Source organism: Polyodon spathula, chromosome 15 (assembly GCF_017654505.1).
Source record: "Polyodon spathula isolate WHYD16114869_AA chromosome 15, ASM1765450v1, whole genome shotgun sequence".
NCBI classification, from domain to species: Eukaryota; Metazoa; Chordata; class Actinopteri; order Acipenseriformes; family Polyodontidae; genus Polyodon; species Polyodon spathula.
Genome location: NC_054548.1, coordinates 8,352,566 through 8,486,485, shown reverse-complemented (window position 1 = coordinate 8,486,485; position 133,920 = coordinate 8,352,566). Strand labels below are relative to the sequence as shown.

The 133,920-nt window shown below is 36.5% G+C and overlaps 3 protein-coding genes across 4 annotated transcripts; 2 read left to right on the top strand and 1 right to left on the bottom strand.

Moving 5' to 3' along the window:
* Positions 1-13,073: 13,073 nt before the first annotated feature.
* Positions 13,074-52,504, top strand: LOC121327500. The gene is made up of 20 exons (XM_041271570.1): positions 13,074-13,113; positions 13,435-13,512; positions 13,882-13,950; positions 14,350-14,402; positions 14,618-14,755; positions 15,305-15,416; positions 21,031-21,207; positions 21,731-21,836; positions 23,276-23,397; positions 24,285-24,403; positions 24,672-24,732; positions 27,769-27,836; positions 28,200-28,302; positions 28,895-29,017; positions 37,124-37,200; positions 37,837-38,020; positions 45,160-45,236; positions 45,543-45,746; positions 49,618-49,688; positions 52,384-52,504. Exons 1-20 carry the CDS (start codon positions 13,074-13,076, stop codon positions 52,502-52,504), a joined length of 2,103 nt encoding a protein of 700 aa, XP_041127504.1.
* Positions 52,505-57,798: 5,294 nt separating this feature from the next.
* LOC121328124 (serine/threonine-protein phosphatase 2A regulatory subunit B'' subunit beta-like) lies at positions 57,799-91,813 on the bottom strand. Of its 2 annotated transcripts, XM_041272626.1 has the most exons (14): positions 91,721-91,813; positions 90,312-90,776; positions 76,459-76,644; positions 75,874-75,977; positions 75,338-75,440; positions 70,318-70,392; positions 69,516-69,602; positions 65,452-65,608; positions 64,872-64,920; positions 64,667-64,756; positions 60,643-60,818; positions 60,326-60,438; positions 60,119-60,222; positions 57,799-59,240 (listed from the first exon to the last, which is right to left on the bottom strand). In XM_041272626.1, the coding sequence occupies exons 2-14, from the start codon at positions 90,678-90,680 to the stop codon at positions 59,096-59,098; spliced, it is 1,758 nt and encodes a 585-aa protein (XP_041128560.1). In that variant the 5' UTR covers positions 90,681-90,776; positions 91,721-91,813; the 3' UTR covers positions 57,799-59,095. The 2 variants fall into 2 exon arrangements, with proteins under 2 accessions (XP_041128560.1, XP_041128561.1); XM_041272627.1 differs by lacking the exons at positions 90,312-90,776; positions 91,721-91,813 and adding an exon at positions 80,980-81,744.
* Positions 91,814-99,237: 7,424 nt separating this feature from the next.
* LOC121327499 (SH2 domain-containing protein 1A-like) lies at positions 99,238-107,493 on the top strand. The gene is made up of 4 exons (XM_041271569.1): positions 99,238-99,371; positions 101,103-101,163; positions 103,281-103,422; positions 107,132-107,493. Exons 1-4 carry the CDS (start codon positions 99,238-99,240, stop codon positions 107,155-107,157), a joined length of 363 nt encoding a protein of 120 aa, XP_041127503.1. The 3' UTR covers positions 107,158-107,493.
* Positions 107,494-133,920: the final 26,427 nt, after the last annotated feature.

Here is a 133,920-nt window from a genome sequence, read left to right as displayed (position 1 = left end):
ATTTTATTCAACTGCTATAGCTAAACTGCGAGTGCTGTATCTCTGCACAACACACACAATAGTGAGGGACATGGGCTTATATACACAGAGACATCGTATTCTCCTGAGCATGTCATGGGAGCGCATTTTGTATATCTTCTATATTTAAAGGTAGTATTTTACATGTGATTCATAAAATTGCTGGCAGGTTATTTTACTAGCAGGCAATGGTTTTAGATGTGATTTTTCATCACAAATTTTATCATGAAAGATTTAATCTTACCACTTTTTTTGCCATACGCAAATAAGCTGTGTCCTATACTTAAGGCACTGTCTTTACTCTGAGACGCTATGTCTTCTAATAGAGTTGTAGATGCAAATGAGAGGATACAAAGGTCTATATTTACTCCCCAGGAAGCCACAGTTTTAAAAAATAAAGTTCTTAGAAAGGCATTTCAATTGTTTGGATTGTAAATAGTGGCAGTCTAGAAAAAACTGTGGCTCGATCTGTTCTGATGATCATGCCCAAGTGTAACATCAAGCAAGTATTTCAAATTTTTTTCAGTGATTATATGAGCCAAAGAATTATACGAGCCAGTATTTTAAACAGCATAAAGCCCTTCTCATCCTATACCATATGCAATAAAAGTATCGATAGTTACAACATCTGAAGATTATAATTCTACTTAAAATAATATTTTGTAAAAAAAATACATAAAGGTAGTTAAAGTTAATACAAACGAGAATCTTTAATAGTTATAAAAAATGACTAGCATCGTTGCATATGATACCACATACTGTACAATGGGTACAAATTGGTTAATTTAGGATATTCAAATAAAACCATGTGGTTTTGTTCTGTATGTTTATGTAATTACTTATTCTGAAACACAAAAAGGTAATGCCACATTTTTTACAGGTTCATGTAACCTTGTCGATTCAGCTCCTGTGCCACCTTCATTCTCACTACCAAAGGCTCAGCCAGGTTCCTTAGATAACAGTGATGATCCATTGTCAATGAATGGCACAATACAACTTTATGAATTAGATGAAAAATATGCTAATGAGAACATTGGTCTCAAATGGCCTATTATCCTAATGTCGTGATCCTGACTATTTTATGACAGTACATTCCATTTTGTTTATCAGTGGATTAAATATTGTTATGATAAAGCAGGCAGTAAGTTTATTGCATATGACCCAAAGTTAAAGTAACTGGGTCTGTAAAGCTATGAAAAAAGTTGCACTGAACTTACAAATCAGCCTATAGAGGCAAACGGGGCTCTTCGAGGGCTGCTGCTGCTGTTACTGAGATAGTTATGGCAAACATGATTGGTGAAAAATAATGTTTTCCATTAGACAGAAAGCATAAACAATTCCTTTACAGCGAATAAATACAATCTATATAAAACCAGAAAACCATAAATTAAATTATTGTTCTGAATTCCCCCAGAAAGTTAAATATGTAATAACAAGAACACTGACTCGCTCTGAAAGCCATTACTTAGGCATTAGGTTCTTTTTAAGAGTTTTTTTTTTTTTTTTGTCATTTTATACTGTGTTGGGTATATGCAGTGCACAGTAGATGCAATATTTGTGGTAACTGCAATTAAGTTGCATTTAAGTTCCACTTGAATCTGGTTGGTTTCTGTGTTTACATGTTAACAATTTGACAGTCCAGTTATAGATAAATAAGTGATTGCAGGACATGTGATGTAATAGATTCCAAACTGCTTCTGCAACCCCTGGTAGTGATTTATTAAATTTGAAGTACATAGCCAACATCAAACAATGTAATGTGCATCTACAAAACTGATCAAATAGGTTATGGATTTCAAGAACACGTGAAAAACTGTAAGTAAACCAGCAACCATGTGTTCCCAAAGCAAGTGTCGTTACCACTGCACAAAAGAGCTGGTTTGCTCAGGCAGTCGTAGTCTGTGACTATGTCCTACCTGAAGAGGTTAAGGAAGCTTTAAAGGCAGGCTACCGGTTATATTTGTTTTACCAAAAGTCCCGAAGTACCACTGACACAAAATACACAGTTAACATAACAACATATCAAGACAATTTAATCTTTTAGACTTCTTAAATTTGAACAGATGCGTCATTCTACAGAAATGGGACAAACTGAGTCCTCACCTCAAAGTGTATTTAAATAAAAAAAAAGGTTTGTCGGACGCAATATACATATGTTTCTTTTGTTGTTTTCACTAACATTGAGGAAATATGCATCATTATTTTTGTGCAATATTAACATTCGAGGGTGATTTTTTTTTTTTTTTTTTTTTTTTATATAAGTGCAGTGTCCAGCTCTTATACTTTCTCATCAAAACAAATGTATTTTATGGAATCATTTTAAAACATAACAATATATTTTTTAAAAGGAATGTTGTATCATAGTACAATGTTAAACTAGTATTTTAAAATATATTTTCTATTTTTGAATAAAAAGCCACTGGAAACCTGTCCCTAGTTTTCAATGTCATTACCATAACAGACGATGTGTTGCCCCCTAGTGAAAAGTTGCCTTAGGCCACCCCTTTGAGCTTGTGAGCATGAAAAGAGATTGTATAATTTCCAACAGGTGAGCAGATCAGTTTCAAACATTTATTTAAAAGAAATCTTCCCAATAGTACTCAAAGAAATGAAAGGAGTTATTTACAAACCGCTAACCAAGATCATGCAGAAGTCTCTTGACACAAGAGTTGTACCGACAGACTGGAGAATTGCAAACGTAATACCGAGCCACAAAAAGGGAAACAAAACTGAACAAGGTAACTACAGACCAATAAGCCTGAATTCTATTATATGTAAACTATAATAAGATCCAAAATAGAAAATTACCTATATGGCAACAGTATCCTGGGAGACAGTCAGCATGGTTTTATAAAAGGGAGATCATGTCTAACTAACCTGCTTGACTTTTTCAACTTGAAAAAAGAAACAAGGACCAGGGGTCACAAATGGAGATTAGATAAAAGGGCATTCAGAACAGAAAATAGGAGGCACATTTTTAATACAGCTCCTAATTCTCTCTGTACTTCTAACTCACCTCACCTCTGGGCTTTAAGTGCATCCTCTAAATACCCTGCTGCACAGGCAGTGCTCATTGTGACCCTCATTATCATGACTGCAGCTCATTATTTGCCCATGTTGAGTAATTTCATTGCTTATAAGTTTACATAGGCTATAGTGCAAAATAAGTGCAATTTGGATTTTGCAGCCACAATTGTTTGCACTACGACTATCCATGCATCAGCCCCATTGTGTTTTAAAGTTTTCCTGTTTCCAATAAAACCTATTTTGGAATCTGTGCAGTGTCATTATAAATGGTTTATTTTTACATATGTATTTAAAATCTTTAAGTGACAAGCTGTCATTGCCGTAAAAAAATAAAATAGTTTGGTTTACTTTTAATCATTGCTAACGTATTTCTTAATTAAAAATATCAATACAAAACCTGATAAAAGTGCCAAAACTAAGTTTAACTTTAATTTTATTAGTGAATAAATTTGAAAATCAAAGTTTTGATTTGATCTTTTGAAAAATAAAAGAAATATTTTCACTAATGTGTAATTATTTTGATGAAAAAATACTTAGTATTAAGGATCAAATTCCACAAAATGATTTTGAGCTGTGTGTGCCCAAAAACAATCGAAACAGAATTACATTATTTTTCTCTGATTAAATAAAATAGTTATGCACATTAAATCGTCTACGTGTCTCTTAGATCCTATACCAACAAATCTCTTGAAGGAGGTGTTTAGTAAGCTATCCAATGATGTCCTTCATATAGTTAATAGCTCTTTGTCATCAGGAAGGTTTCCTTCTTCTTTAAAAACCGCCTTAGTGAAACCTTTACTTAAGCAATCAAATCTGGATAGTTCAGTTCTATGTAATTTTAGACCTATTTCAAACCTTCCTTTTTTATCAAAGGTACTTGAAAAAGTCATTTTTAAACAAATTAATAGTTTCCTTGGAAATAATAACATCTTTGAGAAATTTCAATCAGGATGTCACGCTAACCATAGCACTGAGAGTGCGCTTGTCAAAGTGATAAATGATCTACGTATAAGTACAGATTCTAAGTGTTTATCTGTACTGATTCTTTTAGATCTGAGTGCTGCTTTTGATACTGTGGATAAAAAGATTTTAATTAATCGTCTTAGAGAATGGGTGGGCCTTTCTGGTAGTGTCCTTAACTGGTTCATATCCTATTTAATGAATAGACAGTATTTTGTTGCCTTAGGAGAATTTCCATCTGGACTAGCTAATATTACATGTGGTGTTCCGCAGGGCTCCATTCTTGGTCCCATGTTATTCTCTTTATACATGCTGCCACTCGGGGAGGTTATTTGTAAACATAGGGTGAATTTCCACAGCTATGCAGATGACACACAGATTTACATATCTGTTAAACAATGTGACACAACATCTATCGATGCCCTTTTCAAATACCTAGCCGATATTAGAAGGTGGATGTCTCAGAATTTCTTACAGTTAAATTCAGATAATACAGAAGTCTTACTTTTAGGCTCTAATCAACAGATGGACTTGACAAATATTGATCTAGGTACGCTAAAATCAAATGTAAAATCTGAAGTGAAAAACCTAGGGGTTATTTTTGATTCAGCACTTTTCTTTGAAACACATATAAAATACATTACCAGAGCGTCCTTCTATCATTTAAGAAACATTGCAAAAGTTAGATAATTCTTGTCCTTGGATGATGCAAAGAAATTAGTTCATGCTTTTATTTTTTCTAGGTTAGATTACTGTAACGCCTTATTTTCTGGACTTACAAGTCATGCTATATCATGCCTACAGCTATGCAAAATGCTGCTGCTAGAATGCTAACTAGAACAAAAAAAAGGGCTCACATTACGCCTGTGTTGGAGATTAAAGTCCCTGCTAGTGGTACATTTCTAAGGTCTGGATTTTTTCATAGAATAATATACAGATACAAATTGCAAGGAAAGAGAGTTTAGTCACCTAGTGAAAAAGCCAGTACAAGTTCTCTCACAGTAATACCAGGAGTCTGGTGTTATGGCTCCTATAGAACAGAGGGGAAGCACCCCCACTAAATCCTGTCCTGTGGTTTCAGTACCATGTGCAAGTGAGCTGATTAATTTGCTTCATAAAAGATGGACTGCCTTCACTGGTCCCACAAACACTCCTCCTGTAATGTGCAGTGCTGTGGGTTTTGATGTACTACTGTTATGGATTCTGACCCCTACCCCTGAAACAAGTTTAAATGCTGGTTCTTTTGTAGAGTGGTCAAGATGGTCAATTGGGAAGTGTTTGTCTCCCTCACGTTACAATCCAATTAAGAAAATTATGTAACTTTCAATTCCAGTATAACATGTTCCATAACTTTTCCTTGTTGGCCTTCTTGAATGATGTGTTTTTCCTTTGTTCCTGTAATTGACTTTGTGATACAATTGATCTCAAAACTTGTGAACTGTCAAGTTTGGTCTTTAAGGATTCCAATGATTCATCACCAACAATATGACTAGTTGACCCATTCCATACCCTCACCGCTTTATGTGTAAAGAAATGTCTTATATTGTCAGTCCTAAGACTATCTTCAATTAATTTCCAGCTGTGTCCTCTGGTCCTGGTTCTGTGCTGTGTGTGCAATGTTGGTTGGGGTTAATTTTGACAACACCTTTTAAGATTATAAGACTTCAATCAAGTTTCCCTAATTTGTATTTTATAATTTAGTTCCTTCAATCTATGAAAGTTGTATATAGCATGCATGAATTCTCCAACTGTTTTTGAAAGAGTGACTCAGTTACGTCAAAAATGAAGGTTTATTAAAGACTGTGATGCACATGTGCTGGAATATTAATAAGGAACAGATGCCTAATTTAAATAATTCTCAAAAATAAGAAATACATTTCTAAATGTGTGTATGTCCCTGTTCTTGAATATGCAAATGGCTAGAATGCAGCAGTCATTCAAGACCATGAGAGACAACACGAAAAAGCTTACCAGCAGTGACTGAGTAGGGCAGCGAGAATTTCTCATCCACTAAACTTCCCCATGTTGCTTTGTGAGTCTTGTCAATGTTCTGAAAAATGTATTAAAAAAAACCCCAAAGATTTATATATATATATTCTGTAATACCAGGTATTCTGGTAAATAATAATAATAATAATAACCCTTGCATATATGTTCAGTGGTGGTGTAGGATTGTGTGAAATGTCCTTTACTACATGTTAAAGTTTCTAATGTCCTTCCAGGTTTCCTGGTAATTGAAGTTATTCAACTGTCTAAGATGTTAAGATCATTAGATGAATATGCTGAGCAATGTAATATCATTCAGTAGGTTCCACAATATGAGGCTGTATGAAATCCATAGATCAGTAATTGGGAGTCATGGTTGTTTCTCCAGGCAGAATAAAAGATGGAGAAAAACAACCTATATTGGACCGAAATGTATGAGAAATATAAGATATTTTTTGCCACAACTATCCCACATATTTCAGCACCATTACAATTATTTTTTCTAAACAGCTCTATATACTCTAATATTACATTATATAGAATAAGAACAAAATTTGTTCCACTTTTTGACTGCCCATCTCTCCTAATATACCTATATTAGGAGAGATGGGCAGTTGTCGAGACAAGAAATGAAACTTTGCATACTTGGTATTGATATGGGATTGATGTGTACTAGGAAATACATTTTCAATTCAGTAGCAGTGGTATTATTTTTTAATATAAATTGATATATATAATTACCTTATGTAGAGCGACAGGATCCAAATTCACCATTAATGCCATGTTTTAATATATAAAATAAAACAGACATTTGTGAAGTCAGTCCTATGGGTAAAGAAAAATAGTAAACGTGTAACTATATGCAGTAAAGCGAATGCACTGTTTAAACAGTGGGTGGGCTCATTAAAAAAATATATATATTGGCACAGTAAAAAAAAGAAATGCACAATAAATATATACACAAGGAAAAGTTATTTGCACACATGCTTGGTGGTGAATACAGAATATTCATAAAAACACACGGCTGATTTACATCATGATCTTAAGCACACACCAGCTGCCAGTTAAGTTACACTTTTATCAAACATTTTGCAAATATTTTGCAACAGCTATAGCCAAAAGCTAGTCACCTAGTATTTTAGCATTGATACATACAAGTACAGTATTTCATGTAATTCTAATATGTTAACGTAACATTATTCAGCAGGTTTCATTTGACTTTATGAAGAAAAATTAGTTAATTCTGTAGGTTGATGCAAAATGTTTTGATAATAGCTGTACAGGTAAATTACACAAACAAAGAATACAAATAAAATAAAATATTATTTTGGGCAAGGTTCCTGGGTAGTCGGGAATGTCGAATGAAGATGGACAATAAGACTATCGTTAAAAAATAACTATATTGTAGCAAACCCGCTATAATCAAGAGTCGTCAAACAGGCATGCGGTTCCAAACAGCAGCTGTTTATTAGGCGCATCAGGATCACACAACAACTGGACAGCTTTCTCAGCACTTCTCTGAACACCACCAATACACTCCCATACACCACCATGCTCCACCCAGAGTAGCTTGCAGGCTTTCCTTAATTTAAACCCCCCCCCCCCCAGTATAAAACAGGTGCAACAATGTAATACAGAGAGAACCCTACTGTCCAATCAGTCTGTCTAATCCTTCCCCTAGTTCCTGCCAGGTTGCACCCAACGATTCTCTGAAACCCTTGAATCCTGTGAATTCTGGGTAGGGGTCACTGCTGGTACAGTATTGCATTCATAGCCCCGAACAGTGAAACACCCTGCTGCAAACAGAATCAGTCCCGTGTGCGTGCACAGCACAGCACACAATTTGCAGAGTGCACTGCAATACACAGTTCAACATAGGTGCACATAACAAAATCCCAGTGTCAGCCCTTAGTTACACAGACCCCTCACCCCCCCCCAGTCTTTGACAGGGAGTGAGCTGGCTGCCACCAGGGCTGTCTCCGGTAGGTTGGTGGCCGGCTTTGCCGCTGATGATACTACAGTCCCAGGGTCCATGACCACAACTGCTGGCTGGGGTTGCTGCAGTTGGATTTCACCCCCAGCTCTTTCCAGCGCTGGACTCACATCCGGTGCACTCTCCATGACAGAGAGACCACTGCCGATAATGCTGCTCCTGGCATAGGTGTCCTGGGAACTTGGTGGCCGTCCGCAAAGTCCTGGTCACGGTGGCACCATCAGATTGACAGGCATGGGACAGCTGGTGGTAGAGCTTGCCGGCCTTTGTTGGGTCACCTCGAGGGGTTTACTGTGGCCACAGTGGCCAGACCCCTCTGCAGGCAGCTGGTGGCGGTGTGCCACTGGGTCATTGGTTCTGACCGGGCTGATGATCCACTGGACCGGTCGGGCCCTGCTCGGGATACTGGAGTGCTCCAGCAGGAGTGGCTTTGTGGCCAGGCTTGGCGGACTGTCGGACATTTCTCTTCTGTCTGGCATGCACTGCCGCTTTTCGCTGGCTCCTCTTGTGACATCGCCCGCTCTGACTCTGCTCTCTGCTCTCTCACGTGCACTGCCTGAGTCCTTCTGCCTGTAGCTGCTCTGAGTAGGGGTCGTATCTGGTGCAGCATTGCTTGCATTGTCCTGGACAGTGAAACATCATGCTGCAGACAGAATCAATCCCACAGTGTCGTTCAACTGTCTGGCACACAATTACACTGCAATACACAGTTCAACACAAACATAAAGTCATGTAACAACATTTTATATAGTTAAAATATTAGAATATTATAATTCCTTGTGATCTACTGTATATCTTTCATACACATGTATATACAACAAAAACTTTGCTATTTACAGTTTTAGGCTTTTTGTGGATGCTGCTGTCTTTTCAATTGGTGAGCTCACCAACCCTTTAGAGGTGGTGAATTTGTTGATTCAATGTTGTGCCAGTGTAGCAAGGCAACAACTGTCATTACTAAGATTAGGAATGATTTTTAATGCAGTTGCTATTCATCTTTGAGTTTAGGTATCAACCCATACCATCACTGAAATAACTCAATTAATTTTGCCAACCTTTTTTCTATCATGATAAACAAGCATAACAATAAACCCTTACATGCCAGCTTCTGAGTATTCATTTGGCTAGAAAGAGTCCAGTTAGGTGCATTGTGGACCCTGTAGTCTCTTATCAAGTCCTTGTACAACAGTGCCGGCACACAAGTATGCAAAGGAAAATACATCAACAGGTAGTCTTTGTGCGGAAAAAAGTTAGGTTAACTGCAGTGCTGTTTAGTCGGTATGTGAGTGTAACATAATACAAAAATAATACAAAGATAAAATAGTACAGACTTGTCTGTTGCTTAATATTATTTTATACTTTATGGCTTTTCTAAATGTTTATTACTAGTAAACTAAACAGAGACGTTTGCATGTGTAAAGGTGAGCCTTAGTGTTAAAAAAAACCTGCCGGTTGCACACGTGTCCAGGAAAGAAATGGTTAATTGTGCAGGCTCACTAGACTGACAGGAAGGTGTTATGCGCTCAGGCTTCCTGTAACAGCTGCTTTCAGCTTGTGATTCTACTGTAGCACGAGAGCCAGTCATTCCTTTTTAAAGGTTGGAATGAGATGACAAGCAGAGCTGACCTAAAAGGGTTCCTGTGGGTGGGGGTTTTCTTCAGTGAGAAAAAAAAGTCCATTCAATTCTTTGGAATTTTTCCCTTTAATAAGAACCCAAAGAAATGTGTAGGTCTCTGATGTTCACTTTGACTTTTCAAGCATTCTTTCCTGTAATTGTAAATGCAGTACAGTGGAGGGGAGTTTTGAGTAGTTTTATATATACTCTGTAAAAATGCACACTAGGGTACGTGTGTTTTGTGGCTGCAATTATACAATGTAATTGTATAATTGCTACATTTTTGAAAAATAGCCATCCTTTTTCTGTGGATGTTTTCTCTATTTTACTCCAATCTACTTCTGTTAGTCTCTGTTTCATTCCTTCATAGTTTGCCTTTTTAAAATTATAAAGCTTAGCTTCAGTCGTACTTTTGGGGTTTTAAAAAGCACTTCAAATGAGATCATGTTGTGATCTAAATGCCCATGTTGAGGTAACTCAGGATCGTTAAACAATAACACACCATTCTGTAAGCACAATGACACATGTAAAGCTATTACATTTTTACTGAAACAGCCACTACAATGGAAAGTGTTTGAAGGTATTCCCATGTGTTACAACTTCTCTAACGAGCAGGTAATAAAGTAGTTATCTGAAAAAGGGTCTGGGAACATCCATGACACCAGAAATTTCCATGCATAAACTGATCATCACTAAAGGGGTTTGAAATTTAATTTGGTTTTTGTGTAGAAATTTCCGCATTTTGTCATGCAGAGCAAACATTTATTTAGATAACTTCACATATACAATGCTGATTTACGATTATCTGGCGTGTGTTTAAAAATTGGACACCACAGATTTAAAAAAAATCAGATCCAGCATCTGTTCGGACGTCCGGGTGCTGGGGCAGAGCCACAGGGTCATCTCATCCACCAGATGCTGGGCCACCCAGCGGGGTTGACTCTTGGGGGTCGCTAGTATTCCCTGAACTGGCAACGATGCGTCTCCTCTATGATGTCGAGCAGCTGGAGTATGGCTAACTTGACTAGGTCATAGTCCAGGGTTGCCTTGTGTGTCAGGATCTAATAGGCCTCCTGGGCTTCCTCAATCAAGTTGGGGCCTAGTTGGGTAGCCCACCACTTCTGAGGCCACCTGACCGCAGTTGACAGCCGCTCGAATGCCACCAGATAGGCCTCAGTGTCATTTTCCAGCAACATCTTTACCACTCCTAGTTTTGGGAGTACCACTGCTGGTTCTGTTGCTGGTTCCCTCCCAGGGCCAGCCAGAAACCTTGCGCTCATCCTCTGATGGTGGCATAAAACTTCCAGTGCTCCACCTGCTGTTGAGCCTCCCTCTGTTCTTACGCCTCTAACATTGCGGCTACTATACCCATGTCAATCCTTCTGGTCACAGTCCCTCTTCTGTCCACATGTGACTGGATGTGAGCTGTTAAAGTGCTGGTAAATTTTTGATAGGAATATCATCTATGTATTGTCTTCTCTGTGTATGTCTTTGAAGCAATAATGTAGAAGCAACAGATTTCATTCTACATTTTCTAGCAACATGTAGACTAGTGTCCCCTTGGCTTTAAGGTAACCTGGCCCTATCAAGAACACCACTTATTTAGTATCAGGGGAAAATAGCATGGACAACTTAAACTAGTGATGCCCTTTGAATTAATTAAGAGTTTCACTGAATAGTCCACTTGTGGATTTCAGTAAAGTCAGTTCTAAGTGTAAAGGGGAAAATAAGCTTTGAGAAAACAATGCATTCTGTAGTAAAACAATACTGCTGCTGCATGGGAGAAATCGTGCATAGAAATGAAGACTTGATAATAACAAATAATTCAAATGTTTAAAGGTTGTATAAACTACTTGTAATTAATACCTAAATCCCAAAGTGTTTGCTTGTATTTATTTTTATATTTTTAATAATGTTAGCTGTTGTCGTTTTTTTTTAATGGTGTTTGAGAAGATTGTAAGAATTAATGAATCTGGCTTTAAATGTGCATTATTTTAATAAGTCTATTTACTTTCATTTGCAACATGATTTTACAACAGCACCAAAGTCAAAACGAGGCCATGTAGAGTACCTTAAGCAAAACAAGCGGAAGTCAAGGCAGAAGTTGAAAGAGTGTTGGAGCAATATATTGACAATAATATTTGTAAAAAATGAATGCAGGAGAAATTAATATTAATAAAACAACACAGACAACTTAAACTACTCTGTGATGCCCAAGCAATTTATTAGAATAATTTAATAACAAACTTAAAAACCCCTTCATGTGTAAAATACCAGTTTGGAGGTAATACGTAAAGTGCAAATTCTCCTTATGAAAAAAAGACACTATAACTCACACACAGGGGTAAATCACACACACACACACACACACACACACACACACACACACACACACACACACACACACACACACACACACACACACACACACACACTTTTTAAGAACATGGTTATAGACTGTATATAATCACTCACAAAGGATGCCCAAGTCCAAAATGTTTTACTGTTTATTTCTTTATATTTTAACTACTGTTCTCTTGTCATTTTCTTCCTTCCTTTCTGTACGCCAAAGTTAAAGGTGGATTAGTTAGCACTTAATAAGCCTATTTACTTTAATTTGCATGTTATCATGCTTGCTTTTATTGTCTGCTATTTTATTACATTGTTTTGCATGGAATCAAGCCATGCGTTGTTCATAACTGAATGCTTTCTTGTTCCTTTAATACTTTCTACACCAGACCCTTCTCCACAGTACAAAGCTGCCTCCCCTTTTTAAAACATACATTAAAATATATTTTCATAGGTCCCCCAGTGGCTTACTTAATAAAGGCACTTAAGTGTGGGATGAGTCATGCAATCGGGATGTTTCAGGTTGCAATCCTGGACAGGCTAGAGAAGGACTGTGGTTCATTCACCTCACCATGTATCACTGATATCTTTATTTGTCCGGATACAATGTGCAATAATTTGCAATTTATTTTTGCATATTGTATATTTTTTATTGTTCCATATAATCATGAGTAGAAATCAGCACCTGGATGCCACCTGTCCAGTTTATGAGCCTTCCCAGATGTGCAGTGGACAGGTTGCTGTTCCACAGCTCTATAAAAGCACTCCGAAATCATGCACACTTTATACACCATTGAGCTTCTGAAGGCAAATCTGTAATCAGGTATGGTCTTTTTTTTTTTTTTTTTTTTTTTTAAATCTTATTTTTAACACTTATTATTTTTATCAGAATACATTTTCTTTGATTTGTATTTTAACTAAAGTGTTTATTCTATTTCACCCAGTTAACTCATGCTCTTACAGTAAAACATGACATTTAGTCAGTTCCATAAATCGTAACAATCACATACATTTGTTACAAAATAATTTAAGCATATGAAGAAAATGTATCAGTCAGTGCAGTATCTACAGTATGTATGCCCGTAATATTTAATGCCTCATCCTGTGGATGTTTTTTATTTCAGAATGATGAAGATAATTGTCCTACTGATGCTGGCTGTGGCAGGTAAAGTTTCTTGGTGTATACACCACCCTTTTCCTGACTGGAGGGTAGTGTGGGTGGATTGGACTCTATTGTACATTGACAGATATAGTGGAGGAAACGTTTGTCTGCTGGGCTTAGATGCTTGTGGTTTTATGACTAGCACCTTATTGTGTATTTTGAAAAAGCACCAAATAACAAAACAGAATATCTGTGATATAGATGATTGATAATGATGATGATGATGATGATGATGATGATGATGATGATGATGATGATGATGATGATGATGATGATGATGATGATGATGATGATGATGATGATGATGATGATGATGTTGTTCAGGTCTTACTGCCACACCAGGGTTAGCTCAGATCCAAACTGAGAAGGACGCTGGACACGATATGAGCGCTCTGAAAACTGGTGAGAATTATTTCATTATTTAATATCCACTCATACTGTAGGTGCTGTCTCCATGTATGTTTATAGAAATGAATAACAAAGGTTCACATCAACCTACAACAGGGATACTTACTATAGAGTAAGAAAGAAACACGAGTCATTGCCTGCCAAAAAATACAGTTTTCTCCCGAGACCCCCTGCCATCTTGCAGCCCTGCTAATGAACCTCAAAGGGGCGGCACACATCAGATCGCTGCTTCAGGATTATCAACTCCAAGTCAATCATATTAATACAACTATTATTACTACTGTTACTAGTACTATTACTGCAACTACTACTAACCATCTTGTTTTGATGATACTGCATGACCGGACATCACTGGTATTGAAGATCAGGATGGGATAGAGCTCAATATCACTGAAGATGCAGTGGATGAGGACAGATCCAACATGGCCAAAGGTATGAAAAGAGGAGGAATAGGGAATGATTTCAAAATGTGTACTTACTTTAAAAACACAGCTGCTAACTGATGACACACTCAGATACTAATGCATGGGTAACTTGTAATATTTTTCAATAGTGAACCAAACTATGTTTGTTTAGCAGAGATCGTATACCCTTTTTCCTCCAACCGGAAAGATTCTGGCTTATGAAACAGATTTCATTGTAAGAAAATATTAATCTAGCACCAGTTTCAGTAAGCCTGTTGATTTCTTTGGTTTGTTCAGCTCAGAGGTTGTCCTTGTGTGGCACTGTGGCAATAGAGTATGGTCAGCACCAAGTGGGTGCCTGATACTGTATTTGGGCAAATGTTAAGTCATTCTGGAAACGCTGAGCATGTCCTGTCTCTTTCTATAGCCAAAATCAGGTATCGCTTCTTCTCCATGAAAATGACATTCTATGATGCTGAGGTAAGTTCAGATCATTTAGTTTGTTGTTATAGAAAAAGGCAAATTAATTAATTAAAATCCATTGTTGTTTTACTTTGATATTCAAAAATCAATTCTCCCAGCTAAAAGCTAATTGAATTAAACTCCTATATTGCTTTTGTGAGTGCTTATCATCTCACACATATACATTTATACATATATCTATCGAATACATGTACAAATCTATTTTTCCCAAGATTTACTGCCAGACTAGATTCAATCAAGGACACCTTGCTGCAGTGACCAGTGCCTCCATAAATTACCAGCTTGCTAACTTGGTGTGCCATCTGTATGGTCATTGCACTCGTACCTTTGTGGGTGGGGAAAGATTGAAGGTCAGCCTTTTTTAATTTCTATTTTTTCATTTGTCTGTCTTTGTATAAGGAGCTCCTGTAACCCCCTTGCAGAACATTGTTGTACTCTTAATTAAACTGCAGCACTAACATGCTAAACAAGCAGAGACAAGTAGGGAACAAAATCTACAAACGTTTAGCTGTCTGTCCACAGGGCATTGTGGTATTGCTGAAAAATAAGAAACGGTAAGAGAAGCTTAATGCATTTAATGATAAACATTGTGACTGAAAGTCTTTATCAATTACATATTAAATGAAATTAGCTGCATAACAGATGCAACCCCTTCGAGATCTGTTGGAATTTGGAGATTGGCTTCTGATAAATGAGCAGGAAAAAGAGAGCCAGGGTGAGTTTTTGGTTGACCAGGCCTCCATTTACTTAAAAGCAAAAATAAAATGTATTATCTTTATACACCACTTAGTTAGATGTTTAAGTCTTTCAATTGGTTCTGCAAAATTTGGTTTGTCTTTCTAAGGCTTTCCCCAGTGTTGCATTTTGACTGTGACTGTTTTTCTGTGTGGGTCTTGTAGGGTTCTTACTTTAAGTGGACGGACGGATCCTCTTGGGAATATACAAACTGGTTGCCGCACGAGCCAAATAATGCTGGTGAAGAAGAAAACTGCATAGAACTATTCTACTTAGGTGAGCCCTGGAAGATGTTTTAAACTGTCAATAAATGGAGCTTTGACACATAGGTGGAACAAAGCACTTAGAAACACCTAAAAAACAGGCCTTAAAAAAAACTTTTGTGTTAAGACAGAAAATGACTTCACATAGTCTTATTTATTTACTAATTTAAACACCCCTAAAACTTACCAAATAACAACTGTACATTTCTCTATGAAACACTTTTCTGTTTTTAAGCAGTGGTGCATTTGTTGAAGACAAGTTTTGCCTGCTGTTATTTGGGGATAATTTGCATAATAAAAATATTAACCTTTTTTTATTGATTACTTTGGACTGCATTTGTTGTTTATAACCTGTTATGTAAGTTGATACATCATGGTTGCCCTGATCTCAACTACTATCAATAAAAGAGCCAGGCTGCTCCATATGAATCTGTTAAGACAAAAGCATGTCCTAATACTGCAGTGATGGGGAAAAAAAAAATATATCTCATTTTTTATTGTTTTCTTGCAGATGATAGCAGATGGAATGATGTCTCTTGTGATGAGAAAAAGTCATTCATCTGTTCATATATGGCATGATGTTAGACTAAAGAAACTGGTCCATTGTGTTTGTTTTCATTCAATGATGTTCCTCTGGCTTGTTGTCATCTTAATCATCTTGACTTGGTACAAGTTACCCCACGTACAGGCCCCATTCACAAAGTTAAATGAACTTAAGTTTTGTGATTAATTCTTTCATGATTTGCAGCATGTGGACTCAATTATGTACCCGTACTAAACTTCTTATCTAATGTCTTTCTCTATCTAATAAACCTATATTGATGCAACCTCACAAACATTTTGTAAGAGTCGTTTATCTTGTGGTTTTATGACTTAGAGGGTCTTTGTTTTCTCAATAAAAAAGAAAAGGAAATTGAACAATATTTTCAAAAATGCCAATTACATTTTTAAAGACTGACAATATATGATTAGGTCAAAGGGGGGAAACTGACAAAACATTTAATTATCATTAACATCAATTATTTTGAAAGAAGAAACACGCCTATAACACCCAGGGGTGTTCTGTTACTGTGTGGTATCTGCTGAGAGACGAGAGAGGCACAGTGGCATAGGCGCTGACTCTGTGGGAGTTCCAGGGCTCAAGCACCAATGGGGAATAACTTTTTTTTTTTTTTGTGATCAAATTTTATTTGAAAATGGGGATTCCAAAATTCCAAACAAGTGCACACTCCCATTTTCCCCCCCCCCCCCCCCCCCCCCCCCCCCCCCCCCCAAAAAAAAAAAAATCCACATCAGACAGTGACAGCTGAGGACTGGTTTATCAGTGTTTTAATGGCATCTGCAGCCGCACCCCAGGCCCATACAGTACCCTCCCTGGCCTCATGAACCAGCGCGATAGAACGCTCCCATAAATAATGTCAAGGAATGCAAGGGTCCACTGACACCGGGGCAGGGAATGCAGAGGATGCCAGCGCGAGGCTAACATTTTCTTAGCAGCAGTAAGGGCAGCCAGCCAAATCCGCTTTTGCTGTAGATACAGATCAAGTCATGAATCATGATTTAACAAAAGGACTGAAGGGGAACAAGGAATGATTTTCTTGAGTATAGTGGATAAAGTCAAACAAACCCGATCCTAGAATACAGCCGCATCGTACCCTCCCAAATCATGAGAAAAGGTGCCCATGGCTCCCTGGGGACAAAGCGTACACAATGGGGTATCAGTGAGTTTCATTTGGAATCATCTCCGAAGGGGTAGATATATTCTATGAATAAAACTGAAATTGATCAGCTGGTGATTAGGGATTTTGGAAGCACAGCACAGATTATTCCAAACAGTATCCCAATAAATGTCTACATTTGCAGAAGATATGTCTCTATTCCAAATAACATCAATCACCAATGGTTTACAGGAGGCTCTTAATAGGTGAGTATAAAGGGTGGACACCAGCCCCCTTTTTTTACACCCTGTGTTCAGCATATCAAGCAAAGGATGAGATGGTAACTGTCCCCCAGGGAACACTATAGGCATACATTGTAGAAAGAAGACATAAATACAAAAAGAAGGAAGCACCTGGTAAATTATACTGCAATTGTAGCTTGGTATGTGCAAAGGTAATTGTTTCTAGTACCATCCGCCAAAGTATGGAAACCCGAGTGGCGCATCCAGTAAAAGCGCTCTATAGCCTGAAGTTTGAATCCAGGCTGTGTCACTGCCGACCGGGAGTTCCTAGGGGGTGGCGCACAATTGGCCGAGGGCCGTCTGTGGGGTGGGAGGGCTAGGTCGGCCATGGTGTCTTGAGCTCACCGCGCACCAGTGAACCCTGTGGTCTGGACGGGTGCCTGCAGGCTTGCCTGTAAGCTGCCCAGGGCAGCTTTGTCCTCGGACGCTGTAGCTCTGGGTGGCTGCATGGTGAGTCTGTAGTGTGTAAAGAAGCAGTCGGCTGACAGCACACACTTCAGAGTCTTCACAGTTCAAGAGTCAGCACAGGGGTGGTAGTGGTGAGCTGAGCCTAAAAATAATTGGACACGACTAAACTGGGGAGAAAATAATAAAAACAACAATGGCAATGACTAAATTAAAATAAAAAAAAAAAAGAATAATTTCGATGCATGCTCATTGTGAAAATGCTGATGTAGCCAAATTGTGTTTTTTAAAGCAGTCAAAAGAAAGCACTTACGTTTAAGATTTAATATATATTACAAAAGCATAAATAAGGACTACATATTTAAAAAAATGTTAGAAACTATGTATTTATTTATCTGCTTTGTTTGTTTTCTCACAATCTACTTTATTTTATGCGATCAAATGCGGTAGGTCCAGGAAAAAAACACGTATTCAGAATGTCGTGTACATTTTGAATTGTCCAGAACTGTCAGTGGATACATTATTTAAAAATTAATTGAAAAACATTTGTAATTGTACAGTTCTGAAATTATTGACGAATAAAAAATAACAGCGTTTGTGTGATTCGCATTGGATGCAGAGCTCCAGAAAGAAAAAAGAAAGAAAAACGGAAAGGATGTGATATACCATACAGGACATCGTGTTGATTAAAGTTCTGCGCTGGAGAAGACCTCATAATCAAAAGGAATATGAAAAGAACGTGCACAATAAAAATAAATAAACCACCAATGACAGTATTTATCAGCAAGGTGCTTTCAAAACAAGACACATTCGGCTGAAAAACTGCCGATCTGGCAGCACTGCCTGGGGAGTAGACTGTAAAAGTCGCATGCATTACATATTAAATGGTACCTCTAGCGCAATGAACACATAAACCAGGAACTTGTACCGTTTTTATTTAAGAAATCTATATTTTGTTGGCACCACTGCTTTTAGGTCTGGTGAAACAGGTTACGCACACAGTTTATATACCTGTTCTTACCTAGGTAGCCATTGGCACCTGTTCCAATAATTACCTGGCTAATTACCAATATCCCTAATCAGGTAATCCTGCACTAAACCCATACCCTAACGACATCTGGTGGTTGCTCCACTGGTACTGCAACAAGGCCACTTTAATAGGGAAACGGTCTGGCTATTCTCAGACTCCTATCTACTGTCGCACATTTTGTTACAATACATATAGACTCATAAATCTATCAAGTTTGGTATTTACTTGGATTATGTTTTGAAATAAATTCTCAAATTATTTGGAAAGTTAACCTTTTATATTTTAAAAACGAAAGAAATGTACATTTTACAAAACTAGAACCAAACTAGTATCTAATGTATCTGAAGTGCTCTGGTTTGATTAAGCCCCTAAAGGCAAGTAGCCTAATGTTTCAACATAATATATTTCTCAATGATATGCTTTGGTTTCTGCCTTTCAGCAATCCACTGTGAAGGAACAGCTAGATGAGGGGGTGCGATACTGTGACTTAAGGATTGCTCATAAACCCAGTGATGACTCCGTGACCTGTACATTTCTTCAATGAACAATTATATCTCAATTATGCCTTGTTTCCACTACCTTAGGTAGACCTCAGACAGTAAAGATTTGCATCTCATACCCAACGGGGCCAAACTGCTCTACGGAAGCACGTCATCAAAAGGCATGTGCTAAGAGGCAAACTGTTTTGAACAATAGCGGTTGTTTTCCACCGCTTTTCTCATTGCGTGACGAAACCTCATTAATAACAGCCACAAATATTTGTTGAACTTCACTTGCTTGCATTTATTCAGTCAATCCCACAATCCAACGTGACCTTTTACTGTCGCAGAATGACCTTTACAGCCGCACTACTACTTTCTTGGTCAGTAATACAATTATACTGGAAGGCGGATATTAGCATATATGGGAAACAATTTATAACTATGTGGCATATAGCTAAGCAAGCAGATAACAGAATGGCTGGTTTGGGTGTACCTGCAAAGAGACACGTCTGGCTTATCCTGTTATCCATTGTCTCACAGCTGCAGCTGCAGTGTAGGCTAAGCCTTATCTTAAGTAAAGCATACAAGGTTATGCGAGCAAGGTTATAGGAGTGCAAGATGTCAGTATTTTTCTATGTCGAGCCAATCCTATTTTCTATAACATTTCTATTACAAACTACACCTCGCTCAGTTCACCTATACCTGGGATGAGGAAGTGGAATTATAGCTGTAGTGACAAAACTGTTGAACCATAAGACTAATGAATACTACAAGAGGACACATGAAGTTCAACCAAAAAAAAAAAAGAACACCAAAACTGTTACAGGAGACATATGAAGTTTATTCTTGGCAAAAAAAAAAAAAAAAAAAAAAAAACAAAAAAAAAAAAAAACACATTTTAGGTAATAGTAAATATATTAAATATAAGAAAAAGAGGAAGACACAATTCAGGATCCATTTCTAAAAAAAGATGATGCATCCTGTGACAGAGTGGAATCTGAGCTGCAAATCTCCGCCCCGACCAGAAAGGGCACTGTGTAAGGTTGGTGGTATGCATTCCCGTAGACAGAGCAACTCAATGGTAGGTGGGAACTGGATGTCAGACGTTTTGAAGGAAGCGCGTAGCTGCAAGTTTGCTAAACAAATCCATTGTGATCAGTCCAGTGCTATGGTCTATCCGATCGCTGCCCGCCCCGCAGCTGACCACAATGACACACTTACTCGGCGTGGCTGACTTCCAACAGTCACACATATTTTGGAAGTGGGATATGTCCTGGTTTCCCCATGGATAATGGAGATGGCAAATGAGCTCGGTGGCCGCCAATCTTATCCATTCACTACCCGCCCTGCAGCTGATCACATTCTTCCCCCAAAATGATGACTTCCTGTTCCCTCACATACCATGGAGTCACCCCGTCTATGGGAAAGCATACTACCAACATTGCACAACGCCCTTTCTGGTCAGGAGGGAGCTTTGCAGCTCAGATTCCTTCTCTCTGTCACACACCCCCTTATAAACAAGTTGTTGAATGTCTAGTGGTTTTATTCTAATGAATATGTACAAATACATAACGATAATACATAAATTAAATAAATAAATAAAAATTAAACATTTTTGTCTGATAACTTCTTACCCCATTGAGATAGATTCTATCTGATAGAACATGATAAGGGCATTCCTTAGCACACGTTTTCTGTGGATATAACAGTCTTATGCATCTTGACCTAGTTTTTGTCCTTGTCATTTCAGGAGACTGTAACACTGAGGAATCTCTGGTGCTTAGGATACCAGTGATAATATCTTATGAAAATGACATCATGAATTTCTATGATAACTTTGGCCACACATCTCCTACTGGTGGGCTAACAAATGCAAAGCAGAGGTGCTTATTCAGGAGACTGAGAGAAATCATGCAAGGCCGTCCAGGTAAGTACATTCAGAAATGCACTGAAAAAAGAGGTATTTCTCCCTTTTTTGTAACCACTCATTATTTACTGTGGCGGGATGCCTCTCACCTGTGCACATTTTGTGTTATATGTTGTGTGTGGGATGTTTATATGTATGTGTGTTGTGGTGCATGTGTGGCTTGTGTGGCTTGGTGATTTAAAATATAGGCACACATTTGTATATCCCAGCACTGTTGTTCGTCTACTTTCCTGGCCTGATGCCATCACATGAGCCAGCCCGTTCACAATTACCTATATGAAACAGAAATTTCTCACACACCTAAAACCTTTTCTCACATGTATCTGTTCATGGTCAAATTCAAAGCTTTATCGTGTGCTGTTTATGAATCCCCCGGCATATAAAAAGTAGATTTCAGATTTAGCCTTCTATGAAGTATTTGGAAAAGTTATAGATTTGTATACATTTCACTTTTCTGTTTTATTTTTATTTTTTAATTTAGTTTTTCCAGGGGGATTTTTTGTTGCATAAACTTGACACAAAGATGCAAAGTACATTGTTTCTCATCCCGCTGAATCTTTGAATGGCTTGGTCATGTCTGCTTACCTGGTGCCTGTTGGAGTGGGTTCAGAAACCAGGGTCCAGCCCCGGTGCCATTAACATCATTGCTGGAGACTTTGTAAAAGGACAGCTAGTCCCTGCTGTAATTTCACTTAATGAAGAACTTCTTGTCTGGACCTCTTGATAGTGTGGGAGCACTTTTTAGATTAAGTAAAACGTAGGAACCAATATTTACTAAACTGCTATTATAACCCAGTTTTTAGTTTATTGGTAATTGAAATATTTATCCCAAAAACACAATCCCTTCATGTATTGAGAGATCATCTTGTTTCAATTTATTTGTGATTACAAAACAAATATAATTGCTGCACAAGACTGTGGATTCAGGAGCCGACACTAATTAGATCTTTTTCACAAAGCAGATCACCGCATTTGCTCACATTATCTTATTGAGGGGTATTTTAGCCTATGTTATATATTGTATCTATCTCTCTCTCTCTCTCTCTCTCTCTCTCTCTCTCTCTCTCTCTCTCTCTCTCGCTCTCTCTCTCTCTCTCGCTATATATATATATTATGAACCACTCTGATGGTTTGAATTTCCCTTATGTGCTTATTATAGCACATCCTGCATGTACCCTGTAAAATATTATATTTTGAGAATAGAATAATAACAATTAAAAAAAAGATGTATATATTATGTATCTATATTATCCTCTCCCCAAATTTACCCTTAGTAAGGTGCTGGGTTTTTTTTTTTTTGCTCCCCATTTGACATCAGGGTGAACTATAAAGGCTTTCAGACCCCTTTGACAAGCAGAAACTACCACTTTAAAAAAAAAAAACTTTTTTACAGCAACTGATGGAAAAATACTGAGCGCTATGACTACAGTTTAACCTCCAGTGTAATGTTTTTAACCATCTTCTCGCTGACATAGAAAAACATGTTGCTGGTCCAACTGCCAAATTAAAATGATGACTAGTTTGGTAACAGGGCATCGAATAGTTTTGTACTGCATTTGAACAATGAAAGCATTTCGAATCCCAGTTGTGCAGCTTCTTGGAATGCACTAATGTTTCTGCTTTGCAATGAGGATGACACTAAAAACATGGCTCCTTAACTTTATCAGATCTATGACACTTCACATTTAACAAGTACCCACTTTTACGAAGTAATTCTAAAACAAAGACATATCTAATTTAGCTGCTTAATATTGTTAATCATGATTAATTTTCGATGATTAATTTCATTTTGTTAAACTATCACATCCTGCGTTTAGGTGTATGTACCACCCTGTGCCTAGCACGACTCCTAACAGCTGTAACACCAAAATAATAACGGACTGAACCAAGATCCGCTTACACAAATGGTCACCTCTATTTGCTGGCTATCATAACTCATATATAATGCAAACGTTTACTTCGTTTGAAGAAATAATAATAAAAAAAAGGTATAATATTGTTGTTATTTGGGAAAACACGGGAAGTCCGACACACGTACGGATTTCATGATGACATTGTCTCGGTGCAGCAGTCCACCCCCTCCGTATCATACAATGAATGCTCCGGCTGGGTGTAGTGTATTGAGCATGGCAGCTGTGAGTAACACAGAACCGCTATGTCAACCGTGTTTTTATCATGCAAAATTCAAAGGTAAGCGCTGCATTTATGAATTCGTTAACATAACTTTCTGTATCGTGCAAAATGTGTAACTGCTTAAAATATTATAACATTCAATTACAATAAGAAAAATAGATGTGGAGGTACAATGTGATGCCTATAAAGAGTTTTCTTGTGGTGCATAAAGGCTGCTCCTGTGAAATACATTATAAACAATAATTTACAAACACATGCATATCATTTTAGTAAATATTACTTGGTTATTTGGTCTTATTTTGAACATTTTAAAGGAATAAAGAAAGATAATGTTTTCATTAAAACCAGTACATGGCACAGAGCATCATTCTGTCCTTATTTACCTGTGCTGACTTTCACATGGGTTGTGTCAAGCACTTTTTTTCTAGCGACTGTTACAACACTGTGTCAGTGTGTGGCATTTATACATTGTCCTGTTTTGTGCCACACTGTATCTTATTATATTTGTGTCTGTCTATAAAGTATTATGGATTTTCTTATTATATTTGTCTCTGTCTATAAAGTATTATGGATTTTCTTGTTGTTACTGCATCTTGTAAAGCTCTTTGTGATGACGGTCTACTATGATAGGTGCTATATAAAATAAAGATTGACTGATTGATTGATCTCGTGTCATACTGTAGAGTACCCTTGCGTTTCACTGTGTACATGGGTTTGACAAAACATTGTAATACTCACCCTATCACATTGTCAAAGGTCTGTAGGATCACCATGGATATTTGGTATAGTGCCTGCTATCAACCCTCTATCGAAGTCTACCAGATCTATCTAAAAACGTACTTGCAGCTTTTAAATGTTACAGGGATGTTATTTTCATGACTAGAATACGATGAGTTGTGTAAAAACAGTGTTTTGCATGCATATGTTATATTTTGTTTTTCCAGTGGAAGTCAACATTAAGAAACCCTTGCAGCCCATTCACCTGAGCAGTGAGCAGGTTGCCCTGGAGGTGCTGTCTCTGTGCTGCCAGCTTGATCTCCTCATTAGAGCTCAGGTACACCAGGTGAGACAGGCACACGGCACCTTGTGGTTTGTACAGTAGCTTATCCTGCCTTTATCTGAGACTAAAAAGACGGTACCACTGGTTGGGTTTATTGCATATTTATAAACATATTTTAGGTACAGACCCCATTAATATACCAAAAAGATAACAATAAAGACATACACTGTCTTGAAGGTAGAAAAAAATGCATTTGCATTATGAAAGAGTTGATTTCCTCTCATTCATTGTTGATGTTGAATTCTGAGTGCTTTCCCTATGCTTTTAACAGTTCCAGGAACAACTCAGGCACGACATCAGTCCCATTGAGTCAGAGGCTTTCCACAGGCAAGGTGAGTTTAGCTTTATAAATCTATTTGTCTGACTCTTTATGTATACTTCGCTGAGACTTCTTGTGGTCTCCTTAAAGTGACTATGGACAGATATGAAAGCTTTTTTTTAAATTGTTTTGTACACATTTACCTTTTCTCAGATGTAGTGTTTAATCTCTTATTTGCCATTGGAACACTAAAATCATTATATATCTCCCTTGCATCCAAACACCACGGTTTTCTTTACTAAACTTTGCAGTAAACTGCAGTTTTTCCTTTGACGTAATTTCCGGGTGAAACTGACATGCGGAACTCTGCAAGAACACATCCAGTTTGACCAGCACTGATACATCACTATTGTAGAATAATCCCTTTCAAGTTTTATTTGAAATAACACTTTGATATAGTAATGTTTATATATATATATATATATAGTTTTGTGTAATTATTATGGAGATTATTGGCTAGACATGCAAGTGTATTTTAATATTATTTTATCAGATTGTAGATTGTAGTAAATGTATTTTTAAACTACATTGTGGTCTGTGGTTTTATGTAGCCAACACCTTATGCTAAAGAGTATTTTTCCTATGTTTGCAAGTGGTTTATTGTGTTATTATTTTCTTTTAAAATTACTATTTTCAGTTTACAAACTCATTCATCACTCACATTAATCATATAGACTACAGAGACTATAGAGATAACCGCATAGTATGGTTTTCAAGATGTTTCACATTGGTTTAGTTTTGTTTTGGCTTTCACCCACTCCCTGCTGTAAATTATAATGTACAGCTGATGTCCTAAATTAATACTTGTGGCAACTTTCTTGTAACTAGTGGGTCCTCGTAATCGCTAAAAGTAACATGAAATAATGTGTGTACTGGTTTAAATAATTGTATTAATTTATCGGATTATAGCCAAATCAATTTGAACGGCTGTGTGGTTAGCGTGTGTGATAAAGTTTGATGAAGATGTGCAAAATTAAGCCAGTTATCGTTTCACCATGTAAAGTATGACAGGCAGAGATGGATGGACGGACAGACACAATTAGGCAAAATTGTGAAAGGCTGGCGTGACATTGCCAGTACAGGTATGTTTCAGTTAAAAAGCAATGTTCCATTTACCGCTATCAGTTCAAATTGTCCTTCCTGTTGGGCATATCTGTGTTTAGGCACTGTAGCACAGGCAAATATATAGAATCTGTACTACAGTAGAAGCATAGGCACAGAGTAAAAACATTTTCTTTTCTTGATACCAGTATTTATGAAAAAGTTTGTAATTCTGTACGGTAATTGCAGTTGTGTCCTTCAACTAAAAGATTAATGTTCATTTTAAACAACATGACATTACATTAAAACTTTGTGCCTCTGCACTGATTTCAGGTTGTTTTGAATCCCTTATAATTTCTAGAGGTAATGCTGAATAACCTTACAACTAGTTATTTGTAATTGGTGGTGGGTTAATATGTTTAGTCTCTTAATTGCTGTTTGAACATTCAGAACATTATGGCAGTGGTAATTCCATTTAGGGTTTAACCCCGCCCAGTCTTCCTAGGTCAGGGAGGGGCAATTCCGGTCCTGGAGAGCTGGTGTCCTTCCTGGCTTTTGTTCCAACTGTGCTCTAAATTACTTAGACCAATAACTGGTAATACTTGGTCCAATTAAGTAATTTAGGGCAAAGGTGGAACACAAGCCAGGAGGGACACCGACCCTCCAGGACCGGAATTGCCCACCCCTGTCCTAGGTAATCTGAGATTGAAATGTGTAGACTTTGCAAGAGCAGGGTGATGTGTTATTGTATAATATGTGTTTACTTTGAAAGGGCAGGGAGGGAGATGTATTATCATTTTAGTGTTCAGACTACATCCAAAAAGCACAATTTTTTAGCGAATTACTAGCAGGCTAATTACCTAGTTTGTTTCATCTCTGGAGGCCTGGGTTTGAAACTAGCAGCAAGTAAAATACATTTAGTGGTAGTGCCCAGTGGGCATTAGTCCACATCACAAAACCACAGCCTGGCACGCTTGGCAGAGGATGAAACCTGAATGGAGAGGGTTGGTTCAGGTCAGGATTTAGCTGCGGAGGTACCATTAGCCCTCACCTTTCATCAACACTAAAAAAAAAAAAAAGAAACCTGAGGAATCCTTAAAAGTACACTTTTTGTGTTCTGAAAGTGTTCCAATAGTCTACAGTTGTTAAAGTAGTTGTTGCTAACAAAATAATTCCATAAATCTTAAGAGTTGTTCACTTCCATTAGCTACATAGGTCTCAAGTGTACATTTTTATTTATAGAAACAGATAATGTAGCAAGCATGTTTTTTCATTTTAAAACAGACATCTGGTACTGCTTGCCTTGCCTCCCAGGAAGTCTGTTACTGCTTTGCTTCATGGTCACTCCAGCAGAGTCTTCTGCATCAAAACATGTTACTGGCTGCAAGCATGTCTGTCATTAGGGGAAGCAGAGAGAGAATATATATATATATATATATATATATATATATATATATATATATATATATATAGAGAGAGATAGAGAGAGAGAGAGAGAGAGAGAGGAGAGAGAGAGAGAGAGAGAGATCAGAGAGAGAGAGAGAGAGAGAGAGAGAGAGATGGAGTTTTGTAGAAGGGAAAGACGATCTGGCATTGTTAGATGCAATACATAAAGTGATAGAAATAAAACCTGACAAGGCAGACCTGTTTACTGATTCCTCTGAATACTGTTGAGACAGGGAGTGGAGTCAGGAAAGATATTATATATGATATTTTAATAGCATTAAATTAATGTGCAATCAGAGACATATATATTATATTAGCATGGGTACCAAGCCATTCTGGGGTTCTAGGTAATGAGCAGGTGGATTTGATGGCAAAAATGGGTTATTGAGAAAGGAAGTGGATATGGTACTCAATGGGAATACAATCATAAGGGAAGATTTTATTATGAAATACAGTCAAAGGCCAGGTTAGGGAGTGAAACATCTAGAGGGGAAGAGGGGAATTGAAGGGAAAACAAAAAGGGAAATAAAAACATATATGTTCTCACTATACTGTTATCCAGGTACAGATATTGTAGAAAGGATGAACCAGTGTCTGGAGCATCTACCAGAACCTTTACCACAGCTAGAGGTAACATGCATCTTTTTAAATGTATATTAACACTTTCATTTTAAACAGTAATGAAGTTTAAAAGAATGAATGCAGTAACTGTTTCAAGTTTTATTCCTTGACGATGTGGACATGCTGTACATATGTTATTGAGAGATAACAGTTTATTATAATATATTTTTAAGGACTCACTAACAGTGTAAAGCTACTACTTTTTAATGACACGTTAATGCAAAGTTATACAGCACAAGTTCCGTGTATCAGGCCGAGTGGTTTTATATTCTTACGGTTCACACAAAAACATCACAAGTTACCTAAACACTGCTTCTTTAGTCTGCCATGTCACAGTACAATCTTCAGCTCTGCTGTTTTCCTTTGCCCAAGGATTACCTGGATGTGGTGGGCCTGTCAACCATGTTTCCACGAGTTGAAATCTTCATTATTCACGGAAGGCCTGTAGACATGCTGGAGAGGACATCAGTGGATGGTAAGTGGTGAGCAGTTTTGCATTCTGTGTTTTTCCTGTATGGAAATGCAAATGCTTTTTTTGTGTTTGATTCCTTATATAATACAGTAGAAATATAAGGGTATAGGGTGTGTTACAATAAAATGAAATAAACATAAACAACACAATCAAGTGTTGCCTGAAAGTAAAATGTGGCAGTATAGAGTACATTTGTTGTGATTACATGTAGTTTGTTTAAGTTGAAATTAAATTAATTGATTTTAGGAAGAACTGGTTATTGAGTACTAATTGTGATTTCCAGATAGATATATGTAATATTGTCGAAGAACCAATAAATACAAAATATTACAGGTGAAAGGAAATCAGAGAAGGACTATAGACATGCCTTTTCCAGTGCTTGTATGCACTCAGTGGTTAATAAGGTTGTTTTTTTTGGTTTTTTTTACAATGTATTAATAGTTCCTAGTGATTTGCCATTTTTGCATGTGCATTACCTTTTAATATGCTTTCATTGTACTATACAACACAGTGTTATGCTTTTACCACAATAAAGAGGTGTTACTGTTGTAGAATAAAATAAATAAATTAATATCTTTTTGGGGGTTTATTTCAGATTACTTTCCGCACATTGGGAAACTGAACCAGTTGTTTGTCTTGAGCCAACAGTTAGAAGATGATGTGCAGCATCTGGGTAGTCATAAATATATACCCCACCAGCTGTCAGTGCTGTATGTAAGTATGTAAGTGTGCTTAAAGCTTTGTAAAGCTGTGTTTATCTGCAGCTCAGTCCACATTTTCCATTAGTTTGAACTTTCTGTTAGTAGGTTCCAGCTGCTATTGAGCTGTAATATTTTTTATGCTCAGTGGTTATTTTAACACTCAAAAGTAGATTGTAACATTTACAGTCTTATTACTTTTACAAGCAGATGGAAATTGCAGGTAGGCTTTGGCGTGAAGACCGTGAAAATGTCTACCTAAAATTGACATGCAACCAGAAGATTGCAGCTTTTAGAGATTGTGCAATGTGTGTCAAGAATTGAATTTGCTTAACAAAGGATTCAGTCACGTTCGAGTCCATTGTATAAAACTGTGCGCTACACCAAAAGGTTTTTGTTTCTCTCCAGAAATATGTTAAATATTGAAATGTTGCTTTGTACAAATAGAGAAAAGCACCATTGTAGCGATATTTTGATTTTATTTGTAATCAGTATTTTGCATACAATTTTCCAACACCCGTCCTTTCCTATTTTTTTTTAATCACCTTAGTCTATTGAAGGTAATATTGTTTGGGTTACTAATTGAAAATTATTTTTTTGAGAAAAACACTGCCTGGGTCTGTTGAAAACCAAGTTTAACTCTGCATTTGTGTACCAGATGTAAAATATGGTATTCAAAATGTAGCACTGAATCAAGAAAGCTGATATTTTGAGAAAAAAACTATAGCACTTGTTGATATATTTTTATTATTATTGTACAGTGTGCAGTAATGTAAATTGCCCCAGGGGGAAACACTCACCTGTATTAATACAGAGTTGAACAGCAGCAGTATTTATATCCACCAGATCTTTAAAATAGATCCCCAGTATAATGTTAAGCTGACAGTACAACTCTTTAGCTGTGTAAAAGCATTTTAATGTTGTACAATAAACAGAGCTAATATGGATCAGTGTTGCTGTTCATTTGATTCACACAAGCAATGCAAATAATGGGTTTAACCTTCAGTTGAGACTACAGAGTATTATTAAGGTGATTTGATGTAATATTGTCCAGATTATTGTATGTAAATAAAGTGTGCATAAAGTACTGGCTCATTAATCAGGCAAATAGTCAAGCACTCCGTGCTGTTAAATTATTGTTAGGAGCACTTTGTTAATTTTCATCATCAACATAATTCTTTTTTTTTCTTAGGCAAAAAGCCAGATAATTCTTTTGGTCGATATATAAAATATCTATACAGGTTCATTCATAATGTGGTTTTACATTGTTTTCAATTCTACTTAAATGTTGCATTATTAAACAACCCTCTGGTGGCTAAACAGCGCATCACAGCATTTATGTGATGCTGACAATGTGTGAATTATGAATCACCCTGTACATACGCACTGACAACTAAGTGTAAAAACTAGAACAAAATACTTTAAGATCACACTCATAACTATGAATGAATGGATTGAAAGTTATGTAATCATCCAAAAGCTTTCTGAAATTTCACCCAATGCCAGCATCTGTAAACAGAGTTGGCTTTCTTTGCAGAGCAGAAAAATCAATTGTATACTTTAGTTAAACATGTATTTGTTGGAATATAATGCCCCATTTGCATCTGCCCCATTATACAGGGCCGTAAAAGTGGATCTGATCTTGTTCCAATAGAATTCTGAAACTGGATCTGCTCTTGTTCCACTAATTTTGAAACTGGATCTGATCATGTTCCAATAGAATTCTGAAACTGGATCTAATCTGTTCCACCAGAATTCTGAAACTGGATCTGCTCTTGTTCCACTAATTCTGAAACTGAATGTGATCTTGTTCCACTAGAATTCTGAAATTGGATGTTAAACAAAAGTCAAAGGTCTTCTATATGTAGAAATAAAAAGGCAGATACAAGCCTTGTGTTGTATGTGACTTGTAACTGTTTTCTTAAATTCTACATACTCAGCATGAATCAATTTGATTTTTTGAAAATAAACAACACTGATTTTCAAATCTCTCTCAATTTATAGTTGAAAACAGGAATATTCAAAGAAGCACTTCAAAATCCCTGCTGTCATTTGACTCCCGCTAAAGGCAGTGATTACATTTTTCTGAGAAAAAGGCAAATCGCAAAGAGTGAAAGTGAATGTTCAGTGTATACTGTCTACACTGTAAGAATTACTGTCTTTCATTACAACAGTGCAATTACACTTCTTTTCTGGGGACCCCCTGGGCCACCACTGCACCACCCAGGGGTCCTTGATCCACTGATCCAGTGGAAGAGATAAAGGTTTAGTTTGACATTATTTAAAGTTAAATATGAAACTTGTGTTATCTGTTTGTATGATTTGTTTTTATTTTACTAATATTGTTATTCTGGTATATATTTTGTTTAAAAGAGACATCTGTTACACCACTGTTTCTTGGAGCTCCACAGCTGTAGGAAGCTGTTGTTTTTAAGATGGTACAGTATTTTAGTACTGTAGCAATTTTCTTTTTCTAACTGGTTTCACAACCATGTGCAGCAGTGCCTGGTATAAAGTTTGGCATTTTTTTTGCTATAATTTCATGGACAAACAGCCCTAAATAATGGCTATCCTTTCCTTTCATTGTCTTTTTTGCTATATAACATTATAGAAACTCTCGGCCAAATTTTCTCAGTAAGTGCATTAGATGGAGTGAGTCCAGTGTCACTGGTATCGTATTAAAATGTTGGTCAGCGTCTATACTGATGTAATACATTACATTGTTTTACCTCTGTTGTGACTACATGTTTAATTTCCAAGGGTCTTATTTAGTGACAACAGCATTCCACCAATATTGTTATTGATTTAAATATGTTGTAGTATGTACTGTTAGCTCAGTAAAAGCAAACTTTTCTTTTGGGTAACATTCAGTATTAGCTAAATCTGTAGTTTTCATCAAAGCTATCTTTTTATTAATGTAGCATATTTGGACAAATACTATTGAATTTTAGAAACCGTGTTAATATGTGTTGTGTTCAGTTATATTTTTTGGAAGCTACATAATGTATTTTGAGTTTTTACATTTAAAACAAAATTATAATTGTTAATAAGATGCTGGAGGTAGATGCTTGCTCATCGTTCTTTTCCTTTAACAAATAAAGTCAGGCAGCATTTTTTGTATTTGTATTTTTTGTGTGACACATTTTTTTTAATGAATTTTGAAATTTTCCTGTGGCCCATAGTCTTGACTGTTTAATATGAATTTAGTATGACTCAATTTACAATATATTACTTAACAAGAACAAGCTTTTTAAACACCAGTAACTGGTAATATCATTGAGTCTGGTCCTGAATGTAGTCACAGTTTTTTCAACACTTTATTATATTATAAAGCTGGTTTCACAGACTCAGATTAGCACTAATTTTGGACCAATTTAGGTAACATTGGGTTGTCCAAAATGTAATCTGTGAAACCAATCAATAAGAAAGGATTTTTTATAAAGTCATTTACCACATTTAACACCAGATTAATGGATCTTGCCTGGTGAAGGAGCCAGATCATTGGCAAGTAGATAGGACCGTGGCTCTCTAGCCAAAAGACAGAGGGCAGAGTCCAGAAACCAACACCAACTGGTAGTGGCTTTCTATAGTATTATAGTACCAAGACAACTGCTTGGAAGGAGGCTATCAGGGGTCTGCCGCGGACACACAAAATCATCCTAGTGGACTGTTAGTATTACAACAATAACTTCATAATATGAGAAGGAAGTTTTGGGGAGGGTGTAATCATTCACATTAAAAACATCAGGTAACCCATGGAACATACAAAACAGCACTAATGAGGTGCATTTTTAAAAATGCTTTATTGAACCTTTCAAAATCCACAACCATACAGTACATGAAATGTTATGCATGTATATGTAAACAAGATTGAAAACAATGTCATACAAACAAATGTGTGATGGATTACAAGTATCACCATAACAACACAACATCGTCTTGAGGATAAAATACTGAAAGTGAATATAGGCCTAACAATAACAATTTCAAAGTTTTCCAATAACTCGCTGTTCTTTCCATACTAGCGTACACTACTGCAGAAGTACTGGTTCAGAAATATGATTTTTGACAGTAACTCCTTGATGCAGAACAAAGCAGACAGGTACCGCATGTTTATTTAGCCGTACAGTACCAGTACCAGAACTTCAGAGATAAAGAGGAATTTTGAGATACATCCCAAGACCGCCAATGTCAATTAAACCAGAATGTACGGAATTCACCGGATTTACGGAAATAGCCTACAGAAAGTCAGGGGAGGCTGGAACCGTGCAGTTCGTGCAATAATTACATGCAGTATTTAATGACCGTCCTTGTTTTGCAGCACGGTTTCAAGGTAAGTGACATCTTCAGTATCAAGTATAATAAAATAAAAATATCGCACACGACTCTACATCAAAACGAAACTAAGCATTTTGAAATGTTTCAGAAACGATTGTCAAGCAACAGTATGATATATGAAAAACAAAACAAAAACAAACCTATAATCTCTGTATCAGTGTTTTACATTATACTTGGCCCCTACTTACATTTTGATAAAAATGACATTTGTTTTGGAATATTAAATGAGGGAGGGGGGTGGGATCAAAATAATTATGTTGCAGACACTGACGAGAAGGCTGATGGAAAGCTTCTGTCAAGACTAGCGGTCCTCAAAGTAATTGTGGCACGGGCATAAATTGATCTTACTTGGATGTTTGCGGGCACGCTGACTATTGTATAGGATCTTATCTTACACACTGCCTTCTCGCGATATATATATATATATATATTATATATATATATATATATATATATATATATATATAGCGTGAGAAGGCACACTAATAAGGCCAAGTCTCAGGTAGTAAGTAACTGTGCGTGCTCTGCTTATTCTTTAAATAATTTATATAAAATACGCAATGCAATTTTTTTTTTAAATAGCATGTTTACACAGATAACCGTGAATAAACTAAAATAAAAAAGTGTAGATAGCGTCTCGCTTTGTTTTAATTTGACAAATTTGTCAACACTACTCTGTTTTAAAGATCGCTCATCTCCAGTACAGTTATTCAGAGATAGTGGATTCGTGTTTCCATTGTCTGGTGAAATAAAAAAAAAAAAAGAGAGAGATAGAAAATTAGATTTTACATACTGAAATGTATTATTTTTTCAATAACAGTCGGAGAAATTCAGTGCTTACCCAGCATATTAACACCCCGCCTCTGCTCACGCATGATTGGACTGCTGTCAGATCTTTGACATTCCCATTGGCTACTCACTCGCCTACAATTTTTATGCAAATACCGTGAACGACCTCTGCTTGCTTATGATTGGACAGCTGCGTAAAAATTGGCAGATATTTGACTGTCCTATTGGTTAAACTTACAGTTAGTACCTACACTGAAACAGACCCAGTTTATGAGCCTGACTTGGGTACTTCATCAGTGACGGAAGTGTCACATGCAGACATTAAGTTGTACATTAACACAACTCATTATGAAGATAGAGCAGCAATGACACTGTCAGTAGATGGCACTGTATACTGCAATATATGTATGTTGCAGAATGTACGAAGGACATAGATCGGATTGAGGTGCTGTGGCTATGGGGATATCTACACTTTACAGAAAAGAGAAATCGTGATAGAAAGGGTAGATACAGTTTTTGATTTCAGTAACTTTTTTTTTTTTGATTTTAACAGAGAGAAGTCCATTGTTGATGTCCCTTCTTCTGGGTCTGTCAATCATACTCCAAATGCTGTCAGAAGTGGGAGCAAAGAAAAAACAGCTGTATCTGGCATTCTCTCTCTACTTTGATATTTCATTCAGCGTGGCTGTGGCATGACCCAGCAAAGGTGGAACTATATTTACTGCAGTAGCAATCTTTCTTTAAATGTGCGCTTGTTAATAAAGTGCTCCCCATAGATTATAAACTAACAATGATATAAGTGTGCATATTATATGTACTTCCATTGCTTGATATTACTTAATATTCCTTAGCCTAGATCCACTGGTTTGTGGTACTGGGGTTGGGATATTTGCTAACTGTTTTAACCCAAAGACCTCTTGCTTAAAAGATGACTGCCAAGACTTCAATTCCAATGTGATACCAATCTTGACGGTCATCATTGCAGTAACTCAATTACAGTATCGGGGAAAAATGAACGAATATTCATCCCATTTATTCTAACTTGGTAGCTAATAGACAACATACCAGGTGTCACTCCATGGTTGGAGCATTCTTATTTTGTTTCTTTTTCAAGAGGGATACAAAGGCATTTAGTGAAAAATAAGTGGACTGAATTGGGTAAACTGGACAACAGTCAGCCCCACAGGATTCAAGATTCTGATACATCATGTGTTTAGGCTGCAGTGTAGAAGTATACAAAATATGTTTTTTTGTATTGGCATTTGCTAGTACTGTACTCATCCATAATTATACATGTCAGTAGTGCATATAGTAGTAATAGTAATACAAAGCATTACAATTATTTGACATCATCGAAGAGACTGAGAAAGATATCTAGTTGAAAGTAGTATTACTATAATACTGTACTCAACTGCACAGTATTTATTTGTTAACACTGACTAACTGAAAAGGCACAAGTCCTAACAGAATATCTCTGTTGTTTGTAGAGAAGAGGAGAGCGTGGAAAGTTTCTGAGAATGCTAAGAGAAGACAATGTGAGCCGAGCTTTCCCAGGCACAGATGGGCAAGCCAGGAGCACTCGAATAAAGGAGACGTTGAAGCAGTCACGCTGTTTTAATTGGTCAGCATGGGGAAGAGTGTCATGCAGGTACAGAAATAAAGTTGGTGGCACAGCAGGCTAATTCACTGGCCTGTCACACCTTGCATCTCTGCAGGCTTGACAGCTTTAGAGGCCAAAGTTTGACATGTGTTTGACGTCATGCATTATATATGCAAACTTTAGTTACGATGGCTGTGATTTAATGAATCTTTTTAGGGAAAAGCAAAAGGTTCTGCTACCCCTTTTAAAGTGTTGATTTTGATAACGTGGTATCTTGGACTACTTCAAATTAAAGAGTTTTCTGCCTTAATTTTAATATATCTGTTAAACTTGGACTTCTTGGGTCATTTCACCTCAGCAGTCTATTCTGGGTCAAAGTATGTTACTGGCTGAAAGCTTGACAGTCTGGCTGGTTAATGACAGGTGACATGACCAAGAAAGTGCAACTGAAAGCATTGATTGCAAACATATTTAGTTAGCAAAGTGTAGTACCATATACCATGTTTAAAAATGGGACATTTGAGACTTGTACAACAAGTAAAAGTGCACAACAGGTAATTTATACAGTATGACATTTTGTTAGCTACAATCACTTTAATGTGTAGTGACTCCCATTATAGTTACATAAATCACTTTGTTGTTAATGCCTTGATAAATCTGGATCTGTACAGTATATGGTATGGAATGTGTATTGTGTAATGTACAGTATGTGTTATTGTAACTGCATGAAGAGTTTTTTTATGTGACTCTTCTGTCTTTATCTGTAGTCTGTGGTGGATGACTGGATAGAAGTGTACCAATAGGACAGAGATACAGCACTTCTGGACCTCATCAGCTTCTTCATCCAGTGCTCAGGATACAAAGGCAATCATACACTACATCGAATGCCCTTTTAGTCCCCACTGAAGTTTAATAAAGCAAATATCAAGGAAATGTCATTACTATCTTATGAATAACACAGTAACCATTCCCTATGGACATTTCATACTAGCTTATTTATTCAATTTGATTCCCCACTTCCCTTCTTGTATCCTGGCTTGATCATACACAGATAAATGACTTAATTACTGTAACAAAGTTTAGTAGAGTGAGCCGTTTAAAGGAGATAAGTAACTAATAACCAACTCTTCTTATTCACAGCGGCTCTCAATAGACAGTGATGTATCCTTATCAGTTCAGTATTGGTAGTAAAGTGGGAAGGTGGACTGTCTAGATAGTATGGTTATTTAGAACAGTTGGAGTGAAATTGAGTTGAAAGATTTTTATTAATATGCTTTTCAGACTGTTTTAGACCTTTTCCAAAAAAAAAAAAAAATAAATAAAATGTGTGACACTGCTTGAGTTAAAATGGAAACAGTGCTTTGATATTAATCTTAATACCAGACTCTCCTCTGTGCAGGAATAGTTACCGCTGAAATGTTTCAAAGCAGGCACGATGCTGGACTCAAGAAGAAAATGAGAGAGGAGTTTGATGAGGTACTGCACTGTTTATTCTGAATGCATCATCTCCACAGTATTATAATTTGCTTCAATCAGTTAACAGTTTTTGCATTAGAGGTTTTTCAGGATACTGGCCTGCAGTACAAGAAATCCATGGCCTTTGCGTGGATCCTTACAGTTACATGGCCTCTGGATATGGTAATTTAATTAAACATTTTTTTTATCCCCTTTTCCCCTGCAATGTTAAGGTTCAAGCTCTCTTAGAGAGCCCAGATGTGCTGTGGAGCATTCAGGCATTCACTAACTATCCTCCAGTTCTTTAAGGAGGTACTTGTTTGTCTAAACCATGGCAACAGTGATGTCACTGATGGTGATGGGTGACAGCATCACTTACAAGTATGCTTCAGGTGGATTAGCTCTCCTTATAAAGGTTTTTTTTTTCTTTTTTTTTATTCTATTTTTGTATTCATTAAAGATGAGGGACAATGGCAATCAGAAAAGTTGCTGTTAGGCTGTAAGAGAGCTTCCCTTCTTTGCTTTGTGAGTGCACCTTAACCCCAAATATTAGTTTTATCTGTTTATTACCCCATGATGTATACTCTAAGTAATCGTGTATTCAGAGGGAATGAGGTATTCTCTTTAAGCTATGCATTTGTTTGCTTTGGGTTTTAGGATTGTGGGGATTACCCACTCACTATGCCAGGGCCCTACTGGAAGAAGTTCAGGTGCAACCTCTGTGAGTTCATCGTGGTGCTGATTCACCATGATCAGAACCTGATGGACACGGTCATCTCACTGCTCACCAAGCTGTCAGACTCCAGGATCAGAGCGTTCAGTCACACTTGCACTTTGTCAGGTAAGGACGCAGCATTTGGATGCAGTGATTCAACTTGTGGTGCATGTGAAGTATCATGGTTATCTTAACTAATAGCTTCTTGTTTAGATTCACTTTGTATAATTTTTGTTAGTTGACATATTCTTGTGTTCTTTTACAAGCACCCATGTGACGTCAAAACTTCTCACTAAGTTCAGTTGGAGCACCCTAGTGGATGTAATAAATCCAACAGTGATATAACCACGTGGAACAAATATGTTATTCCCTAGGGGCAGAGTGGTGCAGGGGGACCTTCTGAGGCCACTGGGGTGCTAAAAGTAAATTGGATGTGTTGACTGAAACAGGAAATTGTGGATGCAGTTGTCTTGACAACAATAAGAGGCTTACCTGGAGATATCTTAACTGTAAATCTGAAAACGGCTATATAAACATATTCAGCCATTTTCTGTATTTGTATGTACAAATGTGGTGATAATTTAGAAATGACAGAGTGAACATACTTGTGTGTCGTTCAAGACTGTACGAAGAGGAGAAGAACAAGACGACTTCTAAAAGAGCATGTCACAGGCAGGAACAAATTGAGAGGAAAATAAAAGAGGTAAAGGATGGGATAGAGACAGAGTTACCTGTATAAATATCCCCTTCCTGGAACACCTTCCTCGGTGCACTCTAGAGACCATTAGCTGGTCTGCTGTCGCAAAAGGGAGGTAAACTAAAACTTTCTGGTTGATGGTGGCTAATTTATGACATAATCCATAGTATGCGGTATTTTCCCTATCTATAACTATATGTATTTACTTTTATCATGTATCTATACACTATAAAGTACGAATATAATCCTCAATCTGTTACTTTCTTATTCCCCATTTGATTTTTCTGTGCCTGGTAGTCAAGTTTGTTTACAGTTAGTTGCTGCTGTTTACACTTTTTCATTACTACCTCCTGGGAAAACTTTCACTGTTTGTTTTCTCTGATGTCATCACATTGTTTACTACTAGGTTGGTAGGGTAACAAGTAGGAAATAGATTATCTCAGCATCCCGAAGGCAGGCTGGAAATTCTAGTTTTTTTCCAGAGTAAACTTGTTTGTTCTACTGTTGTTTGAACACATTGATTAAACTGTTTAATTAACCTAGGAAGAATAGGTGGCACAAGTAGTGAACAGTTTCCCAGGAGTAATTGAAATTGCTATCTGCCCAACATCACAAATCTATGTTTACTGTGAATGTATTTTCAACCCATCAGAATGCAATACCTATGTAGGAAAAGATTTATAGATTTTTTCTGTGAACTTTAAAACAGTAATGCATTATTAACTTGTGTTTTAGCTGCAAGACAAACAGCATGAAATAGAAAATATGATGAATGTTATCTTCAAAGGCGTGTTTCTGATGAGATACCGGTAAGATAGTGTTTTAGTATTATTTTTGTTACCAAATAGAAATCAAAAGGACGGCTGAAATCAATAACACGGCTTTATGAAGAAAGGCACATTAAATCAATGGTCATCTTACATTGAATGTACAGTGGCTTGCGAAACTATTGACCCCCCTTGGCATTTTTCCTATTTTGTTGCCTACAACCTGGAATTAAAATGGATTTTTTGGGGGTTTGTATCATTTGATTTACACAACATGCCTACCACTTTGAAGATGCAAAATATTTTTTATTGTGAAATAAACAAGAAATAAGACAAAAAAACAGAAAACTTAAGCGTGCATAAGTATTCACCCCCCCAAAGTCAATACTTTGTAGAGCCACCTTTTGCAGCAATTACAGCTGCAAGTCTCTTGGGGTATGCATCTATAAGCTTGGCACATCTAGCCACTGGGATTTTTGCCCATTCTTCAAGGCAAAACTGCTCCAGCTCCTTCAAGTTGGATGGGTTCCACTGGTGTACAGCAATCTTTAAGTCATACCACAGATTCTCAATTGGATTGAGGTCTGGGCTTTGACTAGGCCATTCCAAGACATGTAAATGTTTCCCCTTAAACCACTCGGGTGTTGCTTTAGCAGTATGCTTAGGGTCATTGTCCTGCTGGAAGGTGAACCTCCGTCCCAGCCTCAAATATCTGGAAGACTGAAACAGGTTTCCCTCAAGAATTTCCCTGTATTTAGCGCCATCCATCATTCCTTCAATTCTGACCAGTTTCCCAGTCCCTGCCGATGAAAAACATCCTCACAGCATGATGCTGCCACCACCATGCTTCACTGTGGGGATGGTGTTCTCGGGGTGATGAGAGGTGTTGGGTTTGCGCCAGACATAGCGTTTTCCTTGATGGCCAAAAAGCTCAATTTTAGTCTCATCTGACCAGAGTACCTTCTTCCATATGTTTGGGGAGTCTCCCACATGCCTTTTGGCGAACACCAAACATGCTTGCTTATTTTTTTCTTTAAGCAATGGCTTTTTTCTGGCCACTCTTCCGTAAAGCCCAGCTCTGTGGAGTGTACGGCTTAAAGTGGTCCTATGGACAGATACTCCAATCTCCGCTGTGGAGCTTTGCAGCTCCTTTAGGGTTATCTTTGGTCTCTTTGTTGCCTCTCTGATTAATGCCCTCCTTGCCTGGTCCGTTAGTTTTGGTGGGCGGCCCTCTCTTGCCAGGTTTGTTGTGGTGCCATATTCTTTCCATTTTTTAATAATGGCTTTAATGGTGCTCCGTGGGATGTTCAAAGTTTTGGATATTTTTTTATAACCCAACCCTGACCTGTTTGGAGAGCTCCTTGGTCTTCATGGTGCCGCTTGCTTGGTGGTACCCCTTGCTTAGTGGTGTTGCAAACTCTGGGGCCTTTCAGAACAGTTGTATATATACTGACATCATGTGACAGATCATGTGACACTTAGATTGCACACAGGTGGACTTTATTTAACTAATTATGTGACTTCTGAAGGTAATTGGTTGCACCAGATCTTATTTAGAGGCTTAATACCAAAGGGGGTGAATACATATGCACGCACCACTTTTCCGTTATTTATTTTTTTGAATTTTTTTAAACAAGTTATTTTTTTCATTTCACTTCACCAATTTGGACTATTTTGTGTATGTCCATTACATGAAATCCAAATAAAAATCAATTTTAATTCCAGGTTGTAAGGCAACAAAATAGGAAAAATGCCAAGGGGGGTCAATACTTTCTCAAGCCACTGTAATTACTGGCATACTGATAATATTTTCATGCACGTTTTCAACACACTCTGAGCAATAAGAGGACTCTGAGGCATTAGTCCAAAGCACCCATGATGTACTGTAGGTGGATTTAGGGAGCCAGGTAGAATTCCACAATACAAATATATTTAAGTAAATATATAAAAGTATTTTGTTTTTGTAAATTGAGAAGAAATCTAAATCATGCCAAAGGATTATGCTCAAAGATCTAATAATACCAAGTGGAAACTGTAGGTGTTTTCTGTGTTTTTGTGGAACATTTTGTTATAACAGTCTGTGAATGTGTCATCCCCACACCATGCTGAAGAAGGTTGTTATGCAGTTATTTGACTTGTATCTGCTTTACAACAGGCATTAGAGTTCCCATGTCATTATCTACAGATTTACAGTAACGTTTTCTCTTTGTTCTTACTAAATTCCTACTAAGGAAAACTCTTTTATATTGTCTTTAAATCCCACATCCTCGTGAATGAGGACAGGGCAATGACGAAAATTCGATTTTAGGGAGTCTCTCCAGTATAATTATGCTCAGATATATGAATATAGGTCATTATGTCTTTCTTCTAGCAAACAGAAGTTCGTCTAAAGTGTGTGTTGGGATTACAGGGGCTTTACAGCAACACACTTTTTATTTCAAAGCTGGAGTTTTTTACAAGCTGTAATAATGTTTAGTTTATTTGTTCTCTATGAATTGAATTTGTATCATTCATATTGCCCAAATATATAGTGGTAAACCTGCCAGAATTATAGAAGCTCTTAAAATTAGATAAGGCATCTTGAACAATAAAATGCAAAATGTCTCATTGGTTAAAAATCAAGCAAGATTTAGTTCATAATGTTGATATTATACTCCAGGTCGGCCTATTTACCACTGGGTTAGTGAACGGTCAGCATACAATATTATAATGTAGAGCTCCTCCAGGTTCACCTTAGGCCCTAAAACAACTCCACCCGGTCATTAACTGACAGCCAAAGAAAGAACCCCATGCATTGTATTGCTTAAATAACAGTACGCCTGAAGCAGTGAATATATTGGAACACTTGCATAAATATCTATCAGCTAGGGCATATCTTTGAATAACTCATGTAGTTAAAGCCAGTGACAGCAGTACTATGCTTTTCAGAATATTATATATAATATATATATATATATATATATATATATATATATATATATATATATTTAATACTTCCATCCAATGTTCATACAACATTTTCACAGTATTGTTTTCTGATCTATCAGGACAGAATTATGTCTATGATATTGGACAAGGACCATGAAGTAGCAACGGAATCAGTGAAATTGCTGATGCTCATATCAGAATAAGTTAACTAACCTGAGTTGAATAATAATAATACTGTATGTGCCACAGTTCTAATGTTGCCTCGCTGTTGCAACTCACTAACCGATTAGGAGAAGATCAATGGGAGCCCTCCGTTCCCCCAGTCATGTTTTTAACCCATCAAACCTAAGAAATGGATGTATAAGAACAAGCCTGCAGACATGTAAGTTTACAGCAGTAATTTTGCAGTTTTCCCATGCTTTTCCCATGGTTAGCCATGTTTCTTTTTTATATGCATCACCATACATCACTGGCATTTCCAATGCTTACCTATACTATAACATGCATTCAGTGTACTTCACTACACTTTACTAGGGTAAACTCATAAGGGGAACCCTGGAGACAAGGGCCCAGCCTAGGACGTCCCATCCTAGCCTAGGCATAGGACTTGTGAGGCGCCTTTCCAGTAGGGGTCTATGAAGCACAATGAGGTGAACAATCCTGAGCTCATTTGAGGCAATGCAAAACGCTGTGTGGCCCTATGGCAGGGCTAAGGCCCTGCATGTGTTAATAGTGTTTTCTTTTTTTTAATACAGTTTGTGCTAGATATGGCAGGGCTGTGGATTAAAATCCCCTTTCTGCCTCCTGTTCTTGATAGCAGCATTCGACCACTCTTGGTCAATTTTATTTTATTAGCTTTGTTTTGCAACTGTTTTACTTGGCATTTTTTAAAAATATTATTTCCTTTACACTTCAGTTTGTGTATGTGCCCGTATCCTGCTATCATCAGTAGTGTCATGTGGTTGAAAATATTGTAAATAAACCCTGCGTGCCAGCTTGGTGTGTCTACCACATGTTACATGTCTTCGCAATCTCTTCTCTCACAGTGGATTCGAACCACCTCTATGGTTTGCAGTACATGCAGTGGTGCTTCTACTAGGTGAGCCATTGAAGATGTCGCATGGTAGAGCTTTTGATTCAGTATAGAAATGACTCAATTCAAGTATGGCTAAATCCTTTACGGCAATGGCAGTAAAGGGTTACAGTTCGTCTCCTTTTTTCCATTTTTATTTTAAACATTTATTTGCTGTGAGTATGAAGTGAGCACTGATGTTCCTTTTGTGTATTGGGCTTTATTTTTTTTTATTACATGAGCTGAAAGTTAAAGACAGCAGGGTTTCCCTGTGGTTTTTATGCTGCATTCCTTTGAACATCGCCCATGTAGAACGACTGCAGAATTTTGGTGAACAAGAATGGAACTAATTATCAGTGTCTGTAGTTACAGGAGTTCAGTTATAGTGTCACAGTATTATTATATCTGGCATACATGGGCATCTTTCTAAAGACATGGCAGCCTTCGATGAATACAGATATGTTCCAGGTCCCAACTCAAAAGACACTTAAAGTATTTCATTAATCACCAAGACATTATAGTCAATTTTCCTACCTCTTATTAGAATTGGCAATCACTGGCCCCCTGATTATTCTGAAGATCTTTTTATTCTTCAGTGATATTGAAGTACCAGGGAGCTGTGATTTTAACTTTATAAAACAATAATAGTATATTTGAAAAAAAAAACAATCAAAAAACAAAATGGTCTTCAGCAATGGGGATCAGTGATCACTTTGTTAATCACAAGGAAACAATGCATATGAAAGCATTTTAGAAAGGCAGTTTAGCATGCAATTGTCAATTCTTCTCTGTTATTCAAGGTAAAAGTTTCTCTGTGTCTAAAGCAGAAGTAGAACTATCATTTCTCAGGGACCTAAAACAGAAATAAGTCATGCTTGCAGATCTACTGACGATGGTTTCCCTGCACATGGCCCTCAGAGCTGGGCAAACGAAGCAGGAAAGCATTTCCAAATGCAATCTTGAATCCAAAACAAATTTGGACTCCTTCCAAATTTTAACACTTATTTGCATCAAAAAAGTGCAATTTTGGTTAAAAGAAATTACGGTACTTACAGTGGTTGGAGGTTATTAATGATACTGATACGAAAAGCAAGAAACAATCATAACACCTCCACTATTAAAACTCTCATTCAGTTCTTGCAGGAGAATGAGGTCAGAAATCGATATTTGATACATCTCTACACATGCTCTATTATAGTGATGTGCTATTGGTTGATTATGATGTTCTTTAATCCAGTACTCCCATTCCTTTACCATGTTGTCTTGTCCTTTACTACGTTTGCAATGAATTTACCATGCTATGCCATGCAAAAACATTTATAAGTGTGACACAGTTTGATCTAGCGCTTGAAACTATATTTCGATCACACTAATTAAGTAAAATCCGTCCTATAAAAATCTATAACAATCATCACAATCAAATCAAGTAGCCAGATCTATGATCCTAGTTTAGTGATTCAATTGAAGTCATACGTCTGCTTCTGACACAATGTACTGCATGTGTTGCCTGTTTGTACAGTTTGATAAAGATTCTAACGCCGTTTTGATGCAGAGAAATACCATGGAGAAATCAAAACTAGTCTTTTATTTGAAAAAAGATTTGAAAAGAAATCATAGAATGTGTTTTACAAGCCAAACAAATTAGGTTTTACTTGCATGATAACAGTCCGCACTACTAATGTTGATAAAGTGACACCTCATATCTCATAATTAGGTATTTGTGCTTAAAAACATTATTCTTAGTTACTTAATTCTTAATACTGTTTTGTTTTGTTTTTAAAACGAGGTCTTTCCTGCTAAGAAAAGAAAGTTCAGGTGGATGACCGTGTCAGAATCACTGAACATTTCATTGTGGTGATTCCAGAACTCCTGGTCAAGGTACCGATTCGCTTTTTATACATTTTCCGAAAGCAGCACAGTAGCACCTTGTGTTTTTAATATTTTTTTGACTAAATTGCACTCTGCTCTTTTATTATTCAGCAGATGCAAACAAGATGACTAGTCTTCTACAGGTACCTCAGTATTGCAGCATGGATGTTTATAGCACCGGCAGCAGTATAGAAAGGGTAAACGTCTATGAAACCTATTGATACAGTCCAGCTGAGTAGTAATTAAAAATCACGTTTTTCAGTTCAGCACTTTTACACAGACTAAATGCATCTATATGACTTATTTGTATTGAAGCACTTGGATGTGTTGCTGAAGCAGATTAAGGATGTTATAGAAAATCACACAGACCCAGAGGTTCTGGAAGCTTACTCCAGAACATACCAGGCCCTCTGGAGTGAGGAGATGGCCATACACAACCAAGTTAATGTCTCCAGGAGTCAGCTTATTGACCAATGGGTGGACAAATTCAATGAACTACTTAAAGACTTCCTGCAGGAGGTGGGTGTTTCAGCCTTAGTAGTATGCCAGGTGTATAGTTGGTTAGATATGTAGTAAAATACTTATACCCACTAATGGTAGATTGGTTATCACAAAGTTGAATTCGCTTCTTCTCTTGGAGCAAATGTAATAAATGCTTTCAGCGTGGTAACATACTTATATGTATGACTGAGGTACTGTTTATATGCCTTCAAGTAGAATTGGAGAAAAAGTATTTACAGCATCCTGGAAAAAGTGTTGGGCCACTACCCAACCCAACACATTTAGCAATATGCGGGGCTCCCTATACTGTGGATGAAAGCTGTAGGGGAAGACCTTGTGCAAGATTTCAGAGTGTTTTGAGTTTGTCTGCATTCTTCACGCTGTGCACCTGTTTACATCAGCACTTGCCTCTTGCTGGAAGAGATGCTCATACATGAGCCTGTTCTGGCAGAATGTTTTCCCTTTGTCATTTCACATGTCTTAGATCACTGGTTAGCTCACTTGTCACCCTTTAGCTCTTCTCACTAATTTGGCACCTGACTGTCATGCTTCTTTCAAAGTCACATAGCTCTCTTATTTGAGATATGACTTAAAACTGGACTGCATTAGCTGTAACCTTTTATACCTGTTGCTGTCAGTAATTTGAAAATAATCAAACAATGACTGAGGTAATATTGTCCTTATTGGGGGTGGTCCAACACGTTATCATTTTTTTTTGGCTTTCTAGGTAAGCAAAAATAAATAGCATTAAAAAAAAAAAAAAAAAAAGAGCATGTTTTGTTTTAGGGAGAAAGACTCTCTGCCAATGAAGAAGTGGTCGATCAGATTTTCTCCACGCTAAAAAGAATTACTGCCTTTCGTAGAATTTCATAGAATTACCGCCACACATAGTATAGTAATAGTGAGGTAAAGCTTTGATGTACACTCCTGACTTTTATAATATGATAAGATGGTATCATATGTTCTGCAGCAATTTCCATGCCCAAGAACCCTTTTTTGTATTACATTGTCTTCTTATCAATGGCTGTGGGAGACGATGCCTAAGAAGAGCTTTGTCACGGATGTCTTATTTAGCTGGCTAAATAACAACACTGTTTTTTGTTTTGTTTTGTTTGCTAACAGGTTACCATTCAAGCATTACAATGCACTTGCTTCAGTGTTCTGTGGCAGATGGTATGAACTGTACACATTAGTATCAATCTATTCTCAGCTGACATTCTTATCCTAGTTTTATCACAGTGAGACTTGTGGCCTACACAATTCTAAAACCAGAAGGTGACGTTGAAGGATATCCTGAATGAGCAGTCTCTTTCATTATATCTTCACTGACCTGAAATGCAGTATTGATGGACATTATGAACACTTACATAACAAAAATGTAAATTGCTATTGACGTTTTTGGTGCTGTAAACTAAGTAGTATTTAAAAGGATGGATCATGTATTCTAGTTCCCAACGGCAAACAGCTTCTCTGTATATTTTTTTTATACAACCCTTTAAATTAGGATGACAAACTGTTATTGTTACAAGATGTTTTTTGAGGGGAAAAAGTGTTTTTACTGGTTTTAAAAGTTTTGGTATTTTTAGTATTTCTTGAATGTTGTTATCAGTATAACAGCTTTTCTGAGCAATAACAAAGCTTGAGGGTGCAATTTATAATATTATTTTGCTCTTATTAAGGAGGATGGCTATAAGACTTTCAGAGAGTTCTGCTGTGACAAGCCTTCCTGTCTGTAATTCTAACAGTGCCTTTGGAGAATGGTCAATACGGTCTTCTTTGTGACAAAGTGCGTAGAATTCAAAACTTTTGAGGAATAGTAAACAGGCACTGGGGAATTATATTTCAGTGTAAAATGAAACTGGCTTGTGAGACACTACAGCCTTTGATGTAATGTAAAATATTTTAAAAACAAAGTGTGTATGTGTGGTAGCTACCGTTATCACACAATTCTGTATATCTTTTTTTTTTTTTCTCTCAGGGGAATGTTTTAGCCCAGTGCAGCCAGCTGAGAAGCTTTTGTGAAATGTGCCAAAACTGCCTCTCCCATGAACACCTGTAAAAGAACAGGTCAGTTTGGAGTTGCATGCAAGCACGGAAGTAAAAACACCATGGATGTATTCCATCAATTTAGCATTTACATTTTACTGTCAGATCATTAGTTTTTCAACAACACAGCATTGGAGAAACAACATTGTAACTAACAAAAAGAAGAATTTGAAAACAACAGTTGTCTAAAACTGCACAATCAGATGAACTGGATAAGCTGTATGAAGAACCCATTCAATCGTCAGTTAGCACAGACGTTATGGTCCTGGATGAAAATCCAAGTTTGCAGGCCAATGTTATAATATTCATGGCCAGCAGATGGCACTTGCTGTACATAGTGCAACAATTATTAAAAAATATTCTGCACAGCAGTGTTTGGAAAGTAAATGTTGAAATCTGATTTACTGTATAAAACTGGCTTTGCAGCTGGGTGAAGCCACATGTATTTTCTGTGCTAAACTATGCATTATTTAAAGTGCATTCAACGTTTGGGAGATACAACATTTTTACATTTCTATTTGTGTCCAGTTTTGGGCCTGAAGCGTGTATCTTCCAATATTATTCAACATGATGTGTACATAGACTATAGAGAATAGCACTAAACAAATGTACTGCTCAATTCCACTAATAATGACCATATTGGTGTTTTGTTGTGTCTTCTGAAACTGGAATGAAATCCATTATTGGCCTCCCAATATGATAAAGTAACACAGCTGCAATGGCCAGATTACTTCATTTTCTGACTTTTGCAGCTCTAAAGCAATAAGATAAACCTTTATTAATTTAGAAGATGTTATACTTTGGTGGTGTGGTGGCAGTAAGGGGAATACAACTTCTGTATCCTCAGTGGTTAAGGCTATTACCTCTATGAAAAAATTAAATAAATACACACACACACACACACACATATATTACATCAGCTTGGGTTTACCTGCTGTTATTATTTTTATCTCTGTAATGTGATGTTTAATAAACCATATTTGAGTGTAATAATAACATCAATATCCTTTTTTTCTGCCACGACAGCCAGTGAGAATGGAGATGAGGTCAATAAACTTAGGTCAAATAAAATTTTGAGGTCTGTTTTATATTATATATTTGCAGTTAAGCTACATATGTGAGTTCCTGGAATATTGTAGCTGTATCTGTACAGTCACTAGCAGAAGTGACGGGAGTCTTACAAGATTTACTGCTGGTTTCACATTCCCGGAACGGTCATCATTTTCAATTGTCCAAAATTAAGATGAATTGGAAATCAGTTCATGAAAAGATTAGAGTTTTCCTTTCCACATATTTTCTTTGTTTAAAAATATCCACGGGGTGTAGAATTCAAAAGAAAAACTAAATATGGCACACAAATATTTACATTGTTACTAAGTGTAAATAAACATACTTATGTCATATACAAAATAAAAGCACAAATAAAACCTAGCAACAATGAACATTTGTGTAAGTTTAGATCCTGAAAACTAAACCATTTACTCATGAGCCCAATGAGTACGACATAGTTCAGTCAAGAGTGCGGCCACTGAAAGGAAACCATCAGATCTCATATAATCTGACACAGAGGAATTTAAAAACAACACCGTTCCACTCTACTCAGGAATAAAAACATCAGTGAATGTTAGTGTGCATAGTGTATATCATAATATAAGATGTTTGTGATAATACATTGCCATAAAAAATCACAGGCAGCTACTTAAATTCTTCAGTAATACTACTAATAATGTTTTGTAGGAATTCAGTCTTCAGTTGACTGCATGCTTACAGGTATAGTGGAAAGGAGTATTGGAGGTAAAGGACATATAGTATGATATAGATGATTTTGGAGACATTATTAAAGAGACACTCTGCAGGACCAGGCAGATGGACAGAGTCCAAAGTGCGAGGACACTTGTCCTTTGCTTACAGCAGGTATGTAGACTCCAAATCAGAACTGGTGGCACAAGACACATCGAACACTCCTCTAAAGCACATCTGCTAACGCTCCCATTTTCCCAGCCAGATAAAGACACGTGCCAAATGTTCCAGGGCATCTGCTACAAAGGGGCCTCACAGCCTGTCACCACTTCACTGGATCATTGAGATGTAACAGCTCTGGCTTATGAGGTAACATTCCATTATTATTATACAGCTGACATTTAATAATGACTTTGTGGGGTTATTTCCACAGCATTAAAAGGATAGCTGGTATAGTGAAGTGGAATTGAATTTTAATATGTTTGCAGCCTGTTCTCATCAATATGTTTTTTTGAAAAACAATACTGGTATCCAACACACTCAAACAGAGTTTAAATCCTTGCAATGTAATAAAATGTACTGAGTAAGCTGTCATTTGTGTAATGTAATTTAAAGAGGGAAGCACCTGCCAAATCAAGCACCTACTAAGCATTCCATTGGGTCGCTGAGATCTGCTGTCTTGTCTATTGTGACAGTCTCAGATGAGCTGACTAGGATAATGCATCAATGATTCATTGGGCTCTATTCATAAAGCAACCCTTTGTTTTATAGGTTACCATTATTAATGGTCAACCTTGAAACATATTATTAAAATGTTGTTGTTAGTATTTAAGAACCACTTTTACTACTGTAGGTTCTCCAATCTTTCTTGTACAGCTTTTTCTCAGATTAAAATAAGAGCCAGCCAGCAGCAGTTGTGGATCATCCATCCAGACCTTCAGCACAATTAAGGACCTTGCTAGACGTTTCTCCCTGACCTTCGGCTGGGATCAAATCGAGAGACTCCATAGCCATGATGCACAAGTAGGTTCAGGGAAAGCTGCTTTCCCTGTGACTGTGGCTTGAGGTTAAATCTTTCATTAATGTTTGCAGGGTCAAACAGGTGTAAACACAGGCAGCTACATATTAATACTTTCTCTTCCACCAATGCACTCAAAGTGTTATTGCAGAATATCAGTTATTTGTCTTCAGTTTTTTTTATCCAGCTCATCAGACCTTTTGGTAAGTTAGCAATGCTAAGAAGGAATAGTCAGGGTTTTGTAGCTTGCAGATTCAGCAGGGCAGAGGCTGTGTGAACGGGCAACCACACACACTGCAAGCGAGTGTCTTTACCACTATGGAAGTAAGCCAGGCTCCTCTGCATTTGTGGTTATAGATTTTCAACTATATTTTCAAACTAAGTCAATGTGTTTTTTTTTTCATTGCTTTGAGGGGTAGGGGGGACTGGGGGCCTTCACAAAACCTTTTATTCCAAATGTCACTGGCATTCATTTCTGAAAGTATAAAACTAAATTTGGTACACAATTTGATTTAAATAGTTCAGGAATTTTAAGTATTACATTTTAAAATGTATTTTTAACATAGTAATGCACATTTGTGTACAGGAAAACCTTTCCTCCATCCTAGGACACAGGTCTAAGTACATTTTATAAAATGAAAGCAAAAGTTTCAGAACTTGTTGGGTTGTGTTGCCGTACTAGTAATAGTAACTGCTTTCCCATTCTTCTTTTCAACATCTAAACAAGCTTTTTCACCAGCAATGCCAGTTTGTAGAATGAAACTTCTAAACAATTCCAGGCATTTGTAGTACATAACGAATTAACTGATTATTCTGTTCATTAAAGTATTATCTAGTTACAAAAATAAGCTTAACTTTTTTAAATTACTAACATACTGTAGCAGTTCCTCAGTAATAAAGGCCGCTACACACCAGACGCGATTCGATTTTTCATTGGGCAACAAGATATTTTCGCAGTGACATGAACATACACACCAGAAGCGACACAGGCGATGCGACAGACTGGAAAACTGCCAGATTCATAAAACTGTAAAAAAAAAAAAAATTATTGCTACTGTTAACACTATGATCAAGACTGGTACATATTCAACATGATGTAGTAATTTTGAGTGTCTTCTCTGACAGTATTTCAACATATGACAATACATCATACATACCAGGCTTATCCAGTGCCTTCGAAATGTAGACCAATATATTACCTTTCAAATCTGTATCTTTATAATCTTTAAGATGATCTTCATGGTATTTTTCCACGGCAAGTATTATTTTTTCCTCCGTCATTTTGGATACTGCTTCACCCTGCTGGATCACATACATCGAAGCTGTTCTCTGATTGGTCAATTCCCTAGACGTCGCATGACAAATTGCAAAAAAATAGGATTCAGTTCTATTTATTTCACATCGCTCCAGTGTCGCCCCCCCCCCTGTCGCCTGTAGTGTGATACTTATCAAAAGTATAGGTTCTATACATTTTGTTGTGTCGCTGCACAGTTTCGCTTGTCACATCGCATCTGGTGTGTAGCAGCCTTAAGACCACACCCCTATTAAGGACACATTTTGGTGGTCCCATGACTAGCCGTAAAAGTTAGAATTCGTTTTATTTACTGTAGATTTGGAACAGGTGATGTTATGAAAAGTTACCCAGAAAGCATTCAAACTGAGAGTTTCCTATACAATTATAGTTTTAAATCAAAAAACATGCTATAAAATGTGCTTTTTTCAAAGCTGAACAAGTGAGCCTTCACAGGTGAATAGCAGTGCACTCCAGGCAAGGTTCGTGTTATTTAATTATTTCATTACATGTAGGTTACAGCCACCCTTAAATGTCTTACCTTGTTTTTCCCTCCCCAGGTATGGTTATCTGCAGAGATATACAGGCAATCAGATGCTGAGTTACAAGGAGGATGGCTGGATCTCGTTGGTTTGTTACAGAGCGTCCTTGCTGGCCAGTGGAGAGGAAGATGACTCCTAGTCTCTGACAAGCACTGACACCTTCAAGGAGCCTTCACACACAAACCACGCCAGATCAATGCCTTTAAAATGGAAACTGTCCAACAGTTGGTATCCATTGGGGAGTGGCGTGGGGCGGGGGGTTGGGAAGCAGATTCTGTTGTGAAGCTTCAGCTATGCCCTGGTGTTGTAGGTTGTTTGGCACAATAGATTTTATGGCTTTAAATACGCTTTTAGTGTGAAATCCATATCTTTATTAATCCATATCGATATTAATCCATATCTATATTATTAGGGTTACTGTGGCTGATTTTTGTCCTATCTTGTTCATTTATTCCACAGTCCAGAGTTTTGACAGCAGATATTGCACATGCTTTCATATTACCACAGAGTTACGCATCTTGTGGTTAACTTAAAGCAGTTGTTAACAAACACGTTATTTTCAGAAATCTTACTGTAAAGGTCCTGCACTTTGATTTGCTAATTAGGTCATAAATGTGCAGTTTTGAAATAAAACATATGATCTAGCAAACTTGTATTTTCATATTAGCACATGACAAAAACAGAAACAAAAGGTAAAAAGGAAGTTTTTTTTTTTGTTTTTTTGCTTTGACTTTCTGGAAATCTGTTACACTTGCACACCCAGCAGGGTCAAGCTTCTAATGTCAGTCATTAGGGGAAGCTGCTAGTGGTTTGCTGACAGGAAAGGCCCTGAAGAGGTGGGGATGGTTTTAATCTTTAGTTCAAACAAACAGTGTTTGCTAAAATACATGTTTGCTTCATTGTGAGACCTGTATATTGAATGGTTGTGGGGATTTATTGAATTTTGTTAGCTACAGTCACTTTAAGGGAGAAACATAGAGGGCCTCATTCTGATCACAGGGCAAGGCACAAACACTAAAGCAAGGGTCATTAACGTCTAAATATAAGGCACTAGGAGGGTGCAATCAGCCCAAAAATGTAGGGGGAGCCTGATTATCATTTTCACCCAAGCAATTTTGAAAACTTTTGTGATCTAAACAAACCTTTAAGCAGGTCTTTTCAAAGAGCAAACACAGTTACAGGAAGTTACTGAACACAGAATAATAATGAGTTTGCACATTGCCTTTCATTTTTTTTTTTTTGTGTTCATCAAAATTGGGTACAGAGTATGAAAAGTGTAACATGGCTAGAAAACTACCCAGCAAACATCAGGATTACTGGGCAAAGATAAGAATTTGCTTACTGCGACCAAACTTTAACTGCTAGTTCAGGGTCAAAAATTCCAGTGGTCATATTGCACATGTGAATATGGATCAGGGCAGATAAGCATGATCAATATCTGTTAACATCCGATGTGGCAGTGTCAAAGACTACAGAATTCGCTTATAAATGTTTAATTAGGAGTCAGGATTGCTGGTTGACACAATTCTTAACACATCATGCACTGAGGAGGCTGACAGATACTTTCCTGCTTGCTTTAGACACATTCTTTTCCTCAAAAGATAGTATTTGTCAATTGATAGAATGGCTTCAAATTCCCCAGTCTTTTCATTGAGCATTTGGTTTATACAAGGAATTCCATACATAATCATTTAAGGGACACGCAACTTGCATCTCATTCCTATATGTCGAGGGTTCGTTTGCAGCCACATTTTAGAAAAAACCTTTTTGAGAAACCTGAGAAATCACTTTTGTTTGCTTTGTATGTTTGTAAGAGGATCACAAACCTGTAAAACATTATTTTATTAAAATAATATGGCACTGATCTTACCAAATATTATAGTTAGGAAGTGTACATTACCTGAAAATGTGAAGATAAACTGGTTAAGGTAGTAAGAGATATTATGGAGATAAGTTACTAAAAATCATAAATTACACATCAGAAATCAACCAATCACAGTGAAGTAGCTGCCAACATTCCAGTACAGCCAGTATGTGTGGGTGTTGTCCTGTGCGTAGAACACCACAAACAAAAAGTGAAATAAAAAGGTTCATCCTATTAACTTTACTTTCTCTAAATGTTGATGAACTTGACACTATTTCGCCATATAAATTATTACCAAATTATTATGCACATTTCTTTATTGCACTTCTGTTTTTAATATATAGTCTCACTGTGACACAGCACCTGCAGGCCTACATGCATTATTCAGTGACTGGGGTTTCATTTTTGGATTGAACCATTTAGTTTAGAAGCTATGTTTTAACAAATTTTAGTTTTAAAGCTATTTTGCCTGATGTTATAAGTTAATATGTCAATGGTCAGGTATCTCTGATTGTATAAGTGATGTCATTGTTCAGTTTTAGCAGCTTGTCTTCACAGTCCTCTCGTCCAAATTGTATGTGATGACATCTCTGATACAGTAAGAGAGACTGTTTACACACAACGTATTACACAGTAACTTATAAAAGAATTCGAAACAGTGTTGTCTTCAAAAAATAGTGAGATACCATATGATGTTATTTAGTCTTTACTTTACATGTACTTTACATTTTTGGATCTTGTAGGTTTCAAATCACTTTCCTATAAAAGTAACATTATTGTATGACATGCAGCATCTAACCAGTCCGGTTCATAGCTTAAAATACCAGTTCACTGCAGATTAAGAAAGTAATTTGCTTCTGGATTTTGTGCTCAATCTTAAAGGAACAAAAAAAAAAAACACTTAAAGAATATTTTAGCATGAAGATTCATTTTGTTGAAAATATAGGGTTTTATAGAATTGTATAAAGGATCTATCATTGTCACTGTATAAGAAGTATGTAGTTTATAATTACAGGTATGACGTTTCTTTTTAAATTCTGGTTTGACAGAACTGTGTGATAACTCTTTGCTGGTGAGCAGTGACGCAAATGGAAGAATTCCCGATATGAAATTCACACCACAGGTCATCTCAACTGGGATCAAAGGAGGAAAGTGGCTCAAGTCTTCTCAAGGGTAAGCAACTCACTCTCATACATTAATACTTATGAATATTTGCAACAGTGTTGTTCTAATTAAAGTATTGGCAGCCAATAAAATGTGAGCAGGCGTGATGTTAGCAGGGATCTTGGTATTATCCAAGGAAGAGGTCCATATAGGGACGTTTTTGGTTTTTTCCAATCCAAGGTAACGGCACACTCAGACATACACATGCTCATGAAAGACCTTGCTTCTGCGTATGTCTTTTTTGACAGTGTTGTTTTTTCATTACCTCCTGAGAAGCTACATAACACTGCAGTTCAGCGAATATTGCACAAGCCTTGTAATGTGGTGTACATTGCAACATTTTCTGAAAGTGATGCAGCTGTTTATTACTGTGGTCTAAAAAAGAAAGGGTGCCTGTTTGCAGTTTGTATGTTTCCCATAAATTATGTATTATTTGAAAGCTGACTATAAAGCACACCAGGTAAACAATTTGGATAAATAGGGGACAGGGACAGAAATAACTTTTCAGCGTTTTAATACAGTACAAATACTTTGTAGCAGTCTTTGGTGCTGTCAGTAAAGACAACATATATGTAGGATAATAAATGGCATATCAAATATATGCACTGGTAACCTGTATTAAAATAGAAATGAAACAGAATGTAGTGGTATAGTTTGCAACAATGTTCTATGGACAGATGAGTCAAAAGTGAAACTTTTTGGCCAACATGGGCCCCGTTATGTCTGGTGAAAACCAAACACTGCATTCCACAGTAAGACCCTCATACCAACAGTCCAGCATGATGGTGGTAGTGTCATGATTTGGGGATGCTTTGCTGCATCAGGACCTGGACGACTTGCTGTCATTGAAGGAACCATGAATTCTGCTCTGTATCAGAGAATTCTATAGGAGAATGTCAGGCCATCTGTCCATGAGGTGGAGCTGAAGCGCAGCTGGGTCATGCAGCAAGACAATGATCTAAAACAAACATCAGAATGGTTGAAGAACAAGAAATTTAAAGTTTTGGAATGGCCTAGTCAAAGTCCAGACCTAAATCCTATTGAGATGTTGTGGCAGGACCTGAAACAAGCAGTTTATGCTCTAAAACACACAAATGTCACTGAGTTGAAGCAGTTCTGCATGAAGGAGTGGGCCAAAATTCCTCCACGGCACTGTGAGAGACTGATCAAGAACTACAAAAAGCGTTTGGTTGCAGTAATTGCTACTAAAGGTGGTGTAACCAGTTAGAGTCTAAGTGAGAGATTACTTTTTCACATAACTTACATAAAATGAATGACAGGCCAGGGTACAACGCTACCGAAAGGATAATGTGTGGTGTCTTGTATATAATACGGTCTAAAATACAGAAGCTTTTCTGCTTGTGAACCATTGGTTTGTGGAATATGTTTAGTTGTGTGTATATGTTATGTTGGATTTGTGACACTTGTTATTGTTTAAGTACAGTCAGACAAAACCCTTGATTGGCACCATACACTCATATGAGAATTCAAGAAAACATGTTAAATACAAGCATTTAGTGAACATTGGCCAGACAGACTGGATACAGCTTTTTTCAGATCAGTCCAAAGCATTTCTATTGAATTGTGATCCGGTGATTACATAGGGCATTCCAGAACTTTTATCTTCGTTTGCTTCAATAATTCCAGAGTCGACTTAGCTGTATGCTTTGGGTAGTTCTTGTGTTTGAAGATAAACTGCCAATCAGCCTATAAGCAGATGGTATCATTGTAGTTTGTAGAATGTTTTGATACATGGCTTCACTCATTTGATCTTCAAACATAGGAGTGTCTCCAGTTGCTGAATTGCTAATTGTCCCCACCAGGATCAAACCACCTCCATGTTTAACTGTAGGTACAAGGTTTTCTTCACTGAAGGCTTTACCCTTTTCTTTTCTCTCCTAACATAATATGGTCCATTTTTGGGGATACATTCTATTGTAGACTCATCAAACCAGAGAATTTTGCTGAAGAGTGTAAAGGTGCCAATACTTTTGTCATGAACAAATATTTTAAATTGCTTAATTGTTTTTTTGTTTTGTTTTGTTTTTAATAAATATTGCTTTTAAAACTACCAGCAATTGTGCATTTTGGTCTTTGTCATTAGTGTCTAATGTTCACTAAATGCTTGTAGTTTTCTTTAATAATCTTAAATTACGTGTAGGATGACAATACTTTTGTTTGAAACTTTAGATAAACAATTAACTGTCAGTAAACTAATAATTTTTATATGTAATACATACAGTGCTGTTAGTTTTACAGACCCAATATTTGTTTATTTTTAAAATCTGAAGTTCTGTAGCATATTTCTCTCCAAAAACCAGTGTTGTATCTTGCAATATTACATATTTTATATTCTCCTACGCTTTTTCAACACTTTGCTGAAAAAAAAAAGAATAAACAAAGAATTTTTGTTTACTGCTGTTTATTTTTGTACAATACTTTTTCTACTGGAAAACCAATTTAAAAAAATTGAGTTTTTGGCTTAGATTTTCTACAGAGCAGAAAAACAGGCAGCCTTAATATCAGCCATATTTATACTTTATTTAAAATTATTTGAACAAATTAAATTATAAACATTTGGTTCCCTTTTTCCTGAATAAAAATACAGTAAAATGCTACTAAGTATTTTACAAATAGAAAATCCTTCAACGTTTACTGAACATAATGGCATTTTGCAACAAATAATACACAGCAAGCACAAAGAACAGTACATATATAGATACAATGACTATCATTTATAAGAATAACTTCTACAATGGAAAATTCATACTTTAGTAAAAACCTTGTACATTTCAGGAATCTCTGATTAATGAAAGTTTTTTTCTTTATTTAAATTAATATAATACAAGGCACACTTTTTTATTTTTTAAAGGGTAAATGCATAGAAGTGGAACACATGAATAAACAGGCACCTGTATAGTCCTTAAAAATTTTAGCAAAATCCGTTCTATCATTTCATTTTGCGCTGAACATTTTATTATGTGTAATGGTTAGTTTGGTTAATATCTCTGGAATGTTGCATTAGCTAATTTTGAAATAAATGACAAATGTATTGCTTTTAGATGCACATTCAACTGTTATCTAAGCATTTAAATTTCAGTGCGGTGTGAACCAAGATGATAACAAAAATCTAAAAACTGTGATTTTGACTTGATTATACTCTATGCACAACCAACCAACCAATCTCTCTCTCTCTCTCTCTCTCTCTCTCTCTAGTTTGCATAATAAATACTATAGGAATTCCTATTTACAGATAATACATCACTCAAACTACTGGCCAGTCAGCACCCGTCCATTGAGTAAATTGTGATTAAGTTCCAATTTTTACATAAATTACTTTTTCTAATGTACCTAACAACTTACTAAATTACAGCAAGTAAAGGAAGAAGAGTTTTAGTTCTATGTTTTATTTCTTGCTATATTTTACTTTTGCTTGTTTTAGGAACAAATTACAATTTTTTTTTTGCACTAACAATGAGATTCCTTTGTTTTGCATGGTTAATGATTACAGTTACAGCCACAGGGAGGCCTTTGGCTGTCCAGGTTTGTGATTCCCATCTCTAAGGATGAGCGCAAATGGCCTGAAGCTACATACTGATCAGTGAGGTTAAATATTATTATTCCTCACTGAACACTAGTTTATGCAGTTACTGCAGTCCTGCCGCAGATTGCCTGTATTGTAGAAAATACATGCAATAGAGGTCATTCAAAATCATCTTCATACTCATATTCATCCAAATTGATGTTGGGGTGTGGGTTGGGTATTTCGAAGAAAGATCTCTTGTCCCCTCGCAGGTTTAACTCATTTGAGATTTGTCGGTCTATGGGGTCGAGGTCATTTTCATAGCTGACAATACAGAAAAAAAAGAACATTGTTCCACATGTAGAAATGTTGGTGTCATACATTAACAAAATAAAATATGTACTACACTTTTTAACAGATGGTGGTTTATAGTATTTCACAGAATTCACATGTATAAACTAGGTGAAAGGAGACAACCTTATAATACGTTATTGCCACCAGTAGGTAAAAACAGTTAAAGTGGGTTAACACCTACACCTGAAACCATTGTAGTAACCCATGTTTCCACCACTCTTACCTTTTGAATATCCTTACTTTTGCTATGTAGTCTTTAAAATTCAGAGAAGTCCCTAAAATCAGCATGGAACACCTGTCAGTGTCTCCCTAGCCAGTTAAAGTAGTTATAACTTCAGTAAGGCATTGTTTTAGCAAACAAAAAAACAAAACCAGTATGCATATGTGTGTATGTATATATATATGTGTATATATATATATATATATATAGATATAGATATATATATATATATATATATATATAATATATATATATATATCTATCTATATAGACACACACACACACACAGATGATACTCACCTAAATTATTAACTCCATTTTATACCGAATTCACACTTCCTAAAAAATGCGTGATAAGTATGTTTTGAAACTGTAATACAATCACATGGCTTCAAGGTATTATCTTTCTAGCCATTTACCTTGTGTATCTATTAGATGTGTATTTGATCACATTTTGAAAAAAAAGCATCATACCGTTGAATAGAACTGAAAGTGTTGACTATTTTGCAGAGATGGCAAAAATTATACTTAGCAACTCCCAAACATCATAAAAGTAACTGCAGCCTGAAGACTGTATGATACTTACATACCAATTCCTTGTCAATCTAAATCTAAAACAATCTCTTACCCATCAAACTGTTCGTTGGCTGCTTCTTCAGCTACCAGGATTTCATATTCCTCTGCAGCGTACCTCTCCCAGTCAGAAATCTCTTGCCCTTCATTCTCTCCTTCCTAAACACACCACAGGGTTACAAAGTGGGCACTGTATTCAGAAATAACAACAATTTACATAAACATATATATTACAATTCATATCTGCAGTTATTTTTATTACCCTTGAAAATGGATCTTTCTGCTCATGGTCCAAATACTTCTCAATATTAAAAAAGGTATCAAAAAATATATGTGACAACTTGCACTTCTTCAGGTCATGGAGGGTAATCTTGCCTGTGGAGAGGAATGCAGTAAATATATACTCTGGTTTCATTTTTAAATAGATTGACATAAACATTGCAATATATTTCAACACTGAAATAAAACACTCAAAGACAAAGTATAAATCTTGATGGGAGATAAGTTCTGCAAGATAAAAAACAAATTTAAATGTGAAATAGCTTTGTTTGTGACACAATGTTTAAGTAGAGCAATTACCTTCACATTCCGGTTTGACAAGGTCCAGCATTTGGCAGAGGCAATCTTCAAAAGGTAGTGGTTCTATGGCCATGTTCTCCAGCTTCTGGCATTGCTCCTCATAGAAATATTCAAGCTCATACATAGACAGCACTCCATCTCCATCAAGATCCATACACCGGAACCAGTACTCTATGCTGTAAAGGAAGCACTTTAGTTAAACCACCAATATTCCAAAGCCAGTAGTACAGTATTTATGCTAACTGGAGTATAAAACAGCTCTATCCATGAAACTGATTTGGGGTCTAATGTATTGTCAGGTCTTCATTTAAAAAAAAAAGTTAACTTTGTATTGCTTGCATTATACATGCCTTTCAAAAGTTTCTTGGTCTCTGGTTAAACACTGCATATAGACAATCTCACTTTTTTCTTGCGTGACTCACACATACTTACTGGTTTGACCTCCTTGGTTTCTGTTTGTCTGAAAGCCACACAAGACAGATTACTTAACTGTAATGATTAATGGATTAAAACCAACTCTAATGATCTGAATATAGAGTCCCAAAGGTCAAATGCACTTGTGGTAGAAGGCCATTTGGATAATCTTCTTATTGAAAAAAACAACAAAAAACTGATTTGTAATCATTTTGCTTTGTATCTTAATGTATACAACTACTTAAATAGTATAAATAACAATAGGTGTTTAGATACATGGATATTTAGACACCCCGATGTGTTAAACTACATTGTTGAAAAAAATCATAGGCTCTATTACTGTGAATTAATTATACAATAAATAAACAGGAACACACTCATAACTGTAAATAAGCATATTTTCTCTTCATTTGCTCTGAGGCTCATCAGCTATGACTTCTTCATGGAGCAATGACTAAGCCAGATACATTAAACAAACACATTCTTATGACTCATAGTTTTAAAAGTGATCTTGACCTACTGGTTTTTTTTTTAAACCACACATTTTGTTCCGTTTGACATGCGTTAAAGTTTCGCTGACTTCTATGCCTTGTATTACCCAAAAGCACCTTCAAAATGTCCAGATATTGTTATAGTAAAATACCATATACACCACCCACTCGGTATATTGCGGGTGTCAAGGTCCAATATAAAGCCGCTACATATCGAGCCGTGATATAGTCAGACCAATAGAAAAACAAACATAAGAAAGTTTACAAACGAAAGGAGGCCATTCGGCCCATCTTGCTCGTTTGGTTGTTAGTAGCTTATTGATCCCAGAATCTCATCAAGCAGCTTCTTGAAGGATCCCAGGGTGTCAGCTTCAACAACATTACTGGGGAGTTGATTCCAGACCCTCACAATTCTCTGTGTAAAAAAGTGCCTCCTATTTTCTGTTCTGAATGCCCCTTTGTCTAATCTCCATTTGTGACCCCTGGTCCTTGTTTCTTTTTTCAGGCTGAAAAAGTCCCTTGGGTCGACATTGTCAATACCTTTTAGAATTTTGAACGCTTGAATTAGGTCGCCACATAGTCTTCTTTGTTCAAGACTGAACAGATTCAATTCTTTCTGCATATGACATGCCTTTTAAGCCCGGAATAATTCTGGTCGCTCTTCTTTGCACTCTTTCTACAGCAGCAATATCTTTTTTATAGCGAGGTGACCAGAACTGCACACAATATTCAAGACGAGGTCTTACTAGTGCATTGTACAGTTTTAACATTACTTCCCTTGATTTAAATTCAACACTTTTCACAATGTATCCGAGCATCTTGTTAGCCTTTTTTATAGCTTCCCCACATTGTCTAGATGAAGACATTTCTGAGTCAACAGTAACTCCTAGGTCTTTTTCATAGATTCCTTCTCCAATTTCAGTATCTCCCATATGAGACTTATTATGCACATTTTTATTGCCTGCGTGCAGTACCTTACACTTTTCTCTATTAAATGTCATTTGCCATGTGTCTGCCCAGTTCTGAATCTTGTCTAGATCATTTTGAATGACCTTTGCTGCTGCAACGGTGTTTGCCACTCCTCCTACTTTTGTGTCATCTGCAAATTTAACAAGTTTGCTTACTATACCAGAATCTAAGTCATTAATTTAGATTAGGAATAGTAGAGAACCTAATACTTATCCCTTTGATACTCCACTGGTTACCACACTCCATTCTAAGGTTTTTAACCACTTTTTTAAGGAGTTAACCACTCCTTAAATGTGTTTCCTTGAATCCCAACTGCGTTCAGTTTGAGAATTAATCTTTTGTGCGGGACTTTGTCAAAAGCTTTCTGGAAATCTAAATAAACCATGTCATATGCTTTGCAATTATCCATTATCGATGTTGCATCCTCAAAAAAATCAAGCAAGTCAGTTAGACACGATCTCCCTTTCCTAAAACCATGTTGACTGTCTCCCAGGACCCTGTTACCATATAGGTAATTTTCCATTTTGGATCTTGTTATAGTTTCCATAAGTTTGCATATAACAGAAGTCAGGCTTACTGGTCTGTAGTTACCTGGTTCAGTTTTGTTTCCCTTTTTGTGGATCGGTATTACGTTTGCAATTTTCCAGTCTGTCGGTACCACCCCTGTGTCAAGAGACTGCTGCATGATCTTGGTTACTGGTTTGTAAATTACTTCTTTCGTTTCTTTGAGTACTACTGGGAGGATCTCATCTGGCCCAGGGGATTTGTTTATTTTAAGAGCTCCTAGTCCCTTTAACACCTCTGCCTCAGTTATGCTAAAGTTATTTGAAACTGGATAGGAACTGGATGACATGTGGGGCATGTTGTCAGTATCTTCCTTTGTAAAAACTTGTGAAAAGTAATCATTTAATATATTTGCTATTTTTTTTCTTCATCTATGATCTTGCCATTTGTATCTCTTAAACATTTAATCTCCTCTTTGAATGTTCTCTTGCTGTTGTAATATTGGAAAAACATTTTGGAATTGGTTTTAGCTCCCTTAGCAATGTTCATTTCTATTTCTCTCTTGTGTTTGCAGTTCCGTGTACTCTTTCTGCGTACTTTCTTTTTGGTCCTTTTTTAATGCTCTGTAAAGTGTCTTTTTTCGCTGAATATTTATAAAACCATTTTGGCAATTTAGTTTTACATTTAGATTTGTCTACTTTAGGGATGTAATTGTTTTGTTCCTCTAGTACTACATTTTTGAAGAACAACCACCCTTCTGTGGGTGTTTTCTCTATTTTACTCCAATCTACTTCTGTTAGTCTCTGTTTCATACCTTCATAGTTTGCTTTTATAAAATTGTAAACCTTAGCTTTAATCTTTACTTTTGGGGTTTTAAAAAAATAGACTAACGAATACTGTACAACCACTCCCTCGTTTAATCGGGGGCATCATGGGTCTAATATAAATCCTTGACGCAACCCGCTTTTTTAGAAAAAGCAGCACACCATTTTAATTCATACTGCAAAGGGTAATTGCTTAAGTCTCCAATTAATTTCATGAGTCTTCCTCTCCTTTCTCAATAGCACAAACCCGCTGCACTGAAGAAATCCCATTCCAAACATAGGAGGCTTGTTGCTAGGGAGCTGACATCACTGCCCTGTGACTTTCGTTAGTGCATTACTAGTGATCATTGGCTAAAATAAACACTGCTTCAGCAAGTAGATATTTAATTTGTTTTATGTTACTGTGAAATGCGTGCTTATATGATAACAGTATGATATGAATTCTTTGTTATTATTTGTTTTGTACATTTTTGTTTGTAATAAATAAAATGAACAGTAATTCTAAGTGATATTGCCTATGTATACTGCAGTTAAGGCATGCCAAATCCACAGTACAGCAAGGGTGATATAACAAGGGGTAAGTGTATTAGCTTACCCTTTACTATGTAACATTCTCATTGTAATTTCCTTTGGTTGCCTCAATCATGTTGAAACCAGCAGGGAGGAAGTGGAGTCCTTGAACTTACGCAAGCACAGTACTTTTCCTTGAAACCTCTGTTTTTTTCAGTTTGAACTCAGAATTATGATTGAGTGCTACATTATCATTTTCCAAATTAATTTAGGATTAGAACTATGTTCAGATCCGAGTTTTATTTTTTTTACCTTGTGTTTGTCTTTTTGTCCTCTTCAGAAATTAGAAACCACACAAAGTCAGCATAGCTCATTTTTCTTTCCTTTTGAATTTTTCTGCCTCTAAAATCAAGAAACATTTATATTTGGTAATCAATAATAATAATAATAATAATAATAATAATAATAATAATAATAATAATGAATGTCTTATTTCTTAATTTTAAAATATATTTACCTTGTAACTGCTCCAGAGAAAATTCTTTCAATCATTTTATGGGACAATGCTTAAACAAAACAAAAACAAAACAAATGATTTAAAATAACATATTTTAAGGGACTTTACATGGGAAATAAGTTGGTGGTTCCCAAACATACTGTAACCCTGGTGCTCAATCATTTTCACTTTCTGAATGTACTGCTAGTTATTCAAATCCCTAAGACAATTAACTTTATAGTTTTTAATGACAATTCAATTTTACATTCATAATACAAATTAACAATACACATGCTTTTTTTAAAGTTTTAGGTACCAGTAGGAACTCTATTTGATTCAGAACTGGAGATGGGGGTATCTCAATCGCACACATTGATGTTATCAGAATATGCCTGGCCTCATACCTGATAAGGCTTGCATTTTTAAAGGTTGTAGGTTTATCAAAATAGTGAAATTTGATTGAAAAAAAAAAAAAGTTTTGCCGTAGTTGTTACCAAAGTTTAATGCTTGCTGTTCCAGCACTGAATGTTGCTTAATATTTGATTTTCCAAAAATGGCCCTATCACTTGCAGTTTTACTGGATGTTGAAAAAATATCATACCGTGGTCATTGTGCCTGGCCAAGTCCTTCTGATCAATGTAAAGGTCGTGGTCTGTGTCTAGCTCCCAAAACTTGCAGTAAATGACATAGAAATGCTCATAAGAGAAATACTCTGTAAGCTGATTAATATCCTCCTCCTCTTCCAGCAATGCCACATTCTGTTAAAAAAAAAAGACATTGTTAGAATGCATGTCTTATAACAGAGAAGGGCTGGCATTGGCTTTGTAGACATTTTATTATTATACACTGTACATTTTACATTTATATATATATATATATATATATAATTTCATGTAGATGGTGTTCCTTTAAATATCAATATAAAGTTATTAAAGGAACATACACCATTATAGTAGTATACCCAGCTAAGGATATACAAGAGTATGGAACATGTAATTATTATAAATGCCCATGCAGAGTTTCATCAATAAGCATAAGACAAAGACCAAACCAAAAATATTTGTCTGCTTACATTAAGTTACTTTTTAGTACTATTGAATAATTCAAGGTTGGCCAACCCTGGTAAAGTTTAATTAAATGTCAATGCACAGGCTAATCAAACACAGACCGAAAGGCAGCGACAACCACAGCAGTGAATGATGCTGAAAACAAATAGTTTGGTTATTAATTCTCTACTTTATTGTAAGATCGGCGCAGCAGTTGATGCACAATGTGCCAGTTATAGGAATTGAGAAAAAAAAGAACGAGACTTTCAAGAATTTAATGAGCAAAGTGCATGCTTCTTTTAAATTTAGTAAAAATGTTTGACATGCACAATTATCTTATTTTCTTTTGTCTGTTGGTTTGTTGTGTTTATTTTCTCTTTAATCCTATTATGCAGACTTTTAATTTGGGTACCTTAAATATCAATGGGGGGAGAGATGTAGGAATGAGAACTGCAGTTTTTGAATATTTAACATAGAAGAAAAGGTGTTGCCATGCTTCAAGAAACACATACAAATGAAAACAATAAGGCAGATTGGTTTAAATAATGAGAGGGGGAGGTTACACTGAGCCATGGTACTAATTTTAGTACAGGAGTCGCTATTTTATTTTCTAAAAGATTTTAAAACGGATTATTTCATTGTGAGTGAAGAGGTTCAAGGGCAGCTATTAAGAGTTCAAGTCATTATTTGTAGCAAGACTTGTCTTTATAAATGTTTATGCTCCAAATGATGGGAGAGAGTGTGTTATTCTTCCAAACTATGAGTCGGAAAAGACCTTGGTACTTGAGAGTATTGTGGAAAAGGAACTGCCTTTGAGCTGTCAGTGTGCAGTATTGACTTTGCTGTAGTCTTTGTTTTGGGGAAAAAAAGATGTACAAATACTAAATTATTGCTTAACATTGTTTGGAGAAGTGTCCTCTGCGAAGACAAACTGGTCAAAAAGCAGTGTGTTTTGGAAGGCAGTATGCCTCCAGATCTCCCCCTATTGTTACAGTGGAGTCAAGCAGTTTTTAGATACCTGGAAGTGTTCCTGGAATTGGGAGGAGAAGGGGTGGCTAAAAAGAACGGGATGGGATGTTAGATAAGGTCAGATAGCTCCTGACTAAACTATCCTATAGAGGTAGAGTTTTAGTGATTAACAACCTAGTAACCTCTACGTTATGGCACATAGTAAGATGTGTAGACCCCCCAGTGTTGTTATTAAAAGAGATCCAGAGAGTGATAGTAGATTTTTTCTGGGACGGATTGCAGTGGATAAAGCAGAGTGTGCTGTTTTTGCCTGTTGAAGAGGGAGGGCAGGGCTTGATTGATGTTGTGAGTAGGGTGGGAGTGTTTAGGCTGCTTTCTATACAGAGGCTGCTCTATGCTCCTGAATCTCTCCCCTGGACAGCACTGGCTTTTTTTCCTCCAACAGGTGGGGAAGTTGGGTTTAGACAGACAGGTGTTTTTATTGAATACTGCACAGCTGGACTTATCTGTTTTACCTGATTTTTACTGGGAGCTGCTGAATGCCTGGATGCTATTTAGAGTACAAGATTTTAGGTGTGTGGGGTTACATTGGCTCTTAGAAGAGCCGTTGGTATTTAATCCTGATTTGAAATGCCCAACTTTAGAGTCAAATAGTTTTAAGTGTTTACTAACTACTAAAGGATTGATAAAAATTATGCAGTTAGAGGATCTTAAAGAGCAAGCTTGGAAAAGCCCTGAGGTCCTAGCATCTGAGTTTGAAGTGAGACCGGTGAGCCTTCTCTAACAAGGGCATGAAGGTTAGGAGTCAGTTTCTCAAAGGGCACAGTTCTCAGGTTTAGAGCCAGAGGTTTTTAAGATTCAGGTTAGACCTGCTGTCGATCAGGATGATGACTCCCCAGGGCACCTTTTACACTTCCATGCATTCTACATCCTGCAATTTGGAGCAATAGAAAAGAAAGCATTGCACAGGCTGTGTATTAAGTTTAGAAACTTAACTTTGAACAAATCTCCCAGCTATGCACTGGAGGGAGAGACTGGGTGTTGAAGTTTCTGTTAAACCTGCTGTTTCTCAGTATTATTCAGTCAGATGCAGATAAGTGTGTTTTTTGTCAGCAGAGAGAAACTGTTTTTCATTGTTTTTTGTTCTGTCCAAGGCTGCAGTCTCTGATGAAGTTACTAGACAAGTTGTTTACTCGTTTAGGAATTAATTTTTTCCATGTTTTTTTCATATATGGGATTAATTTTTCTAAGGGGAATAAGTCTAGTGTTAAATTGGCAAATGTTCTTATTGGTCAAGCTAAATTAACCATTTTAAAAAGCAGAAAAAACAAACTGAGCAATGTATTGACTACTGATGTAATACCTGTGTTTAAAGTGTTGTTGGCTTAAAACATTCGAATTGATTTTAAGTATTATAAATTAGCACATCAATTGGAGTTGTTCCAAACAGTCTGGGCTGTTGGTTAAGCGGTGTGTTTAGTGGAAGAAGGAATTTTAATTATGACGGTGTGATTTTAAATAAATAAATAAACAAACATTTAATGTATAATATTGTTTGTTTAAATATGTATATGTTTTGTATTGTTATTGAATTGTTTGTTTAATTTATTATTATTTATGATAATAGATTACTTTTTTAAATAAAATCACATACACACACACACAGTGTCTATAGAAAGTCTACAACCTCTTGTGAAAAAAGTTAATTTTGTTGCGTCAGTGCCTCAGAGTTGTACATTGTGCCAAGGCAAAGCAGTACAGACATTAATGTTGCATTTTTGCTGCTCCACCTGAGTTTAGTAAACCAGCTCCTATGTTGCATCTGTATCTCACACTCACCACACTGTCATGTGTACAACAATCACAAGCAGCTATTATTACTATCATCATTATCAATATTTTAATCTTCCAAACACCAGCCTCTTTTCAGCATGTTGTTTCTTTGGCAATGATTTGATGTTATACGTGCCAAATAAACCAAAAGAACACGCACAACAGTACATCACGTAAGGTACTGTTCATATTGGGCATGATGGAAAACATTTTCCCAGAGAGAACTTCCACTCTAGTAATCATCAAGAGAGCTGAAATATGGAAATATGCAATGTGAAACCAATAGAACTCTAGTCTGGATAAAGCTGCAAGTGAACCAAACATGCACATTCAAATTCACTTTTCAAGAAACTCAAGTTCGCTTAAAAACTAACAAACGCAAACCTGAAAAAAATGTTGTTTGTTTGCAAGTGAACTATGATTTGAATCACTTGTGAGTGAACTACGTGTGAAAGTGCCCTAAGAATACACATGGAAGACATGAGACCATATTCAAATTATTAATGAGACAATCAGTTTCCCATGTAGAGTAATTCCCATGTTGGAAAGAGGGAAACCTCACTTAATTATAGGAAAAGTAGCTCCTGGTGCAGTTCTGACTTCAGTTTGAACAGTAACTACACTCACTGCAGTTAGGAAAAGTGTGTGTCTACAATTCTACCGGAGCAAGTGCAGTATATTAATGCTGTTGTTGTGCCAACTACACTGTGTGTGCCTGAGGCCTAACTGTGTGGAATTTTAATGTAGATAGAAACATATTTGTAAAATAAAAATGGTAGCACTAAAAAACAAGAATACAAAATTTTTTAAAACAGACCTGCAAGAAACTGCTTTTTCTGAGATCCGAACAAGTTATTTTTCCAGTCCATGATCGGTTTACATTATAAAATATCCTCTGAATAACCTGTAAACAAAAAAATAAACCCCACAAAGATTAAAAATTAACATGCAATGACAACTATTTCAAAATAGAAGATGAATCAGAACAGGAAATAACATTAAAGGCCTTTTCTAAGTGTTAGTAAAAACACTGTATCAAATATTTTAATTGCAACAAAACTAAAAGTAATGTACTAACTGGGACGCTCATTTGGTTAGTACAGAGGACAGTACTGATACTAGACTGCAGGATAGTTTCAGTTGTAACTAATTGAGCGCCTCCAGACAGACTACAGGTTGGTTACAATGTATCTGTCTTTCGCCCCTAGAGGATTATAAAATAAGGTATTAAATTAGTCCAGTGATTCTTTAGATTAAGAGCTGTAGTAACTTCTTATTCATATGAATTTAACCCATTTGGTGTGTATTTTCAACGTATTAAACACAGTGGTTAGATTTTAAATTACTAAAGCATGGAGTTAACAATTCTGAATGTGCAAGTAAACTACATTGACATTTATTTAGATATCATCCATTGCAGCTGCTGATTTACATAAATAAAATAATTTTAAAAAAATAGCTAAAAGCCTGTCTGCTGAATTTCAGTGACTAGTATTAAAAAGAAACTTAGTTATAAAACTGCTTGGATGAATTTACTATTATGTGATAATACTTGACTAAACCCACAAACAAACATGCTGTATGTATACAACGATAAAGACACAAATGTATATACTTACTGTGGTAATATAGCGAGAATGAAAGTCTGATGCCTCCCTTAGAAACGTGAGACCAGCATGTGTATTTACCACATCCTGAAATATAAAAGCAAGTGGAAAATAATGTGGTTTTTTTTTGTATACTGGTACATACACACACTGTGACAGAGAAACAAAGTACTGACTGTACAGAATATGAATAAAAACTATTTTATTAATAGAATAAAAACACAGAATGTTCGTTCATTTCCATGTTGTGTAGATTAAGGAAAAAAAGCTCAAAACTGTTACTGAAGTTTGAGGAACTCTTTATACAATACAAAGATTTAGTACAAGATCAACACACACCACGCTAAAGTTATAATGCTCAACAAAACCCCCAAGACCTTACCAGCTGCAAAACTCATCCCTCTGGTGTCAGGTGCTAAGTTGACAACACTGGGAAAGGAACCACATTAGACTGAAGTTTTCCATTTACCCACTGCAACACCAAGGAATTTCTACACTCTCAATCAAATCAGTTACTTCAATACAGTATTCTGTACACACGCATAACTTCTCAACATCTCTGAAAACACTGCCGGTCAATATAAGCCACCAGATGTTAACATTTAGAAAGGTTTGTCCGTTTACTATACGGATAAGCAAACTGTACAAGTTCTTTGGACACACTTTGAAAGCAAACAGTAGAACAGTAAATCTGTTTGCTCCCTAAGAACAGTCCAGGCTGTAGTTTAACCAGCAACCTGGGAAACATTTCACAAATGGAAATAAATGGAATTTTGGTAACAAACATCCCGAGCCTGTACTGGACCAGAAAAATGCGCAATCAAATTTCCATTCTATAGTGGTCACCTACAAGTAGGAACATTGTTTAAAGAAGGAAAGATTACAGTATCAACAATGCAGAAGTGTTACTACGGCCAAGTATAGTTACTCACTATCCAAAATCATGACACGTACTGCCAAACATTAGTTAACCACTTCAGCTCCAGGACATGCGCAGGTATGTCAAAAGGCAGAGCACTTGCCGTACCTGCTAAATCAATGTTTGCCGTCTATTCTATGGGTTTTTTTTCCCCGCTTGGTCTGTCAGTATTCATGCTATATAGGCTGTGTTGGTGCTATAGAATGTTTGTTTTGCAGTTGGGGGTTTGTCGGGTGATATTTTTATTCAATCGCATTTTGCGCAAACATCACTTGCACCTGTGAGTGCATTGAGAAAAATAGAAGATACAGCAGCAAAGCACCATCAAGGTGTACACATAGTATTTACTTTCATTTTGGTACAGTTTATTTGCAGTATTATTTGTTATTATGAAATACGTCCATATATAAGATAGATTCAGAGACTGGAAATAAGGTCTGATGCGTGATCAGGGGATTTTGAAAAGAAGAACTTTGAAAGGAGGTTTTATTTTCTGAAAAAGATGACAACCTGGATCTGAAACCATCCTTTGACATTGCACCGGAGTATAGAGCAAAACAGCCCAGCGTTCATGCTCAAGGTGTTCACATTCCTCTGTGCACTTGCGCCAACAAAAAAGAGGCAGTACCCGTCATGGTAATCAATGTGCATCTGTGGCAGGGCAGAAGAGAGCCCTGCACACTATTAAAGGAGGCAGGCCAAAGCCCTGCCGATTAAAAATGTATCTGTTTTGTTTTACTGTTTTGTATCATTACAGTTTATTTATGTATCAATATGACAGTGAAAAGCTGGGAGTTTTGTTTATTGTTTGGCAGCACAGTTCAGGAAGCCCCATCCCACAAAACCTTGTGTAGAAGGTGACCACCTCCCAAGTTAATTCATTCATTCACGTGTTGCTAAAATCGGGAGATGGTCACCAGTATAAAACCTTGCAGTTATTTTTTTTTTTATTTCAGAACACTAGGATCCCTGCTTAGAAGTGTAAAAAGTTGTCAGGATGTCAATAATGAAAAGAAATTACAGGCACATTATTTAAACAGTTGTAGTAACACATGGGGAGGTATAACCAGGATTAGAAAACTTTGAAAACTTGCTAGTTCTGATGTAAACTTATTAGTCCTTACGTGAAGTGCCTAAGTTGGAATCAACAACAACCGTTGAAGTCCATAAAAAATAAACACTTATAAATTTAGATGATTATTATCTTATTTTTATTTTTTTAACAGGCATCTTAGTAAATGCTTCTACAGATCAATAAATCACCTGTTTTCACCTCATTAATGAGCGACTACTGTACTGTGTGCTGAGAAACTGACACTGACAGCACCAGACGGGATGACAGAGGAAAAATTCTCTCAGCTGTGTCACCTTGCCGACCACGAAGCTCTGCCTGAAAATGACACCGATGACACAAGTGAAATGTTTATTTTATTGTTCATTACATGTGTTGCTATCTACAAAAATGCTGGTTAGTTTGTGGAGTTGGGGGTTACAGCCTGTGAATAATTAAATAACTATGAATTATTACCTAGAATAATTAATGTTTCACTGTAGCCCTTTGGATGAAATTGTTAGCTAGGTGGCTAATATTTTTAATTAGCAGTGGGAGAAAACAGCTTCAGTAGGAATACAGTAGAATCTGCCCAAACCGATGGACGCTGAATCTACTAGGTTGGATACTAATGAGAGAATTAAAAATACAAAAGAAATAAGGGAAATGCATATTTTTTTCAAGAAAGCTGGGGGACTTTGTATCAATGGATTTGAATATCTGGTTTGTCAAAGCTGACAGTGAATGTTTTGCTATTAAATGGTACTATAGTACTGTATTGATATAAGAAAAGGGGGTTTTAAAATTGTAATTTCAGCTTCCCGATATGAATCTGCAACCCAATATAAATCTCCACATTTTTGTAAAATAACTTTACACTTACTTCGAAGATGCAATGTGTTTCAGTAAAACCAAACTCCCAATATATTTTGCATCCCACACAGAGGGAGAATACAAAACGTAAACACTATGGGGGTTGGCATTGTAGGACAGATGCTTATTCACTGCTACACAACACATCTTTCTAATGAAAGACTGTGAACGTGAGAGCATATCTGTACATTTGTTTGACATACTCACTCAGGAGGACTACTGCGGCACAGACATCAACTAATTCTCTTCAGATTTAATTTGCCTCAGGTGAGCGTGAGTTTCTAACCCTGTATATTCTATATTCTTCAGAACCCTGCAACTTACTCTTTATTTTCTGTCTAATAGTATTTCATAGCAATTTCAGGGGTAAACATTTACATCTGGGGTTGAAGTGGTTAAAGTAATTAAATACTGAACTGATTTATCATTAATATTACATAAAAATATTGTAAAAAGTATTTTAAATACAGTAAAACAGATCAGTCTATCCATCAGGATTACAAAATCAGCTTATCTGTACCAGCCTTGACAGGCTTTTTAAATAAAAAATAAAAATAAAAACAATCAGCTAAAATTTGTTCGCTGGCTGATCGGTTTAACAAATGATGAGAACTAAATCAGCAGCAGAAGCATGGATTTGAAATATAAATCTTTCAACAAAACAATGTTGTTTATTTAGTGAGCCACTTTAAACGTCTACAAAAACAAAAGGCAAACCAAAATACATTAAGAGGGTTCCACAGTACACCATTTCTAGTTCTACAACTATTCTAGTTTTGTGGGGCTTTCATTTCAGTTGTAAAGTTCCTACATAAATATTAAAAATAGTCTATAAATTAAATCTAGTTTTAGTTTCAGATAAACGCAATGCACCTTGACCCTATTCTGGTGAAATTAAATAAAAGAACACCACATAACTCATTCTGCTTATGAATCTACTGGGAAAGTCAAATCTGCTCCACAGCAATACTTATTTAATTTATCAAAACAGTCAAATCCATTGCCAGACCCACATAATACAAATTAAATGCTAGATGCCAAAATGCATCTTTTCTGCAAACTAACTTGAACACATATAGCCTGGTCTACTATACCCACTAGAATACAAATCTCTGTCCTCAGACAGTACATAACCAGCTACAGAGTGGGAAGTCAAAAAGATAGATTGCATTGGTTTCAAATACAAATCAAAGCAGCTGAGATAATTCAATAAAAACAGCAGTTAGGCCACATCTCAGACCATTTCCAAGTGCTCCAGTGTTGAAACTGTACATTATTTCTTATTAAATATTCTCTTGAATTTACTGTTACAAATTTTATGGAATTCTGCAGGTATACACTAGTTCCTCCAATGGCCTCTAGCAAAACTATAATTCTCTCTATTACACTGATGCTATATCTTTGCACAGCTCTCAAAGGAGGAATTCTATGAAAAACTAAAGTAACTAATGCAATGGTTATAAACACCATTGTTAGGAATTGTTATATGAGACTCAGAAAACCTGTTACAAGAATCAAACAATTGTTTGACCTTAAAATTAAACTTCCTATAATGCAGTGGTTCCCAACCTGTGCCCTGTAAGTAAACTCTAGGTGATCCGCAAACAACTTCCAAAATAGGGTTACGCAGTTCTTGCAAAAACCCATTCCACATAATCACACATTGTGCTACTACTATTACTAATCAACACAACAAATAGTTTTAACCACCTGATGTACAATTATAATGTATGTATGTAGTTTGCATCTGTATTACAGGTGTGTTTATATATATATATATATATATATATATATATATATATATATATATATATATATATATATATTACAGCATCTTTGTATTCAGGTGTTTTTTAAATGTACATTGAGCAACGTTGGCGACTCAGTGATTGCAATAAATTGCTACACAAGGTAACAGTTGCGGGAACCAACACTGGTATTTACACTTACTGGATTCGAGGACAACCCAAAGCTCCAGTGCATTATTCGTCAGGAGGTTTTGTCAAACCAAACAGGAAATGCTGTTGTGAAAAAATGCGTGGCAAGTGGTCCAAACACCAAGGGGGTCCCTACATTGAAAAAAGTTTGGGAACCACTGCTATAATGTATTCTATAATCTCGTATTCATCTATTTTAAACAACTAAAAGCAAAACGTCAGTCTCAGAATTCAACTGAAGTGCAGCCATACCTGAAGGAATGGAATCAAGTCCTCTTGTTCTAAATAATTACAGGTTGGTTTGGCCAAAAGCTGGACAAACTTTGCTGCATCATCATGGCAGGTCTGTATTTTTCTGCAAAAAATCAAATAATGTTAATATTTAATAATTCTCCCAGATAAGATGTACATATAACAGATCACATCTCGTCATACTAGCTACAGACAAGTACAACCATGTATAAAATCTCAATGGTTTTACTTTGAATGCATATATTTTATAATATTTAAGTAAAATACAAATACAGAGGCACCAAAGACTATGTAGAAAGTATTTTTAAGGCACATTTCAGGGTTGTGCTAGTAATGGACAATACAAATGTAGTACACTGCAGAAAGAACCAAGAGGCAGTAACTCTTAATTCCAAAGCTGAAACTCAACGGGAACTTTTCTTTACACAATTCAAACAAATATACTTATTAAAACTCAGCATGTTAATAAGCAACTGTATTTTTGGTGCCACTGTAGAAAAAACAACCCTTGAAATACTGTAAAACGCATATCTTACTTTCTCCACATTGCAATGAATTTGTGAACCGACACAAATCCTGTTCTGTCCCCACCAGCGGCACAGAACAATGGAGCTTTCCAGTAGAGTGGGCACTCACAGGCCTAAGAGACAAAAACTGTGCATTAAAAAAAAAGCTTTTCTCTTGATCAGCTAAGACCACTGATTCATACGAGACACAGCCGGGTCTCGTACCAATAACCAAATATGAGGTCAGTGTTCTCCACTGGTTATAAAGCGCTATATAAATAAAAGCGTTATAAGGTAAACAGACAATTTTCCTCTTTCATTCTTTGTTGCATATTATTCAGTATACAGGACAATCCCCCCCCCCCCCCCCCCCCACAGAGTGCTGACAGTAAGATATGCTTGAACTAATCTCATGCTAATCATCTTATTCCATCTTTCTCTTCCTTAAAACATAATTGTTTGACCAGGTTTGCCATTTTACATTGTAAAGTGAATCACTTTGTCACACCTGTTACAGTATATATCTGCTAACAGGATACTACATTTAGCTGGTAGCTTAACAAGAAAACTACTTGCGCAGTTTGAATGTTTGGGTCTATTTTAATGCATACTCACTTTGGCTACCTTCCCCATGTCTTCCAGAGTAGCCCTTTCATTTGGGAATTGTGAAAAAGTTTTCTCTATCCTGGAAATTAGAGCGTCAATGTTGATATTTGGTTTAGGCCGTCCTCGAGGGAAGTAAAATTTTGGAATGCTTTCACTTAGTGTTGGTGTTAGGGGTTCCTCTTTCTTTACTTGAGCCTGTAAAAAAAAATAAAAAAGTTCAGTACCATTGGATTTAACTATGTATATTATTATACAGGAAACTTAGTCACAAGTTTTGGATACCATATCCTTATTATCCACATCATATTTAGCTTTTCAAATACACAGAATCATTCAGACAAAGAACCACACAGGATGTGCATGCCTCATGTTTGAAATATACAGATTTATTTTAAAATCTTTGCACCCAAGTTCCATTATTTGAATCGTGCATACCTTCTGAAGGTGTACTTCAGAACCACATTAACAGCTTAGCACAATCTCTGCTAAAATTGCAAATAACGGTTTTTCATCTCAATGGATCAATTATTTGGCTGTATAATTATCATGTAAAAATAATGTAAAGCAGAATGCTGCTTCAATACCTTTTACCCCATTTGACAAACAGCTAGGAATAAATAATTTGCTTGACATGCTATACTTGACTAAATCAGGGGCACTTGAAGATCAAGTAGCAAAGTGATTTAGCACTCTGAAATAAATAAATAATGTTTCCCAAATTAAAAGGAAATTTATCAGAATTATGACAAGCCCAGGACTTTGATAATCAAAACTTCTCTTAGGACATAGGCTACTCATCACCACAAATATACTGGGCTTGCCATTTGTCGACACAGTGATGACTTGTCAGCATTGTCACCGTCAATTTAAATCTGAAAGTCAAAAACTAAAATACTTAATTTAGAAATATGATGCAAATGACACCAATACAAGACTTTCAGTTTGTGTCTAGACTGCAGCATTCGATTTTTAATTAGTGTTTTTATCGTTGTTTTGTGAATGCACTGTATATATGGCTATTGTAAGGAAATCAAAGAAACCACAATATGGCAGTCAGGCTTAAGGTTAAATGGAACATTTTGCCTGTATTTACATAGAGTTATGGCCAAAAGATTTGCATCACCCTACAGAATTAACAAATTTTGCTTCATAATGCAAATGAAAGCTGCTCAATAATGTTAACATATTAAATTACATACCGCTTTGTAGTTTTCCCATATACTGCATAAAAACCAACAAATTGAAAAATTAGCCATTTAGAAATCTATCATGAAATACTGTACTACTAATATGGCTTCCAGTGGACTTATGATATCATTTTGCAGTTTCTTTGACTACATGGTTAAATCAAATATCTAAATTATGTTTCTATATGGTATAATTTTTTTTTTTTTTAATTACTGTCTCAATTCTAAAATTCTAGGTGATGCTAAATTTTTGGCTATAGCTGCAGTCCTGAAACATGATTTTTTATTTTTTATTTTAAATGGTGTCAGAGATACATGATGTTGTGAAAGTGCAGTGCTGGATGTTCAAACAAATGTGACTGTAAAAAGGTACATTTTTAGTAAACAATACCCAATATTCAGGATACCACACATATTTAAATCAATTACAGCCGCTTCAATTCTGGTATGGATCAATAGGTCATAAAAACAAGTTGGATATAACTTGTTTGAATGCCACGGGCCACAGGCATTTAAAAGGATTACATCTGCCAACCAAGTTAGTTAGGTAGACAGTCACCAACAGTCCCACAATAAAATCTGCAACACCATCTCAAACATACTGTCAAAATTGGCCTGAGTTACAGAGCCACCTGGCCAGCAAAATGCTAAGTCTCTAAACAAGGCAGAAATGATGGAACAAGTTTTTTTTTTTTTTTTTTTTTTTTTTTAATTAGCAGCAGGGGATCGTCACAGAGCTGTAGCCAGCAAAAAATTGAATCGGCTGAGAAGATCAGATCTGATTTGTAAAAACACAGAAAAAGGAGGAAATTGTATGGTGTACAGAAAACAACATGTCAATTTTAACATACTTGTAGAATATCATAAAGTGTGTATTGAGGTACTATATGCAGATATTCAAGGTAACTGTAGACAGAACTCAAACTCATTCAAACCTGTGGTCCTGCTGGTACAATACAACTTTTTGTCTCCCAATACAGCAAGTGCTGCCTAACCACCCATAAAATGTACTTGTCTAGAAACAGTGAGAGGATTAGTCAGGAGGCCTCCAGAGGGTCTTTGGTTATTGAAGTATCAAGTTGCTTATCAGACAAGGAAAATTATGTGTTTATTTGCGAGCATCTACAGAAACAAGTACAATAGCTACTGATGGTTTTATGCCCATGTCTTGGAGGGGACATGAGCACTCTTAATAAGCAACTTAAAACCATATGAGTATGCCTTACATTTTACAGAATATAATGCCAATCATCCCTTTAAACAACAAAGGACTGTATTTATATGTGTTAAACTGATAATTGCCATGTGTCCATCTGCACTATGAAACCAGTGTGTAAAACTCAACCTAGTCAAAAAATTCAAACATGTTAACACAATAACCCTTTACGGACCGTGACCGTGTAAACACGATCACACTGAAGTGTCTTTCTGGGCATGTAAATCGGGTAAACACAACAAAAAAACCAACAAAAAAAATAACGCAACACTTCATTTCTTTGCCTTACTGGGCCACCACACTTTGTAGTACAACTTACTGATGCATATCATTGTATAGGGGACAGAATTAACTTCACTGCCTACTTTTTTCGTGCGACATCGCTGAAATGTCTCTGCCCCATTTCATATTTTCAAGCACCACACAGAAACAAAACATCACAGGTACTTGTTTTTTTTAAAAAAAAAAAAACACACACACACTGTAAATCCGATCTATATGACTTAATTATATTACAACATTTATACATAATTGAGTGGATAGATACGGTTTGAAGATGTAATGATCATTTTTCCTTATTACCAATAATAACTGAATGAAGAACTATTTTATTGATAAATATTTATTTTATGAAAAGAGAGAGTAGTGTCCATTATTACTTATAAAGACTCTGAGAATAAACATGTATTATGTCATTGCAATCGCTCAGCTGAAACAATGTCTTGTAATTTGCCCAAATATCAATATCTTTTAACAAAATTTTAGGAAGTACTGTAAGGTCCCTCGGGTCATAGAATCATTTTTATGCATGTGTGTCTAAGCAGAAAACATAATAATAAAAAAAAAAATTATGGAAATAGTGTGAAAAATATGGTTTCTGAAGCATTGTATAATGTTCCCCAGTGTTCTGAAAAAGGACACCAAGATTCTACTGTAAAAAAGATTTTTTTTTATGAATTATAGCCAAAAAAAAAACCTTGGTCCTGGGGAAGCATCATACTGAAAAATGCTTGGTCCTTAAAGGGTTTATGTATTTATTTATTTTAATGCTGCAATGTATAACAGAAAACCCATCACCTAATAATATTAAATTATTAACACAAAAAATATGTACAGTATTCCATACAGTGCTACCTTAAAACCACAAATGTGTGGAGCACCAGCCAATGAAAAGCCACTGACCTTGGGCAATCAGCAGAAAAAAAACTGCCCTGTTGACATTATACCCTACTGTAGGTCTTAAAATTTTAACTGACCTGTGATGTTTAAAGTTGGCACTGAAAACCAACATTTTTGCTAGCGAGATATTTCACTTATGGTCGAAGAAATTCAGAAAAAATATACTACTGTAGTACATTTAAATAGCATAGTAGCATTCCTTTTCATACAAACAACATCTCCAGAAAGAACAACATTAGATTAGCTACACAGTCCTTGTCCCAGTAATGGCTGTGGAACTATTAAAGTCTCACTGTAGGTCATACAAATGATCCAAAGTCGTCGTGATTTTCAGGACTCCACATTTTATTAAACAAATGTATTTTAATTGCCAGACATGCACCAAATTAACTTGTGCCTGTTACTGTACAAGTAAAATGCATTTCTTGAATACAAATATGACATGGAAAATTATAACTTTGCAGTATAGGCTATATTGTTACTGTATGTGCTAAAGTCAGTCACAGCAGTGTGAAATCAAAAAGTTTATTTTCCATCCACACTGCCCTGCAATGATTGGCATATTTTACTTTGTGCATAATTTAACAGATGCCTTGCTCAATTAGTCTCCTGCATGTCTATAAAAGGGAAGACACTCTCCTACAATAGATTCACCCCCTCCCCATTCCTTCTTTGAAGCCCCTGTTAAAGTAAAACACTAAAACGTTGTTCTGGACTACTGTAGAGACAGCTAAAATACACTTCCCCTTTTCCTTAATGCCATTTAAACAAGACGTTCTCATACTGAAGTTATCTATATATTTTTATTTTTTAATTATTGCAAACTAAAATAATACTGTTGAGTAACACACAAAAAAAATACTGTCAGGTCATTACATTTTTTAGAAAGCCTTTTTCTTGCCATTAACACTCTTGACAGCACCCATATAAACTGAGAATAGAGACAACCTGAACTTGCTGGAAAGCCTTCAGTCTCTTCTTGAATCGGGAAGGCAAAACAAAATCACATCCTCGGGCCAACAGTGCAAGCTCCTTCCTTAGGTCTGGGTCTTGTCGTAGTGAAATGTCCTTCACCCTTATAATGTCCGATTTCATTGTGCCTCCAAAGGCAGGCACATACACACTTAAAGCTGCTCTGAAGTTCCAGTAAACCCACTGTGTAATCTCTGGTATCTGCAAGACAGCCAAGCTTCTATTTCTTTTATCAAGCTTTAGCCACTTAGCTCAAAGCAGCAGCTGTGATTTTTAGTCCTGTGATATCCTGAAAGCCAGCTCAGCTTCAGCCTGTTGTTCCATACAACGAACACGAGTTGGCTGAAATCAGAAAGCCCTATGCTGAAAAGTCACTTGGGAGATAGGGGAGGGGGAAGCTGCCCTTTCCAGTTTGCATTCCACAGTCCGCAAAGAAGCTTATGTAAAGAAACAAACCTGTTGTTTGGAAGCCAGCAGATACAAGATGCCTACTCATGGGATCCAGAAGGATGCCAAGAATACAGCAGGTCCTCACTTTGGTGGCTGTTTTTTTTCTTTTTTGGCAGGACCCCCCCCCCTCCGATTTGACTGAAGTATCCAGCTGGGGGGCAAAAGTTTATTGCAGGTTGTTGAAAGCTCCGCAAACTTTTTGCCCTTAATAGTATCCTTTAATATCAGCTATCAATTGTGTGTGTAAGAAAGCTGAAAGTAACAGACCACAGAATTATCTGTTCAAGGCTACTTATTTATTTTGAAGTGGGGAGTGACTGCACCATACTATATTGCATGACAAAGGAAGTGTCAACAAAACGAAGAAAAAAAGTGGAAGTTTACAAAATTACACAAACCCTTTCAAGTAGTGTTACTACAGCCAACTACCCTATTATAAGCATTGGTGACCTTTACACATCAGTATGAGGATCTTATGAGGATTGAAAGAATGCTGACCAAACCAGTCTTGCACTATTAGCATTTATTATGTGGGGAACATAGGAAACAAAATCTAATACTACACAATTATCTTTGGACAAAAAAGCGATCCCTCCTAGGATGGACTACAGTATTTCTTAACTTTACATAGACTAAAAAGTCTGTAAATGTCTACTGCTACATTACATTGTTCAGCTGTCAATTCACCTGAAACATGACATTTTATAATTTTAATAAACAATTAAACAGAGGTACTTTTAGAAAGCGTAATTTATGTGTGTGTGGGTGTGTAAATCTTGGAGCTATATTACTGTTATAGGGACCCTTATACGCTGATCATGTCCGTTGTGTGTGTTTTGTGCGACAGGGAGGGAGCAAGTGGATTTTTCTAGCATTTATCCCTTGGACAACAAGTTTATTTAAAAAAAAAAAAAAAGCACACCCCTGAGGTAGGTATATAAAGGATATAAATGACAAATCTTGAGGTGTTCTAATAAATGTGAACACTACTGTATTTGTTTTGCGTACTGTGCATAAAACACATTTCTTGATTTTAGCAAAACATTGTTACACTTAATTTGTATTAAAATACCCACGTGGTCGACGCCTATGAAAGCATCTACATTTAAACTGTTATGGACAGAATCAGTGTTCTATAAAAATACAGCATCAGTACTGTATAACTTGTTAATTATTACTAAAATGTAATTGTACATTTAACTGACCCACATGTCTGTATGTCACACTCTACATGGTGAACATTAGAGATTCTTCTCTAATCTTCACCAATGTTTTATTTTACACTTCAAGCCTCCTAGATACATTTCAGATTGCATTTCACTATAACCCTGCACTTATCACAAGATTATGAGAACCCTCTGTATGTGCCTGCACTGGTTTATCATATTGGGGATAACCTAGACCTGACAAAAAGAACAGGGCTTGCCAAGTAGCCCATCATGCTACGATCCTCAAAATACCAATAATTGGTGCATTATTTGTGACAACAGTAGGCTATTAAGAGAACTGTGAAGAATCACTTGGCAACGGGTAGGAACACTGTCATGATTTTTGAATGTTATGAAAAGTATGACATTTCATAATGCAGCCTCATAGTGTAAATGTGTCCATTGTACTACAAGAGATTGAGATTCCTTAGACAAGCATTTTATCATTTATAAAATTATAAATAGTAGTTCCCTGAAGGTCAAAAGTTGGTACTAAGCTGTAAATCAAAACATGACAGATTAACTGTGGAGAACAAGAAGAGATCTACAGTGCAATCACCAGAACAATCTTATAAATCCTTCATCCGGTTGCATAACATCCTGTTGGGTATGATTAATATTTAGTCATTTTGTAGACGCTTTTATCCAAAGCAGCTTAGAGACTTGTGGGTGAACTATGCTTCACAACTGCTGCTGCAGCGTCACTTACAATAGGACCTGGGCTTTACGTCTCATCCGAAGGTATATTACCCAGTCAGCTAAAAGCAGGATTCATTATGAAGCAATCAGCTTCTAAATTGAATGACTTTCTGCTACTGTACTTTAACTGCATTCCATCAACAGATAATCAAAACGATGCACTATATTTTGTATGCATACTGTAATGGCAGATTTTTTCCTACCAGTCTCACTAAGATGTAACCAGAGGACAACCTGGATAAGACTCAATCCTTCCTGCTTCTTGAAATATGTACATATTTTAATATTCTGCTTTAAAGTATTTATGAGGATTATTTAATATAATTTTGGATTAAACTTTAAATATGTATGCAAATCAGAGACTGCAGCGTAAGACCAAAAGCTGTACTACAGAAGACAAAGCTTTTTAGAAGGATGATTACACAAACAAATGGGGGGGGGGGGGGGGGGGGGGGGGGTGTCACAGAGTACAGTACTATAAAAATGTAATTTTTTTTTGCAAGTAAATAAATCTGATTAGTTACAAATTATATATATGTGTGTGTGTTTAAAAATGTACTGTTTAAACATTTCTGATAGTAAAAAAAAGATTAACACTCCTAATAAATTGATTTACCTAATACTGTACTACCTCTTAGTTTTGTTCTGTATGACAGCATAAGAATACATCCACAACCTTTTTCATGTTGTGTAGTAGATTGTGCAACTCTTATAATTTCGTAGGCTTGCTAATGTACAGTATGTAGACATGTATTATTTTTAAACCACTGCTTATTAATGGAGACAAGTAAATAACTGGGTACAAACACCAGAGAATTCGAGATATGAGCACAGCTAGGAAAAAGTAGAAGCCCTGGTTCTAATTTTCTTTATTACATCAAATTAATAGATAGGGGCAGAGCTGAATAACACTGGTATAAGCCATCATCTAAGGCTGTATCTGGAGTGAGGTGCTATGGTTTCTACATGTGTGTCGCCAAGACCAAAGTTGGAGCACAGACTGATGGTCAGTGACTAACAAACTTAATTTATATCACAAACAAAGTGCCCAAGATTGGATTATTCACATAACACATTTAAACCATTATATTTACAACATCAGACATACAACACTTAAAAATGGATAGAGCAGAACAAACACTACAAAAAATAGTTGGTTATCATAAGATTATATTCAAAGGTTTTTCAACACATATTTAAAAATAAATAAATAAATAATGCAATACTGAAGCAATAACTATCACTTAAACCAGACAGTGAACCCAAACTAAATGATATCCCCTTTTCCTTCTCCTCAAATTAGTTTAACCATTGCAGAATGCAGTTTTGGGGTATGTATGGACTCTTGTTGTTTGAGCTAATTTCAATTACTGACACGATGCTTTCCGTATTACAGATCTGTTGTGACCTGTCTGTTTGAAGTAGATTGGTGGAGAGACCACTTCTTTGATCTTCCCACTCTTATATTAGTAACCACTGTACGTAAGCCAGAAGTTTAAAAATGTAACACAGGCAGCTCTTTCTAGACACTGCTTGCTGTATTCTGCCTAGTTAAATCCAGTGCAAGAGAATGAAGGCTATCTTTATCAGTGTCTTGTGTCAAAGTTAGACCAGCTGTCCCAAGCTGCATCAGCATGACGTTAATTGAATGTTTAACTAATCCTTTCAAGAATGTGTTTGTATTCTGGAATGTCACTAACTTTCTTAAAATAGAATATTACTATATGCAGGATCAAAACAGCTTTAACAAACACTGACATACTGCGGGCAAATGCCTCTTTCGTCACTCACAAATATGAAATGTACAACAGTTGTTCATTTACAGTATGGTCACAGCTACCAAAAACAGTCTAGAAAGACTGAAAACACACCTCCTTCACATTTGTCAGCACTCAACAATAGCCTTTGCCCAACATAAAAATATCACAACAATGTCAAAATGTAGCTGTAGATGTTTGTGGGCATTAACGGTATATTTAAGTACTTGCCAGACTACTGTGGAGAGCGAGAGAGAGAGAGAGAGAGAGAGAGAGAGAGAGAGAGAGAGAGAGAGAGAGAGAGAGAATTTAATGTTATGTATAGTAGGACTACAGTACAGGTCAGACTGATTAATTAAACCATTAACAATTAAATAAAGTTCTTCCTTCAATAAATGTGGATTTGTTTTAATAAAGTGATCAAAAAGAAGTGATCTGAAATAGAAATGTAACCATTACCGTATGGCCATATTACAGTATGGGTATTTACCTCTTAAAGACCCAAAACCTGAACAATATATATCAAAGCTGCTCGTAGAACCTGTGACGCATCACGGCCTGCCAGAGAGCACAAAAGCTCAACAATTTACAAAGGCTAGAGCTAACACAATTTAAAATCCAGCACATGAAAGAAAACATTTTAAACCCCATTAACCATTTGCAGTCTTATGTCAGACCAGGTACAATATTATAATTTTCCCTTTCCAGTCCTGTGTCGGACCCTGTCTGACATAAAAAAGACGCAAAGCACCAGTCGTTTTTTAACTCTGGAAAAAGCTAAGAAAATCTTTCAACAGCCGAGTGACCCTGATGGGAGCTGAATGAAGGTGCAAAAAAAGGGCGTATGCGATAGCCCCCTGCACCAGAGATAACACAGACATAAACAAAGGAGAGAGCTGTTTCTGCATCCAGCGCTCAAAGAATATCAGACATCTGCAGAGCTTTTTTTGAGATTTTACAGTAATAAAATAATGACTTGGATCGTATTATTAAGGAGTTTGGATCAGGAGTGATCAGGAGAGGATTTATCAGTATGCACGACTATTAAGAGGTATGTGAAAAATACAGCGAACAAGGGGTGGGGCTTGGCTGGAGATACAGTATTGAGTGTCCTTTTGCGATTCAGTGCCTTTTAAACCTGTTTTATTCTGAAAAAATATATTTTAAACAGCGTGTGTGAAAATAAATTGACCTGACTCACATGACAAGCGCTGAATAAATGGACTGCAAAGGGTTAAAATGACTGACTGGATTTTCTGGTGCTGTGATCTGTTAACATAATGGCATGACAATTGTGCAACAATTGATTCATATTTTGCTTGTGCATGGTAAGTTTTATTTGCAATCTCATCAAGCTTATTATTACTTAGTATGTGACGTCCATAATTCTTATTTGGGCAATTGTTAATAAGAAAGGGTCAACATTTTTATTCCATAACATATATTTAAAAAAAAGTTAGCTTTGCAGAAAAAGTTTGAAAAAAGATATAATGTAGTATACAACTTTCATAAAAACTTTACCAAGATCATGTTATGGACGTGACATATGACTTTATATAAACACCATTACTTTGAATTACTATAAAATGTTCCCTTTTCCAAGGAAATGTAATATATGTTAGCCTTTATGCATAGTTCAGGGGCGCTGGAGAGGGCTCTCCATCTCTCTCTCTCTTTACTTCCAGCTCTAGCCGCATGTCGTCGCGGAAACCAGCAAAAAATATTTATGGGTCGACGCAGCTCCGCCTGTTCCGCCTCTAAGCTCTCCCCCTCTTTGCCAGCTCTCCAATAGCCTCACACCCTGCATGCTACGTCAGCCTCCGGGCCGGGGGCGGGCTGTGGCTCCCCTCTTCGCTGTCCCGTCTGTCAATCTCTCTGTGTGTGTGTGTGTGTGTGTATGTATATCTATCTATCTATCTATCATATATATATATATAAAAATATAAAAATGAGAACGACTTCCTCTTGCGTTAGTTTCTCCTCCTCAGCTTCCCTTTCTATTCCGTATTGCCCTGCACAGGGTTCCCCACTAGGGAGAAGTGAGGCTCACTTCCCTGGCCTTGGGGCTGGACTCACTGCCCTTTGTCGATGCATCTCAGGTTCTCCTGTGGAGTCAAAGGGGACCCCCGGCCACAACTGTTCTTTCGCAGCTCATGCGCTTTGCCTCGCCTGCTGGCTCTATCCTAATCCTACTCTTACTCTGCCCGGGCTCAGTTCTTCAACTCGCTCCGGCCTTCTAAACATTTCCCTTTTCCCAGGTCCCTGCGGGTACCTCTCCGTACCCGGCCTTAGAAGCCGAGCTTCACCTCTACCACGAGGGCGACTCCTGGTGACAGGCACCTGACTACCCTTTTTCTTTTCCAGGTTCTCCAACCATACTCGAGAGCCTTTCCAACCCCAACGCAGAACAAAGGGGACTCTTTCCTATCCTGTGTATTTTCCAGTTCTCCAACCGTACTCGAGCATGCCTCTTCCCTCATGGGTAGACCGAGTCTCCCAGACCGACTGAGAACGCTTCTCCAGTCCTCCAAGAGTGAGGGCCTGTCCTATCCTATTTGTCCCATCTCCTAACACTCCCAGCCTCAGCCCTTGCAAGCAACCGTGAATATTAACTTGGTATTACATACCCATCGAGTTCAAATAGGGCATAATTACAAATGTATAACTAAAACATTTATCCCACAATTAAAACCTAAAAATGTAAGAAAGTCAGACTTCTGAAAATGTTGCTTTTTTATTTAACAGTAACTTTAAATGGCTGTAAAAGTAGAGAAAAGGCACAAAGAAAACAAAAATACAGCATGTACAAATATACACCTTTTGGTAATCCTGGGTTTCAAAGAACAGTCTACTGTAGATTATACATTTGTAAGCTACCAAGAAAAAAAAAAACATTTAGAGAAAATGCAAATTTAAATATGATTATTTTGTTATTAAAAGTAACACGGCAAGCTAAAAAGGTTTCAATTAGAAATGTTTAGATGGCGGTGTCAAAAAGCTGATCCATCTCCAGCATAATGTCAATATATAGAGACAAAACTGCACAGCAAAAACATTTTAGCTGTCTGACTAGCAGAGCCTCCTCGACAAACTTTACTGATTTTCAGAAAGTAAATATAAGGCTAGTGTTTGTGCATACAGCTGCCAGCCCCAGTCACTGCCATCACATTTAAAATTATGACATTGCCTTATGTAATATTTGCCTTAAACAGCTTTAGATAACAATCCAGCTATTTCGCTGAATTAGTCCAAATTGGTGCCATTTTATGTCGTCATTTTTTACAGGCAGAAATACTAGAGATGTGCATGCATTGGAGTTTAATTGAAGGCCTTAAATAAAAAAAAAAAAAAAAAAAAAAAGTTCTGTTCCTGGTTACACGATCGACCGTCCTAACTGGGTTCACCCTAACCTGTGACCAAACACACCCATTGGCTCAAACTTGCAGTAGTTTGTTTTGTTTTATTGTTAGATCTTGCCCAAGGAGCTGAACACTGAAAATATGAAGTTTCCAGCTGAAATGGTTTACGAGAGATCAGTAGTTTTAAGTGCAGCAGTGGTGTGTTTGCAAACTCATTCAAGCTGCTCTCACAGGGAGTCATACTTGAAACCTTCACAAGGCATTTTCAAGAGGGTTACCTCAGAGTATGTCAGTACACAAGAAGAAACAAGCAAATGTACAGTATTTAGATCAACTAAACACTTTCAGAAATAGTGTGGAGAGAATTCAGCACTAATGTCTTCACACCCTCCAATATTTGAAAATTCAACACAATACACAATCTGAAACAGTGGTGCATACAGTACTGTAAGTTTTAAACCATAGAAACAAATTAACTGGTAATGAAAAAGTTAAATGCAATTTTTCATTTCAGTGTACAGAAGTCACAGAATGTACAGGTCAAGTAGCTATTCCATTATAAAAAAAACAAAACATTTTTAAACAGAAATCAACAGCACTGTTGCTAGTGATACTGGTAACAGGTGAGAAACCATATAGTCGATGTGGATTTCTGAATTGGAGATTTTGTTTTCTGTTTCTTATTTGACTGCTATTTTCACAATTTTTTGTGAACTGTAGTAGCTTTCTGAGTTGTCGGTTAGTAGTTTTGCAATATTACCAATATTATATTCCTTTCACAAAAGATGGCACAAATTGCTCTTTGGAGTAAAGATCACAATAAATCTGACCAACAATTCAATATTTACTATCAATTTATTTTCAGCTTTAAAGGAATTACCATGCAGAAATTAACTTGCACATTGCCACATTCTTATTCCCCCCATGTGTATTGAATCCTATGTAAGAACACATGTGCATTTTTTTGTTTCTACTTACTGAAGACTGAAGTTGTTTAAAAGATGTCAATATAAAAAATAATGTATGCAAAGTAGGAAAAATGTCCTTAAAATGAGCAGAACTGCACAAATGGAAGAAATAGTTTCTGCAATTATACACGACAGTTTCTTAAAGGTGAAACAACTTTCATAGTAAATATTTCATTTTTGGCCGCCAGGTGTTGGAACATGTTCCATCTTATAAGCCCTCTTTCCATCAATGTACCAAGCAAGTTTCTATTTGTTCCCATCCTGATAAAAACACAAGGATCAAGCAAGACTTTAGACAAATTAATGTTTAAAGCTAGGAGATAGTGCTGAACAAATAAACTTATTTTTATCATAAGACAGACAAAATGAAAACTAGAATAGTTAAATAAAATAAGGGGATAATTTTTTTAACATGAATGAATGAAAACCACCTGTAAGTACTATCTTAAGCATTTCTATACTACTGCCCTAAAAAAATGTGACTGCGACTGATGAGACTTAACCATGCAAATCACGTAATCATGTTATTGTTTGAATCCAAACACTTCCTAATTTAGTGTGTACAGGTGTCTGTAGTTGCTGTAGGGGAAAGGGCACTGTGTCCGCAATTGTTGTGAATAGACATACATTTTGATGGGCTTTGTGGCAAATGAGAAGGGCATCCTCGGTAATTGCAGCATGGCTGGTGTTAATTTTGAGAACTGCATCTGACCTTGGCTTGGATTGACCACAAACACACACACAAGCCTCTTATAAATAAGGTACACAATTAAAAAAATCAAAAATAACATGTATATATATATATATATATATATATATATATATATATATTATATATATACATATATATATATAAAATATCCTTACCAGTTTAGAACCTATTGATCGTCGTACTGTTCTATTCTGACCCACCCTCGGACTGCCAGTGTTACCAGATGGTAGTGCTGTAGTAATGGGGGAGGGAGGACTGGAAGGAGCACTTAAAGAAGAGACGGCTTTATCAGTCACCTTCTGCTTCGATCTGAAATTGTTCTTATTTTCACTATAAACTAGAGGCCTGTTGTCTTTCAAATCCCCTTCACCACATTCAAACCTCTCTCCATTCTTGATCCGTTTGAGGTAATCCTTGAGCATCAACTGGGTGGCTGTTTCACTCAACCAGTTTAGAAAGAGTTCATCAACTTTCATTTTCAGGACAGGTTGAAGAACAGGTGCCGCAGGCATCTTTAACTTCATTTACTGTAACTGAAGATCTCAAAAGAAAGGAACATATAGATACAATATTCCGCTGGCAATCTGAAAACGACTTCAGCCTTTTAAATACATTTTGCCCTGTTGAACAGATAAAACAACAAATACAATTAGAAAAAGCTTTAGTTTTACCACAATACACATTGTAAATCTGAAAAAAGAATTCAGTTTTCAGATAATCATTTTTTGTATTTATTGGGCAAGTTATCTATCTATCTACACAAATACATACATAAACAAAACAGTGATGTTAGAAAAAAGGCATCCATATGCATTTGTGTGGAAATAGGAGGACCTGTATTGTAATTTCTGGATAGGTAAGCACTGCAAGACAAATTACATGGTGTGCATGTGTCCACTGTAAAGCAGGATATGGTTTAGACAGATACTTGTGTTAATCACTGTTAAACTGTTTTTACGTTAACACTTGCATGGCACAGGCACTACACCAGCAGGTAAACACTGCATGTTTGTTCATTGCGATTTCCGATATTCTATTCCTGTCACTAAAGTCAACAAACAGTTCAGTTTGGGCGTATTATCACCAGTTTACTTTAAGTTTAAGGGAGCACCTATTTTCAATTCAAATAAGATGTACCGGTATGTTTCCTGATTCTTTACATGAACAATAAACGAACACAAATACACAAACAACACTGCTGCTGTGTCAAGTCACTGTTATTATAGAGTGTGGTGTTTCTTTTTGTTGTTGTTTTTACTTTTTTATAGGGACACTACTTTTAAAATGAAAACGTTCACACCAATGTTTAACTAGGACCAGCCCCAACATGCACACATTTGACGTGGATTAGACAGCATTTAAAATATTCCCACAAAGAAAGTTTCAGACAAGCCAGTACTGCGCAAGGCCTAGCTTAGACTAGAGACAGTACACAATGAATGCAAACAAACACCACCGTGGTCATGCTGTCAATGCCCAGCCCAGTCGAAAGGGGGTTCTGAAACTGTAACTCTTGCTTCTAACTCTAGATAAGGATAATTGAACGTATATTCTTTTTGCCTACCTGTGTTTTGTTCAAATAAGATTCTTCAAGCATTCAAACCAACGCGGTTCACTTTGCACTCAACTCTCGTTTTGTATTTGGTTATCGGGTTACAGCCCATGTATCGCGAGGAAATCATTTGTCGTGGTTACCATAGTGAAGTTCTAGACACGGCAGTTTAAGACTAATTAATTATTCAAAGCGAGATATGACCTCCGAATCTACGTTTTTTAACGTCAACATTGACAAACCTGAACTCGATAACTTTTGACTGATGTATACTTGCTAAACATAAATAAAGTGAACGTGCACTTGATCGGTAGTTAACTTACTGAAGCCGAATTCTTAGTGAGTATAGCATTCTTAGTGAGTATGTGTTGCAGAAAGAGTATATGTGCGGCTAATTTACAAAAATAGATTAAAATCATACCTAATTAAAGCAATTGTGACTTTAAAAATAAATAAATAAATAAATAACATTCACAAATTCATCCAACAGGATCTGAACCTGTAATTGCCTAGTTGTGCACTGTTGCACCAGAGCAGCAATACTGTGTTTGCTGACTGATCTAAGAGGAAAATTGGGTTCCTCTCATGATACCAGTGTATTACTGTACAATAAAAAAAAAACCACACCATTAAAAGTATTGTGAAATAACATGTGAAGTGCATCTGAAGGACAAACGCCCTCTTGTGGTTTAAGTATAAACACTCAGTTCATTACCAGTTTATTTGTGTATTTAGGGCATGAGAGCTAACAGAAGTTGGATGACACTGACAATAACCGACCAGCAATACACAGGAAAGTATTTTTCTTTGATTACCCTGCAGAGCATTAGTTAAGCCTTTTGTGAGGAATTATAAAGTGGTCTCCTTGCAATATAGTACTACAAGAAAGGCTAATTGGTGTGTTGTTGAACACTAGAGTGGAATGATCATCTACTGGGGTCACTGAGAAAATACCAAAGACATATGGGAGCAAACAAATCCTCTTACATTATCCATCAACTAAAACGTGTGAGACAAGTACAAAAACATGAAGGTTGTAACCATACTCACCCATTCACCCATTTAAGTCACAGTATGTCATGTAGGCACATTGCCTTTATGGAGTCCCAAATAATTAAATAATATGAGTACATATGAAACAGTACTTTTTAAGTGTTCTCCAAATACATCATTCAAACCATATATTCAGTCTTAGCAAAAATCCCAAGAGGTTTATTCAATTGACTCAAATTGTGGTTAAAATAGGATCCTTTTATGTACCAATGACCCTTTTCTAGGGTACTTTTGTATTGAAACATATGTAAAACACCTGGGAGGGATCCTATTGCAATGGTTTAAACAGGCAGTATTTAAATCTGCCCCTGTTTAGATGAATGTATGAGACCCCATGGAAACTACACATGATCAGCTTGATCTATAAGAGAACGTGCCAAAGAACTAAAGATAAGTAAGGGGTTTGCAGCATTACCCACATCCTGCTGATATGAACATATTCTTCACTGTATACACTGATTTGACAAAGAATGGGAACCAATCTGATCATTTTATACAGGTATTTTAATTATCTAAATCGTGGCAAATCTTAGCAGCCAATGCCCTAACCATCTCTAATGCTGAAATATCTAAGCATATTTTTTATTGTATTTTGTGATGCTGAGAAAGTGATAAAAAAGAAAAAAAAAAACCATGAAGCGAAGACAAGGAGGAATAATATTGCACTAAAATGTGGCAATACTTAGATCAGCTACTCTGAAATAGATCCAATAGTTGCACCAAAAATGTATTTTTTGGGAAACTTGGCACTCTTCTAAAGAACACATGTGTATAATCACCCATCTATAGTGAATACTATGAAGAACATTTATATTTCCCTTGTTAAATCAGCCTGATTTAAGAAACACTTTTCTATTTAAAAAAAAAAAAAAAAAAAAACACTTCTAGTCAGCCCTTACATTTGTGGTTATAAGCACGATAGACGCTTTAGCTTTGATAAAAATCCCCCAACAATTACACTTCCTCTAGAGAACAAAAACTACTTCCATTTAAACATATAAATGTTTTTATTGTTGTGGTGATAAACAAAAAATAATAATAATCACAGTTTGTGCTGAGCATCTTAAGTTTTCGGTGGGGGTGGGTTTATATACAGTATATATCTATATAATGCTGCTTTCAACCACAGACAATAACCTCCCAAAAGCTCTCAACAATAAAGATATGTAGCATAGCTTCAAGCAACCGCTTTTGTGGTTGTTTTGAGTTTTGGGCTACACAATCATCTAGGTGGGATGCAAAGTGACATACTTTACAGAGACCAATAAGAGAGCACAGCACTAATTTAAACCGCAAATGAGTTTCTATTTCTTTTTAATGTCTGGGTACAGATCTAAAATATCACAGTTATCTTAACTAATGTATTTGTCTCCTTGTTTAGAATGGCATTACATATCATTTTCGGTTTCAGTCATCACAACCTGGTGACTTTTTAAAGCTAAGTTAAAATGGCTCTCAAACTTCTTTAAGAAAGGTTAACGGCTCCACTTTTGTCACTAAAAAGCTGCTTTGAGACCACAGGGGTGCTTCAAACTTCAGATTTTTCAGTCACCAGGATGTGCTGACTGAAACAGAAAGTGATATACAAAGACAATCTTAAAAAGAATAATAATACATTAGTTAACATAAATGTTTCATTTCAAACCTGTACCAAGTTGCTATTTTAACCCAAGTTTTAAAATGAGATAACTAATATGATTGTTTAATTCCCCCACCAGGATGCTCATGAAAACATATTAGAAAAAAAAAAAAAACGCTGTTTCTCATTGGTTTATAGCTTTACTATACAAGTAAACACACATATAGAAGTTAAAAATAATATATGCAAATTCCATGGGCCCTATTTCAAACCAGTGCAAATGCACATTTTCGTTTGCAATATAACACTTTGAAAGGTAAAAAGCTAGGAAGCTATGAATTACGCACCCTGTTGATATAACTATTTCAGTCAGATGGGTAACGTACTTTGTATAAGATATAATAATCAAGGCTTTTTCTAACCATGGTGCATATTGGGTAGCAGGTATTGCGTATATTGGGTAGCAGGTATTGTGTATATTGTGTAGCAGATACTGTGAATATTGTGTAGTACGTATTTGGATCCCACCTGACTGCACCATACAGCATGAGAAGTTTTTAATAGCAGTTGCACTATGAGTGAATCTCCAGTGAATCAAGTAAAAACAAAAGTCTGACAAGCTACAAAAAAATGATCAGGGACTTGCAAGAAAGATATTGGTTACACTATAGTTTTGCAATATACAGTAGGCACCCTTCACAGAAAACAATTATTCAAAGTCTGTCTGTAGTTTGTGTCTGATACAACATGAAACATTACTGTACAGCTTGCCTTACACATTGGGAAAACTTAATATATTTGGTACACAGAAAGAAAACATTTTCAACACCCCATAGATTATGTGAAGCCAGACAAATGAAGGGCCGGGATAGATGCTGCTTTATCACTGAAGTTAGTAAATGTATTTTCTAATCTAACAAAGATTAAAAGGACTGTATACTCATATGCTTATATGTCTGCGGTTTTCAGGAGACGCGTTACTGGACAACCAATTGAGCATTTAGGCTCGCCCTGTGTTGAGCTGATTGTCTGGGGAGGCTGCGCGGAGCTCAAAAAGCTAATATGTCTCAGCTCGAGGCTACTACGCGGCCATTGCTATACAGATGCTTATTGGTATTGATGAGGCGAGTATCTGCACCAAGGTTTAACTACTATGGAACCCTTCAACGGTCAACCCATCAGAAAGAGGCTGGTGTCGCTAGGAGGATGTTGGGACTTCGGGAGCAACAACAGTAGATTAGTTTAGGGGAGGTTGGTCCCAAACAGTGCACAGAATGGGTTTTCTTAATGTAGTAGATTCCTGGAGTTGGACGGCTCTCTTAGTGAGACTAACACTCGCCTTGTGTGGCAAACTTTAATTTTTAGCTTTATTTTGTTTGTTTTCTTTATTAAATCTGAGGGCTACCATTGTTGGCACCCTAGTGGAAGCACCTGTGTTATTAAATCTCTGCCTGTGTGGCGTGTCAACACCCAATGCTTTGTGTCTTCCTCAGTATTATTCAGTGATGACCGACACACGTAACACTTCCCCCGGTTTTACCATGGTTCAGTGAAACCTTGATTTATCCAAACTTCGGTAACCTTTCATGCTTGGCTGCTATCTTGTATTAGAAAATACCCTTCAATAAATAACTAGGCTCTTTCAAAGCGTAAAATTACGTCAAAATAAAGTGTGCATACTTTTGCCTCAAACATAAGTTTCTTTTTTGTTTTGAAGTCACTTATTTGTATTCTGACGACATGGAGGTGTCTTTGCCCTACAACTGTGTGAAATGACATCACAGTTGATGATATACATGGGCCACCATGATTGAATGCAACTATCAAATGTACAGTATCATCAAAGGGGTACATATTGAGAATGTTTTTATGCTAATACTGGTAATTGTATACTTGTATTATTGAAGTTGAAATTAAAAACAATTGCTAGCTCACATATCAACATTTTACTTAAGTGTTGCCAGCTGTCCTGTAGGTAGTGCCTGAGGGATATATTATTGTTGTTAGTGGATAGTAAGCAGACCATCATGTTTTAGGTAATAAAATACAACCACCACTGCACAAAATGAGGAGACACAACTCTTGAAGATATAAGCCATATTAAATATTCTATCTAGAATATGTGATGAAATAGTATGTTAGAGTAAATAACAGAGCAAAATGCAAACGTTGGAGAGCATTATTTAGAGAACAGTTGATTCTACAATATATGTTACAAGTAATGCTGTTTCCAGATCTACTAAGCATTTGCAAATTGATGTTTTTACAGACCTATATATAGCTATTGTAATTAAGCAGGGCCTCTTAAATTAACCTTGGGGCCACCCTATACATCATTAAGTTTTGTAACTTTTTTTTTTTTTATTGAGTATTAAAAGGACACTATGTTCTTATTTAACCATTTGGGTCCTTCTTGCTTTCTTATTTATAGAACAAAATAGGGTTTTATTAAACTCTTAGATATCAACTCACAGCACCGTGTAACAATTTTTTTTTTTTTTTTTTTTGGTTCCTGGGAAGTAAGTGTTATTTCCTAATTGCTTATGCCTCAAAAGTATAGAAAATGGCTATTATTCCCCACAAACTTTGCTTTTGTGACCAGGACAGTGATATTTTGAAATTGACCTATTTTCCAGAACCTTCCAGATAGATTCAGTGCTGAGTAAACTTGGAGTAACTTCTAGAACTTTGTAGAACTTTCCAGTAATATAAATAGTAGTATAAATACAGGGGCCTTAAGCCCATCAGTTCAGTTTAGTTCCAGCTGCCTAAGTGGATACATATCTGCATTTTTCTGAGATGGCATCAAGAGGCTGCAATGATGGCATTCCTGATGGGTCTCCAAGGCGGTTTTACCAAGTTTCCCTGCTATCTTTGCCTTTGACAGCAGGGACACCAAGGCGCACTACCACAGGCGTGATTGGCCACAGAGGACCGAGTTCTCTGTGGGGAGGAACAACGTCAAATGAGAGCCACTGGTGGAACCCCGGAAGGTGCTGATGCCACCACTGCACATCAAATTGGACCTTATGAAACAATATGTCAGAGCTCTACATCAGGAGTCAGCAGTCTTCAAGTACCTTCAAGACTTCTTCCCTAAGCTGTCTGAGGCAAAGGTCAAAGCCGGTGTCTTCGTCGGACCACAGATAAAGAAGATCCTGGAGTGCAATGAATTCCCCAAGAAGCTCACTAGTAAGGAGAAAGCGGCTTGGAACAGCTTTGTCGCAGTGGTTCGGGGCTTCCTGGGCAATCACAAGGCCGAAAACTATGTGGAGCTGGTTGAGACTCTGGTGAAGAACTATGGCACAATGGGCTGCAAGATGTCCCTCAAAGTCCATATCCTTGATGCTCATCTTGATAAATTCAAGGAGAACATGGGAGCGTACTTGGAGGAGCAAGGCGAGCGCTTCCACCAGGATATACTGGACTTTGAACGCCGCTACCAAGGACAGTATAACGAGAACATGATGGAAGACTACATTTGGGGGCTGATTCGTGAAAGTTGATTTACAGCAATGGTAAATCCCGAAAAACTACTCACTTCTAAATCTTTTGTAATCATTTTTGTATTACTTTATTATAAATACATGTTAATTTGGATTCATATGTTGTTTTTTTCTGACTTTATGTGAACGAAAAAACATTTCAAAATATCACTGTCCTGGTCACAAAAGCAAAGTTTATGAGGAATAATAGCCATTTTCTATACTTTTGAGGCATAAGCAATTAGGAAATAACACTTACTACCCAGGAACAAACATTGTGTTACATAGTGAATCATATTGGTTTATATAGTGTCACAGGATGAAAAGAAGTATGCTATTATTCACAGAACTGACCAATAGTCAGTCTGGCAGTCAGTAGTCAAATGCCTATTACTCTCTGATATCATACATTTAATGGACCTGATATTGGCAGAAAAGTATTGCCCTTTGAGTTGAATAGGTCACGTTCAATGAGCACTATGCCTGTTCTATTTGGAAGCTGGTATATAAGATTATAGGCTCCTCTGTGGTTCAGCACAAACAAAATAGGAGTTTAAAAGAAAGCCCAATGATTCTTTATACAAAGCTCACTTTTGAAAGTGTGAAGAGCTGTGAGCAGAAGCTCTGGTGGCACTTTCTTGACTGTACCCAGTGTACTGGACTGCACAGGTGTGAGCAATAACACAATGCATACAGACTTAATAAAGTAGAACTGATAACATAGATCTTGACACTACAGTCTGGGTGGCATAAAAAAAAAAAACAGAGATGACTTTCTTCTCTGGAAAGTTAATCATATTTTCTTGAAAGCCCTGTTCACTAAATAATATCATTGCACCTTGCTTTGTCATTGTTTTGCTTTTTACCTATTTTGAAATTATTCTCCGCAAAAAAAATAAATAAAAAAAAACACAAACAAAAGGATACATTTGAGTGAGTTGGTTATTTATATACAGAAAAAATCAATTATAAAATAATATTTATCTTCAATCATTTGGAGGGAATGTGTTGTTGAACTACACTATGTGAGCTATGGCACAGAGAATGTTAGAAACAGAGATGTGAAACTATATATATATACGGCGGTCGGTATAGCAAGTTGCGTGCAAAGCAATTGGTGTGAAATTTTGGAAAAGATATGCAAATAGCAAGCTGAGAAAAGTGACAAAAACTAAACACAACGTTTTCCTGCCTTGCACTTTCATCTATAGCAAACCTACTGCGTGCCTCAGGAAGTTCAGCTGAAGCAAACTATTGACACAGACGATCACATACATTCACCAGAGCTCTTAATTTCTGTCAACGCACACTTCCCCTCAAACTCAAAATATATATATATATATATATATATATATATATATATATATATATATATATATATATATATATATATATAGTACTTTGTTCAAATCATGTTTACTTCAATATACTATGGAAAAATAAACAAAGACGAAACGGAGAGATTACTGGAAAAATATGGAACCGAAGGGAGCTTTTTAGTTAGAGACAGCGAAACCGTACCAGGATCTTTTTGTCTCTGTGTTCGGTAAGTGAACAGTTTCAAATGAACAAATCCTAATCCCAATGGGAAAGCAGAAGTTATTTTCCCATTTGCTTAATATAATAGGTATACAAATGTAGTTAAATATGTTTTGTTGTGAATCGAATGTGTATATTATATGCTATATTATTGCCCAAATAGAACAAGATAAAAATTAAAAGTTTAAATCAGTGCAAAAAAATATCAAACTGTTAAACAGGGCAAGACAATCATTGATTTTCCTATGATAAAAAAGGACGGTGGAACAGCTTCATTAAGAAATCCTAATGTATTTAGTAACCGGTGCTCCTACATTATAAAGAACACGCGAAATTTCTGTTGTTGTTGTTTTTGTTTCTTTTACCACATATTTTCCGTGTTTAAAAAATGATCAGCTCTGGTACTCTGGTCAATTGGTAGTTTGCTAGTTTTCAATTTCTCTTGAGACTCGAGGAGCTCTAATGCTGTTTTTTGACTGGTTTTGCTCGTACGGCAAAATAAATGTAACCTACCGCTAATGTGTGTGTGTGTCTGTGTAAATTGCGACTTTTTTGTTTAACTTCAATGGTTTTCAGATTAGCTTCGCATTCAGATTAGAGTTTGGGGTTGCCATGTGTATATATAATAAAATGCGTTTAATAATATGTAGAACTCATAAAGTTACAGTTCAGACATATCGGGTTTTGACACGGATTACTTTACTATAACGCTTCATTGTTTACCGATTACAATACTGGTCTTCGGATCTGATTACACAAACCAAAGGCATTTCAATATATCATCCACCACGCTGACCTTGTGTAAAAAAGCGGAATATTCTGATGAAATCGGGGCTCCTTTTCTATGAATAAATGATTTTATTCAGCTCTATAATGTAGAATGTCTTCGGGGAATGGAAATTGAACTAAAGGTTGCTGAAGGCAAGTGAGGAAATTAAATTTTATCAAAATCCCAAATCCTATCCCCTATTAGAACTTCAAATCCAACCATAGGGAATCAGAAGGTCAAAGACAATTCGATAGGAAATGAAAATGGAAAAAGATGCACTTTCACAACTCCCCTTTATTTAACTAAATCCTCTGGAAATGCTGCCACAGTTACTGTCACAGTAACGATGCATGCAGTATCTGAACTTGATAGGAAAAATGAACATTATAACATTGACGTAATGCAGCGTTATAGTGGGATAGTTTCCACCTATTAAATTAAAACATAACCCCTTAAACGCCTTTGCTCGGGTTAGGTTCATGGATGTTGTTAAATAAAGTTTGTTGTTAATGTGTTTTTTTTTTTTTTTTTTTTTTTATGTAGGCTAATGTTTGTTTGGACTGGATTTTTTTTTTTTCTTTTAAACAAATAATGCACTTTCACACAGCTATACCTGCTTTATTTAATTGTTTATGTACATAGATCTAATTATTATGTATAAATTGCTATTATTTATTAGGATTAGGATCAAATTTAAAAAAGAGCAATAATAATATAATAATAATAATAATAATAATAATAATAATAATAATAATAATAATAATAATAATAATATTACACGTTTCATATCCAGCCAACGGGGTTTTGCTAAAATCAGAAGCCTTTGTTAATTATAATTCATATTATGGTCAGATGGGATTAAATGTATGTATAGAATAGATGGGACATGCCTGGGATGTGTGTATTAAGTGGATAGTTCTCATTAAAAAAAATAAAAAAGACGTTAATCTTCAACTGCTTCATTCACAGAAGAGACACCTTTGTCTATACCTACCGGATTATCCAGACCTCTGGAAAGTGGGCAGTAAAGGTAAGACACATATAGCAGCAAATTAAGTTTATTAAGGACGGCAATATTATAGCAGTGGCCAATTTTTACAATTTGAATCAGATAGTTTATAACATTAACTCGATGGATTAAAATATATTACAAAATAATAAATGTACACACGTAACCAAATTGAACAGAAATCTTTATAAATCTGTATTTGGAGGCTGAAACGAGGAAAACACATTAGCAGACTTTAAGCGGTCTTTTCATGATAATTTGATGACCCCGTGTACAAGATAGAATTAATCTAATAGCGTTATGTATTACAATGACCAACAGTTAGATTTTAACCCTTTCGCGCATTCTTTTTTTAATCGCTAGAAAAGGGTGTTTTAGACGCATACTAAATGTTATTTAATTAATTTAAATAATCACCTAGTAATAATTAAAAACAAATTGTTATACAGTACTATTATATGAAAAAAGTATAAACGTTTTGAAAATGGTGCCCAATGCAACCTATACAATATTGTGTATTGCACAGTGTATAGTTAAATATCGATAATTACACAGCGTGGCTTTTCTATGTATTCAGTTTACCATGGTATACATGTTTTCAGTTGGTTTTCTTTTTTTCTTTGTTTGTTATTTTTTGTCATTTTGTTTACAGTTTATTTCGTTTTCTTGTTTTTTTTTTTTTTTTTTTTTTTTTTTTTTTAAAGCGTACCTCTGCTATAAATCTTAATGTGACTTCACTTTAAAAGCACAAGTTAAGCTATCTGATATTTATACAAATAATTTTCAAATGGTCATGTCACATCTATAGGGTCTACTATATATTGTCCTGTTTGTTTGTCCTTTATGTTCCTGTAATACATGACGTAATGTTTTACTGTGCCACACCACTAGCTAGCGGGTGAGGGTGGAGGTGGGGGGGTAGTGCAAGTTGACAGTCTGTGCGGGCTCATCAATCCTTGAGATGCACTTGCAACCCCAGAATGCTGTTTGTCTGGACAGAGAAATGATGGCCGGCCTTTGATACCCTCTGGGAGGCCCTAATCCAGTTGCCAGTTTTCACCTCCATTCCCCAGCCTGTCATTCCTGCTAGACACCGATGCCAGTGACAAGGAGATTGGAGCCACACTGTTGCAAATCTGCCCAGCTCAGGAGATGCTTGGGACGGGAGCTGCTGGCGGTGATCTTTCCGGTCATCCACTTCCATCACTACCTCTGTGGGCTTCCAGAGCTGGATCAAGCAGCTGTAGGTGTTTAATTTCTCAATCCAACAAAGAGCAAGTGAGTGGTATGCAAATGCGGGTGCCCCTTTCCCGCCGAACCTGTGCCAAGGACGGTTGCACACACTGCAACAAGAGGGGGACTCAGGAGGCGGAGCTCACGCTGGCTGGGGTCGAAGAGGACGCAGAGAGAGAGGGCAGGACTCAGGTGATTTCCGGGACTTCCGGGAGCTGGTGCCAGTGGGGGGGCCAGAGTGGTGCCGGTTTCAAGAGGAGGACCCAGACCTCCAACCTGTCCTGCCGTTGCTGGAGGACCAGCAGGGGACATCTTGGGAGGAGGTGCCTCAACAATTGGCTGCAACACTAAGGCTGTGGGTGCACTGGATGGGCCTGGTCATGAAAAATGGTGTGCTCCAGTGGCATTGAAGGAGCCGGCAAGAGGAGAGATGAGGTGGCAGATGCTGGTCCCCCAAGCGCTATGGCTGGAGGTGCTCAAAGCTCATCATGGAACACCAGGTCACTTTGAAGTCACCAAAACCCTGAGATGGCACCGGTAGGGTTTCTATTAGGGACAGTGCTGGAGGGATGTTGAGGACTACTGCCAGCACTTTGATGTTTGTACTGCTCGCAAGGAACCCATGTATCGGTCTCATGCACCCCTGCCCTGCTCATGCTGGGGTGTGTGCTCAGCACACTCACGGAGATTGTGTTTGGCTGACACGCCTGCTGAACCCCTGGTCCTGATTACACTCGACGGCTACAGGACGGACTGGTGGAGATAGTGTTGTACTTCATAAATAATATTTTCTATGCTTTCTTCTTAATACTATAATTTTTTTTTTCATCAAGATTTGTCATTCTTGGTTTATGAATGACCAATCATCTGTCTCTAATTAAAATGTTATTCTTAACGTATTGTAGGCAGAGCCAGCAGTGACGCCTCAGCTCTTTGAGACCTTGGATAAACTCATTGACACGTACAGAAGAGCAGTCCCAAGCACCATGGCTCCCTTGCTTTATCCCTTGGACAAAACAGCTCTAAACCACAGCAACCAAAACAAAGGTAGGACTGGTGTTGTTCCCTTTTACCAATGCATCTAAAAAACACTAAGAATGGGAACTATTACCTTCAACAAATGCACAGAGAAATATGGTTTAAGGAAACCAAAGCAATTTTGTGGCTGCTTTATTAGCAGTAGCAACCTTGTCATATGCCCCATTTCGTTGTTTCGTCATAATGAAAATCATCAATCAATTCTTTGCTTGTGTTTGTGTGTGTGTGTGTGTGTGTGTGTGTGTGTGTGTGTGTGTGTGTTTTAATTCTATATATTCATGTACAAAATTTGATTTTTAAATATATATATATATATATATATATATATATATATATATATATATATATATATATATATATATATATATATATATATTTACTGCTGCTTCCACTGCTGGTACCTGCTCATTTCCTGAATTGTAGGTCACATGGAGTGAACTTGAACCCTAGAGCAAGGAAGTGATTTTGTTTCAGGAAACAACAGCAGTATTTATTGTGGTGCTTGTTTTTGTGTTGTTAAAAAGCAGCTCCATTTTGTCCATGGGCAGGTTTACTATGCTCTTCCACTGTTCAAGCTTCTTTCCATTCTACATACTTTTCCAAGGTTGGATGGAGCACCCATCCTGAAATATATATTCTTTGAGCCACACATTAAAATAAAACATTGGAATTAAATAATACATATAGAGCTGATATCTTCAGCAGTAAAATAACAAATGTCTCAATGTTTATTTGCTTCAGCCATTATTTATAGTAGGCTGAATTTCCATATTGACTTTTCCCTCCCAGTTTCTTCAATGTGGCTGATATAGGAGTTCTACAAACTATAATGTAGTGTGTTTAACATTAGCATTTTTGTTAATTTTTGTTGATTTCTTTCTTAGATAAAGTGCTCAATAATGAGGTATACACATTAGATCTATAATAACGTTACTGTGCGTTATTTTAAAAAATCATAGTACTTACGTTGGTCTGTTTTAATGATCTAAACAGTAAAAGATCACAATAAAAAACAAATGTTTCTAATTAAGGCTGGGATGATTCAACACATTCTAGTGTGTTTACACTTAAAACTCCGACCTGAGCTGGTTTAGAGTCAATTGAATTATAAAATTAATATCAACTGTGCCACCCACTTACACTTGATCAGCTCGCTAAAACGGTTCTGAACCTATATATTCGTTGGCATAGCTCTTGAATTAAAGAGCATTTCCTCAGATATGTTATATCCACCCACACACACACCTGATATACCCTCTTTTATCCTCCTTCAGACCGACACAGAAACACAAAGTTACAAGTTATGCGAGGCTCAGAAAATCAGCGGCCTCTGAGCTTTAACAAACAACAGTATAAAAGATTATTACAATCCTCACCCAATCTGAGTCCTGTACAGCCGCATGGGGTTCATGTGAACAGCACCTGGTGACCCAAGTAGACTGTCTGATCCAGCGCCACGATCCTGCTGCACGGTGCAAGCAATTAAGTCCCGCAAGTTAACAGGCTGGCATAGTCCAAGTGCACAGCTGAAACAATTCCAGCGTGCAATAAAGCCATGGTCTGCCTGCACCCGCAGCTACATAGCACCTCCCCTTAGTTCTCCTCATCTTCAAGGAGACAAGCAAAGTCCCGGAGGTGGCAAGGTGGACGTCTGTGGTGTTGTGGCCGATGAAAAGTGACAGCCGCTGGGGTGCCCCCAACCGCTAACAGCTACTGACTGTCAGCGTGACTCATCCCGGCAGGCTGAATGTGAAAGTCCCGGGAAAAGGTGAGCCTGAGGGCCGCGCCCTCACTTTGTCAACTATTAAACTGCTCCACCAGTCCATTGCTCTGGGGGTGCAGCAGACTGGTGTGGTTCTTATGTATCCTGAGGTGATAGCACATCTCTGCAAAGACCTGGGACTCAAATTTGCACCTCTGGCATGAGTACAGCTCCTGTGGTACTCCAAAACAGCAGAAAAAGCCTTCCAGCAGTACCGGGCTTGCATACGCATCTGGCCACTATGTGAGGTAGTCTATAGCTACCACAGTGAAGCGGTTCCCCTGATCAGACTGTGGAAAGGGACTTAGGATATCGACCCTGAACCATCCTATGGGCTTTCCAGCTGAAAACTGCTGCAGTGGGGGCATGTGACCAGCCCAGAGGTCCCTTCCTTGCGACACACTCATCACAGCGCCTGCAGAAATCCTTCACATCCTGATGTCAGCTGCCCCAATAGAATGCCTGTCAGAGCCACTTGAATGTTTTGGCAGCCCCAAATTGTCCTGATTCCTCTTTTATCCTCTTTTACCCTCTTTTATCCTCAGACACAGAAGCACAAAGTTATAAGTTGTGAGGCTCGGCCAATCAGTGCCCACTGACCTTTAACGAACAACAATGTAAAAGATTATAATGGTCCTCACCCAATCAGTCCTTTACATCCTGATGGGGTTCATGTGAACAACACCTGGTGACCCCTGTGTAGACTGTCTGATCCGGCGTCAAGTGAAAACGGTGGCGCTACTCCTAATAAATGGAGGTCCTGCTTATACACCTCACTATACTTTAGGGAGGGATCAATCCCTGAAGCAATCTGTATTCCTCAATAGTAAACAAACCTCGACTCCGGATACACGCTCGGTCGTCGGTGGTTTCGTTTTCTTCTGGAGGTTCTGATCTCGGTTTGCCCTCATGACGATCGGAGCCTTTTAGCAAGATTTTTTGCCTAATTTGTCCGAGTAGCATGGACGATCATCAGCCTGTTTTTGCAGCAGCTCTGAGGTGTATAAAGCAAACATTTTATACCTGATGCCCCACTGGAACACCTACCTGCTGATTAGATTCCACAGCTAGGAATCAACCACAGCAGGCAGGCTGTCCCAGGAGCATCAGGTAATTCATTATTTTTTTCCAATAATTACACACATTTTACACAACACATCAACATATATACACACAACCTACTCTTCATGCACAAGGCTCCTGCCCTTCCACAGTGACCAAGAATGTGTGAATAAAAATATCAAAACAATCACAGTTATGTTGAATAAGATATTATAGTGATAGATACCACACAAGAGGCAGCAACAATATAGTTAATAGTTAATAGTTTTGTTATTAACTCAATAGCAGGTTCAGTAAGACTTTAAAGCTATTTGAAGACATGATATCATAATTTCTTATTATAATGCTGGTTATATAATATAAGCAAAGTATGAAAAATTAAAAAAACACACATTGCACAGATATGGTGTTATTGAGAAACAGGCAGCTCTTTGTGCTGCTGAAGCTAGGTTATACCTTCTTCTTTCTGCTACATATCTTAATTAATATGTTAAGTGTTGCAAGGTGTAATGGCTGTACATGCAGAGAATATTTGAAAGCTCAGGGGTGCTTTTAAAGTTGTGAGTTTTTAAAACTCGACCGAAACAGAAAATGATACAGAGCAAATCTAATCAAGAAGACTGTGATATTTTCTTTTTTAAGTCTACAGTTCTGCTGCCTTACAGACTTCTAATTGCAATGGGTTTGATTTGTTTGTGCCAACCTGTGTGAAGGCTATCTCATCCATCATTCTCATTTGTTTGCTCCTAGAAAGGGATGTAAAGAGTGTTGCGTTCTTGAAAAACAGCATTTAACTGTAAGATTTGTCTGTTCCTCAATACTGCACCACACTAACAGTGGCATGCTGAACTGTTACTGTTTGCTATTAATCTTTTATATTCTTTTGTTTTACAGAGTCTGACTATCTGGAACTGTGCTAGACTGACATCTTTGCAACATAAATGCTCAAAAGCTCAAAGACAAGCAACCATGTACTCCCGACTTGGACAGAATTTATCTTGCTTATCATCCTGGACTGAAGTATTTAGATGAAAACTGACAAGAATGGACTCAATTTCACAGCAGACAGTTTGTCGTTGCTAAGTGGGTAGTTGTGGCTGTTTACCTCAAGCTAGTTCCACTGTATATGGAAACCTTTCTATTTTTCCCTTTACTTTAAATAAAAAATACTTTTTGTAAAAGACCATTGTAACTGTACTATTTGTAGAAAGGTGACAGCTATTTAAAAAATAACATCATAATAATAATAATCTCAATTGGATGATGAGTTCATAATACTGTAGCTTGCATGGGAGATACTGACATCAGCATAAGACTCGTCCTGACTCTCTACTACACAGCTTGCTCTTTAGTTGAATGGCAAGACGTCATCTTAGAACCGTTGGTTTTTTTTTCCCAAGTGTAGGAAGTAACGAAAAAGTAAGTCAAATTAACCGCTCTACGGTGCCAAGTAATGTGCAACGTTTTGAAACTTTGAATAGTCAAAGTTTTGACAAGTAACGTTCACTACAAGACAACACGAGTCTATTCAATACTACAGTACTGATATCATGTTTTTACCCTAAACGGATTTAATTCAGGAAAATAATTTATTTCAATGGTTCCAAACTTTGAAAATCAAGCCCGGGAATCGTATATGAAAACTATAGTGACTGCTATAATTAAAATTTTGTTAAAACTTTAAATTCAGTCAATATGCTTATGTAATAAATAACTAAAATTGTTTTTATACAACTAAGAATCTTGATTCTTAGAACTCCAATGTTTTACAAAGTGATAGCACTATCGTATAAAACATTGAATCGGAGAAATAAAACAATGCATCCTGTGTGGTTATTGTGGAGAAATTAAGCTGCAGATTTGTGGGCCTGATAAAGCCACCAACATTTGTTCTCATGAAAATAACATTCTGCCCTTGCACCTTTAGAGTATTGTTATTCAAAAAAAAAAAGTACATAACATTGTCCCTGATGGTGCTACTTCTGTGAGGAAGCCTTCTTCCATTTAGAGCCATAAGCTTTATTTGGCTTTGGTCAAATTTTATATTGACCAAGCTGCTACTGCTGTTGCCATTGCTGTCTGAGGATTGGCATTTTGATCGACTTACATTCTACCTGTGATGAGGACGAGCCAAGGGGTTGTGTTAAGATGAGCAGTGGTGTGACACGGGACTTCAGACCTTCATGAAAATAAGGATTAGTGCGAGTCACTGTTTTCTAGGGCTTTATTTTTGTTTTGTATGTTTTTCTATCGCAAGTAATCTAAGTCTGGTCCATGTGTGAATTCTATTGGGTCCTCTCGCTTTTTAATGAGCCACGCAATTTTCTGAATAATGAATTGCGGAAGTCTAGCATCAAAGCACAAACATTTTACAAAGTGTTTACTTCCCACCCCTAACACTTCTGATTGGCTAGCTGTGGAAGAAGCTTCTATTAGTTACAAAGAAACCCAGAAATGGCTGCCTGGGAGCCTCTGGCAAGACAGACTAATCTTTTAAATTTAAGGTATTATTTACATTCTTTGTAAATTAGTAAATAAGTGATACTGCTTTCTTAATGCATGAACCTGACATTTAAATGCAGCAATCTACATCAGTTACAAAAAAACCAAACAAACACCATAGTCGCTAAGCATATTAAAGAAAATCGTGTTGTGTAATTTATAACACTTCACGGTCAAGCATGTACTTGTTGGGATGTTTAAAAAAAACAAAAAACAAACACAAAGTTTACTGTTTAGAAGCATTTCAAGACAAACTTTCCCTGGCAAAAAGTTTATGATTTTTTTTCTTTAGATTTTAGTGTTTCTAACCTAGTTTGCTATTTACCAAATTTACTTTTTTTTTTAGATTTCAAAACTAGATTTGAATAGAAGTGATATTATTTATTGGACATGCACAATCCATCAATTTGTGAAACTATATCTGAGATTATCTGTACACTATTTTATTATTATATTAAAATAAAATAGACTGCCATGCAATTTCCAAAGTGTTTATGCATTTATTCATGTATGTATATATTTTTCAGTGAGAGTGCTGCAGGGAAAGAATGTTGCCTGTCACACTTTTGTTTTATAGGATTGTTGGATGGTGCACTTTTTCTTTCTCTTTTAGGCACCCTGAGTGAGAGGCAGAGACTTGTTTCTTTGACCCCCTCTTATTTTTCTAAGGTTCTGAAGTAAGTTTTTAATAGCATCAAACCCCATTTAGTGTCACTCTGAAGTACTGCATCTTTTGCATTTTTTAAAGCTTGTCGTTTTTAATCCACTAACTTAGTTAAGTACTTACTGTGTTAAAAGATCAAATAGAGTTCCTTCTGCTCTATAGCCAATCAGGAGTTGGCGTAGTCGGGCATGTTTTGGTTGTGGTTTTGTGGTTATTGGGTTTTCTGGGCAAAAAGTTTATTTTACCTAAGCCTCAATATCTATCCCATGCTACAAATAGAAACACAATATGAAACATGTTTGTGTAAAGTGGTTGTCTTCACATCACTGATTGATTAGTTATTGAATTGGGTTCCCTGACATGCATTCTGTAACATACAAAAATGTGTTTGGTTGTAATGAACAAGACAGTAAATCTGGTAGGTTGGCAGATATACAATGTTTTTATACCAGTACCCGACATGTCACAAGATTAACAGAAAATGGCTTCCAATTTTCAGCTGAAATCCAAGGCTGAATGCACTCCCTCTCTCTTTAAAACTTTACTGTATTTACAAGCATCAAACAGTTGAGGCATGAAAGCCAAACACGCTAGCATTTGCTAAACAAAGTACATGCATAATTATTAGTTCTGAGCATTAGTTAGTCAATAACCTGTCCATCAATGATATCTACAGTAGCATATTGAAAAAGCTACAGTTTTGAATGAGGGAGATTGATCTTGGTTGTAAAATGACATCAAAGGACAAAACTGGAGCTGATGATGTACCCATTGTTAAAAAAAAACAAACTGAAAAATAATATATATTAAAAAAAACATGCATCGTGTGGCAGGGTGAAAGCCCTAAATGTAAGTTGTATATTTGTGTGTGTTGGGAATGTAGAGTTGGCAGGGAGAGGGTTAAGGTGGCACTCTCTCACAGAAGCTCAGGGGTCATCACAGGGGTTAAATGGGCATCCCCTTACAAAAGACCCAGGACCGCCTTGGCCGAAAGAGGAGAGGAAGCCACCTCCACCACTACGGTTCGTGACCAACCCGCCTTCCAAACCAACCACAAGATTCCAGGCAGTGAAAGATGGATATGGGGGGAAGGGGTTGGTGTTTCAAGTGGGGGGGTGGCCATGTGTGATGTGCATATAAGGGGTGTGTGGCAAGGCGAAAGCCTTAAATGTAAATTGCATATTTATGTGTTTGGAATATAGGGTTGGCAGGGAGGAGGTTAAAATTCTCCCTGCCAGAAATACATATGAAAATGTGGATGTAGCCTCAATTGAATGATTAATGGTTAATTAGGCTCCACCTCAGTGGTATTTAAGGAGGAGGAAATCCTTTGATTGGAGGTTGGTGTTGATGGAGTTGGGTGAGAGTAACTTGTGTGTGAAACTGTTTTGTTTGTAAGTGTTCAACAAAGGTGAATGCCTAGCCTGAAAGCAGTGTTAGGATGCAATATTGTTCTGTTTGAGTCTTTATTTTGGCACTTGTGCCAGTTTTATTTGTTTTTGTCGATTAAACGTGTGCACAAGTGCTTTAAAAACTGCAGCTATTCCTAACGGAGTCTCGTTCCTGACGCTATCCTGTTACAGTGCAATTCACTCTTCTCAATCACTCACAGTACTGTAAGGGAGCCACGTGGAGGTACTTGACTTTCCCTGCAGGCTGATTTAACATTTTCCCTGATGATCTCTGGTTTTAGTTAGTTTGAATTAATATCTGTCTGAAGATTTCTACTTCATCTTATAATCCTGTCCCATGTTGTTTGTTTTATTTTAAATTATATGTAAATACCCTTAAGTGTTTCTATGGAGGTTAAAAATATAGCAACGGGCCCTTTGAATATCACCCTGTAATGAATCTCAGAAACTTGGGCTGTCTGCATTATGTTATACGATTGCTGAGGAATTGAGGCATCACCTGGGCAGGGTTGTATGTATCTGAGACAGCCTGGCTTTGTGGTGACATCAAACCAGATGCAGAACATAAACTGGCAAGGCAGTATTGCTGTGCAAAATGATAAACAAGTCACGAACACAAAATAGGTCTTAACTAAACAAATACGATCTTCCAGCACTCGTAGCCATTGTTTTTACTTTCATTTTGCTTTGCTTTGCTTTGCTTTTCCTCTCCTGTCTCACACATGTTCCTCCTCCCTATTAGCAACAATTAATCAGTGAATTAACTCGGGAGATGGTCACCTTATGCAGGAGGTTTTTGTGTGGATGGGGCTTCCCCTTCCATGCTGCCAAACAATAAAACACAACACAGCTTTTCGCCGTCCTATTTATTTACATACTAAATCATAACAACAAGACATTGTATTTTTAAATCAACACAAAATACCTTCAGATCGATACTAACAATAACCAGCTCCCAAACAATGAATTCTTTTAAATAACATACCAATACATTTTAAATCCTACAATAACAATCACCTGTGCTAAAATAAACAAATACATTTAAACAGCAGGGATTTGCCCCGCCCCCTTTTCGTGCATAGGACTCACAAGTATTGGCATTGCCATTTGCTTTCCACATCAAGAACTTCAAAAAAAAAAAAAAAAAAAAAACTGTACACACACATTTTTAAAAAAGTGTTGAATAGTTTAACACCTAAGCAGTCTTTATGGTGTGTGCTATCTTCCCATTTGAGGGGAAACTACATAATAAACCATTACAACATGAAGCTGTTTCTAGCTGCTATGCTCCTCAAAAGCCATTTTACAGTTGGACACAGTTGAAAATTATTTTTAAATAACAATACAGGATACAATGGGTTTTTACTCCATTGTGAGAATTACAAAAAAATTAAAATACACACCTAACTTACTGACACTATCTAGTTTTGCAGCTTAAAAAAGTGTTTTTCACCTTTTTGAGTAATTTACTTTTTGGCGTAACACTATAGTCATAAACAGAATCTGAGTAAAACAAAGCCCGGGACAAGGTAGGATGCACAATTTTTAGATGAACAGTAATGAATTCATGAAATGTTTACCAGGTGAAGCTGTAACCGGTCTCATTAAAATAATAAAAACATGGGATACTGCCCTGGGGCAAATGGTGGCCAAGCAGCAGATGAACCTTGATGGGCTGAACTGTCTCTTCTCGTCCCCAGCATTCTGTTCTTGGCTCTTAAATCTGGTATTTTGTTCTGCAATGTTGATAGCTTATAAAATAATTCAATAAATTGTATCTGTCGTGTATGTCTATTTGCTAAGTACATCTTATGAGCATTTTTGGGAAAAAAAGCACACAATTATATTCTAATAGATGATATCTGGTACCACAGTAGACTAAAGAAAGTTCTTAATTTGCATGCCTTGTTTTCAAGGTTCAGGTTGTTACCAGCTGGGTTTGTGGAGTTAAGCAACGAATCAGTGATGAGAATTCCATCTCCAGGTGAAATTACTTCAGCTCTACAACTTTGACTGCCTGAAAGGAAGCATGCAAACTGACAGCTCTCTTTAGCTTAGTGTGGTACCACATACATTTTTACAAACTGAAACCTAGTTTTTTGCTCTGAAAAGTGTATTTTTAAAATTTAATATGAGATCCATGAAAGTGAGAGAAATAACAGCAGTGTTTTGAATTAGAACCCCTTTATATACCTCTTAAAGGTATAATTTGAACAAAGAAATTGCTTTAGATCTTGTCCCTACCCAGATCCTTTTTAGTCCTCAGACTGCGCATTATTACTGTTTCCTCTGCTGTAAAACAGATGCAACAACACAGTCAAGGAAATCGTAAAAAAGCATTGGAGCCTGTAACAATTACATTTTAATTATCCCAAGAATTCCCTGAATGACATTTGGCAAAATACGCAGTTGAACTGTTATATACCTAATGCACCGTTAATGCTGCATACAGCCTTTGCAGAGTAATCATGACATACCACAACTGCCCACTAGATGGGGGTATAACCTGCATATACTATTCTCTAAAAATATTGAATTGAAAGTAACCAACTGAGCAATAAAATGTCTGTAATAAAGGTTTTACAATTCTAAAAGATGTGTCTTCTCTTTTATGGTTTATTTTACTGGCACTGAAAAACTAAAACAAGAAACTTAAACACAATGTATTTCATGAATGGCCTACTCCCAATATGTTCAGTGTGTCTCCCAGCATCACACCATTTTAAAAGTATCACAGAGTATAGTAAAGCATAGTATGAACAGTTAAATCATGGTAGAAATCTTGATTCACCATGATAAAGCATGATAAACACTGGAGATTCACCTTGAGAGCATGAACCACTTGTCTGTGGTTTACCCAGGACTGCCCTTATAAAGTTTTCCCAAAGTAAAAGCATAGCTAATTGTAATAAAGCATAGTAAAGGCCAGCAAAGAATAGTAAGACATATAAATAACATGGCAAACCAAGGTAAACGATGGTAAAAGCTTACTACAACCAAGGTATAATGCTCAGTCTTAAAAAATCAACACCTTTAGCTTTGTTTATGAAAACAGATAAAGAAATGCATGCTTGTGCCAGAGTTATAGTTATACATGAAATGTTTACGACTATGTCTTTTTAATGTCTGGTTGAAATGTTTGTTAGAAATGTTAGTGAGTCCAAATATTTGTTTGTTTTTTTCATGTTACTAGCATTGATAGGGTGGCCTCCTGACTTCAGATTTACCGGACACTGAGACAGAACAGGATTTCAAACTTAAATTTCCCTAAATTGAAAGCAATTACTGTGTAAATTAACCATTACACCTTTGCTAAAATTAATAATGGTGCTTAATTGCCATGTGCTTCAAACAATTGTATAATTATAATAACAATGAATAAAATGCTTATGTATTATTATTATTATTATTATTATTATTATTATTATTATGCATTTATTTTTTGCAGTCACTTAGTTGCTATTTATTTTCTGTTCACCGATAGTCAATCAGCAATAATATGCAAATACTCTCCTAAGCAAAGCATCATCCCACTTCTCATCTGTTCATCCATAGCCAATCATTATAGATCTGTTGGGAAGCAGCTGATCAGGGTGACTTGTTTGCTTTGCACAACAATTCTGCCACAGGATTAATCTCAGGCAAGGTGTAGCTAATTTACACGTCAATTACGTTCAGTTTAATTTTAAGGAATTTTGAAAATCTGTTCTGTCTCAGTGTCGGGTAAATCTGGAGCCAGATGACCACCCAAACAATTGAGTGTTTTATAGTTGAGATTTGAGATTGAGTCAACTAAGTTTTTATTTTTTATTTATTTTTTTTGTGTGTGTTATGCCTTCTACCATTGAATGTTTTATAGTTGAGATTGCGTCAAAGGTTTTTTTTGTGTGTGTGTTACTACTTCTACCATTGAATGTTTTATAGTTGAGATTGTGTCTGGTATATGTTGCTGTGTTCTTAGAGAAGTGTGTCCAGCACAAACCCATTTGGAAACATCATGTGTGCAGGTAAGAATACAAAGCAACAACTAACACCTGTCTGTTGAAATAGAACAAATGCATCTTTTATAGGTTCCAATCCAAGTCAAGGATTCTATCTCCACAAGACATAATCCAGTCATTCAGAGGGCTATGGGTTGAAGGTGTTCCCATTTTTAATCAAACCCTGTGTATTCGTTTCATTTTCATTCAACAATTAAAACAAAACAATCCACAAGTTGCCAGCTAAATAATAAAATCAATTAACAAAGAAAATATAATCAAGATACACTATAAATAATAATAATCAATTCAACTTAAAATGTTCTATTAAAAATTAATACATGGTAGAATTTAGTGATGTACATTTGATATGCCTATGTACTAATATTCTCTTTCATTAGGTTTATTGCTAATAAATGCAAGACAATTTCATGTGAGAAAGCCACACTGTGATCCAAATATGCTTCTGTTACAATTGCAGCAGTAATCGGTTATGAAGGACATATTCAAGCACTATAAACAAAGCAGTTATCATAACATTTTACAGAAAATTATATTAGAAACTATTGGTCAAAAAGAGAATAATTATAACCTTCTCAAATGTGCAAAACAAAACTATTTAAAACAAAGCATTACACATTAATTCACTTTCTTGTTTTTAAACTACACATTACATTATGATTTAAAAACTCTAGCAGTATATTCTGTTTTATTTCTGGTGTAAAATGTCTCACAAAAACTGTAATTGCTTGCAGGTGCTTTTAGTTTCTACTTATTCATTTTAAACAGGAAAAACAGAGGCTTTTTAAAACAGCATATAATAATATGCCATGTGTGTCTGTGATATGCATGCTTCCTTCCATCTTATTGCATTCCTTCTTTTAATCCATGCAAAATGGAATCAAAACCCTCCTTAGCAATATGCAGATTCTTGTGCAAAGCAGTGTTACCTATGATGCTTGGACTGACGCATACCGCTTTGATCTATATTTCTGACATTCTCCAACTATAAAAAAAAAAAGGAACTTTAAAAAATGTAAAGAGCCTTAATTGAAGTTAACATAAAAGAAGATACATGGTCTTAATTGGTCTACTCCAAGAATAATTCAAGCCTTTGAGAGACTGTCCCTTACCCCCTGCCAAAGTGTCAAGATTTACATCTTTAATTCAAGATTTTCCTGTATTAATTACCTCTCAACCAGATATAAATGATTTAATTATAAAGTATAATAAATACAAAACACAATTTCTCCCCGTAAAAGGAAAAACTGTGGAACTGATGTTTAACTTGTGTATCTCAAGTCAGTATGCAATACAATTAACGCCCCTTTTCTAAAAAGGTAAAATAAATGGTGTTGTGAACATCACCAGTGAAAGAATGAGTTTATTGTGGTAGTTTATGTAATTGTATCACATGGTAGCCTTACACAGCCTGTGTTGTTGTTTTTACCTCACATTGTTAAGATATAAAAGCTTACTCATCAAGTTAGCTAATATTAACATTAGACCCTTAAAACTGGCCTGTTTTTGACATTAGTAAAAACCACATTTCTGGTAATCTAATTTTAAACATTTTTTTTTATTTATGGCCTAGCCTTACAGTGGCTTTTAAAAAATGGAGTACTGTGTGTAATTATATAATGCTAACACTGCAAACGACACTAAAAAGTAGCAGGTACACTTACACAGCTGTTTGTTTTATCTGTTAAAAATGACTTAAAGTCCTAGGTAGTATAAAATGCTTGGTTTAAAATAAAAACAAATCTTTAATACAGTAAGTTGAGTGGGATCAACAGAATACAGCATGGTTCTGGGTAAGGAATCCCTCCTGGTTAAATCTTTGGCCACTCGATAATTGTTTTAGGCTTTTCCACCCTCACCTACCCCTGTGTAGACACATTCTACTTAGTTGTGTAAATAGTTTTCACAATCATTCTAAACAATGGCGCATATTCATTTACCAAAATGTACCTAATTTTAATGTACTCTTACAATAACACACCAGCTGTGTCAACAATCAATTTACAGTATATTTATACACAGTATTAAAGCCATCAGATTAACATGTAATTCAGATGCTCATGTTAAAAACACTGACAGTGTTCTGTTAATTTGGGATGTTCTGTATTATATATGGATAGATCAAAATGAACACAGCAAAAGGGGGGAAAAAGTTAGAAACAACACTGAATAATTAATAGCTAAAATGAGTGTAGAAAGTATATACTTGCACTATGTTCCAAACAAAGTGAATTGGCTCAATTTAAACAATGGTCTTGCAAACAGGATACTTTGGTGTCAAAATATTCACACAAGGCTTTCAATTATGGTATTGCTATCCTTAAAGTGGGTTTTAAAAGGTAACAAAAACAAACTGAGAAACAGATATATAAAAAAAAAGTTTGGCATTTTGTGCAGTGTTAACAATACATGTACATAGTTTTCAGAGGCTGGGTTTACATGGAAAGAGAGCTTTGTCTCGTACCATTTTGATAGTATCTTTCAGATAGTGAGGGTTTCCATTTAGTTTGCTTTTAGCCAGATTTATTCTAATCAAATTTATATTAATTCTGCAACTAGAGGTATTGTGCAGCTTTCTTAAAGTGGCTTTCCACTAAGTTTTTAGGTTGTGTTGAGGAACTGCAAGTGCAGCCTGCCTCAATTGGCCACCAAAAAAAGTAATTAAAAAAAAGTATGAGAAACAAAACAAAAAAAGAGACTTGTGTGTTACTCAAATACAAATAAATAAATAAATACAAAAGAAGAACATTCCATAAGAAAGTGTTATGTACTATCCTTGTATTATTTGCTAAACATTTTGACTGCATATATATTTATTATAAACCTATTATACACATACATATATAATATATACAAGTTTTCCTACAGAACCATAGCTTCAGCAATTCTGATGAACGGAGCTAAAAAGAACAGCATATACAAATGATCCAGTCAAAATGTTTAGTACAGTACATTTTTAAAATACATTTTTAATGAATACCTGGATACAAATTGTGCAGTGACAGTACGAAGCTCTCGTCAGTAGAATATATATATATATAATGTTTTTGTTATTGGGGATCCAGTCCATACAAGTTCAATCCATTTCTCAATAGATGTTGAACCTTATATTTATCTTTTTGTACAAACTCGTGGAACCTACTTTTTTATGTTTTCGTTCTTCTAAAACAAAAGAGATTTTACTTTAGGTGGTCGCTCAAGCCTGATGCTGTCTGTAGCCTGCAACAATAATATAGCCACTGGCAACGAATTCCCAGCTATGTTAATTGAATACATTTTGGGGTACATGTGACTTTATGGTCCTTGGTAGGTACATATGATAGATGCTACTTAAGGCTAGTGTATTGCATCTCATTGCTAAGGGAGAGAAAAGTCTAGGCTTAAGCAATCAGCTACACAATGACCAAACACAAAAATAACAATGTGAATGTAAAAGATGGGAAAAGTATATTCCTGTGCTTTGCAAAGGGCTTTATTTATTTATATATTTATTGCAAAGGGTTGCATTATTATTATTATTATTTTTTTTTGTAGTGGTATCAGTATTTTGTTTTATAACCTTGCTTTAAAACAACTAAACTATAGGTTTCTAAACCCCTTGTGTTGTATGCAACTGTTGTCTTATTTGGTCAAAGAAGTTTGCCAGGGCTACTTCCAGCAGATCGCTGATAGTAAAGGATTGCTTGGTACAGCCTTTACTATAGTAGAAAGTTGCGCCATGTTTAATCACAAACAGGATTTTCACTACTGAAGCATAGTTTTTGGTCATTACGACAATGTGAGAAGGCTACTTCCCCCACCTTTTTGAAGCTGTACAATGTTTTAGAAGCACACTTCCTATAGTGTGAGGAATATACGTGGTATACACGTGTTACATCACAGAAGTCTTGACAGACAGAATTTGGAGTTTCTAAACTGCGTGGATAACTGTTTGGATTTGGCCATAGTTTTTGTTATTTGAAAGTATACTTTTTACAAGCCACCAAAAAAACATAATTGCATTTTAATCTTTGTACCCGCCCCCCCCCCCAAACAAACTTTATTTACAGTATGCAAGTAACAAAAGAGCAATGCAAAGATAGACACAAGGAATCCATCAGCATGACACTTTTCAAGAAGAATGCAAGCATGCATTTTGTATTTATTTAAAAATAATTAAGGAACTAACTTTTAATGCTTAATTTTTTAATGGATGTAAAAACAATTTTCAATGTATTTCTTAAATGTTTGTGTAAAATAGTATAATTAAAAAACAAAACAAAACAAAAAAATGTAAGATTCAGCAAAGTCCTGCCAATGAAACCTTCGGATGGTGTTTAAACTATATTAGCATATGCTCCTGCAGTGTGTCTTGGTGCTACAGAGCTGGTAATTATTATTCATTAGTATTCATTAGCTACAGGTCCTGCCTGGTATGTAGCTCATGTTGAATCAGCTCCAGTGTAACATTTCTGATAGGGACTAGATGCTAGGTTCAGCGAAGAGGCATTAATTAGGCCCAGTAGTCAAAAGTTATTTTCTAAAGTCTACACTTGGGGTTAAGAACCCACTGAAGCTACAACCAGATAATAAAACAGAATTAATTTTAGACCCCATCCTTGTTTCTGTGTAGACTGCATCCTTGAAAATACAGATGCAATGCCACAATAACCATATCATTTTTAGTTGTTTGAATGTGAAATTGAATTAATTATTAAATAACAGAATTCCCAGGTTTTCTGTTTTTATTGGACTACAGTATTTATCAGCCATGGAAAATTGTACTGTATATTTAGTTTTTTTTTCAAGCTGTAGTATATCTTGACTGAAACTTAAAAAGAGACCCTATTTCATGCCCATGCCCACTTATCAATCCATGACTAGATAATCGTCTGTCTTACAAATATCTTTCAAATTTAAGAGGCACCTTTTAAACATATTTTCTTCTCAAAAACTGCCTGTGTCTTAAACTCAAGTACAGTGATGCAGGCAACAAAACATGTGACTGCTCAAGTGCACAAACAGAAACATAACTGACTGCCCGAGAAAAGACAAACAAAAATGTTCCTGCCCGATCGCGAATCATCCATGACATACAGGCAGACATTTTTCAAAGAATTGTTATTGGCTTCCTGAGGAATTGGAAGTATTTACAGTTTCAGCATTTCTTTATTACGCTCAATTCTAACAAACAGTATCAGCTTGGACAGATTGGAAATTGTAAATTCATCTTTATTTGAGGTTTTATTTTATTTTTTCAAATTGAGGGTGGGAATTTTGGGCTGCAGTGGTACCCCAAAATGACACCCCAATTTTCAGGAATATATTTAGAATACATGGGTATCCCTAATTACTTCTCTCTTCAAAAACTATTTAAAATTTCACAAATGCAGTGATACCCCAAAGATTATCCATTTACTTCCAATGCAGAAATAGTGACTGCCAAGACAACAGGGTGTATCGTTGTGGTCACTGATTCCTTTTTCTGATTGGCTAATTGGTCTGCTGCACAAGGAGAAATGCCCAAGGACTTAAAGTACTTTCAAAAGTAAAATGCATTCACACCAGTGATCCAGGTTTCCTGTTATGACAGCGAGCCAAGTGTTGTTTATTTACAAGAAAGCTGTAAGTTTGCAATCCTTATGAAAGGTCAAACACTATATGAAACGGAAAGATCAAGTGGATGTATTTCAGTCGCACATACTGTACAAAAGTTTGACATTTGAAGTTGTGTGAATGGGTATGACCGTAAAAAAAGGATTGTTTCAGGCAGACATCATACCTGCTGTGTTTGCTTGCAGGGAAAAGCAGCTTTTGATTGGCCCTAACAAGCAGGTGGGTGTGTCCCAGTGGAACATCTCACAATAAAAGGGTCCTGATAACACACATTGGGAGACTGAAAGGCCACGAGTCAAGGACCAAGACTGTCCATGCTACCCAGACAACAAAGCTTAAGAAGCCTACTCCATCGATCACATGAGCATAAATGGGATCGGAGCTTATTCATTGATTGTACCAAACCTGCCGACCACCGTGTCTGGAACCAGGCACAGGGTTTTAATTATACAAGGAATGTTTTAGGGATTTAAAATCCCGTTTAAAAGTATAGGATTGTGTGTCAGTGGGGACCTCCTAGATAGTGGAGAAGTGCTCATCGTATTCACGATATCTTTTGTTAGGAGTTTTATTTTGCATAGTGTTTCCTTTTTTTTTTTTTTTACACTTTTTGTTTGTCCTGCGTGCTGGTCGTCTATTGCTGGTAGTGTCACATGTTTGTTTCCTGTAAATAAATCCTGCGCGCCTGAGTGGCATGTCAGTGTCACCCCTGTATCTTTGTACAATCTGGCAGCCAAAAACAATTGCTTTACTTCTCAAACAATAGTTTCCCTATAGGCTAGTATTCTCTAACTTAAAAAGAATGAGTTAGGATCATAGAGTTAGGATCATGCAAGTAATCACTAAACCTTAAGTGGTATTTAATATTTGACACTGAATGCTGAGAGGGTTATTATATGTGAAGCCATCACATCTTCAAACCAGGTATTGTAAACAAAACCGGCAGACACTTTGGCACATCCCTTAAACTCTTAATGTTTCTCAAAATCCATTTGTAAAAGAACATTTGGATGTTTAATGGATGTAAAAACTGACTGACTGTCCTGGGTTTACATTATCATTATGAAATTCTATCCCACAGGAACATATTATTAAGCTAAACATCCAAGTAAATTGGAGGTGATTGGTCTAGTTGAATTTAAAGTAGATTTTTGAAAAAATAATATATTAGTCACAGAAGAACTGAACACAATATATTATATGGTAACTAGTGAACATAATATTTTTTAATTATCCTACAAGGTAAGACCTACAGATAAACCCAGAATAAGAACAATAAGAATAAGAATAGAGTAATCCAAAATAATAGCATTATTTTTTAAAAAAAAATGCTTAAAAAGAATGACTGCAAACATTGTGAAACATTTATACTTTCTGGAGGGAAAAAATGAACATTCCTCAGCTCCCTAAATTCTGACACCATTTTACTTTAGAAGATATCAAACTACAAGTGAATACATGATATCCACATATCTCCAGTGTACATGTTTTCTTTTGATTTATGACACTACTATACAGGTACACTTGACAGCTTTCAGATTGAAGAAAAGACAAGATCACTTTAAGTAAGATCGGTTAGCTGGGTAAATCTATCAGGGGCTTCGTGTTGGGAGAAAAGGGAGAGAGGCTTTGTAGAGTCCTACTGTGGAGCAAGCCTCCATGTTGAGAACATCCACAGCTTCCTGACAGTTGTGTTCAGTCTTCACTGTAATAATGAATAAAAGGGAGCTCCCCACAGATTACAGATCTTCTGTTTTGACATTGACCTTAATACATAATTTAACCACAAAATCCTGAGAAGTGTGGAACAAGATGAGAAAAGACCACATAAACCAACAAAGAGGTTGATGTACAATCACACATCATATTTGTACCTGAAATCAGAAATGCTTGCATTATACAAAAACAAAACAAACAAGGCCATAAGGAAACACAACCCTCATTTTGAGAAGAGTTGAAGGATTGGTTTCTAAGATACAATCACTCTTGATGCAGCCTTGTTAACAATAGCTCTGACTATCAAAACCAAACAATGTTGACTCCTGTCCATGCAACTCCTCACTTCCAGAGGTATTCAAGGAGATGCATTGTGTGCTGGAATAAGCAAAGCTTTTAAATGAATTGATTTTATTTGCATAACAGCAGTCCCACATGCTGCTTATTGTTCTGCTGCCGTTTGTTTTGCTTTCCCACCACAACAGTATGGCCTGAATTTGAAAATGTATAAAGACACATTTTCATAGAAGAATAAATCAACTGAACAAACTAACAAGACACTATTAAGATCAATAGTTGAAAACTAGTTTCATATCATTATAAAAAATCCTTTTGGATTTTTGCTTTTGCCTTTACACCTGCTTTAAAATAGGGCTATATTTGTTTACTTTCTGTGTTAGTCATGTCATGTGCTGAAGAAAATGAACCCCCCATACTTGGAACCCCTGACAGTGGGGGGGGGGGGGGGGGGGGTTGGGTGCTGTACAGTGTGACTTATACAGTCAGGAGACAGCAGGTTTCCATCCCAGCCCTGCAAAATTGCATGTTTCTCCTGGGGATTCCACAGGGAGTGTCATGCTGGCTTTGGCGTGTCTTTGGGCCACAGTCATAGCATCAGTTCAAGTGGAAACCTGTATGACTGGCCTTTTATTTTCCAGAGGCTAGTGGCACGATGATACCTGCTTACCTGTTATCCCACCATCCTGAGGGGATTTGTATTCTGTTTGTTTGTGTTTGGTTATTTTGGCCATTGAGCCGTTTTTGTTTTGTTTATTATTTATAAAGTGTTATTATTTAATAAATCTCGAGTGCAGCCAGCTTTTCATTTGCCTGCACGTACTGCCTTATGTACATTCATTTCCTGGGCTGAAGTCGTCCACACACACTATCCGTGAGAGGGGGTAAAATAATTGGGAATGACAAAAGCCATGTAGGATCATGTGCTGTTCTGTTGTCTATTACCTATTTTATTAATCTAAACAGCAGGGTAGGTAGATACTGTAACCCCAATCTGTACTTACTAACATCCCTAAATACCATACAAGTACAGTGGAAAGAGATCTGTGTTAGAACAGGTGCACATTTTTAGGGCAGAGGTATTTAGTAGCCATGTCAGCTGTTTAGATTATTACAATAAAGACAAGGGAGTGAATGTGGAAAGGATCCTAATTACTTACATAAAACTGATGGTGTATGGCAAAATAAACAGGTTTTACCTTATTCAATGTGAAAATAAAGTAAATGAAAAGATCAACAGCAAAACAGTAATGTGTAATCTACTAAAGCTGTACACAGAAAAAGAGGTGCTCTTAGCCCTGATAATCTCCCTTAAAGCCGTACAGCTCTTTGAAATCCTGATAGCCTCAACTGATATGCACCAGATATTTCCTTTTCACTTTACATAAAAAATAATATCTAATACCTGGAACTCCTGACAGCAGGACAACCAAAATGTGTAGCATAAAATGCCTTAATATACTCTGACTGCTCATTGTTACACAAAGCTGGAGATTAACATATTGTAATACTGTATATTTTTGTAAATATTAGTTCCTCATCTCCTAAAAGATGAATGCACATGCAAAAAAAAAATTGTATAATGTTTTCATATTTGTCAATGGTAATGGATGTACAAGTCTTTTTTAACACAATTGTATTCCATAGCTGAGTAATGCATAGGGAAGTGCTGCCAGAACTATGGTAAGCATTCCTGCTGTGCCAAAGCATAGCCACCCATGGGCTGAGAATCATTCTCATGAATGGAGATAAAGGGGGACTGCTAAGATCACTGAATGATCATTAAACCAGTTTAAGACACATTGATGATAAAGTAATGACCCAAAAATCTAGATGAGCTGGGTAGCAGCTGCCTGTCATCTAGAAATCAAAGGATTATGGCAAGCTGAACAGTCATTAAAGGATATCTTGAAAGTTACCTACTGTATCAATTATTCAGTATACAACCTCTTGAACTAACTTACTGATACCCCCAGTAGGGCCTCATTCATGTACCAGTGGTAAAACTGGAATTAAGATGAAGTGTATTATATCAGTCCTCCAAACTGCACTCCTTGCTTCCACTGTAATGCATGTCTTTTCTGTGGTGTTTGATCAGATCTCATGAATAATTAATATGCGTTAATACCACCCTTTTTGCCATGATAGTGGGACTCTTAATATTGTTTTCTCCTTCAAATAAATGAACATGTAATACCTCCAGTACAGCTGGCTATGGGCACACCGGGATAATATACAGTAGCTTTGTTAAAAAAGCCCTTGTTTAACTAAAATGGCTCAACTAGGGGGCACATTTTAACATTCATGTTACCTGAGTTACTAAAAACATAATGTAGCGATCTCAGTTCCTACAGGCAGGTGCATCACACAGGGTGAGGCAATCTACACACAGGCGGAGGGCGGACGCGAAAGCGGGACCTCTCGCACTAAAGCACAGTGCTGATACCACTGTACAAAACAGCCAGCTCCTTTGCAAGGAGCGTACATTGGGCTTATGTCTTTGTATGTGATTATGTCACCTACCAGCCCTGCTGCTGCCTTCCCTTTGTGATGTCAGCATTCAAACAATCCATGGTTTAGTTAAGTGGTTACAATTTCACACTACAATTATTTTTTTTGCCATTCTAGTATAATATTATTAGTCGTTTAGCAGACACTTTTATCCAAAGTGACTTACACCGACTGCATCAACAACTGCTGCTGCAGAGTCACTTACAATAAGACCTCGATTTTATGTCTCTTCCAAAGGACGGAGCACAAGGAGGTTAAGTGACTGCTCAGGGTCACACACAGTGAGTCAGTGGCTGAGCTGGGATTTGAATCGGGGACCTCCTGGTATCTAGTCCTTTTCTTTAACCCCTTTATACCACATGACTACTTCATCTCTACAGTCTACATAGTAAAAAGAATGGTTGTTATAGACATTGTCATATTTTTTTTAATATATTCAAATGCTTCCATAACAAAACAAAACTGCCTAGACGGGGCACAAAATCACCCCTCATATAATAATTATTTTTAATATATAGACTAGAGTATTTGTGTGGTATAGTTTTCAAGACAAGTCTGAGCAGTTTTGTCTTGGTCTGGCTTTCAAGCACTCTCATTAAAACATACATGCTGCTACAGTTGAATTGCTTTTCGTTGACTAGATTTTTAATAACTATAAAATTATATTTTGGAGTCAAGGAACAAAATCCTGCCAGTCAAGGAGAGACATAATTTGGAAATCATTATTGCGGAGAGTAAATGCTGTTGTCAAAAAAAAGAAAAAAAAAACTGCGAGTAAACAAAAAAAGAAAAAAATAGCATTGGCAAAAAAATAAATTAACCTGCTTGGGTGGTGGACCACCTCTGAGTACTTATTGAACCCTCTGGAAATAAAAGTTCAATCAGCTATGAACATGGAATACATTCAGTCCTCAGACAGTCACTAACGGTGTGTACTGTATCTTTTGTTTTGTTTTGGTGCCTACATAGAAATTAAATCAATCTGCACTGGGTGTCTTAATGTAGTCAAGATTTCATCATATTTGTAGCCTGTAGCTTATCACAGATCCACATATCCATAAATTGTTTGGTCATTGAGTCAAACAAAACCAAATCAATCTCTCACTGCAACATAAACAGGTAATTTATGTGACAGGAAGATCTGATACCTGGACCAAGCATTTCAATCGTATTGGCTTGTGTCACATATAAACCTGTTTGATTCCTACAGGATATTCTTCCATAGGAATGTTTAGTATTTTGGTGTAAGACTTAATAATTCTAATAAAAAATAGCACATTTTAAAAGATGCTGTAAACGTTGCTGATAAAACCTTTGCCTTAGCAGATATTGTATCCACCTGGCAGTAGATTCCAATTTGGATTTAAGCCCCTTAATTGTCTGCCCTATGAGGCGAAAGCTTTTAACAAACATGTAATCTGGAAAACTGTCAACCGTTTATTCTGTCTGATATGAGGCAATGACAGGGCATGGGCCTTGCACACAAAGAAAATGTGTTTGTGTCTGGCAGCCATCTTGGCTCAGGTGCAGAGGAACAACCAAGATTGTCACATTTGCACAGCAATATGGTTTAAATGGGCTGTTTAATTGATTAAATGTTTAATTAGTTTATTAAAGTGAAATGTTTACTTGTTTAATGGAAACGTGTAAAATGTGGTCAGGGGGTGATTAATTGGTTAATTATCAATCAACCCATGGCCATGTGCCATAAAAAGCAAAAGGAAATGTTTCTTTGGAGTGGTGTGGTTCAGTGAAGGCCATTTGCTAATCCTGAACAGAGAGAGTGAATGGAAGAAAACACAAATAACTGCAACTTGGGTTTAATTTCTAATGTTTCAAAGAGTTTTTGTTTAAATGATTTATTTCGTTTAAGCCTTTTGTTTGTTCCTGTTTTTGGTTTGATGGTTTGTAAATAAAAAAAGTGCTTGAGAGAGCTGAACTGCTGTTTCCTGTGTCTGGAAACTATTTTGGGGACGCAGACCAGCCTTCCCCGGGGGGCTACACCACAGGCCTCTGATTCCTCCTCTGTAACCAAAGAACAGTAGACATCCTCCTGCTACTTCTGTATATAAGAATGAGGGTAATACCTCATTTTTGAAAAGATGACTTATTCTGGTTTTAATATCACTCCATTGAGAAGGTGCTAACAAGTGTCCTACACCTTTGTGGATTGCACAGATTATTTAAGTGACACAGGGAAATGCGTTCACCATGCGCACTAATTCAAGCATACAGACTGACCTTTATGGGTTAGAGCACTGATATTAAGATAGAAATGGCACTAATGCCAACAAAAACATTCTGTGACTCTATTTCAATAGAGTTAGGATCAGGAGCGCCCCTAGAAATCTTGCACATGGTACGGACAACTGAACCACACCAACATCCCTTCCCATGCCGATAACAACATCACCATGCAGTAAAGTGTTTCAGCCAATCAGAGTGCTGCATTTGTGTTTTTCCTGAGTTTCACAGCACCTACACTATGTTAGAAAACCGCAATCAAATTGCATCACTGTTGCCCTTTTTAAAAATGAATAAACACAGCGTGCTGCCATCAAGACAGAACAGCAACTACAGTGACAGCCAAATAGTCCACAAAAGCTACAAATAAACCAATTTGAAATACAGGCTTAGACTAGGGGAAAAACTAGCTCACAGATCTTTTATGCTAGTTCCATTTCTGCTAATTTTACTCTCACAATCATTGCAACTAACCCTCTTTGTTTATATCACACTTGACAAAACAGGCAGTTAAAAAATAAAACATCAATAACAATAATAATAATAATAATATAAGGAATAAACTCTCGTGGTAACATAAATGACGAGACAGAAGGTGGAGGATCCATGTCAGCAGAAGCCTGAGATGCAATTGCATGCTTTTTATTGCACACCTTGGTGTACTTTATTTGGTATAATTAGTTGTAGCTGTTTACAATAGCTTGAAAAAGTAGCACATATGACTTCCACACTAGCACACTTCACATGTTGTTTTAATGCTTTTGTTTTGCCACTAAACTTTATTTAATATCTGTGTCATGTTAAATACTTGTCTTTGCTTCCCAGTATACTGTAATGTTGTCAAGTTGCTGTTCTGGTATTTGAATTTTCCTGTTTTCTACGAACATGTCTGTTTTCATCAGTAACATTTTTGAAATCTGGTAGTCATTTTCATTAAACTGCCAGTTTGTGAGTCAGTTAAGATGCCCATGTAACCTGTATATAATAAACCATATAATCTTACAGCTGTACATAAGAATGTAAACTCCGGCAGTTCTAATATAATCTGTAGGACTATAAACATCTACTACTACTACTACTACTACTACTAATAATAATAATAATAATAATAATAATAATAATAATAATAATAACACAACTTGGCAATTATGTGTTAATGATTAGGAAAACGAATTATTAATTGACAAAATGAAAATACAAATGAAACTTTAAATGTGCCCTTACTGTGCTCAATCGTGAGCGAACAGCAGAATTCAGATCATGCAGTAGTACTGTCCTAACAACGTATTTGCCAGAAACTGACTGTTCTGTGTTTTTACTGATTTTTTTTTTCTGGATCATCAGAAGATATCTTTGCTCTTTCTGAAGCTACAACCAATGTATCTGCTTCCGTTTGCTCATTACTACCACTAAATAAACAGTTCCATCCTATAAGCCTAAAATATCTGTTTCGTTTCAACCGATCACACAAGAGTCCACGCTTATGAAGATGAAATTTTGCTAACCAAATGTACGCACAGTGCACAATGTAGGCCCGGCTGCAGGCCCCAGTGGTTCGGATCTTGATACCACTGCCATGTTACAATCTTTGTAAATGTATCTACCGTACATTTGCTTGGTAAGGCTTTCCTTTCCAATTCAAGAACTGTGTAAGAGTGTGAACCACAATACAATGTTAATTATTGAAGATACCTGGAATTTTAGCCCTGACAACAATAGATTGTTTTTTTTGGATTGCTATAAAGCACACAGGTAAGTGCATAAACCATTTTGCTCAGCACAGCCAGATGGGTTACTCCAGAGACTTGGCTGGCTCATGTACAACTGTATCTGTACACACTACAAACTGTGGCAGCTGTGCTTTACAACTACCCGCACTGCTGCCGCCACTTCCTCTGGTGTGACCCGTTTGGCGCAGGCTGATGAGGCACCCATGACTGAGTCCCTGTATCTGATCACGGTGCCAGGTTATCACAACCCACAGAAACACAGTACAGCCACGACAACCAGCTTTTAGTCTGTAAACACACTCGTTTTGCATCATTATCTAGAAAAAGATCAGAAGACACACTGGAAAGGGCTTATCCCTTCAGAAAATATTTTCACAGATCAAAGATGTAGACTATAAATCCTTGATCATGCAACAGTGAGTGACATTAAATACCATTTTTAGAGATCATGTTGAGCTGTGTGATTGCAATAAGTGCACCTCACACACTGCAATGTATTTATTAAACTCTATAAAATATTCTGGTTCATTACACAGTATAATGTATAGTACCATGTCATTTTGTTCATTTTTACATTTAGACTCTTTTGGTATACTGGTTTACTAGCAGGCTAAAAAACAATTTAAGCAATAATATCCACCCCATTGGTCCTTTGCCATTAGTATGTAATGTATCCTTTACTTAGTTAACAATACATAACACAGTCAAGGGTTAGTAGGAGTATGTTTGAAGAGACAGACAGACAGAATGGAAAAGGAAGACGATTGCTATCTTTATTGTAATACACATAGGTACTTGTTTATGTTTGTTTTGCTTTGGCCCATGTGCTTGTTTGTAGTTTGAAAGTCTTTATTTTGTTACCTTATTTTATTTAACAAAAGCAGCACAGTTTTGACGTCTCTGGCTCTGAAGAAGATTGGATTTGCAAAGACGAATCTTCCAGCAGCAGTGACAGTGAGGATGATGCCAGCGAAGTGCCAGGACTGAGTGTGCGAAGAGGGTACAGGAGATCTCATGGGGGAAGAAGCAATCCTGTGGCAGCCTCTGCAAGGATGCCAGCCACTCCACCTGATCCAGACGCTACTTCTTTCACCTGAGGCAGCCGCTTCTCCAGCACCAGCGCCACCTAGCATTCGAGGCTGGTAATGATGGCACTGTTTGGAACACTATAAATCCTGGTGTTAAAGCTGCAGGTAGACGGGGTGAACATAATACTTTGCGGGAAGTTCCAGGGCCCACGGCATATGCAAAACGCAACATTGAGAGCGCATTGAGTGCGTTTTGCCTATTGATTGACATGTATATGCTTTATCAGATACAACATTGTACTGAAGCTGAAGCCCTTCATGTCATTTTGATTATAGAATGCCTGTGTATAAATGCATAGCTTCGGTTGCGTATATGCACTTTGTTATGCACGCAATAGAAACCCATTTATTTTAAATTATTTTGATACTAACAATACACCATTTCAATTGTACAGTTTTGCATGTACATGATATATCTGTATATACACCAATTTATTTTCAAATATGAATTTAATTTTTTACTGTTTTTTGAGGTTGCGCTTTATGTAATATGTCTGTGTTCACATTGTTGTGGCATTTCAAAAAATGAAAGTGTTAACATTGTTGAACCAGTAACTCATACTACGGTAGCTCCTCTTGTGTTATCATTGTCACTGTATTGAAGATCATTTGGTAAGAACTGCAGCAATTGAAAAGCTTTTTCAGAAGCCTATTTCCATTTAATCATTTTCTTTGTGTGTTGTTACCATACAATACATTTGCTAGTGAACATGGATTTATATAAGATAAAGTAAATGCTTTGGATAAGATAATTTATGTTATGAATTGAAAAACATTTGACTTAGTTTTGCCTATGGTTCTACGTGGAACATTATGAAGATTTCACTTTTCTTTGTGATTTTTGGTCTGGCACATGCCCTTCAGTTGGCTTTTTATGTCACACATTACATTCTTAGTGGCTGTCATGTCATTTCCATGTGTTCTCTGGACTCTTATTGAAAGTGTCATTGGCATAATGGTTCTGTGCACCTCTGTTCTTTTGATCATTGTAAGTGAGAGGAATTATACAGTTAAGGAACTGACTGGATTTTGTCAATGAATTAATTTAGTCATAGTGGAAAACAATAGCACAGGCACTAGATTTAAATTTTATTGCATTTAACAGTTGAAAAAAAAAAAAAAAACATGATGTATTTATATGAGTTGAAGTAGTTATATTCTTACATCAAAAGAGCTGTGAAGACATTGTATTCATACTTGTGAAGCCCTCTCTGTTCTTAGCTATCACTGATGCAGGTCTAGCGTATAACATGTGTTGGGCCAAGCTTGTTATAACTTAGAAGTTATCAACCAGATGTTGTTTTAGCCATGAATTATGCAGTGTCTTTTGGTTCTCACTTCATAGCCCTTTGGGAATCAAAATGGTGTTGTACTGCATAATCTTATGAACCTGCTTCCATTCTGCAAAACACTTATCCTAGTATGTGCCCCTAGATCATACATCCTCACATTTAATCTAAAAGAGATGGACTTGAAAAGGGTAAGGATATTAACTGTGTCATACCTTATGACTGTGGCTTTTAACTGGATCACATATAAAAATACACATATGTTAGAACAATGGATTGAAAGTTATTATATTGTAATAGCATTGTGTGGTATTGCTTTGAACTTGTATAGTGTAAGATGTGTATACCTCAGATCATTTATGTCCTTTTATCTTACTCTTTTTCCCTGATTTATTTAATAACATGGTTTACATGCAGTTTTCATGCATAAACTCCAGATTTTCTTTCCATTGACTTGAGAATGTGACACTACAGGCCAAAACATGATATGACTAAAATGGGTGGGTAAATCGCCTTCTTATACTAAAAAGCCACACAAATTGACAAGGGTTGTTTTTTATTTACATTGGTATGGCCTTTATTTATTTGTTTTGGACAAACAATTCTTATTAACAACTGAGATCTGCTGAAAGTAGACTCGCAAGATTATTTGACCAAATTGAAGAAGAAACAACACCACAATCAGGTAGCTGATTACTTTAAGCTTTTCACTTTTCAGTCCCTTAGCAGTAACATAATATGCAACTTATGTTATGTATAGAGTTGAAGTAAAATCCACTAATTTGTTCAAAAAGACAAATATGGGGCTTAATATCAGCTTGCTGCAATACATATAGAATGAAAGTAAAAAAAAAAAATCACAGGTGGAATTTGCTGAACTCGTGTGGACTACCGGTATACTGTATCTACTATACAAATCTATAGAAATATAACAACATGGAAGATACAGGTCAGGTATGAAACCAGGCCAAATATTTAAGCTCAGTGATGAAGAGCTGATGAGATACATTCTCTTTTGTAGGGGGGAGGTAGTCAAACTTGAAATGTGTCCCATTTCTGAGTGATTTTGAGGATCTGAAAAATATATTTAGAATTTCACTAGCCAAGTACAGATAGCCAGGTAGGTCTTCTGTAGAATTCATGCAAAATAAGTACCAGCACTTTAGTATTTGTGTTGCTTTGAAAAATTATCCAATTGTCAGAATGATTTTTAAGTGCATGTTCCTTCTAAGGAAGAAGAGATATCATTTTCAAATTGCTTAGGTGTGCTCATAATTCAAGTGACTTTCTGTATGCAGCTCTGCTACTGTCTACCTACTATACTGTCTGATTTAATGACCCCACGAAAAGGCTTCAGGGTGAAAGTATTGAAAATGGCACCCTCTTTGATGGCTGAAACCCCTTGTGGGACAGGAGTTAACAAAGTGACCTTTGGTGGGCTTATAAATGAGGATTTGAAGGACATGTGGTAAAGAAAGTGACTTGCTAATCTGTCTCCTTCACAGTTTAATAAATGTACAAACATGAACAACATGCATTGTTTTGTTTGGTACTTATTTTGGATGAATTCTACAGAAGACCTACCTGCTTATCTGTACAGAAGCATTCATAGGGCTACTGCCATTCTAAATATCATTTTTAGATCCTCAAAACCACTCCAAAATGAGAGGCGTTTCAAGAGTGACTACCCACCCCAATACACACACACACACACACACACACACACACACACAAAAGGGGGTGTATCTCAGCAAATCTTCATCATTGAGCTTAAATATTTGGATGATTTCCTACTTGACCTGTATCTTCCACTACACAAAATATGAGCAACATCAAAATTTTGGGATTTTCCAGGATTTTGGTTGATTTGACACAGAATTACCCTATAGCTATATTTATGATAAAATAATGTACTGTCTAATTATAATCTTACAAATTAAAGATCATTCAACCATGAAGACACAAAAATAGTATTTAGCAAATCAAGAGTAGTAAAAGTGATAAATCAATAAGACAATACATAACACAAATAACACAAAGCCTATCAATAAGCTTAACTATACCTCAAGGTAAATGACCTAACTTTAGGACAATTTAGACCAGTTGTGGTTTCTTTTCCAATTCCTTTTATTTCTCCATTTTAAATGTTTTGGATTGGCGGTAAGGGTACTGTTTCTAGAATCTGAAATAAACCAAATGCTGCCTTGACTAACTCTATTTTACCTCAAAGATAGCCAGCTCAACCTATCACATTATACATAGAAATGTCTTTGTGTCTGGGGCAACAGAACACACCGTTTTGTAGTTTTAGCCTCCATTTTCCCTTTTTCTGTTCTGCTACTATTGAGTTAAACATGCCTTCCCCAAAGTTTCACCCCCCTCACCCCCCACTCCCCCTCTATATAATACAAACTCTGCATACAATTACAGATAATAAACCCAGAAATTATGTGCGAGTCAGTACAACATGTTGCCTTGTCAATGACACAGACATATATTTTGGTGCTCATTATTATTCCTGGATGTCTCCAAATACAATGACTAATTTTGATCCAATCTTGTCAAAACTGATAGGTAATGTGCTGGAAGAGATGACAGTCTTTCCATCAGGAATGGATAGAGGATGGAGGATTC

What these genes read in the sequence shown, in the direction of transcription:
- LOC121328124 (XM_041272626.1), bottom strand. Translation starts at nt 90,680, where the DNA reads ATGAAGTTAAAGATGCCTGCGGCACCTGTTCTTCAACCTGTCCTGAAA. An exon ending in GAAAAAGCAGTTTCTTGCAG is followed by an intron (nt 65,609 to 69,515) that starts GTCTGTTTTAAA and finishes TTTTTTTAACAG; the next exon opens with AATGTGGCATTGCTGGAAGA. An exon ending in GACAAAAAGACAAACACAAG is followed by an intron (nt 60,819 to 64,666) that starts GTAAAAAAAATA and finishes CTTCCTTTACAG; the next exon opens with CATAGAGTACTGGTTCCGGT.
- LOC121327500 (XM_041271570.1), top strand. Translation starts at nt 13,074, where the DNA reads ATGATGAAGATAATTGTCCTACTGATGCTGGCTGTGGCAG. An exon ending in CATAGAACTATTCTACTTAG is followed by an intron (nt 15,417 to 21,030) that starts GTGAGCCCTGGA and finishes TTGTCATTTCAG; the next exon opens with GAGACTGTAACACTGAGGAA. An exon ending in AATCATGCAAGGCCGTCCAG is followed by an intron (nt 21,208 to 21,730) that starts GTAAGTACATTC and finishes CTTGACACAAAG; the next exon opens with ATGCAAAGTACATTGTTTCT.
- LOC121327499 (XM_041271569.1), top strand. Translation starts at nt 99,238, where the DNA reads ATGTTTACTTCAATATACTATGGAAAAATAAACAAAGACGAAACGGAG. An exon ending in CTGGAAAGTGGGCAGTAAAG is followed by an intron (nt 101,164 to 103,280) that starts GTAAGACACATA and finishes AACGTATTGTAG; the next exon opens with GCAGAGCCAGCAGTGACGCC. An exon ending in CCACAGCAACCAAAACAAAG is followed by an intron (nt 103,423 to 107,131) that starts GTAGGACTGGTG and finishes TTTGTTTTACAG; the next exon opens with AGTCTGACTATCTGGAACTG.